Source organism: Triturus cristatus, chromosome 5_2 (genome assembly GCF_964204655.1).
Source record: "Triturus cristatus chromosome 5_2, aTriCri1.1, whole genome shotgun sequence".
NCBI classification, from domain to species: domain Eukaryota; kingdom Metazoa; phylum Chordata; class Amphibia; order Caudata; family Salamandridae; genus Triturus; species Triturus cristatus.
The window spans coordinates 896,400,099-896,544,277 of NC_140588.1; positions in this window are offsets into that span (position 1 = coordinate 896,400,099).

Here is a 144,179-nt window from a genome sequence, read left to right on the forward strand (position 1 = left end):
AATATTTCCTGCTAAAGTGAGGGTCACATTTTCAACAAGGGCAACACATGACCCTCTTGTAACCAGGACTGTGGTTGGGGACGGGGGCACATTTGCCTACAAGACCTGACCACAATCCTTTCAGCCCTAACAGCAAAGCCACAAATGACAATATGGATTCAGGGGGAAGACTGAAATATTTTTTACCTTAATGGGATCCCTGAATCACAAATCAATGGGTCCTTGCTGTGGTCAAACAACACAATCAGATAACTTTAAAGGAAAGCCCTCCAAAGAATTATTTCAGGTCTACTCCATTTTCAAAAGAAGAAAAAAGAAGAAAAACTATATGTCTTAGTGTGCAGATGTTATTTTTTTTAAAAAGGCAATAATGTTAGTACCAGAAGATCCCAAAGAGAAGGGGTTCTACTACAACCTATCCCTGGTTCTGACGTTGGGTAGGAATAATCAACCAGTACTAAAATTAAAAATTTTGACAAGTTTGCTCTGGTGGAGTCTTTCAGAATGGTGTCACTCCAAACTATCATTGCTTTGGGATCCAGAGGCAATTTCCTGGCAACAATTGATTTATAGTATGTGAATTTTCATGCACTGATATATCCAGAAGAGAAGCATTCCAGAGGTTTGCACTTCCAGTTTCAATCTGTGAAATTCAGTGTCAACATTTCCAATGACAATGAGGAAGGTGGCGACTCTACAATTAGTAGAATTTCTATTTTTCCTTACTTTTACGATTGGTTCTTGTGTGCTTCCGTTTTCTAAGGCACAGGAGACTGTTGAGGTCACAACCAGCTCCCTGCAAGATCTGGGAATCATCCTGAATGTACACAAGTCTCAATTGGTGCCAGGTCAAGAGAAACTCTTTATTTGGGCCCTATTCTACACTCAATTGGGCTACGTCTATGTCCCAAGAACAGGATTCTGTTGCTGCGGTCCGATCTCAGGACTATTTTATTCCAGACTCAAGCATCTGCCAGGACCTTTTCGAGGGTGCAATACTTGATGTTGTCAATAAAAGCTGCACTTCTCTGGTTGCTCTACCACATCAAACCCAGCTGCACCAGGCCTAAATGCACAGAGAAACAAAGCCCCTCATTCCTTTCCTATTAGAGACCCAAGGAAGGCTCCTTATGCGGCGGTTGTATTATGTCCCTCTCCCTCACAGAGGTTTCACTGGGGCATTGTGCTTACTGGTAGTCCCGCCTCATTTTTTACAAATCAGATACAGGCCGCCAGCCAGAACTCGACAGTCAGCGTTAATGCACCGGGACTGTGTGCTCATAGCCGATTAGCACAGAGGTGCTAATCCCAAGTCGGGGCTTGTGGCAGTTCCTTTCCCGCAGTTAACCCTTGCTGTTGATACCAATTGCCTGCATTTACTGAAGACAGTTGAGCACATTTCTCCTTGTAGCAGAAACGGCCTGTGGGGTGCAGGGGAAGTGAATTTATGAAAACAAGATTCCTGAAAGTGCATTTTATAAATGTTCTCACTGTTATACTTATAACACTTGTCTAGTTGGCAAGCTACTTGCGACTTATGTGATTGTGGTCTACTGTGTTTTGCATATTATACAATATATGAGATATTTCTATATAACCTGTGTGGAGTCTCTTCTGTGGCGTATTTTGTATAACTGGTGTGTGTGTGTGTGTGCCGCCCAAACGCTTTATACATTGTTTCTGGGATGAGCCTCACTGCTCTGCCAAGATACCAAGGGGATGAGCAGGGGTTATTTTATGTGTATAACTCTCTTACCCTGATAAAAGTGGTGGGTTCTGCCTGGCTTAGATGTATACCCTAGCCAACCAGAAATCCCATTTCTAACACCACCCCAAGTTACAAAAGCAGTTGGAGTAGGGTGTGGGACACTGCCTGGAGCATTCTCCAAGGGCAGGCCCCTCTCCTCTGCCAGGGACTGCTCTGACCCTGGGTCTCATACAGAACAGGGAGGAGCAGGGCCAGACAGTCCCAGCACAACAGCAATTAAACCTCTGCCCCTCCCACTCCCCTCATGCCCACTACAACTCCTTCTGCAATCTAAATCCACTAGTTTGTCCTCATTTCGCCCCACACAATCAAACATCCCCGACATTTTGCAATCAGTAACATCCTCAATCTCTTTCGACAATTGCCTGAGCATCTCCTCAAAAGTTTTTTAGCAAAGGAGCATGCCAGAATTTGTCGGGCCAAAGGGGTAGTAATTTTAGCTCTTGCAGGCGTTGGGAGTGGTTTTGGGAGACGGAACTTGTTTCTGCTTCTCTAGAGGGGGGGAGGGGGAATTACATCAGCTATATGGGCCGGGTGAAGGGCAAATCAAGATTAGAGCAACAGGCTAAATCCTCACAGTCTGGCCCCACACTGCTGTGGTGGGCTCCTGAGGCAGATTGTGACAAAACTGTTGAAAGATACTTTTCTGCCAGGAGAATTTCTTTATCAAGTGTGGCCACAGACCTCTCAATTTGCCCATCAAGAGAATATGTTCTCTCTGCTGCATCCCCATCCAGGTTCAGGCCCTGGTCATGACAAACTATAGTTGGTTCCCAGGGAATCCAAACAAAAGGACAAAACAAAGTACCAGTCAAGACTCTTGTGAGCGCCAGCAAATATCAACTTAGGCTTGCAATTAGTCTGAGGCAAGAAAACTGAGGCAGGGGCATAAGCAGAGATCTTCAATAGGATAAGATAAAAGTGGCCACCCAGTACCTTGGGGAGAAGACCCAAAGAGGGTGACCCAGCCACCTCTAGGCTCCAAAGGGCATGAATGGGACCGCGGCACGCTTTGAAGTGCCGGGAGGGGTGTGTCCGTCTCCTCCCCTGGTCTCATGTTGGCGCCTCCTGGCGCAGTTAATCTCGTGATTGTTGATGCAAATTTATTTATGTACTTGTGAATTTCTCACAGGGTAACAACTGAGACGAGGACATATGAGAGGGTAATTAAACCATTTTTTTTTAACGGCAATCTTGATTGCTCTGAATCTCAATCCTCCTCATCCCAGTCCACATCCCTCCCTTCATAATTTGCAACCCTTGCTTACTGTCTTGTTACATACCATAAGCTGGGAGGAGAGAGAGTTCATTTGTTCTGAAATCTATAGGCAAACATAAAGTAAATGCTATTGGTATTTGTTAGAGAACTTTCTGTGTGGAAGGCAGAAGTAACGACTGGGATATGGAAGACTATGATTTGGGGTAATGGAGATTACCGTTAAGTAATGGTTTCATTTGCTGTGTTGGAATGAAAATACTTACAATGGGGGGGACAATGGGCTTTTGAGAAAGGTCCAATGTACATGTCCTAAACAGTCAAAAGAAGAATGGTACGTAGTTCCTTTGTGGGTATAGGATTTATTATCAGAGAGTTCGTTGTTTGGCAGGCAATCCTGTCAAGTCAGTGGCAGGAGGAGAGGAATTCCTCCTTTCGGAACTAGTGCCCTCACACACCCAGCAAGCTAGGTGTCATGCTTCATCATATGGGCCCGCTCCTCGTCGAGTCAGCGCTGCAATACCCGACGGGCACCCATAAAGGGGCTCTTTATCGAAGATCTCGCCGTTTAGGTGCCGTGGGTGTAAGCGCCCTAGTCTGTGTGGGTGTAGTAGTGAATGTGATAGTTAAAACAAGTCAGGAGTCCTATAAAACAAACTTTTATTCTGAGAAGTCCCCTGCCTGATGTGGCTGTTGCTTGACCAGGCTCACACCCCAATCAACCAACAACCCAATTTCTCACAGTATGTATATACAGATTTTCTAAACCTAACTCCACATGTATGTACCTTGATGAGATATATATATCTTCAAGTCACATAGATGTGGAGCTGGGAATCGTCAATCTACAGTAACTGTATATGCACTTACCTTTCGATATTTGGGCCTTCAGTATTCTGCCCATGATATTCTTGTCCTATGATATTCATAGCCTTGATATCAGGAGTACAATCCATGCGAGGGAGGACCACGGATCATGACACTGACCTTCAACTCACCCAGTGCCAATGGGGGTATTCAGCTAACTCATGTCCCTGATGTGGCTCGTGCGAAGCTGCAAAGTCTGTTTTTTACAAGTTTCACAATTTCCTAGGTGAAACTTTGCAGCTTTATCACATTTGCCATAAAATGTTAACTTTTACGAAAAAATGATGTTGCACAAGGTAAATTCCCCGAGCAGGAAATTTGAATAACTCAGTTGTTGATATGCATATAAATGCTCGGTTAAAATTAAAATGACAGAAACATGTCTAAATATATTTTCTATTTTTGCTGAGTTGGATGAAGATCAAAATAATCTCACAATGCTCAAAAATATGAAGGCTAATAAACCTCTAAGCTTGTCAAAACTCGTGAACTTCACGAAACATTGCTGGAGGCAATAATACTTTGAGCACCTTCAAAAACTTGAAACATGCTGTCACGTTTACAACTATGGCCCTGCTCGCGCCACCGACCCAAATGCTGCTGAATAAAAAGAGGCCTTGGAAAAAGTCTCACTCAGTACAGCTCAGAATGTTTATTTTACTTCATTGCCCTAGATTTCTTTCGTGGGTAACTTATAATTTTACAAGTTTTTGTTTTAAATATGCGTGTTTGTCAACGAATGTTAAAAGCACAGTATAAATAATGTATCATGAATTAACAGATTAACGCCAGAGTTGGTCCCTGGAAGGGACAGGCAGCACCAGGGTCCAAGCCTGAACTTGGCTCGCTTTATCGGTTGCATAATTTGTGATGGTTTTTTTTTTACCTCCAGGAGGGCGGAATGATGTTTTTTTCTACAAATGCATGGTTTTACCGCTCGATTCAGCACCCTTTTAGCTGCTAACGATGCTTTGGATCCGCTGCCAAGGCCTCAGATTGACTGTGTTTTCCAACCCTAACATATTCATTTAAAATCCCAGATAATCATTTTGTTTCTGCTTCACCTATCCCTTCGATGGCAGCTCAGCTAATACATATGTATAAGATGCTGCTTGTATATGCTGCATATGAAGCGCTGTTAATAAATATGCAACAGTTGCAATGCAGTTAAAGCAATTGGTGACTCTAGGGTGTGCAACTAATGTTCATAAGTCTTGCTAATGCTTCAAAGAACGAAGGAACACTAAAGGCGTTAAAACAATTAACCTATTATAAAACCATTCAACTCTCAGCTTAGCATATAAATGCTACATAGCCTGGCACTCAGGGTTCAATCTGCAGGGACCTATAATTAAGGGAAGCACAGCTTATTTACTAGACTTTGTGAAACGCTCCATAAACTTTAAAAATTGGCTGTAACTTTTAGGGACGCAGTTAATCTTGGGAGATTGAAGGCTGAACGAGGGCAGCTATTGATGGAGAAACTGGTGGTTTGTGAGTTAATCGTGTGCCAAGCACGGGGAGAGAGGGTAGTTAATACAGCTTGAAGGAAATCTGATCACATAAAATTTTTCGAAGGAGATTGCTTTTTTATTTAAAGTGGATGTAGATGCAATCTTGTCAGCTTCGTTTACTTCACCCTGCTTTATTAAGAATGGTGCATCGTGTTACCTCACACACAAGCACTCTCTACATTTCCATACAGCAGATGAATGAATAGATAGATTAATAATTAGGCCCGAAAAGAATGATTTAAAAAAATAATACAAATACGTTTTTTACTCTTCAGCTTTACAGCTGGTAATTGATATTGATATCCGTATATTGGCCTTTACTTATCATTTCATGTTTGTTTTGTAGACTAGTTTACCTTGTTTTGTTAATATAATAAATAGCATTAAAGCCATTCGGGCACTATGTCCCCTGTGCTTTTCTTTTCTGTGTCCACCATGTAAACCGTAGCAGTCTGAGTCTGGAATAATTTCAAACATTTTCCCAGACATTTGTGGTAGATTTGGCGTTTTCCCCACAACAGACTCCCATTTTGAGGGACAATCTGTGAAACAAAAACAAAATTGCCGACTGTTTCTCCATGCATGGCAAACCCAGCATCATATTTTTTTTTTAAATCACCAAAGTGGTTTTCCTTGTGGATCCGGCACCCACTTCAAGGGGATTATATATCCCCAGCCTAAAGGGACATTTTAAATAATGCAGCCAAATTAGCAGCTATGTATGGCACACTTTATGCACATTAAGGGGCTTATTACAATGTCGGTTGGCGTTTCCTCTGACCAACACAATGGAGGAAACGGGACCCACCGACCTGCAGTCGGCAGTCCCGAACTCATAATTACATGGTGCAATTGCATTGCTGTAAACAGGCCGGAGCAAAAGCTCCCATAGGGAAATGGGAGGTTGTGTTAATCCCTGCACCCCATGACAGCTGCTCAAGGTGCCTTCCACAAAGTGCAGGGATTAAAAGGGGGGCACCATAGGTTCCCCCTCGGCCCCCAACCGGAGGCCGCAAGGAAAAGGGGCCCTGCTAGGAGCCCCCAAACTCGCTTTCCAACAGGTTTTCCATGCCAAGCTGTCCGACATGGAAAACCCGTCGGAAACCAAGCATCGTAATCCCAAAGGCGGAAACGCCTTGCTATGGGATTACAGGCCGGTCTCCGACTCGCCGACGGGGTCCTGGAGCCTATCAGAAGGCAGCCAGAATGACCAAGTCGGTTTCAATTCTGACCAGCTGTATTGTAATCAGCTGGTTGGAATTGAAACTGACGATCTTGGTCATAAAGCCTCCGACCTAAGGTCAGAAGCTTTACGATGATATCATAATAGGCCCCTTAGAGAGAGGTCATTCATGTAATCCAAATTTTGTCTTTGAAATTACCCATTTTCTCAATATTAGTTATGCCATATATCCCTTTAATTCTACATACCAAGGCCCCCAATTACAGACTATTCAGCACTTGTATGCCTAACTATGAAGTGCAAAATAGGCCCTTTAAAATAACATGAAATGTTAACCCCACTTCTAAAATCAGGATTGGGGGAATTTTATGTTCACATACCCCATGGTGGTACTTTCCTAGCCTTGAAACATAAGGGCATTTTCTCCTGCCCTGCTTTTTCCGATTCACTGCTCTTGACTTGATCGGTAAACCACAGCGACTTGAAACTGTGGTGTGCATTCACACTGGGGTTCTCCAACAAATAACTTGGAGATACTGATAGCTGTCCAGCTACTTGTGAGCAGCTCCTCAATGTTTATACTTATTTATATTGTTTTTAGGTTTTGCCTATTAGAGAAAGCATAAGCTGTCTATTCATCGGCGGCTCCTCCGCTATGGCTAAGGAGCTTCGGCCCACTAATTTTCAGCAGTGTAAAAAAGGAAAAATAAAATGATAATAACTGTTATTATCATTTTTTTTCCTTGCTGAAGCCAGTTTTGGGGCGAGGGGGTGTGGTGTGTGATCTTAAATGCGCATGATGGTTTGGCCGGCCGTCATGGGCTGGCCAAACAGTCATGCACACTTTGCATGTTCTCCACTGGTCTGTAATTCACAGCCTGGATTGAGACCTTGCATAAGCTTGCAGTCCCCGTCTGAGCTCCAAACCAAGGCACTCAGAACATTCATGACACTGCTGTCATGGTGATAGCAGTGTCATGATTGGCTTAGGGGAGCCTGCGTGCTTCCGGGAAGAGAAGGGAGGATAGACAACAGAGAAAGACGGCGGCCATTGAAAGGTAAGAGAAATTTTATTTTTGAACTCCCCTCACCCCAGCACCACAGTTCTGTATCAGCCACCACTGTGCCTATTTACAAGACGCATTGTCAGCCTACAGTGGGTTTAGAGCCCGCCGATTTTGTACCATTGGTTGACTCATTGTTAAATTAGTTTGAGTGCTCCTTATTCATTAGCTTGTGTGTGGTTTACCCAATCTTCGTGCGTTTCTCCCTCCCGTGGAGCACGGACGCCTTACTTGTTTCATTCTCTTGCTCACTTTTCAGTCACTACTTTTTTCTTGTTATTTAGACACTCCACGAGAGTACGTGTGTTTTTCAGCCCACACCCATGTGGTTCTACCCAAATGGGCTGCTTCCCCCGACTTATATTTGTAAATAAATAAAAGCACAAATGTCATTTTGCAGACGTGCACATGCTTGGTGTGTGCACCTACAAAATGACTTGGCCGGCTATGTCAAAAGCTTTTGTTCACCCTCTTTTTTAGCCATGCTGCGCTGCATAGGGCATGGAATTATAGGTGTACTTTAAGAGTGAATGAAAGAATGAAAGATATTTATAAAGCGCACAAATGCCCACAGGCATCTTGGCGCAAATGGATGGCGATGAATTAGATTGCAGTTAAGGTGAAAGGATTTTGAGAATCAGAACGCTTATACATTTTTTAACACAATCTATAACCGCCTATTTGGGAATATTTTATTTAGTATTAACTGGGCTGTTGTTAACCAGAAATAAGTGCTAGAATTGACAAATACAGCATTTGCACCCACATTTTTCCACTTGCCTACTCGAGATCCTGTGTGCAAATAGCACCTGTTTTTTTGCACTGTGTCCAGCATATAGAGATAGACTTGGTCCTGCTCAAATAGGTACTATCCAACGTGAACTGCCAAGCCTGTCTGGATTAGCACATTAGGCAAAAAAGAGATAAACTAGAACGCAGTACCATGGCTGAGATGAATTCAGGCACTCCATTCACTACTTTATTAATTTTCTAAGTGAGACATCCTAATTGCGGTCGGTATGTCCAAGTGTGGGTCACATGCTCACTACAATTGAACCGAACCTGCACTTCACAAATGAGGCCGAAATAATGAGAAACCAGCGCCCAGCTTGCTCGTCTAGATCAGACCTCACCTGGCAATTCAGGCTGGCCTGTTCCTATGGTCTATGTAAAATACAGTTGGCCGTTGAGGAATAAATTCACACTTATTTCTTAATCGACAATAGCCTGATCATTTTTATTGGAAAATATCTAAGTTCTTTTACTACTCATTTGTAAAAATAATAATTAAAAACTCCCTGTTCTAGCTGGATATACATTTTTTATTTCCATCTTGCAAAGTGTATAATACATTATAATTATATAAAAAAAAATATTCACACTCATGTCCTCGTGTACTCGTTTCTCAGTGTATGCTGGCCCATGTCATATTTCATATCCTTGGTCAGCTTTTCAGGTAATCCACCACTATATACCAACAACACACTACTTTCATAACCGTAGATTTATACGTGTGTAGTATGCTGCAACTATTATTTTTTCTTCAATTATTTCTTGATCCTATTTTGGACTCTTGCTGTAAAGTAGTTGACGCGTTTTGGCCCGGTTGCTTCTGGCTCTTCAGGGCTGTACAATGTGAATGAGTTCTGATTTTTCTGGTAATGCTCGCCCAGCATGTCTACAAGATCACCTGAGTTTAAGCCTGTGGTGAGCCAAATGCCACTTTGAATCATCAAGCGATTATGGACGCTGCCAACTTTGCTGATTGGTAAAGGAAAATGTCTTCAGTTTACACTGGCAAACCCATGTCCTGGGTATATTATTCTTTTCTCGGCTGTTTGTTGCCCGAATGCACAGGAGAGAGGCAATGTTCATGCTCTCTATCAGCCCTCTAATATGCGCCCTCTGGGATATACTAATCGTGGCCGTCACTTTCAGCCTCACGCTGTCGCAGTCAAAATGGCGGCCTGTTCCTATGGAGCAGCCAATACTGATTTCCATGTGGCTGGTGTCTCTACAGTGTAGCAAATTTGGCAAATATAGATGAATCAGAATGTGGCCAAATAATTACCTTAGGTTGAGATTAATTTAAGTGCTCCAACCATCACTTTTTTGGTTCTGTAAGTGAGACACTCATCGTGCATTGGAAAGGCCCAGGTGTATTTCTTGTTTGTTGGGCCATTGAACTCAAACTGCACCTCCTTAGATAAACATATGTATGAGGTTGCTTATGTTAATGGCTTGAGGGGATCCTACCTGGTAGTGTTGGTTGGACTACTGATAGTGAAGCACAACCAAGACTGATTTGCATATGGATGGTTTCTAACTGAATACCTTGGTCAGCAAAAAACAATTGAGTTGAATTCTACCCGGAGTAGTTTGGAGTAGCTAAGACTAATTCAGGCATTTTATTCACGCCTTTTATGTGAGACATTCAAAATGCAACAGCCATGAATGTATTTCTATCCAGAGGGGATCTCACCTGGCAGTTTGGGCTGGACTGGTCCTATTGGATGTACCCATTATAGTGAGGGCCATGTACCCTGAGGTTTTCGGCATTGGTCTTTACTAAGGGGCTTTTCCCTATGGCTCACACTTTGTGTAAGATGTGCCTTTTTGGGGCATTTTACATTTGAAAAACGTGATGCCCCAGCTTGACAATTACCTTTTGGAAGTCTTACATTGAGGATATAGGTGTATTAGTATAATGAAGCACCAATAGTTTTAAGGAGTGTGACCTTCTCTAAGGTGTTTTACAGAAATTAGGAAAGGTTCAAATTAGATGGCTGATGCTTGACCAAGTTCAGTTGGCAAAGGCAATGCTATTGGCCTACCCTATTGTTGTATATGGAATTATACACTGTTTTTATAAAATATATTTATGTCCTGACGAAGGTAGCTCTCAAGAATTCTAACCCATCGAAACACATTGACGAGCATTACGGCTCATTCCTTGCCATGTTTGGGTATTGAAATAACTCCAAATGATGCGTGATTGAAAGAGCCTGACATTTATATGTACATTTTATTGCATTACATTCAATTTTATAATTCTGTCTTTATGTCTGTATTGTGTATGGTATGTTGATTCATGTGATGAAATACATACAGTAATATTATAGCAAATATTTAATTTTTGTATATGTTTGTATAGTTTTAGTTTTTTGCACAGTGTGCACTTAGTCTGTATGGTTAAGCATTATAGTTCCTAGAGGAAGCTTTTGGTAGTTTGATTTCTGTTCCCTAACCAAGACCAATTTGCTTTGGCCTGGTCTCTATCTGGAGTGGCATGGAGAGCAAAACAGGATGGACTGGAATGTGTCACTGAATAAGTACCAAGGGTCGGGGCTAATTCAAGCATTCTATCTGCCACATTTTGCTTTTTCTAAGTGAGACGCTCTAATTACAATGTCTAGCTGGGTTTGATGACTCAGTAAACTAATGCATCTATTCCAGGAATCTGTGTTTAACCTCACGGTCATAGGTTCAAGACCAAAAGGATGCAAACAGCCTTTCATAGGTCAATAAAATTAGTTCCATTTAGTTGGATAACAATAAATATCTGTTATTTTACCATCACAATACCCCTCAAGGTGCATGTGAGCTTTCACAAATAAGCGTGTTATGCCAATCTGCATCTCACTGATGATGGCCAAATAAGCTGAAACCTGTTTCTGGTTGCTTCTTTTCCCTTCCAGGGGGGGCCTGTCAGGTGACATGGACCACACCTATTAAAGCAGAACTAAAATTGATTTACAAACATCTGGTCTCTAGCTGGAGAAATATTGCATAGTGGGTTAAAACACTGCGGACTAGAATGCAGTCGATAATTACTGGTGGCTGAGAGTCGTTCAATCATTCCAGCATATAAAAATCTTAATTTATGATTGCAGAAATTCTTACATATGAATTGCATGGGCTGCCCTCCCAAATAGTTATTTGTTTTTACTGGGGAATGGTATTAATAACTGTGAATGCGAGGGACATTTGAGTTTATGTTGCATGGACACCTTCAAACCTAGTTGTAAGGTCCATCGATTGGTAGGCCATACTGTGATGTAGTATTCAAAGTGCTCTGCGTTAGTTTTGGTATTATCTGCTGATACTAAGAACAATAAAAGACAACACATACTAGTTGCCTCTGTTTTTAACAAAGGCATGAATTTCCAACATTTCACAGTATCCTGCATGACTTTCTCCCTGCGTCAACATGAATGCATGGTGTCTGCCTGGAAAGAATGAATGGCGTGTGTGATTTCGCATTGTGACATCAGCAATGACAGGCTACGTATAGTTAACAGATACTTTGGTAATATGAGCTACGTGTCCCCACAAATTAATTGGTGCAATTCGGTGTATACTATTATGTTGTAACTATCAAGGTAAACTCTAAAAATAAAATGCTGCCACATAAACGTCATTTCTTGAATGCTGCGATTGCTTTTAGGCACAGACCATAATATTCTTGCCATAGCAATTTAATTTTCTACTGACACGAATCCTGCAGAGATATAGAGAAGCTGGGCAAGCCAGTTTTGATTCTTAGCACTGTAGTTTGTTTAGGTCTGTACATGAACATATGAATGAAAACACACAGTCACATTTAGGTACTCAGACACAAATTACATTTATGCTGAGTGCTATTTGGATTTTCATGTCAATTTAACCCTAATGTGCACAAAATGTGCAACATGTTATAAGTAAACAAGGAAACCCAATTTGATTGGTCAGGGAGCTTAGGTATAGGTATATTACATAAACAGAGGCCACTCACAGCAAGGATAAAGGAGAGGCAACAAACTTAGACTAACAATGAGATCTACATTGCATTTTCCAGCCAGACAAACATATTTTAATACTTGGTGAATCAAGACAAAACATTAAAGTGTGAGCACAAACTCTGCAACAAGTACACAAAGAGCAAAAAGAAGTCAGGCATAGTTCAATGCTTGAAAGAGAAATTAACAAATTGGCAAGCATTAATGATGAAAAACACCTCTGCACATTACAATGTTACATATGATTGTGTCAGGGTGTAAAGGAGTCGACGACGTTTCGATCCCATACGGGGATAAAGGGATCATCATCAGGACATTAAGTTACGTGCCTGAGATAAATGTCGACTGCAGGGAATGTACGTTCCGGAGTGGACCTGGACAGACAGGGAGGCAAGTGAGACCTGCGTGCATCCAATTAACTGATCAAGTTACCGTTGCAATTTCCGGATGGGTTATCGGAGTATCAACCTGGGTGGCAAGGAGGGTCCCTCGGTGTTCCAGATAGGAATAATATGTGCGTGGTCAGAAGTGTAACAGCATACAAATAATATTTGAACACATTTTGTGTGTTCTGCATGTGTTGTGATGCACTCACAGTTATAATCAGTGAATAGGGCTTCCTATCTAGCAAAGCATTGCACAGGATAATTTACTAATTCATCCATGAGCTATTAGCTCTATTAGATGATGCAGAATTTGTACAGGATCTCGAAAAGGTCATGTGTGGCTCATGTCCCAGGTCCCGCTGGAACTTTTGCACCCCTATCCAGCTCGGATTTGTCCTTTTGCATCCCACTCTCTGCACAAAAAAACTCTAAGATCTATACAATCATGAGATAATCTCAGGTATTCACGAAAGCCCTCTAAAGTTTTGACAAGAAGTGTGGCTACAGGGAGAACTAGGGGGCAGAGACTAGGGGCCATATTTAAGGTAAAGTAACACAAAGCAGCAAGTCATCCTGCTGCTCTGTGTTACAGGGAAAGGGCAGGAATGCACCGTATTATAAAGAACATGATGCATTCCTGTCCTTGTCCCTGTACTGGTGCAGTTTGGCTACCTAGCGCCAATGCAGGCACCTTTGCACCCTTTCTACACAAAAACAATCCTGGAAGGCAAATTCCTATTTCTTTATGTACTGCAAAATGCAGCACACATAGAAAGAGGAAGTAAAAAGGAGAAATAAAGATATTTATCCTCGTTACGCTTCACCGGGGGAGGTGTATCTTTTTGGAGCATTCCCAGATTCACCAAATCCGGTAAATCTGAGAATGCGTCAAACACCAAGGTAGTTGCATGGGGACACCCAAGCATCACCCATGGAATGCCACACTCGCACAGAGTAAAGCAATGCAGAGATAGGTGCTGCATTGCTTTACTTGAGATTTATGAAGCCACAGAAGGTGGGCTTGCATGGCGTCATAAATCTCTTTTTTGTGTTGTGTCGTTCTTTCACCACATTGCGTGTTGCAAGAGTGACGCAGTGGGTCTCGGAAAAATGTCCCTAGGGCCACAGTGTCAATAGCAGAAGGTGTATTTTAACACAATGCCATGCCCACATATTTCCATTTATAAGACCATGCACACAATAAAAGATCCACTGACATAGTCATTTCCATTAGGAGATACCCAGGGAATTGGCCTGCAGAAGGATAAGGAGGGCACTAGCCATGGAAAAGGGCCTATCCCAATTACAACACTTCAGTCAACAGTGCTGTCTCCACCCTGTGCCTGCTGGAAATATATAAATACAAAAACAACAGTTGATGAACAGAATGCAGAACAATGTCATACATTCACCCCAGTACAGAGATATGGGCCTAAATCCATCGTTTTTTTGCTCACCATGCCATTCCAGTTTGAACCCAGCCATATGCAAATCAGTCTTGACCCTGTGCCTCATGGGAACAGTCCAGCCCGAACTGCCAAGCCAGGTCCTCTCTGGAGTGGAAACAAGCATCCTAGGACCGGTTTCGGGGTTTCATCCCTCTTCAGCCAGGATAGCTTGATTCCAGTGGCATGGAGAGCACAGGACTCACGTCTGAGCAAACCCATCCCACTCGGGGTGACAATTGCAAAAACAACAAATGATGGACAGAATGCAGAACAGTGTCATACATTCACCCCAGTACAGAGATCTGGGCCGAAATCCATCGTTTTTTTGCTCACCATGCCATTCCAGTTTGAACCCATCCTTATGCAAATCAGTCTTGACCCTGTGCCTCATGGGAACAATCCAGCCCGAACTGCCAAACCAGGTCCTCCCTGGACAGGAAACACGCATCCTAGGACCGGTTTCGGGGTTTCACCCCTCTTCAGCCAGGATAGCTTGATTCCAGTGGCATGGAGAACACGGGACTCACGTCTGAGCAAACCCGTCCCACTCGGGGTGACAAATGCAAAAACAACAGTTGATGGACAGAATGCAGAACAATGTCATACATTCACCCCAGTACAGAGATCTGGGCCTAAATCCATAGTTTTTTTGCTCACCGTGCCATTCCAGTTTGAACCCAGCCATATGCAAATCAGTCTTGACCCTGAGCCTCATGGGAACAGTCCAGCCCGAACTGCCAAACCAGGTCCTCCCTGGACTGGAAACAAGCATCCTAGGACCGGTTTTGGGGTTTCACCCCTCTTCAGCCAGGATATCCTGATTCCAGTGGCATGGAGAGCACGGGACTCACATCTGAGCAAACCCGTCCCACTCGGGGTGACAAATGCAAAAACAACAGTTGATGGACAGAATGCAGAACAATGTCATACATTCACCCCAGTACAGAGATCTGGGCCTAAATCCATAGTTTTTTTTCTCACCGTGCCATTCCAGTTTGAACCCAGCCATATGCAAATCAGTCTTGACCCTGAGCCTCATGGGAACAGTCCAGCCCGAACTGCCAAACCAGGTCCTCCCTGGACTGGAAACAAGCATCCTAGGACCGGTTTCGGGGTTTCACCCCTCTTCAGACAGGATAGCTTGATTCCAGTGGCATGAAGAGCACGGGGCTCACATCTGAGCAAACCCGTCCCACTCGGGGTGACAAATGCAAAAACAACAGTTGATGGAGAGAATGCAGAACAATGTCATACATTCACCCCAGTAGAGAGATCTGGGCCGAAATCCATCGTTTTTTTGCTCACCATGCCAAACCCCGAAACCGGTTCTAAGATGCTTGTTTCCGGTCCAGGGAGGACCTGGCTTGGCAGTTCGGGCTGGACTGTTCCCATGGGGCATAGGGTCAAGACTCATTTGCATATAGCCAGGTCTACACTGGGGTGGCATGGTGAGCAAAAGAATGATGTATTTAACCCAGATCTCTTGACTGGGGGTGAATGTTTTGATTTGTTCTGCATTCCGTCCATCAATTGTGTGTCTTTTGGAAATATATAAATAAGCATCACTGTCCCAGAGATATTGTGTATGTCAGTCCCATTGATGTAATGCAGGTGGTGCCTTCTGAAGTAGAAGGGCAGTGAGAAGAGCAGAAGATGGGATAACCAGGACCTGAAAAGTCAGACACCAATGGAACACCCTTCATTACTGGTGAATTTAAACTTGAGGCATTGGGCACTGTCATGTTTGGCCTAGTTGGACACAAATTCTGGATAAGTAAGGGGCGTGAGCATTGATGATAAGCTAGTATCATTTATGTATACTTTGCACACAATGTTTTCATCCATTGGATACATGTCGAATCATGTGTGTTTTTCTATATAATGCCTCCACTGTGTTCCAAGATGTTATGATTATGTCAAAGTGTTAGTGAGGGTGAGCTTGGCTACCTAGGAGTCATGCACAGGAAAGGTGGTGTGTTTCTATGGTCTGTGGACAATAAGTGTTCCACAGAATTATGTCATCGTGTGGTAATCCTTGGAATAAAACAAACAAATCGCTTTAAACTGTTATAAATACGGTTTATTAGTTCACTGCATGTTTCTCTTTTTGGAATTCATATCTGTGGGGTTTGGGAGAACTGCTGGCACGCCTCTCACCATCCGGCTTGAAGAAAACTGGTAAGGCATGACATGTTGTGTTGACTACATTGGAAACACACAAAAAAACTACCCTAAATGAGTGTCTGATTCCAAGATGGAAAAAGGCGCACTATGCCTTCTTCTGTGGGGTGTTGGCCATGTCAAAAAATTGGAAGGAATGTCCTCACACACTACCAGGTGTCATGGTTTATCATCGGTAGTCCTCGCTCTCTAAAAACCGCGTTTGATAGAGACCGGGCCTTTATCTGGAGACAGGGAGGCATTTCTACAACTAAGTGGGGGCCCGTGCAAAGAAGTGAGTGATTTTAAAAATGAATGCAAACCCCACATGTAATTTTATTTTTATGGGGTTTTTATTAATAATATGAGCTGGAGTGGGGACATGGGGGTTTAGTACCCCATCCCAATCAGTGTCGTCAACATGCTCTGCCAAAGTGGCCAGGATGGTCCATGACATTCATCAGGACATGATGTAAGGGCTCCTATGCCAGGACAAACATGAGGCATACTCAAATGCGACAGGAGAGATTTCCTTTGAGATTGAAGCACCTCCTCTCAGGCACATTAACATTTTGAAGCCAGGCCCAAGGAAGAGTCTAGTAATGCATGTTTGAAATACCTTGGTTTTCAAAACAGGAAGACAAACAGTGGCACAGAATTGTCCAACTATGCTACTTTTTCAAGTATAAGACTGTCTTGCTGCTAGAAACCTATAGTCTCAGAGAATAAGCATTTTTTACGTCGGAGAGCCTGCAATGTTCATAGGTGTTTTAGCTGCAAAACAGTGAGTCATCGTATACAATGGACAGATTGAAATCTGTCCTGTCAGACTGTTTACAAATAGGAAAGAGGAGGGGGCACAGAAGATGTGTCATTGCAAGTGCAGTAATGAAGAGATGCTGTCCTCGCTGTCACTCTTTTTCAATTTGCACCAGTCTGATTACCATCACTGTATCTCTCTCAGATATTGCTTTATAATATACATTGCATTATCATAAAATGCAAGCGAAAATCTATAAAACTCTGGTTGTATAAAAACCTGTCAAATATTTTCTTACTGCTCGCACGTTCAGATATCAGAAAGTACTTTTTTCGGGACATTATCATTACTTACTTGCAATAATTTATTCCAAAGAACATGTGTGATGTCACAGTGCCAGCCTACAGGTCACCCACCACACATCTCCTTCACCCCATCTGCTGAGACGAAACAGGTGGAAGCAGGGGTAAGAACTGAAGTGAAGTGGCCCGAAAAAATTAGGATACCAACCAATAACACTTCTCCTTTTTCTCACCTAACAAAATGAGAGCATCACTGAAAGAGCTGAAAGCACAGGTTGAGCATGGCCTGTGTTGGACTTAGCCGTCGCTGCAGGGTCTCCCCCAAAGTTTTTGCCTTTTTGCTGAAGTTGTTTTTGTTGGTCTCAGCACTAACCAGTGCTAAAGTGCTAGAGTTCACTCCCTAATACACAGTGAAATTGATGAAAAAAACAATTCCATTCACAAAGGATTAATCAAAATGGGGGAGTTGTAATAACTCTGGTGTTCCTACTCATAAATATTGGCTGCAAAGCCATCAACCAATTGAGAGGAGACCAGTAAGTATGTCATAGAAATAGATAACTTAGGATTCAGCCCAAGTGGGTACTTGAAACTTCACATCTTGGATCTTAATAAGCAAGTTGACCGGATAGACACAAAATCAAGCCCAAGTGGGCCAAGTGAATTACTTCTCCAGTGTATCAAAGCCTTCAAAATCTGCAGCTTTACATGTTCCTCTCATAAAAAACAGAGTGCTACAACGTATGCATATCCATATCTACAAACACATAGTCACCCACCAAAGTGTTCAGAAGGATATTTCAAACAAAAGAGTATGGTAGGGGGCCCCTATTGGGAACCACCTCTCATCCACCACAGCTGTGCCAGATGTAAAAAGTATTTTCCTCTCCTCCCAGTGAATGATATTTTTTTTTTTTTGTGAAGATAGAAAGAACTTCTCTGTTAAGACATACTTGCTAGAATACAGCCCTTGTATAATATTTGTGGTCAAATACCACAACCAAGCACGTGGGATGCCTTCATTCTCCCTCAGTGGACCCCAGTAGGCAATCTCATGGCAAGAGGTCACTGACTCTGTAATTGCATTGGAGATAAGGCCCACACTATGGAGTATATAAAAAAGTGGCAAGATGAGAGCAGCCAGGTGAAGAGAAGTTCTCCAGGACTCAGCTGGCTGAAGTTCTTCCTGGTCATTCAGCTGGATCCCGTCTCACACGCCTTAAAATGGATGCCCTTTACATAATATGCCCCCTACCTCGTATACGTGCTGCCACTTCAAGACAAAACTAATGTGGGGTAGGTAAGATCATAACTGCCCCAACCTCTCTCTCTTTCTAAAACCGAACAACACTCATCCATATCTGTCTTTCACTCATACCTGCATGTTAGTAATAGTTTACATATATACCACTCATTCCACGCTTTAACATAAGCCCTAAAAATTCACACATGTTGTTTTAATGTTGATTTTACTGCTTTTTCATACAGTCACTCATGCAAGTAGATTTGTGCCTCAACTGGGGCAGAAGCCATTTCAACTGCAACAGGGCAACACAAAGGGAAGGTTTCGCAATGCAAACTTATGCTAGCAAGCTCACTTACAGACTATAAAAGATTGTTTTCACTTGTTTTTTCTCATCCTAAACAAAAATGGCAATGTGCATATTGCCTTGTCATTTATACTGTTACACTGTTATATACTACTATTTATATTTACCTTTTAAGGCCCTGTGTTTTTGTCCTATCCACCACCTGTTACAACATAAACATCTTCCCCTAGCAGTGTAACAACAAACACACTTGCACCACACAGCAGACAGATAGCTCACACTTGTAAGTTAAATCTCTGCTCTTTTGTCCAATAATCTAACTTCTATTTATTGCTGGAAGAGCAGCAGTATGTCTTTTGTCAAGCATCCCTGCTCACTATTACATCATATTCTTTCAGATATTATTGTCATACAAAAGAGATGGCACAGAAAGTTGGCAATACAAAGGAAGCAGTATAAGGTGGAAGCAGGGGTAAGAACTGAAGTGAAGTGGCCCGAAAATAATAGGATACCAACCAATAACACTTCTCCTTTTTCTCACCTAACAAAATGAGAGCATCACTGAAAGAGCTGAAAGCACAGGTTGAGCATGGCCTGTGTTGGACTTAGCCGTCGCTGCAGGGTCTCCCCCAAAGTTTTTGCCTTTTTGCTGAAGTTGTTTTTGTTGGTCTCAGCACTAACCAGTGCTAAAGTGCTTGAGTTCACTCCCTAAAACACTGTGAAATTGATGAAAAAAACAATTCCATTCACAAAGGATTAATCAAAATGGGGGAGTTGTAATAACTCTGGTGTTCCTACTCATAAATATTGGCTGCAAAGCCATCAACCAATCGAGAGGAGACCAGTAAGTATGTCATAGAAATAGATAACTTAGGATTCAGCCCAAGTGGGTACTTGAAACTTCACATCTTGGATCTTAATAAGCAAGTTGACCGGATAGACACAAAATCAAGCCCAAGTGGGCCAAGTGAATTACTTCTCCAGTGTATCAAAGCCTTCAAAATCTGCAGCTTTACATGTTCCTCTCATAAAAAACAGAGTGCTACAACGTATGCATATCCATATCTACAAACACATAGTCACCCACCAAAGTGTTCAGAAGGATATTTCAAACAAAAGAGTATGGTAGGGGGCCCCTATTGGGAACCACCTCTCATCCACCACAGCTGTGCCAGATGTAAAAAGTATTTTCCTCTCCTCCCAGTGAATGATATTTTTTTTTTGTGAAGATAGAAAGAACTTCTCCGTTAAGACATACTTGCTAGAATACAGCCCTTGTATAATATTTGTGGTCAAATACCACAACCAAGCACTTGGGATGCTTTCATTCTCCCGCAGTGGACCCCAGTAGGCAGTCTCATGGCAAGAGGTCACTGACTCTGTAATTGCATTGGAGAGAAGGCCCACACACGCAGTGTATCAAAGCCTTCAAAATCTGCAGCTTTACATGTTCCTCTCATAAAAAACAGAGTGCTACAACGTATGCATATCCATATCTACAAACACATAGTCACCCACCAAAGTGTTCAGAAGGATATTTCAAACAAAAGAGTATGGTAGGGGGCCCCTATTGGGAACCACCTCTCATCCACCACAGCTGTGCCAGATTGCATTGGAGAGAAGGCCCACACTATGGAGTATATTTTTTATTTTATTTTTTTCAATCAAAAACCACTTTATTCGATTATTTAAAATCATAAAAGTATACAGTACATGATTAAACAGTTTAAAAACGTTCCAACAGTTTCATAATTAAAAAATAAATTATCTCGGTGGATCAGAATTATAAAAGCTAATTAATTTCCTCTAATGCTGTCTGTCTTTTCCTTCTTGACCTAATGGCTGCAACAAAAAAGCTGGCAACACCAAACATAGTCGCAGGGGATTCCATTAATTGTAAAAACAGCAATGCAGGTTTAACTTGTACAAAAGCTTTCCCCCTCAAGATAGGAAAGATAAACTTTTTCCTAGCTTCCAGATACAAAGGACAAAAAAACATAAAATGCATGGTATCTTGGAGAGAAAAATCATCACATTTACAAGGGGCCACATCTTCTGGCCTACACCAACCCTGAGGGACATATAATACTAGATGGATCTGGTTGAAACGGAATTTAGTCAATAGCCATTTATGATAAAAGTTCGTAACTATTGACAAATATGGGTGCATAGCTATAGATAAATTAAGCAAGAGGTGAGACCTTACTGTAGGTTTACATAACTCTGGAGATTCTCGCTCAACCTCGCAGTGCTTAATATAAGTTTTAACCCACATTAAATCGGCTTTACATAGGCCTTCGGGATTGGTGAAAAGCTCTGGGCGTCCAATTTTCTTAGATATCAGTTTAATATAGGACAGCCACTGAATTTCCTTCATATTATCTAATTTAATACAATCTTTCAGGATACTATGATTCAATGTAAGATCCGGATTCAACCAGATTCTGATCCATAACAGAATTGGAGCAATTTTTATAATGTCAGAAATATATCCTGCCCCCAATTCAAGATGGACCGAATGTGTCGCAGTAGATTGGGGAAGGCCAAGAAGAGCACGTAAGAATTTATTCTCTTCTATTTGTATGGGATCAGTTTTAATGAACCCCCAAATTGCGGCCCCATAACTGGCTATTGAGACAGTTTTAGCTTGGTATATATTTAGAATAGCCTCACAGGGTTTCCCTCCCAACCTTTTCGCGAAACCCAATATTGCAGCCGCAGAACTACGCACCGCATTCGCCTTGATAGATAATTGAGGAGCCCAAGTACCTTTGTCGTCAAAAACGACTCCTAGGTAGGTGAACACTTTCACTCTAGTGATAACTTCTCCATTACAGTAAAAGGTTTTAGGGAGGTTCTTTCCCTTACCCAATGCCATAACGTGGGATTTACCATTGTTAACCACAAGGTCCAAAGATTTCATAAAAATCCCCAAAATAATTCAATAATCTTTGTAGCCTGAGCGGAGTCCGGGCCAATAAAACTGTATCATCCGCATAAAGAAGTACGGGTATAGGAGTACCATCTACCCGTGGGATGTCAAGAGATGCAGTTAACAGATTGTCTTCAAGGGAATTTATGTACAATGTAGATAACATAGGGGCAAGAATACAACCCTGACGTACCCCTCTGCCAGATTTAAAACTAGCAGTTCATTTCCCCTCCTGAGTCATCCTTATTGAGGCTTTCAAATCTTTATGTAGTTCTGCCAAGAAGTACACAAGGGGCCTATCCAAACCCAATTCCAGGAGCATAGACCATAGCTTAGACCTGTTAACCAGGTCAAAAGCCGTGGACAGGTCCATAAATCCTAGAAAAATCGAGCCCCCTGAAGCTTTTGTGTATTTTGCGACAATTAAGTGTAAATTAAGACATTGATCCTCTGTTCCCCGCCCTGCTCTAAAACCATACTGGGCATTGGAGATTACTCCTTTCTCTGTAGCCCAGTTTGATATCCTGGCCAAAATAACCTTTCCTAGGATTTTAAACGAAGAGTCCAGCAGGGATATGGGCCTATAGCATCTAGGGTCTCCCCTTTGGCCCTTTTTAAACACAGGGATTATAATCGATTGGGACCACGACTTCGGGAGAGCTGTTACGGCCGCAGAGTTAAAAACATTTAACAATATTTTAGCCCAGTACTTAGGGTCAGCCTTAAACATATCAGAAGGCACCCCGTCTGGGCCTGGCGCCTTGCGCCCGGCCGTACCCTCGATAGCTTTCTCAACCTCTTCGATAGTAAAGCTAATAAAGGGGAGGGGAGGACTAGAGATTGGTAACACAAAGGGTTCCAGCTCAAGGTTACTCCCATAGATTTTTTCGAAGTGACCTAACCAATCCTCCTCAGAGATATTCAGTTCAAGCACAGAGTTCTGGGAGCCAGATAACAAAGGGGAATTAATAATTTCCCAACATTTAGAGCTGTCTTTCAAGATTGCATTATCCATTAAGGCTACCCATGCATCTTGTTTAATTTCCCTTTTACGTGCCTGAATTACTTGTGAGTACTCTTTCCTTAGGAGGATAACTAGCCCTTTATTTCTAGGCTTGTTATTAAGGGCTTTTTTAAGTCGATTAAGAGCTGCGGAACAATTATGATTAAACCAACCACAGGCAGGTTTATTTTTGTTAACCCTGCCTTTCGTAGTAAGTTCATTGGCCACTTGTGAGCAAATAGCTTCAAAGGCCGTTATTACATCCCTACCATAAGATGGCGGATCAGCACATATACTTAAATGTGGGCCAACCTTTGAGGTAATTGACTTAAAGAAGTCTTCAGGGATTACCTTATTCCATTTTAATCTCCTCCCCTGATCTTTAACTTTCACAGTAACTAAGGCAGGTCTCAGAGCTGGTTTATCCATTAGGGGGAAAACGTTAGCTAATATCATTACCACCGGGTTATGATCACTAAAACAGGAACGTAAAGCATTTTAAAAAATCACATACCTTAAAAGCCCTGCAGATAAAAATATGTAATCTATAATAGATTCACAGTCCCTAGCATCATACGTGGGGACACGGATATTCTTATCCGGGAACCCTACTTCACACAGTTCATTATTAGTCAAAAGGGACTCCAAGGCTTTCCCTTTGGAACTGTGTTCAAAATGTTGAGGGGTTGTGAATTGCGGTGCCACAACATCAACGCCGCCATTCTCCAGAGGCTGCTGGCCACGCCCCCCTCCAACACACCACGCCCCCCCGCTGAAGCTTTTAAAAACGCGCTGAATACGAGCGCGAGGCAGAGGCAGACAGAACTCCTGAGGCGGAAGCCGGGAGATAGCGAAATTTGTTTTTTAAACGTGTGTAAACTGATTGTTATTTTATTCACTCACCTCCCCCTCCTGGGCACTTGCACATGAGGTCTTGGCATTTCCCGCGCAACTGATCATAGAGCTGCAGCGCTGCCACAACATCAACGCCGCCATTCTCCAGAGGCTGATGGCCACGCCCCCCTCCAACACGCCACGCCCCCCCGCCGAAGCTTTTAAAAACGCGCTGAATACGAGCGCGAGGCAGAGGCAGACAGAACTCCTGAGGCGGAAGCCGGGAGATAGCGAAATTTGTTTTTTAAACGTGTGTAAACTGATTGTTATTTTATTCACTCACCTCCCCCTCCTGGGCACTTGCACATGAGGTCTTGGCATTTCCCGCGCAACTGATCGTAGAGCTGCAGCGGTGCCACAACATCAACGCCGCCATTCTCCAGAGGCTGCTGGCCACGCCCCCCTCCAACACGCCACGCCCCCCCGCCGAAGCTTTTAAAAACGCGCTGAATATACGAGCGCGATGCAGAGGCAGACAGAACTCCTGAGGCGGAAGCCGGGAGATAGCGAAATTTGTTTTTTAAACGTGTGTAAACTGATTGTTATTTTATTCACTCTCCTCCCCCTCCTGGGCACTTGCACATGAGGTCTTGGCATTTCCCGCGCAACTGATCATAGAGCTGCAGCGGTGCCACAACATCAACGCCGCCATTCTCCAGAGGCTGCTGGCCACGCCCCCCTCCAACACGCCACGCCCCCCCGCCGAAGCTTTTAAAAACGCGCTGAATACGAGCGCGAGGCAGAGGCAGACAGAACTCTTGAGGCGGAAGCAGGGAGATAGCGAAATTTGTTTTTTAAACGTGTGTAAACTGATTGTAATTTTATTCACTCACCTCCCCCTCCTGGGCACTTGCACATGAGGTCTTGGCATTTCCCGCGCAACTGATCGTAGAGCTGCAGCGGTGCCACAACATCAACGCCGCCATTCTCCAGAGGCTAGTTAAATCATTTAGTTACATCAAAATGGTCGCACACTGCTGACCTACCTGCGTGTTACCCCAAAGAACTGTGGTCCCTGTAGTCAGCGTCGACGGATACACCTATGCTCGTGTCGTGAGTGCAAGTGTGAATAGCGTTAGCCATCCCTGGACACGTGTTTCGAGGTAGTTGCCTCTCGTCAGCAGGGAGTAGGAAAGAGTGTAGGGTTGCAATGTAAGCTGCTAAAATCATTATCAGGTCTTGTAACTCGCGTAGCAACGCAGGTGCGTAACCTGAGTCCGTCGACTCCCCGGCTCAGAGAGCCACTAAATAGTTACATCAAAATGGTCGCACACTGCTGACCTACCTGCGTGTTACCCCAAAGAACTGTGGTCCCTGTAGTCAGCGTCGGCGGATACACCTATGCTCGTGTCGTGAGTGCAAGTGTGAATAGCGTTAGCCATCCCTGGACACGTGTTTCGAGGTAGTTGCCTCTCGTCAGCAGGGAGTAGGAAAGAGTGTAGGGTTGCAATGTAAGCTGCTAAAATCATTATCAGGTCTAGTACCTCTCGTAGCAACGCAGGTGCGTAACCTGAGTCCGTCGACTCCCCGGCTCAGAGAGCCACTAAATAGTTACATCAAAATGGTCGCACACTGCTGACCTACCTGCGTGTTACCCCAAAGAACTGTGGTCCCTGTAGTCAGCGTCGGCGGATACACCTATGCTTGTGTCGTGAGTGCAAGTGTGAATAGCGTTAGCCATCCCTGGACACGTGTTTCGAGGTAGTTGCCTCTCGTCAGCAGGGAGTAGGAAAGAGTGTAGGGTTGCAATGTAAGCTGCTAAAATCATTATCAGGTCTAGTACCTCTCGTAGCAACGCAGGTGCGTAACCTGAGTCCGTCGACTCCCCGGCTCAGAGAGCCACTAAATAGTTAGATCAAAATGGTCGCACACTGCTGACCTACCTGCGTGTTACCCCAAAGAACTGTGGTCCCTGTAGTCAGCGTCGGCGGATACACCTATGCTCGTGTCGTGAGTGCAAGTGTGAATAGCGTTAGCCATCCCTGGAAACGTGTTTCGAGGTAGTTGCCTCTCGTCAGCAGGGAGTAGGAAAGAGTGTAGGGTTGCAATGTAAGCTGCTAAAATCATTATCAGGTCTTGTACCTCTCGTAGCAACGCAGGTGCGTAACCTGAGTCCGTCGACTCCCCGGCTCAGAGAGCCACTAAATAGTTACATCAAAATGGTCGCACACTGCTGACCTACCTGCGTGTTACCCCAAAGAACTGTGGTCCCTGTAGTCAGCGTCGGCGGATACACCTATGCTCGTGTCGTGAGTGCAAGTGTGAATAGCGTTAGCCATCCCTGGACACGTGTTTCGAGGTAGTTGCCTCTCGTCAGCAGGGAGTAGGAAAGAGTGTAGGGTTGCAATGTAAGCTGCTAAAATCATTATCAGGTCTAGTACCTCTCGTAGCAACGCAGGTGCGTAACCTGAGTCCGTCGACTCCCCGGCTCAGAGAGCCACTAAATAGTTAAATCAAAATGGTCGCACACTGCTGACCTACCTGCGTGTTACCCCAAAGAACTGTGGTCCCTGTAGTCAGCGTCGGCGGATACACCTATGCTCGTGTCGTGAGTGCAAGTGTGAATAGCGTTAGCCATCCCTGGACACGTGTTTCGAGGTAGTTGCCTCTCGTCAGCAGGGAGTAGGAAAGAGTGTAGGGTTGCAATGTAAGCTGCTAAAATCATTATCAGGTCTAGTAACTCTCGTAGCAACGCAGGTGCGTAACCTGAGTCCGTCGACTCCCCGGCTCAGAGAGCCACTAAATAGTTAAATCAAAATGGTCGCACACTGCTGACCTACCTGCGTGTTAACCCAAAGAACTGTGGTCCCTGTAGTCAGCGTCGGCGGATACACCTATGCTCGTGTCGTGAGTGCAAGTGTGAATAGCGTTAGCCATCCCTGGACACGTGTTTCGAGGTAGTTGCCTCTCGTCAGCAGGGAGTAGGAAAGAGTGTAGGGTTGCAATGTAAGCTGCTAAAATCATTATCAGGTCTAGTACCTCTCGTAGCAACGCAGGTGCGTAACCTGAGTCCGTCGACTCCCCGGCTCAGAGAGCCACTAAATAGTTACATCAAAATGGTCGCACACTGCTGACCTACCTGCGTGTTACCCCAAAGAACTGTGGTCCCTGTAGTCAGCGTCGGCGGATACACCTATGCTTGTGTCGTGAGTGCAAGTGTGAATAGCGTTAGCCATCCCTGGACACGTGTTTCGAGGTAGTTGCCTCTCGTCAGCAGGGAGTAGGAAAGAGTGTAGGGTTGCAATGTAAGCTGCTAAAATCATTATCAGGTCTAGTACCTCTCGTAGCAACGCAGGTGCGTAACCTGAGTCCGTCGACTCCCCGGCTCAGAGAGCCACTAAATAGTTAGATCAAAATGGTCGCACACTGCTGACCTACCTGCGTGTTACCCCAAAGAACTGTGGTCCCTGTAGTCAGCGTCGGAGGATACACCTATGCTCGTGTCGTGAGTGCAAGTGTGAATAGCGTTAGCCATCCCTGGAAACGTGTTTCGAGGTAGTTGCCTCTCGTCAGCAGGGAGTAGGAAAGAGTGTAGGGTTGCAATGTAAGCTGCTAAAATCATTATCAGGTCTAGTACCTCTCGTAGCAACGCAGGTGCGTAACCTGAGTCCGTCGACTCCCCGGCTCAGAGAGCCACTAAATAGTTACATCAAAATGGTCGCACACTGCTGACCTACCTGCGTGTTACCCCAAAGAACTGTGGTCCCTGTAGTCAGCGTCGGTGGATACACCTATGCTCGTGTCGTGAGTGCAAGTGTGAATAGCGTTAGCCATCCCTGGACACGTGTTTCGAGGTAGTTGCCTCTCGTCAGCAGGGAGTAGGAAAGAGTGTAGGGTTGCAATGTAAGCTGCTAAAATCATTATCAGGTCTAGTACCTCTCGTAGCAACGCAGGTGCGTAACCTGAGTCCGTCGACTCCCCGGCTCAGAGAGCCACTAAATAGTTAAATCAAAATGGTCGCACACTGCTGACCTACCTGCGTGTTACCCCAAAGAACTGTGGTCCCTGTAGTCAGCGTCGGCGGATACACCTATGCTCGTGTCGTGAGTGCAAGTGTGAATAGCGTTAGCCATCCCTGGACACGTGTTTCGAGGTAGTTGCCTCTCGTCAGCAGGGAGTAGGAAAGAGTGTAGGGTTGCAATGTAAGCTGCTAAAATCATTATCAGGTCTAGTACCTCTCGTAGCAACGCAGGTGCGTAACCTGAGTCCGTCGACTCCCCGGCTCAGAGGGCCACTAAATAGTTAATCAAAATGGTCGCACACTGCTGACCTACCTGCGTGTTACCCCAAAGAACTGTGGTCCCTGTAGTCAGCGTCGGCGGATACACCTATGCTCGTGTCGTGAGTGCAAGTGTGAATAGCGTTAGCCATCCCTGGACACGTGTTTCGAGGTAGTTGCCTCTCGTCAGCAGGGAGTAGGAAAGAGTGTAGGGTTGCAATGTAAGCTGCTAAAATCATTATCAGGTCTAGTACCTCTCGTAGCAACGCAGGTGCGTAACCTGAGTCCGTCGACTCCCCGGCTCAGAGAGCCACTAAATAGTTAAATCAAAATGGTCGCACACTGCTGACCTACCTGCGTGTTACCCCAAAGAACTGTGGTCCCTGTAGTCAGCGTCGGCGGATACACCTATGCTCGTGTCGTGAGTGCAAGTGTGAATAGCGTTAGCCATCCCTGGACACGTGTTTCGAGGTAGTTGCCTCTCGTCAGCAGGGAGTAGGAAAGAGTGTAGGGTTGCAATGTAAGCTGCTAAAATCATTATCAGGTCTAGTACCTCTCGTAGCAACGCAGGTGCGTAACCTGAGTCCGTCGACTCCCCGGCTCAGAGAGCCACTAAATAGTTAATCAAAATGGTCGCACACTGCTGACCTACCTGCGTGTTACCCCAAAGAACTGTGGTCCCTGTAGTCAGCGTCGGCGGATACACCTATGCTCGTGTCGTGAGTGCAAGTGTGAATAGCGTTAGCCATCCCTGGACACGTGTTTCGAGGTAGTTGCCTCTCGTCAGCAGGGAGTAGGAAAGAGTGTAGGGTTGCAATGTAAGCTGCTAAAATCATTATCAGGTCTAGTAACTCTCGTAGCAACGCAGGTGCGTAACCTGAGTCCGTCGACTCCCCGGCTCAGAGAGCCACTAAATAGTTAAATCAAAATGGTCGCACACTGCTGACCTACCTGCGTGTTAACCCAAAGAACTGTGGTCCCTGTAGTCAGCGTCGGCGGATACACCTATGCTCGTGTTGTGAGTGCAAGTGTGAATAGCGTTAGCCATCCCTGGACACGTGTTTCGAGGTAGTTGCCTCTCGTCAGCAGGCAGTAGGAAAGAGTGTAGGGTTGCAATGTAAGCTGCTAAAATCATTATCAGGTCTAGTACCTCTCGTAGCAATGCAGGTGCGTAACCTGAGTCCGTCGACTCCCCGGCTCAGAGAGCCACTAAATAGTTAAATCAAAATGGTCGCACACTGCTGACCTACCTGCGTGTTACCCCAAAGAACTGTGGTCCCTGTAGTCAGCGTCGGCGGATACACCTATGCTCGTGTCGTGAGTGCAAGTGTGAATAGCGTTAGCCATCCCTGGACACGTGTTTCGAGGTAGTTGCCTCTCGTCAGCAGGGAGTAGGAAAGAGTGTAGGGTTGCAATGTAGGCTGCTAAAATCATTATCAGGTCTAGTACCTCTCGTAGCAACGCAGGTGCGTAACCTGAGTCCGTCGACTCCCCGGCTCAGAGAGCCACTAAATAGTTACATCAAAATGGTCGCACACTGCTGACCTACCTGCGTGTTACCCCAAAGAACTGTGGTCCCTGTAGTCAGCGTCGGCGGATACACCTATGCTTGTGTCGTGAGTGCAAGTGTGAATAGCGTTAGCCATCCCTGGACACGTGTTTCGAGGTAGTTGCCTCTCGTCAGCAGGGAGTAGGAAAGAGTGTAGGGTTGCAATGTAAGCTGCTAAAATCATTATCAGGTCTAGTACCTCTCGTAGCAACGCAGGTGCGTAACCTGAGTCCGTCGACTCCCCGGCTCAGAGAGCCACTAAATAGTTACATCAAAATGGTCGCACACTGCTGACCTACCTGCGTGTTACCCCAAAGAACTGTGGTCCCTGTAGTCAGCGTCGGCGGATACACCTATGCTCGTGTCGTGAGTGCAAGTGTGAATAGCGTTAGCCATCCCTGGACACGTGTTTCGAGGTAGTTGCCTCTCGTCAGCAGGGAGTAGGAAAGAGTGTAGGGTTGCAATGTAAGCTGCTAAAATCATTATCAGGTCTAGTACCTCTCGTAGCAATGCAGGTGCGTAACCTGAGTCCGTCGACTCCCCGGCTCAGAGAGCCACTAAATAGTTAAATCAAAATGGTCGCACACTGCTGACCTACCTGCGTGTTACCCCAAAGAACTGTGGTCCCTGTAGTCAGCGTCGGCGGATACACCTATGCTCGTGTCGTGAGTGCAAGTGTGAATAGCGTTAGCCATCCCTGGACACGTGTTTCGAGGTAGTTGCCTCTCGTCAGCAGGGAGTAGGAAAGAGTGTAGGGTTGCAATGTAAGCTGCTAAAATCATTATCAGGTCTAGTACCTCTCGTAGCAACGCAGGTGCGTAACCTGAGTCCGTCGACTCCCCGGCTCAGAGAGCCACTAAATAGTTACATCAAAATGGTCGCACACTGCTGACCTACCTGCGTGTTACCCCAAAGAACTGTGGTCCCTGTAGTCAGCGTCGGCGGATACACCTATGCTCGTGTCGTGAGTGCAAGTGTGAATAGCGTTAGCCAGGGATGGCACACGCCACGCATACTTGCATTCACACTCGAGCATAGGTGTATCCGCCGACGCTGACCTTCAGGGACCATTTTCATTGGGGGAACACGCCTGGTAGGTGTAGCAGTGTGCGACCAATCTGGTTTAACTTTATATTCAGGCTCCCTTGAGCCGGTGGAGTCGACGGACTCATGGTTACGCACCTGCGCGCTACGAGAGGTACTAGACCTGATAACGATTTTAGCAGCTTACACAGCAACCCCACACATTTTCCTACTCCCTGCTGACGAGAGGCAACTACCTCGAAACACGTGTCCAGGGATGGCACACGCCACGCATACTTGCATTCACACTCGAGCATAGGTGTATCCGCCGACGCTGACCTTCAGGGACCATTTTCATTGGGGGAACACGCCTGGTAGGTGTAGCAGTGTGCGACCAATCTGGTTTAACTTTATATTCAGGCTCCCTTGAGCCGGTGGAGTCGACGGACTCATGGTTACGCACCTGCGCGCTACGAGGGGTACTAGACCTGATAACGATTTTAGCAGCTTACACAGCAACCCCACACATTTTCCTACTCCCTGCTGACGAGAGGCAACTACCTCGAAACACGTGTCCAGGGATGGCACACGCCACGCATACTTGCATTCACACTCGAGCATAGGTGTATCCGCCGACGCTGACCTTCAGGGACCATTTTCATTGGGGGAACACGCCTGGTAGGTGTAGCAGTGTGCGACCAATCTGGTTTAACTTTATATTCAGGCTCCCTTGAGCCGGTGGAGTCGACGGACTCATGGTTACGCACCTGCGCGCTATGAGAGGTACTAGACCTGATAACGATTTTAGCAGCTTACACAGCAACCCCACACATTTTCCTACTCCCTGCTGACGAGAGGCAACTACCTCGAAACACGTGTCCAGGGATGGCACACGCCACGCATACTTGCATTCACACTCGAGCATAGGTATATCCGCCGACGCTGACCTTCAGGGACCATTTTCATTGGGGGAACACGCCTGGTAGGTGTAGCAGTGTGCGACCAATCTGGTTTAACTTTATATTCAGGCTCCCTTGAGCCGGTGGAGTCGACGGACTCATGGTTACGCACCTGCGCGCTACGAGAGGTACTAGACCTGATAACGATTTTAGCAGCTTACACAGCAACCCCACACATTTTCCTACTCCCTGCTGACGAGAGGCAACTACCTCGAAACACGTGTCCAGAGATGGCACACGCCACGCATACTTGCATTAACACTCGAGCATAGGTGTATCCGCCGACGCTGACCTTCAGGGACCATTTTCATTGGGGGAACACGCCTGGTAGGTGTAGCAGTGTGCGACCAATCTGGTTTAACTTTATATTCAGGCTCCCTTGAGCCGGTGGAGTCGACGGACTCATGGTTACGCACCTGCGCGCTACGAGAGGTACTAGACCTGATAACGATTTTAGCAGCTTACACAGCAACCCCACACATTTTCCTACTCCCTGCTGACGAGAGGCAACTACCTCGAAACACGTGTCCAGGGATGGCACACGCCACGCATACTTGCATTCACACTCGAGCATAGGTGTATCCGCCGACGCTGACCTTCAGGGACCATTTTCATTGGGGGAACACGCCTGGTAGGTGTAGCAGTGTGCGACCAATCTGGTTTAACTTTATATTCAGGCTCCCTTGAGCCGGTGGAGTCGATGGACTCATGGTTACGCACCTGCGCGCTACAAGAGGTACTAGACCTGATAACGATTTTAGCAGCTTACACAGCAACCCCACACATTTTCCTACTCCCTGCTGACGAGAGGCAACTACCTCGAAACACGTGTCCAGGGATGGCACACGCCACGCATACTTGCATTCACACTCGAGCATAGGTGTATCCGCCGACGCTGACCTTCAGGGACCATTTTCATTGGGGGAACACGCCTGGTAGGTGTAGCAGTGTGCGACCAATCTGGTTTAAATTCTCCAGAGGCTGCTGGCCACGCCCCCCTCCAACACGCCCCGCCCCCCCTTTTACTTTCCATCCTATAAAAATGTGCTTTCCCCGTACGCGCAGCGGACGGGCGCAGCGGGCGCGCCGTCAGCGCGCCGAAGGCGCGCCTAAGGCAAGCCCGTCTGCGCCCGTCCACGCTCTTCCGGGCCCAGGGGCCATACCCCCTGGTCAAACGGTTTGCCCGCGTTTGTGCTATGACGCTGATCAGATTCTCGCCCTTAATTCTAAATTGAACCATCCAACAGCTACATTTAATATGTTAGATTAATTTCCACAATGTTGCCCCCACTGCTCCTTCCATCTGGAGACCCCACAGCGTTGTCGTAGTCTATCTCCTCGAGCAGTAATCCACTCTCCTTCAAGCTACATCCTCTTCAGCCTGAATTGCCGCTCCCTTCCCAAACACAAACGTGAGATTTTCGATCTCCTCACGGAAGAATCTCCTGACGCACTCTTCATCACAGAGATGTGGCTCCGTGATAGTTCTGGACCAGATATCGCAGAAGCTCTTCCTGTTCAATATGCGATTGTTAGACATGATCGCCCCAAGAAAATTGGTGGCGGTATAGCAATAATCTTTAAAAATACCTGCAAATGCCATCTGGATCCTGTCCCGTTATACGGCTGTGAGGCCCAAAATCACTCTTTCAGGTCTACTAGTTTATCGCCCTCCAGGTCTTGGCAACGCCTGGCAGTTACAGCTCACTGAACTCATAGCTTCGGCCTTATCTACATCTAGCAACTTCTTCGTCATTGGCGATCTGAACGTTCATTTGGACGATCAAAACGACAACTTGGCCTGCAATCTTATTGCAGACCTTGCTTCCATGAACCTCAGCTTATCCAACAAGGGCTCCACCCATATAGGCGGTCACCTTTTAGACCCAATTTTCTCTAACAGTATCCATGTAAAGTGTTCCGCGCGGTGCCCATCATCTGGTCTGATCATTTCCTAATTAAATTTACTGTCACAAACTATGTGAACACACCCACTTACAAACCTGATCCCTACTCACAGAAAGGAGAGTGGAAAAAATTCGACCCTGCTGCTTTTAATAAAATTCTATCTGATCTTAAGCCAGAAAATATATTTGCGTCCAATGATATGGATGGGTTAGCCAGTGCTGCTAATGACTGGCTCTCGGAAGCCTTAAATACCTGTCTTCCCACTACCCACAAGAAAGGTATTATTCACAAAGCCCCCGCGCCCTGGTACAATGAGACGCTCCGTCTGCACAAATCAAAGTGCAAGAAATTAGAACGCTTATGGAGGAAAGACTACTTATTTACATCGGGTACCGCTTATAAAACTGAGCTGAAATGCTATCATAAGGCGTGTGCTACTACCAGAGCCATCCACGTCAACAAATCCATAAACGAAGCAATAAATAAATCAAAAACCCTATTTAACGTGGTGAAAGAGCTCGCTGGTTCACAGACCACGGCAACACCTCCCCAATTGTCCAACACGCAATGCGATGAGCTTGCCCAGTACTTTATTTCTAAAATTACAAACATACATCAGGACATTCTCGCTCAAAGCAAAACCCAAGTTCCCTCCATTTCCCCTCAGACCAGTAACGTGTCCATGAACTCTTCTGGGTCACCTCCACCGCTACTGTTAGCCTGGCCTGATCTCTGTCCGATAACTCTTTCAGAAACATTGAGCAAAATCAAGTCAGGATCCCCGCTGGACCCTTTGCCCGCCCCGATTTTACGCTCTCTAAACTCCTCGCATTTAGCCACCATCTGCAAAATGCTAAACAACTCATTGGATACTGCTATTGTTCCTAGTTGTTGGAAACATGCCATGGTCACACCGCTTTTGAAGAAGCCACTAGCCGATCCCAAAATATCCGCCAATTACGTCCCATTTCTTTACTACCGCCATTTTCAAAAATCTTGGAACGTCACATCCATGCCCATCTTTCAAAATTTGTAATTGACAATAACCTGTTACATCCTTCCCAATCGGGATTTCGCCCCGGTTTCTCCACAGAGACGACCCTATTGAGCGTCACGGACAACCTGCGTCTGCTCTTGGATCGAGGAGAAACAGTTGCGCTGATCTTACTCGATCTCAGCGCAGCTTTTGATACTGTATTACACAGTATCTTTCTCAAATCCCTCGCGGCCATTGGCATTGGAAACAAAGCATTGGACTGGCTCGCATCCTTTCTGTCTGACCGCACTTTTCAAATTTTCTCCAAGTCTTCGTCCTCTAAGAGTTATCCCTCCCCCCATGGGGTACCCCAAGGGTCTATCCTTAGCCCTCTCCTTTTTAATTTATATGTCACACCTTTGGCTTATGTTGCACAAAGTTCTGGATTAAATCTTTATTCTTATGCTGATGACTCACAAATTGTTTTTTCACTGTCTCAAATTCATCCCACAACCCCCTCCCCGTTGCAAACTGGACTCAGCAAAATATCTAGATGGATGAGCAATAACTTACTCAAGTTAAACGGCGGAAAGACGGAGGTCCTGATTTTTGGCAACAAACCTGATCTCTGGAACCTGAGTCACTGGCCCACTACCATGGGTCCTCTTCCAACTCCATCTGAACAAGTGCGCAACCTGGGTGTAATTATCGACAAGGGACTATCCATGAAAGATCAGGTCAACAGAGTCACAGCCACCTGTTTCACCATTCTACGATGGCTGCGTAAAATCCTCTGGATGCTCCCCAAAAACACCCAGAGATCTGTTGTGAATGCCTTGGTGAGCTCCAGATTGGATTACGGCAACGTGCTCTATCTGGGGTCCTCAAAGACCGTCACACTGCGCCTTCAGCTGGTACAAAATGCTGCAGCTCGGCTTCTCTGTGGCTGTCATAAACGTGACCACATCACAGAACGCCTGAGAGAGCTGCATTGGCTCCGTGTTGAAAACCGGATAAAATTTAAAGCTTTGAGCTTTATGCATAAGATCAAAACCCGATCAGCACCCCTCTACCTTCAGGCCCTTGTCAGCCCCTATCTTCCTACTCGGGCTCTCCGTTCTTCATCCCATCATCTTTTTAAGGTACCTAAGTTCAAACTTACCAGAATGGGCGGTAGTAGCTTTGCGAACTTAGGACCCAGACTGTGGAATTCACTTCCACTGGCACTACGGATGGAAAACTGTCACATGCGATTTCGCCGAGCAGTGAAGACCTGGCTCTTCGATCTCTGAATCTTCTGCCTGATGTTGTCAATCTGTCTTTTAGCGCCGGGAAACCCTCAGGGGTAGCTGTTCGCGCTCAACAAATTCAATTAATAAATAAATACATCCTTGTCTCTATAGTGGCAATTTAGATTACATAAATGCACATTAAAATCACCCATCAGGATATAATAACAAAAAGTGGATTGATTGTCTTTATAGAATTCTAAAATTTTTGACAGCCAGTGAATGTGTTCATTAGGGGAGTCTTCTTGCTGTGGATTATAACAGTTAATTAATATAAGCTTGGTATTATTTGCCAGACTTACTTCCAGAATAAGGCAATTATGGGAAGTACATGCAACCTTCTTAGGTCTTCCTATGATGTTTACTGAGATCAAAAACATGAGACCACCCCTGTCTCTTCCCGCTATAGATCTCTGGGCCGGAACAAAATAGGAAGTAAAACCATCGATGCAAAAATCACAGTCCTTATCCCAAGTCTCTTGAAGGGCTATAATATCATATTGTTTAAGAATATTTAGCCAGCCACTATCATTCTTTTTTGTCCGTAGGCCCGCAATATTCCAACTTAACAGTTTTACCATTTCCCCTGTGTCAATTACAGTGCTATCAAAGTTAGTTTGTAAATCTCCATATTTCATTAATGGTTCTACAGTATCTCGGGAACCCAAAACAACCGGGCTGGCACTTCCTTGAATCTCAGGGACCTCACGTCAATCACAGGCCTCCAGGTCCGAAAGTGCCCCAAATCTAATATGGGTGGTGATGTTAGAGCCATACCCATAAAGATTATCAACATTAAACACGTTGGGGGCTACAGGCGTCTGGGGCTCCCTGAAAGTAAATGATCTGGATCTCACACAGCTCGGGGGGTCTATTTAGATGCGTATAAAAATAGCCCAACGGGTGCACACAAACACTATTAGCGTCGCCCACCAAGGAAGCTGCACGTAACAAGACTGTATTGACATGCTGGGGGTATCTAAAGTTAACTATAACACAATCCCCAATACAGCTTTTACGGGATGGGCCAACCCACTTTGTCCTTCTAGTTGATAAAATGTGGTCTGCGAGGTATGTAGGGAAACCGCATCTTCTGTTAAGCCAAGACACAGTTTTATTCTTTAAGGACTCATGTGGTTCCTCACGGGGGTGACCGTGCTGGTGTTCTAGAGCGGGCACATTTGTCAGGACAACCACATATGGCGCGCAATCTGGGGGAAGATTAATAAAGCCAGTATTTATTCCCTGTCTAAGGGTTGATGTGCCTCCTTGTCCCATGGAAGATTGCTTAGCTAAACCGTTAGGTGGATTAGAATCAAGGGAGGTGATCTCCGGTATAACAGAGCACTGGGTAGGTCGCTGAAAAGAATCACATATTGCGGCCTCTGCATCAGCAGCAGGACCCGTCGCTGGTGCCTTAGATCTTTCTCTATCGATCAATAGATTCTCTATGAGATCTCCAAGCCTCCTAACTTCCAAGTTAGCCGTATTTATTTGAAGCATTAAAGATTGGGTATGCTCGGCTAGTTTAGCTTCAAACTTAGCCTCTAAAGTGCATACTAATAATGCAAATTGGTCTGGTGATAAATTAATACAGGCTGAACTATGACCTTCCTGCAATACGGTTCCATGAGCAATACTATTTGGGGCTTGGTGCAGAGCTTCCGCTCTTTTTTTAGTATGCTTTCCCCCCCCTTTTACTCGGTTGTTTCCTACAAGCTCTCACAGGTCTAGGATTAGGGGGAGCTTCCTCTGGATCTAAAGTGGATGTGTCCAGGGAATCCATCAAGGGCTCTGAGTAGACCTGAGATTCTGCCGTTATGACAGGCCGTGTACACATACCAGACATATCCTCATTTGGGCTACCGCCCGCAGAATTAAAGCTAATATTGGGAGAGGTAGTAAAACCTTAACGTTATTAATTTTATTAACCACTTTAACTAAGTAGTTATCGATTGGACCAGTTCCAGCAGCAGATTTATCATGTTTTCCAGTGGGCATAATTAGTAGTGGAATTTTATAATTAATACAACAGTAATAAACCAGAAGGGGGCAGCAGCGCTAGTGAAGAAGTCCTGATTTTGAGAAGTACCTACACAATAACAAATATAATTACTCCAACACAAAGTCTGACAAGAGCCACAGTATAATAAAGTCTCACGTGAACAAGGGTCCGTATCGACGAGCTCAGAGCTGTGGCCCAGTCCGGCCTCCTTCGGCTTCTGACGGCCACAGACGGTCCCGCCCTTGTCCCGGGCTTAACCCGGCGCAACCCGCGCGGGCTCCCGCGACGCGGAGAATTTCCTCGAGATTTAAACGCCTCCTGCCGTGAAATCAGTGCTTTCGGTGGCGGCTTCCTGCAGCAAAGGCTCGTGGGGCTTGTGGTCCCTCCCTCGCTGCGGCCGCGCTGGTGGAAGAGAATGCGGCGGCGGGGAGAGACCTTCGGCGATACCCGGAGCCCAGGGCAACAGCAGGATGCGCTGGCAAGGCAAGGTAGGGTCCAAACAGCCTGCGGTTCCCCAAAGCAAAGCGCCCGCTCGGCCGAGAATGTCCTCGAGATTTAAACGCCTCCTGGCACGAAATCAGTGCTGGCGGTGGCGGCTTCCTGCCGCAAAGGCTCGTGGGGCTTGTGGTCCCTCTCTTGCTGCGGCCGCGCTGGTGGAAGAGAATGAGGCGGCGGGGAGAGACCTTCGGCGATACCCGGAGCCCAGGGCAACAGCAGGACGCACTGGCAAGGCGAGGTAGGGTCCAAACAGCCTGCGGTTCCCCAAAGCAAAGCGCCCCTCACACACTACCAGGTGTCATGGTTTATCATCGGTAGTCCTCGCTCTCTAAAAACCGCGTTTGATAGAGACCGGGCCTTTATCTGGAGACAGGGAGGCATTTCTACAACTAAGTGGGGGCCCGTGCAAAGAAGTGAGTGATTTTAAAAATGAATGCAAACCCCACATGTAATTTTATTTTTATGGGGTTTTTATTAATAAAATGAGCTGGAGTGGGGACATGGGGGTTTAGTACCCCGTCCCAATCAGTGTCGTCAACATGCTTCTGCCAAAGTGGCCAGGATGGTCCATGACATTCATCAGGACATGATGTAAGGGCTCCTATGCCAGGACAAACATGAGGCATGCTCAAATGCGACAGGAGAGATTTCCTTTGAGATTGAAGCACCTCCTCTCAGGCACATTAACATTTTGAAGCCAGGCCCAAGGAAGAGTCTAGTAACGCATGTTTGAAATACCTTGGTTTTCAAAACAGGAAGACAAACAGTGGCACAGAATTGTCCAACTATGTTACTTTTTCAAGTATAAGACTGTCTTGCTGCTAGAAACCTATAGTCTCAGAGAATAAGCATTTTTTACGTCGGAGAGCCTGCAATGTTCATAGGCGTTTTAGCTGCAAAATAGTGAGTCATCGTATACAATGGACAGATTCAAATCTGTCCTGTCAGACTGTTTACAAATAGGAAAGAGGAGGGGGCACAGAAGATGTGTCATTGCAAGTGCAGTAATGAAGAGATGCTGTCCTCGCTGTCACTCTTTTTCAATTTGCACCAGTCTGATTACCATCACTGTATCTCTCTCAGATATTGCTTTATAATATACATTGCATTACCATAAAATGCAAGCAAAAATCTATAAAACTCTGGTTGTATAAAAACCTGTCAAATATTTTCTTACTGCTCGCACATTCAGATATCAGAAAGTACTTTTTTCGGGACATTATCATTACTTACTTGCAATAATTTATTACAAAGAACATGTGTGATGTCACAGTGCCAGCCTACAGGTCACCCACCACACATCTCCTTCACCCCATCTGCTGAGACGAAACAGGTGAAAGCAGGGGTAAGAACTGAAGTGAAGTGGCCCGAAAATAATAGGATACCAACCAATAACACTTCTCCTTTTTCTCACCTAACAAAATGAGAGCATCACTGAAAGAGCTGAAAGCACAGGTTGAGCATGGCCTGTGTTGGACTTAGCCGTCGCTGCAGGGTCTCCCCCAAAGTTTTTGCCTTTTTGCTGAAGTTGTTTTTGTTGGTCTCAGCACTAACCAGTGCTAAAGTGCTTGAGTTCACTCCCTAATACACTGTGAAATTGATGAAAAAAACAATTCCATTCACAAAGGATTAATCAAAATGGGGGAGTTGTAATAACTCTGGTGTTCCTACTCATAAATATTGACTGCAAAGCCATCAACCAATCGAGAGGAGACCAGTAAGTATGTCATAGAAATAGATAACTTAGGATTCAGCCCAAGTGGGTACTTGAAACTTCACATCTTGGATCTTAATAAGCAAGTTGACCGGATAGACAAAAAATCAAGCCCAAGTGGGCCAAGTGAATTACTTCTCCAGTGTATCAAAGCCTTCAAAATCTGCAGCTTTACCTGTTCCTCTCATAAAAAACAGAGTGCTACAACGTATGCATATCCATATCTACAAACACATAGTCACCCACCAAAGTGTTCAGAGGATATTTCAAACAAAAGAGTATGGTAGGGGGCCCCTATTGGGAACCACCTCTCATCCACCACAGCTGTGCCAGATGTAAAAAGTATTTTCCTCTCTTCCCAGTGAATGATATATTTTTTTTTGTGAAGATAGAAAGAACTTCTCTGTTAAGACATACTTGCTAGAATACAGCCCTTGTATAATATTTGTGGTCAAATACCACAACCAAGCACGTGGGATGCCTTCATTCTCCCTCAGTGGACCCCAGTAGGCTGTCTCATGGCAAGAGGTCACTGACTCTGTAATTGCATTGGAGAGAAGGCCCACACTATGGAGTATATAAAAAAGTGGCAAGATGAGAGCAGCCAGGTGAAGAGAAGTTCTCCAGGACTCAGATGGCTGAAGTTCTTCCTGGTCATTCAGCTGGATCCCGTCTCACACGCCTTAAAACGGATGCCCTGTACATAATATGCCCCCTACCTCGTATACGTGCTGCCACTTCAAGACAAAACTAATGTGGGGTAGGTAAGATCATAACTGCCCCAACCTCTCTCTCTTTCTAAAACCGAACAACACTCATCAATATCTGTCCTTCACTCATACCTGCATGTTAGTAATAGTTTACATATATACCACTCATTCCACGCTTTAACATAAGCCCTAAAAATTCACACATGTTGTTTTAATGTTGATTTTACTGCTTTTTCATACAGTCACTCATGCAAGTAGATTTGTGCCTCAACTGGGGCAGAAGCCATTTCAACTGCAACAGGGCAACACAAAGGGAAGGTTTCGCAACGCAAACTTATGCTAGCAAGCTCACTTACAGACTATAAAAGATTGTTTTCACTTGTTTTTTCTTATCCTAAACAAAAATGGCAATGTGCATATTGCCTTGTCATTTATACTGTTACACTGTTATATACTACTATTTATATTTACCTTTTAAGGCCCTGTGTTTTTGTCCTATCCACCACCTGTTACAACATAAACATCTTCCCCTAGCAGTGTAACAACACACACACTTGCACCACACAGCAGACAGATAGCTCACACTTGTAAGTTAAATCTCTGCTCTTTTGTCCAATAATCTAACTTCTATTTATTGCTGGAAGAGCAGCAGTATGTCTTTTGTCAAGCATCCCTGCTCACTATTACATCATATTCTTTCAGATATTATTGTCATACAAAAGAGATGGCACAGAAAGTTGGCAATACAAAGGAAGCAGTATAAGGTATGTTAGGCCTTGTTGTAACATGCAGGATAATAATCTTTATGCCACTCAAAATGAGTAGTGAAACCATGGGACTTATTTATAAGCCCATTTCACCGCCGGAGCGTCACTTTTTGTGACGCACCGGTTGCACATTTTGCTGCCCCACATTTAAAAGGACACGAAAAGCCACCCTGCATGACTTTTACTATCATTGTAAATACGGCCCCTGTACACACAGCACTTTGCACGAAAGGGGCGTTCCATGGGTGTTGCTGTGATTGATCCAACACAACACCCATGGAACCTGACACATTTCCAGATTCATGCAAAGTCGTAAATCTGGAAAAGCGTCTGAATGCTACGCCTTCCCAGGGGAGGCGTAGGGAGGCAAAACAAGGAGAAATGTATTTATTTCTCCTCGTTTTATTCCTCCTTCTATGTGTCCTGCATTTTGCAGCACACGTAGAACTAGCAAATCACCTCCTATGAATGTTTATGTGCAGGAAGGTGTCCCTGTCCTCCATTTTAAGGAATTAGACTCCAAACAACGCCCCAACAGGCTCCTTGAGCTTGCCGGAGGCAGCAGTCTTCCCCCCCCGCCAGATGTGTCTGACCATCAGTATCCTAATTCTGCAGTCGGACCGCTGCCTAAGACGGCCTGTCAGTGGCGATCCGCCTGATCATCATAATTCGGCCCGTAAACTTTGAAAATATTTCTGTATGCCATATTGTTTGTAAGGTTTTTTTGTAACTAGGCCCTCTGTGTTAAACTCTATGTTCTTTGTTTAAATAGCATTTGTATATGTTAGAAATAGTTTATCTTATTTCATTTGTTTTGTTGGTGTTTAGAAAAATAATACAAAAGTAAGTAATTGGATGTTTGTAATAAATAATATTATGATTGCTCATTTTTATGGAATAAAAACATCACACATTTTTAAAATGTGATTTATGTTTTCAAAGTTCATTTATTGTATACTTTTTTATGCTTATAAAAATATATATTTCAATTTCAAAAGAAATTTTTATATAAATAAAACATTTTTAATACATTTTTGTTATTAAATCCAAAATGTAAATCAGATTTAAATAGCATTGTATGCTGTACATTTTATGTTTTTTTCTATTGTTTAACATTTTTTGCAGTAGTTAAATTGTTTCATATAAACATTCTTAAAATAAATTTAAAATATGTCTTTTTAGTATATATATATTAAATAATTGTATATTTTTTATCCTATTATCTGATTCATACTTCACAATATTTTTACATGTTTTACATGTTTAATGATTTTTTACAATTTTTAAAACATTTATTATACAAACAGTATTTGAACATGTTTTTTTGAGCATATAATAAATAAGTGTATATATTTTTTACAATTCTTCTCTTTATAGTTTACAATTATTTAAAAAACAATTCAAACACTAAAATGTTTTGATTTGCTTTTCATGTTTAAGAATTGTTTACATTATTAAATATATATTTTTAAAACTTTTACTTCATTGGCCATTTATTTCTGTGGGGATATAGTGTTTTTTTTTAGTTTCAATTAACATTTTTTTTTTTTTTACCGCTACCTTCTATTTTGTAGTTTATTTGTGTCATTTTTGGTTTATTTTCTGGAATGCAGGTCAGAGAAAGGTGCTGCTCTTTGTCGGAACAGGTAAGTCCTTTTAAAATGTTTTTTAAGGGTTTTAAGGTCTGTTTTTCACTAGAGTATAGCTTTGGGTTTTTGTATACTGTTTAAGTCATGTATTATTATGTTATGTTATGTTACATTGTGTTATTGTTGGACCTTTTCCTCTCTTCAGGGTCACTCCCAAACGTTTTCTATTTACCCTCCACTTTTTTGCTGAATTTTTTTTTGATGGCCTCAGGGCTTTATGTACTTTACCAATGCTAACCAGTTCTAATGTGCTTGTGTTCACTCTCCTAAACATGGTTAAGTTGGTTTACACCTGATGACATATTTAAGTTCCTTGTAGAGCGGTATCCTATATACCCGGAGCCTGTAAATTAATGGTTACTAGTGGGTCTGCAGCACTTAATGTGCCACCCATTTAAGTAGCCCCTTAAACCCTGCCCCGGGTCAGCCACCCATCCTAAATGCAGTTTGAAACTGCCCATTTGACTTGGCAATATAACCCCCTTGCCAATCCATAAACCCCCCTTTAATTGTACATAATTCACTCCTAAAGTAGGCCGCATGCAAGCATAGGGCAGGGTGCATTGTAATTAAACGGCTGGACATATACTTTTTTAATTAATATTTTTATTGTCTTGTACAAGATACACACTAAAAGAGAGAACAACAAGGCGCATGAAAACAAAGCAGACATGCCAAGCAACAACCCCACACTAAGCAATGAAAACACCCCACATAAAGAAACAAACATGAACCCGGCAAGGCCCATGAAAAGCCATAGAAAATGAACATGCCCAATCCCACAAAGAGTGCCAAGGAGAAAACTGAAGTTAGAGAAGAGGGAAGTGTAAGGAGTAGAGGCACGGTGATGCGGGAGCAAAAAAAGACAGTGGAGGAGGGAGGAAGGGGAAGAAAAAGAGGGGAAAAGAGAAAGGAGAGAAGAAGGGAGGAAGGGAAGCGATGGAGGGGTCAAGAGGAAAGAGAAAATGGGAGGGCAAAGCTGGAGCAAAGGATGACAGAGGGATGAGGTTGGCCCAGGCCACAATGAAACAGGAACAGGAAAAAAATAAAACTGAAAAAACAGTGTCCCAGGGATTTAGTCTGACGCCATAGCCAACTCCCAACCTGGGGCCTCCAGTTCAGGAGTTGGAATCCAAAAGTCCATAAACAGGACAGCGTGCGTGCTGGAGGGTGGAGGCCCCTGAGAAGACTCCACTAAAGCAAGGCATGGTAGTGTCAAGGAGTCCGGTATAATTCCCCCCAAGTGTCCAGAAACTTCTCCAGGTGTTCATTCTGCCTAGCGATGATGTGCTCATAGGATGGCAGCTTGTACATGTCCTGGAGCCAGTAGTCATAGGATGGGCAAGCACCAGAATGCCAGAGGATGCATAACTGTGCAGTGGCCAACGCCACAGAGAGTCATCACATGTGCTGGTTGGTAATACCAGGACACTGCGCAGTACCATGGAGAAGAATCAGCTGGGGTGAGGCAGGACGCCAGAGGGGGACAATGTCCTTAATCTTTGCCATCACAGAGGCCCATTACAGAGCCAGCAGGGGGCAGTCCCAGAGCAAGTGCACAATGTTCCTTTCCTCAGAGCCACTGCACCAGAAGGAGGCAGTGGGAAGCAGGAGGGACCGTTGCAATCGAAGAGTCATCCAATGCCAATGATGGAGGATTTTGAAGTAACTGAACTTAATTCTGACTTCCCTGAGAGAGCCATCATGAGCGGCCGACAGTTCTACCCTGTCCTCATCTGTGTATTGTGAATCCAGCCTGTTGGACCACCATGCCTGCTGGGAAAGAGAAACACACATTTAGTATTGATGGTCCATCAAGACACTGTTAAGGTCCTCCACAACATCATTGAATGTGCCCCATTTCTGCAAATAGTTTGCAATGGGGAAGGGCTCCAGTTGCACAGGAGGGCCCAAATTTTGTCAGACACAATGTTGGAGGTGCTGGTAATCTCAACAGAAGTGGAAGGGCAAGTTCTATCTGCCCGTGCCTCTGCAAAAGACTGGTACAATTGGTCCAGAAGGAGATCCGATACAGAATTGAGGCCTCTGTACCACAGAGACACGTGGAAATGAAAGGTGGGATGGACATTCAGTACAGCGTGTGTCCTCCACCAGGTAGAGATCATGGTGGCCAGGACTGGCTGAAAAAAAGATGAGGCGACCGGAGTCACCAGTATACAGCATTCCAAAGCCATCAAGGAGACTGACCAAAGCATCCTCCATGAGGACCCCCTTTGGTTTGTCCAAGGAGGAATGAAGGACATACCGCAATGGCATAAGCTGGGAAGTTAGCCAGTAGCCTATGAGGCTGGGAAAAGCCATCCCGCCAGCTGCCACAGAAGCTTGTAACTTGGCAAGTTCGAACCGGGGCTTATGGCCCCCCTAGAGGAAGGTCCTAATGGTACTGACATTGGCTTGCATAAGGGTATCCAAAATCTAAAGGGTGATCATTAGAAAGTGATAATGAAACCTGGGTAAGATGTTCACTTTGATGAGCTGGGCATGTCCCTGGAGGAAGAGATTAATTTGGGATGACCGCTGAAGATCCACCTTGATACGGATATGCAATGGGCCAAGGTTGTTTTCAACTATATTAGTGAGCCCTAGAGAGAACATAATGCCTAGGTATTTCAAAGAATCAGGGACCCTTCAGAAGGGATGGGAGCCAAGGAACGATGTGTGCAGTTGGGGCATGGTCTCGCATTTATACCAGTTCACCTTGGAGCCAGAGAGGCGGGAGAAACAGGAGATCAAAGAAGTCAGGGCATCAAGCGATGAAGTTGGGTAGGAAAGGGTGACCAGAATGTCATCCATGTACAGAGACACCTAATGTGTCCCCCCAGGAGCTGGGCCCCGTGGATGTTTTGTAAGTTATAGATAGCCACCGCCTGGGGCTCTAGGGCTATGAAGAACAACAGGGGGACAGTGAGCACATGTGCCCCATACCACTCGAGAAAGGAAAGAGGGGGGTACATGACCATTGCACGCCATCCTCCCTGAGGACCGAGCATAGAGCTTCACACCCATGACTTGAAACGGGCCCTCTGGTAACATTGTGCAGCACCTGGTAAATGTAGCCCCATTCTACCCTGTCGAGTGCTTTCTCTGTGTTGAGGGAGACCAGCAACCTCTCAGCCAGATCATTACCCATGTGCCATAGGATATGAGTGAGGGCTTGATGGGGGAAATAGAAGAGTGGTGGGGATTAAACCGAACCTGGTCCCAATGCACCAGGGAGTGGACGACATTTTGTAAGTGGTTAGCCAAGCAGGGTATATTTGCCTGGCTTGGGGAGAAGCCTGATTATAGCTCTAGGGGGACTGAGGGTTGAGGCTCTGGGAAAACCTGGCACAGCAAGGGGGATGACAGATAGTTGTGTGCCCTGTAGAATTCGGATGGGTAGCCATCGCACTCCGTGATTTGTTATGTGCCATGCCTGTTATGATCAAGCTGGGACTGTTGAGTCAGAGAGAGGCAGAACAAGGCATTTTCCGCCAGAAAGGCAGCAATGTCAGCGGAAGCACAATCGGTGTCCGAGGTTTATAAGGAGGTGTGGTAGGAGTGGAAGGTCTCTGTAACCCTCTAGGGGTGCGTGCTGGGGGTGCCGTCATCAAGGAGGATGGTCGGGATGGTGCGGGAAACCTCCTGGCAGTAGGCTTGCAGAGCCAAAAGATGGTCTGCCTTCTCCCCCCTCATAGTGGCATTGTTTAAGATTGAAGAGGGCTTTCTCTGCAGCAGTAGTATGAAGGGAATTAAGATTGTGTTTGGCCTGCAGGACGGCCTGCTAAGTTGGTGACGTGGGTGCAGAGGAGTACCGAGAGGTGAAAGTGCTACTATGGTGGTCCAAGGCCTCCCGCACTTTGAGAACCTTCCGCTTATTGGAGGCCATATCCCACATTATGTTCCCCCCTTGACCTTCCTGGTAGGTCGCTCGCCCCCCACTGCAGCTCCGCCAGCACACCCGCTGAGGACCACTAACCGCCGCCGAAGTCGAGGCCCTCCCCCACCTGCAGGCTTCCACCTGCACCTCATCCCTGGTGGCCAGTGGTGGCCTTAGGTTCGTATAAGCTCTGCTGTGCCATATCTCTGCCTGTCCCCCCTGCCCCCCGCTCGCCGTTTTATTCTGTGCCCCGTTTCTTGATTCTGTGCCCCGTTTTCTGGTTACTGTTGCCCCCTCTTTTGATTCTATGCCCCGTTTTCTGGTTACTGTTGCCCCCTTTTTGATTCTGTGCCCCGTTTATTGTCTGCTGTTGCCCCCTCTTGATTCTGTGCCCCTTTTGCTGACTTCTGTGCCCTCTTGATCCTTGCCCCTTGCCTGTCTCCTTCCCGCGGTCGCTCCGCTCCGCTTCCCTGTCCCCGTCCCCACTGCTGCTTCCCCTGCAGCCCCGCCCCCTACGCACTCATTCGCTGCCCCTGCAACACACCTCCCGCCGCCCAGCTGTTCCTCCCTCCCCACCTCCCCATATATGGCGGCCACTGCGCAGCCGCGCCGCTGGCGTGCCGAAGGAGCACCTAAGGCAAGCCCGCCTGCGCCCGTCCGCGCCTGGACGCACCCAGCGCCAGAACCCCTGCCCCCCGCACCAGCCACGAAGACCACCTCCGCTACGACGCCAACACCCTCGTCGCTCTCAACCCAGGAAGAACCCACACCTGCTGCAAGGCCACCGCGAAGTGCACCCATGGTTTCTTCACCTGCCTGAACTGCAGCTTCTCCTGCCTCAAAGGCGCCGAGATACCCGCCACGACGGAACCCAACCAGCTTAGATGCATCCTGATCAACACCCGCTCTGCACGCAAACACGCCGTCGAGCTCTGGGACCTACTCGACACTGCATCCCCGGACGTCGCCTTCCTGACCGAGACCTGGATGAACGAAGCCTCCTTGCCAGACATCGCCATAGCCATCCCCGACGGGTACAAGATCACCCGCAGAGACCGCACCAACGGGGCCGGAGGAGGAATCTCCATCGTCCACAAAAACACCATCAAGGTCTCAACAAACATCAACGACACCCTCAGCACTGCTGAATACATGCACTTCCAGATCCACACGGACCCCAAGACCACCCTAAGAGGCACCCTTGTCTACAGACCGCCAGGACCCCGGCCTCAAATTTGCGACTCCATCGCCGACCTCATCAGCACGCACGCGCTGACCTCCACCGACTACATCCTCCTCGGAGACCTGAACTATCATCTGGAGAACAACAACAACAACAACTCCTCCACCCTGATCAACAACCTCGGACTAAAACAGATCGTCACGACGCCGACCCACATCGCCGGCCACACACTTGATGCCATCTTCTCCTCAAACCCCCACGTCACCTTCAGCCACGCCTCCGAACTCACCTGGACAGACCACCACTGCATCCACTTCTCCTTCCAAAAACCCTCACACACCACCGTGCCCTACAGATCCCCAGCCGCTGCTGGGGAAAAGTCACCGAAGAACAACTACAGACAAGCCTCGCACTCAACCCTCCAACAACCCCACCAACTCCGATGATGGGGCACTCACACTTGAATGCTGGATGAACGACTGCGCCAACACCGTAGTCCCGCTGAAAAAACCCACCAACAGAGACACCAGCAAAAGAGCCAGCTGGTTCACCCCGGAACTCCTCCCCTCAAAGCGCACCTGCCGGAAATTGGAGAACATATGGCACAGCGACAAGACGCCAGACAGCCGCGCTGCCCACAAAGACGCCATCCACAACTACCACCACCTCATCAGGACCGCCAAAAGGAACTCCTTCACAGACCGCCTTGACAACAACGCACACAACAGCAAGGAGCTCTTCATCATCGTGAAGGAACTCTCCAACCCCAGCTCCAGCGCCAACGACATCCCGCCATTGCAAGCCCTGTGCGACTCCCTCGCCACCTTCTTTCACCGAAAAATCACCGACATCCATGACAGTTTCAAACCCCGGACAACCCCTGCGGGCCTCGCTGCTCCGGACCCACCGCACCCCACCGGCCACGACTCCCTGACAACCTGGGCCAACGTGAGCATCAAGGACACAATCAAGACCATGGGCACAATTCACTCCGGATCTGACCCTCTCCCACACCACATCTTCAACAAAGCCGGCAATTCCATCGCACCCCACCTGCGCAACATCATCAACCTCTCCTTCGAGACCACTACCTTCCCCGAGAACTGGAAACAAGGGAGATCAACGCCCTACTGAAGAAACCCTAGGCGGATCCGAGCGACCTCAAGAACTTCCGGCCCATCTCCCTTCTTCTGTTCCCAGCAAAGGTCATTGAAAAGATAGTTAACATCCAGCTCACCCGTCACCTCGAAGACTACAACATCCTGGACCCCTCCCAATCAGGATTCCGCAGCAACCACAGCACTGAGACCGCCCTCATCGCCGCCACAGACAACATCAGGATCCTTCTAGACAACGGCGAGACGGCGGCCCTCATCCTCCTGGATCTCTCCTCCGCCTTTGACACCGTCTGCCACCACACACTATGCACGCGCCTCCAAGACACAGGGATCCGAGAGAAGGCCTTGGACTGGACCACCTCCTTCCTCTCCGGCAGAGCTCAGAGAGTCCGCCTCCACCCATTCCGTTCCGAGGCCTCGGAGATCATCTCCCTCAGCCCGTCACTGTTCAACGTCTACATGGCACCACTAGCACACATCGCCCGACAACACGACCTCAACATAATCTCCTACGCCGACGACACGCAGCTGATCCTCTCCCTCACCAAGGACCCTCTCACCGCCAAATCCAACCTCCACCAGGGAATGAAGGCCGTCGCCGACTGGATGAAGGAAAGCCGACTTAAGCTGAACTCAGACAAGACGGAGATCCTCATCCTCAGCTCCAACCCCTCAGCATGGGACGACTCCTGGTGGCCCGCATCACTGGGGACCCCCCTCTGCCCCTACTGACCACGCACGCAACCTGGGAGTCATTCTCAACTCAAAACTCACCATGACCAAACAAGTGAACGCAGTCTCCTCCACCTGCTTCAACACCCTCCGCATGCTCCGCAAGATCTACAGATGGATCCCGACAAACACAAGGAAAACAGTCACCCAGGCCCTAGTCAGCAGCAGATTCGACTACGGAAACGCCCTCTACGCCGGAGCCTCGTCCAAGCTCATCAACAGACTACAAAGAATCCAGAATGCCTCTGCACGCCTGATCCACGACATCCTGCGCCGCGACCACATCACCCCCCACCTGAGGAACCTGCACTGGCTCCCCATCGACAGAAGGATCTCCTTCAAGCTCCTAATCCACGCACACAAGGCACTCCACAAAACCGGCCCAGCCTATCTCAACAGTCGACTCTCCTTCTACGTACCCAACAGGATACTCCAGTCCTCTGACCAAGCCCTGGCCACGGTCCCACGCATCCGTAGAACCACCTCCGGAGGCAGGTCCTTCTCCCATCGCGCTGCCAAGACCTGGAACACCCTCCCCCTCTACCTACGACAAACCAAAGACCTGCTGACCTTCAGGAGACAACTCATGACCTGGCTTTTCGACCAGTAGCAGCAGCACCCCCCCCCCCCCAGCGCCTTAAAACCCTTACGGGTAAGTAGTGCGCTTTACAAATTAACTGATTCATTGATTGATTGATTGTTGCCTTCCCCACTGCTCAAAGGAATCCAGGAGACCCACTGACTCCTGGTTTTGGTCTAGGTAGATGTGGAGGGGACCACAAAGGTGTTGTTTGGCAGCCAGTGATTTATAGTGGGAGAGGTTAATCCACCACTTGGGTTGAGTTAGGCCCAGGTGGAGCCACACCTTAACTGCATCATGGTCAGACACTCCAGAGGGGAAGATGGATGCATCAGTCAGATGAGCCAGCATGGATGGAAGGAGATAAGAGTAAGTAGTCAATCCAATTGAGTGTGCATTGGACACAGGGAGTGAACGCATGGTCTCGAGACTAGGGGGTGGAGCAGCCTTCATAGATCCATCAGGGAAAAGTCAGAGAGCAAAGTCCTGGAGGAGACCATGGTCTGAGGAGGCACGAGAGCAAGGGTGGTCAGACTTGGCAAGGAATGGGTCGAGTACCAAATTTAAGTCACCCATGAGGACAGACTTGGTGCAGGGGTGTTGATGTAGAATATGGTCTATGACAGCAAAGGTGTCTCATGTGGTGTGAACAATGACATAAATGGAACCAATCAATAAGCTCTGGCCCAAAAGGGATGCCCTGAGAAAGATGTAATGACCATTAGGGTCTCACAATATACTGCTCACTTAGAGTAGAAGGTGCTTCACCACCAGGATAGCAATGCCCCCTTCTGATATAGGCACATAGAAGGGGCCTCACCGTGCCCCCGGAAGGACTTGCTAGTTTGACATTCTCTACCCACCCATTCCCGATGGAGCTTCTGACTTGAAGCATAGGTGAAGGCATTTTGCACCAGAAAGGCAGCAATGTCTGTGGAAGCACAATCAGCGTCCGAGGTGCATAAGGAGGCGTTGTTGAGGTAGAGGGATTTTGTATAGTCTAGCAACTTTTTACGCTTAACATCAGTGGGCAGGCCATTGCCATTCAGGGCGACAATGGAGAGGGAGGAAGGATGCTTAGTGGCAGTCTATGAGCGGCCAGGCTTAGGTAATAAGGGGCGTAGTATGAAGGTGGGCATGGAAAAGGACAGGGACTTATGGAAAGGACCCAGAATAGGTCAGCAGTGAATGCTTTGGTCGGGGGAGAGTGAGTCAAAGAATACAGAGTGCCTGGGTGGTCATGGGAGAGAGGTAACAGCAACAGATGTTAGGACCTTGAGGGAATGGGGCAGCCAGAGGGAGTTAGAAAGCGAGGAAAGCACTGGGGTGTGGAGGGAAAGAAGCAGAGATATCAGAACAGGACAACAACCCAGGGATGTAATCAGGAAGATGAAGAGGGCTTCAAAGGAGACTCTTATCTCAGGCATGAAGTTCCCTGAGAGCCAAGCAGGGCTTAGGCCCAGAGGACCAGAGATAATTGATTTACTACAACCTTTGGCGTTTATCTTCCGGGGTACCGGGCGGGGTTGGGCTGGTGTTGTCAGTCTGAGGGCAGGGGCCCCCAACCTCCATCTCTGTGGAGGTCAGAGAATCCAAGAAGCCCTCCAACTGACTAGGGTAAGTGAATTATAACGTCTTGTTGCCGAGTGTGATGAGCATTGCGGTCTGGTCAAGAAGGCCATGCTTAATCTTCATACTCTGGTAGGGCGGTGCAGCTGGAGGAACTTCTTCTGGAGGGCCTTAGTCTCTTGGGAAAGGTCTAGTGTTACATATATTTTGGCCCATCATGAAGTAGTGGGCCCTGATGTTAGATCATGGAGAGCACTGCCTGAGCCTGCTGGTGCCTCAGAAAGCAGGCAATGATTTGGCAGGACAACACTGGTCCTGTGGGCACCGGGAGTGAACACAAGGCACCCTCTGGAATTTGACAATTTGCTCAAAGGATAGCAGCATCAGGGACAGTAAAAAGTCAAAGAGAAATACCAGCATGTAAGTGCCCTCCAACTTTTCATGGGATCCCCGAGAAGCAGAGATTATTTCTACGATTCTGTCCCTCCAACTCCATGATTTTCTTCTGGAGTACAAGTGGTCCTTCTCACAGTCTATTGTTGAAAACAGTTGGTGGTCAGTGTGATTCAGGCATCATTATGCTCCACTAAGGTGGGGGTTGAAGAAGACCAAAGCGTGGTGGGTGGACTGCTCAACCATCAAAATCTTTGAGGTATTATCTGCCACATCTTTCATAGAGGCTTTGAGGATGTACAGCTCCTGTGAAATAGCATCCAGTGCAGCATCATGTTGAAAGTCTGCATCCTTACCCGCCCTATGTTTACCAGGCCACCACTTCAGTGAAAAAGAATTGCCTGGAGGGCTTCAGCATTGTAGGTTGTTAGGGGAGACAAGGAGAGCAAATGTAGGAGCAAATTGGGGAGCAGACCTGTGGCCTCCACAAGCCCGGGAGCAAGGGGCCAGAAGCAAGAGCTCAAGTGGACAGCTCAGAAGAACGGCCGTGGGCACCAAGGTTGGAGACACCTGCACCCCACATTCCAACTTAAGTATGAGGAGTGTAAGCTGAAGGAAAGGCAAGATGAAGGGAAACCAAATACTAAATGCCTTGAGGACTAGAGAAGGCCCCACCGGATGCCGGCCAATGGCAGAAGCTCTCCTTGGGTGCAGGCAGCCGACAACAGATAAATACTTGCAGAAGATCCCAAAAATTCAGGAAGCAGAACCCTGCCATGTGACAGGGCCACAAGGAGGAGGGCTCTAGGTAAGGTAGAAGTGTTTGCGGGGCGACGGTGAAAGGCAACCTCCAGGCCGCTACATGATGCAATCAGGAAGCTGAGATCGGCAGAAGTGAACTACAACCTGGTTGAGGGCCAGATGCTCAGTACTGGCCAATCACTGCCACCACAGCGTGGGAAAACATAGAACAGGCCCCAATGTCCAGAGCTTAGAAATGCAGTTGGGTCAGTGGTCAAAGCAGGCTGCAAGGCGCACTAGAGCCACCTTCCCTTGCACCAGGATCGTGGAGCCCAAAGCCCCTGTGTGGGAGTGCACAAGTACAACCAGAAGCTTCCACAGCAACTGCCCAAGGTCAGTCCAGGAGGCCCTCCAGAAGTGTCAGGCTTCCCACCCCAGATGCCCTGTCCAGAAGTGTCAACCCCAGTGGCACAGTTCAAAGGCGGGGTGGGAAGTCTAAGTTCAGGCGAGGGATCTCCAGCAATATGCCCATGCATGCCAGGGAAGGCCCTGTGGTCCAGAAGGCCATCCACTAGGGGTTGCAAGAAGGAAAAGAAGAGCCTCTGATGCCCCGGCATTGGGTACGACATCAAAGGGAACCAAGAGGAAGGGTACCAAGGTGAGGGAGGCCTGACTCCGCTCCGGGAGCAGCACTGGAGTTTGGATGCAGGAAGCGTCATAGCTTGGCCAGGGTTAGAAGGCCACGCCCAGGCTGATGTGGTGGCAGCATGCACTGCCATGCCTAGGCTGCCAGGAAGCAAGAAGCAGCTCCATCTGGTGCCCCAGACCATCAGCGAAGGCTACCCCACCTCTCGTGCCCCGTCCAACCCTGGGTCAGGAATCAAGACAGAGGAGGGGTGCTGTCAGCTCAGGAGCTCCATCAAGGAGCCACCATCTTTCTCGAGCATCAGGCTCAGCCCCAGACATGTAATTTTAAGTTTTAAATGCCCTGGAAGTGAAAAACTCCTAAATTTGTTTTGTCACTACTTAGAGGCCTACCTCTTCCATAGGATAACAGTGGAGATTCCTTAATTACATTTAATAAGCTGTCATTTTCAATTGGGAAAAGGCAGCTATGTCATGTTTGATGTCTTTTGAATTGTAATAAAAAATCCTCTTTAATGGTAAAGCCAGATTTTTAATTGCAATTTTGAAAATGCCACTTTTAGAAAGTTGGCATTTTCCTGCCCTTAGCCCTTTGGGCCTGCAGCCTTTTTTGGGTCATTCCAGTCTCTCCCAGACAGTCAAGCAATATAGGGGTCAGCTGTGCCTGAATGTGCCATCTGCTGGCAAGATGGGAGGCAGAGCTGAGCACAGCCCAACTTGCATCTGAGTAGGGTGTGCTCTGCCTTCAACCATAGGACTTATCACCACCACGTTGTCACAGCAACTAGCTTGGAGCCAGGGAAGGGGAGTCAGGAAATTCCATGCACTTCATAGACACTGTCTAGAAGCTTTTTCCACTTTCAAGAAGGAGGGAACCAGGGTGTAAAAATAAGACCTCAGACAACAACTCTTCAGTTCACTCCTGGCCCTGCGGGAGTACTCTCAGAGGACTGCCTGGTGCTGTGACCTACTGTGCACTCTTCAAGACTGCTTTGCTGCCTGCACCCTACCTTGAACCCTCAGAGGCAAGCCCTGCTGTTGAACCCTGAACAGGACTACCAGAGTGACTACAAGGGCTACTTTGCTGGCCTCCTGTTTACAGCCACAGGGGCATAAAAGGCCCCCACCATCTTGAACCCACATCGGTACCCTGCCTCAGTGAGTCCTGAGCCCCTAGATAGTCACTAGTCCTGGACCCTTGTATGGGGTGCTAAAGGTGCCCAAATCCCAAAACTAAGGACTCAGAATTGTTTTGGCCAGAAGGTGCTCTGAGAATCAGGAGGGGACTGGGGTCGACATGCTCACCTACCCGCCGATGTGCATCACTGGTCAAACTGACTTAATGACTTCTCCCACAACATTCTTCTCTGCAGCAGCAAATCCTATTCAGTGGTCCTTTGTCAAAAGGTATCCAGCCTTATGGAATTGTCTTTGGCTACAGCTCTCTACCTTTCCCCGATGGAGATTTTCTACTTCCATAAAAGACACTAAGTACGAATGTAGAAATCTTCACTTTGTCTTCGACCCAAAGTTCCCCCATGCCGATGCTCCCTCCTCGGACACCGTCTGCAGACTTGCCCAGCTAAACTTTACCTTCTCTGAACATTTCCGTCAAAATGTAAAGTATGAAGGTAAGTGCTGACAGGGCCCAATTCACTTCTTGTAGCTGAACTCCACTTCATTGCGGTTGGCCATATATTTCGACTTTTACCCGGTCTCACACGACTAGATGTCTGCTATTGATATTTTTTTTCTCTAGGCGCTAACTTTTACTAAAAACTTAAATAATTCATAATTCCAGTTCTACTGATTGGACTGGCATTTTGGTGACAAATAATTCGTTAATATTTACTCTATATTTCTAAATTGGTTTGGGTTTTTCCTTGTGTTGTGTTTTCACTTTTTACTGTTTGTGTGCTTCAGAAATACTTTACACATTGTCTCTAAGTAAAGTCTGACTGCTTTTAGAGCCAAGCCACCCTCAGGGTTAAGCACAGGCTAACTTAGTGATTTTTTGTGGGACACCCTGCAAGTGATTGTGGCTGTTGCTAGACCAGGGCTCACATTCCAGTCAATCAACAGCCCAATTTCCAACATTGGTGTTTAGCGGTGGGAAATAGGACTTGTGTTTGTGCAGTGCAGTGCCATACAGTGAATTGTGTAACACAAAATCCCAGTTAAATAATTTGATACCAACTAAAGCCTTTTTAAATTTTCCTTAGTCTCCTATTGGCTAGTTATATATATTTTTTAATTTAAGTAGCATACCCTCCTCTTTTACCCTGACGATGGAACAGATCAGTGTTGGCAACCTCACTATGCCTGAGATGCAGAGGCTCTGCAAGGAAAAGGGGCTGAAGGTGGGCACAAAAGCTTCCAAAGTGGATTTACAGATAGCCCACCAGGCCTATGAGGAAGTTACAAGTTTGAAGGCAGCAACAGTAGAGAATGACCCTGAGGAGGGCATGTACTCAAATGAGGAGCAGGATTCAGAGAGGGTCCCAGAGCTGCAGGAAAAGTCCAACTGTGCCCTAGAGGGAATCCGGGATACCCAAGATGGGGCTGGGAACAATAGATCCTGCAGAGGCCTGTCACCAGAGGAGCTCGAGGACAGCAGGGAGGAGAGGAAGGTCAAGCTAGTGTTCGCCAAGTTAACGCTGGAGGATGAAGAGAAGAAGGCTGAGACAGCCTTAGCCAGAGAAAAATTAATGGCTGAGAAAAGGCTGAGGAGGAGAGGGCTTAGGCAAAATAGAAGGTTGTAGTTGAAAGTGCCTTGGCTGAGAAACAACTGATTTTGGAGCATAAGAAAAGCATGATGGAACTGGAGCTCAAGGCAAAAGAAACCTTTAGGACGCAGCAATGTTTGTGGCAGTATGCCAACCATGTTGGCTGGAGAGGCGAGAGTTCGCATACCCCAGGATCTAGCGCCTAACTTTGTGGTGGGAGATGATATAGACAAGTGCTTTGCTGCATATGAAGCTGCTCTCAAAGTACACAAGGTGCCAGAGGAATACTAGGGGGTGTAGCTTGTGGAAACATACCCACAGTAGGGAGGGATGCCCATCTTTCAGTAGAAATGCAAAAACAACAGTTGATCAGCCAGGATAGCTTGATTCCAGTGTCATGGAGAGCACGGGACTCACGTCTGAGCATACCCGTCCCACTCAGGGTGACTAATGCAAAAACAACAGTTGATGGACAGAATGCAGAATAATGCCATACATTCACCCCAGTACAGAGATCTGGGCCTAAATCCATCGTTTTTTTTCTCACCATGCCATTCCAGTTTGAACCCAGCCATATGCAAATCAATCTTGACCCTGTGCCTCATGGGAACAGTCCAGCCCAAACTGCCAAGCCAGGTCCTCCCTAGACTGGAAACAAGCATCCTAGGACCGGTTTCGGGGTTTCACCCCTCTTCAGCCAGGATAGCTTGATTCCAGTGGCATGGAGAGCACGGGACCCATGTCTGAGCATACCCGTCCCACTCGGGGTGACAAATGCAAAAACAACAATTGATGGACAGAATACAGAACAATGTCATACATTCACCCCAGTACAGAGATCTGAGCCTAAATCCATCGTTTTTTTGCTCAACATGCCATTCCAGTTTGAACCCAGCCATATGCAAATCAGTCTTGACCCTGTGCCTCATGGGAACATTCCAGCCCGAACTGCCAAGCCAGGTCCTCCCTGGACTGGCAACAAGCATCCTAGGACCGGTTTTGGGGTTTCACCCCTCTTCAGCCACAATAGCTTGATTCCAGTGGCATGGAGAGCAGGGGACACACGTCTGAGCATACCCGTCCCACTCGGGGTGACAAATGCAAAAACAACAGTTGATGGACAGAATGCAGAACAATGTCATACATTCACCCCAGTACAGAGATCTGGGCCTAAATCCATTGTTTCATTGTTTCATAAATTGACTTCATTCATGAAGCATACAATATCCAGAATGGATTGTAATTGTTCCTTCAATCAATCACAAGAATTTCCACGTTCTTAGTGTTCCCAATGCATTTCAGGCAAACTGCCCTTCATCAGGGGGTGAAATCTACAAACATAATGTAAGAGCTAATTACCATGAGGAAACCGACGCACGCCGCAATAGTCAAGTGAGTGACTGATAGTGAATTGGAGTGAGGAAACAAAAACAAAATGCTGGTAAACTTGTATACGAGTAAGAAATACTTAACAAAGCAGGATAATGGAAAGCTGAATTGGGACCTTACAAAAGATAGAAAACATTAAATGGAATGCGAACTGTACAATGTTCAATAGAGGTAATATGGCTAATAAAACCATGCCTTCTCGATGGTAAAACATATCGCCGGTCAGGAACACAATAGGTTCATAAAACATTGAGTTGGAACAATGTGCTATCCACTTAATGCTAACAAAAAAATAATACCAAACCTGTTTTGTGCTAAAACTCATTAAGCGTCATGAGTTGAAATAAAGAAACGGTGAATATTGAACGAATCAAAGTAAATGACATATAACATGCAAGAGAAAACATTTGTGCAAAAAAAAAGAGAATAATGGTGAATCACTTAATTTTTAAAATCATAACTGCGAGCTGATATATGAAAGTCTAATTATCAGGTAGTCACAAGTAGCATAAATATTCCAGACGGTCATTCATCCCGTGGGGTTTGAGAGAGTCCAAATGCTTTAATCCAAAAATTCTCACGTTGTAGCAGATGGTTATGATTGTCTCTTCCTTCTGTTTTAGTAACAACTTCCAAAATCAAAAATTTATGTTGACTGATATTATGTTGTGCTTCCACAAAGTGACTAGCAACGGTAGATTTGAATTGTTTCATTCTGATGTTGCTTTTATGTTCATTTAATCTTAGCTTGATTTTCCTTTCAGTCTTCCCTATATACACCTTCCCACAGGGACATTTCTACATGTAGATTACATTGAAAGTGTCACAAGTAGCCGTTACTTTAAGTTTGATTTTGTGGCCCTTCATAGGGTGAGTGATGTAGGATCCAGAAATTATTACAATTACAACATGGTATAGTCCCTTTTTGGTCCAGTGATGCTGCCCTAATTGGTGGGTTCTTCAGGATTTCACCGAGATTTCTACCTCTCTTATAGGCGAAAATGGTTGGTAAATCAAACAGTTGATTGAAATCCTTTTCTAATTTAAGGATTGACCAATGGCATTTGATAATTCTTTTATAGGGTATACTCATTGTGGAATACTTTGAAACAACCATCATTCGGTTGAGTGTGGACCTAGATTTGGAGTGTAATAAATTCTCTCATGTTCTTTGTTGACAACGAGTGTTAGCGGAATCTAAGATTTCTTCTGGATAGCCCCATTCTCTAAATTTCTGTGTCATCTCGTTGAATGTGTTTGTGGCTATTTCTGGATCTGATACAATTTGTTTTACCCTCAGCAGTTGAGAGTACGGGAGGTGACGTTTCAGGGTTTCCTGATGGAAGCTGGTGAAGTACAAGGTGTTATTTCTAGCTCTGGTTTTCCTGTAGATGTCTGTTTCCAACCCCGTTCCTGTCTTAGTGATTCTGACATCCAAAAAAATGATATATTGCTCTTGAATCTCGTAAGTGTATTGTATTCTCTCATCCTCTCATCTACTTCATTGAGTGCGGTTAGTGAATTGCAAAGATCTCTGTTGGTGCCATTCCAGAAGATGAAGATGTCTTCTATGTATTGCACAATGAATTTAAGGTGAGTTTTCCATGATGGTTTTGATAAAATGTGTTCCTCTTTCAATCGGTTCATAAAAAGATTGGCATATGTGGGAGCGGCACAGTTTCCCATGGATGTCCCTGTTAGTTGTGAGAACCATTGGTCTTTCAATCTAAAATAACTTTGGGATAATGTAAATTTCCAAAAATGTGTTTTTGTTTCCATATACCTAGGTAATGTTACACTTTACTCCCCACCATAATGGCCGCCACAGTTTCCACATCTGCGTTCGAGACTCATCGTGAGTCCGTTTTCCACTCAGTCACCGTTTTGCGTCCATTTGGAATCCCCGTTCACTTTGTCGGTTACTTGCCAGGAGACTCGTACATGAAGGCTCTCGAGTAAGTGCACTAACTTCATATTTCGAATATGGGTATTAGCGTGACCTTTTCACCGCATTTACGTTTTGATTATTGGCAACAACCTGCACTGTCCATCCACTAAGAGTTTCCTTTCTCATCCACGAGATTGCACAACTCTGACATATTCTGTTTCTGTAAAAATCGCCAATATACTAACATCACCAATTGCCTTAACCAGCACCTATTTGCAAGGACCCTGTCATTCGAGTTGGTATCGTCATGAATGTGGGTGTATTTGATCGCGTTCACAGGACTGGATGACCGCGTTATTCACTTTTTTGCGATCTTCGTTCAAAACGCTACAAATGTTTACTTTTTCGAACGGTTGTTATCCACATAATACCACATTTGGCTTGAGGACATCACTAAACTCATATTTCATTAACTTCACTGGCGTATTTTTCACTTTTTAACCTTCGTGGCACACAATGCTCATAATTAAGATTTTATTAGCTCTGAGAGAAACATATCTTTTTTAACATTCTATCATATCGGTGGTGGTTTTTTGTTTCATCACTCCAATTCACTATCAGTCACTCACTTGACTATTGAGGCGTACGTCAGTTTCCTCATGGTAATTAGCTCTTACATTATGTTTGTAGATTTCACCCCCTGATGAAGGGCAGTTTGCCCAAAATGCATCGGGAACACTAAGAACGTGACAATTCTTGGGATTGATTGAAGGAACAATTACAATGCATTCTGGATATTGTATGCTTCATGAATGAAGACAATTTATGAAACAACAGCATGAACAATACATTCAATTGATGAAAGATGAATTTGGATTACTGTTGTTATTTGTAAAACGGATTCAAAAGGAATTAAAATTCTCGGGTGAGGATTCGCTTGATGCCTAGGGGACATTTCCCTTGGGGGGAGTGCAACTTTGATGTTCTTCACGCTCTAGCCCAGAGAGCGATACCCCGGGTGCACCGCCCATTTTGATATAAACAGAGGTAATGTTTGAACCATCCAAAACCAGCTGTACAACCATTTTCGACCTCTGAGAAGTAACATCAGAGGTTCAGGGCCAGCTGCAAACTCCCAAACATGTCCAGGGTACACTTCTTAGATTATTCCAGCAAGCCACTGAAGGGCTTGGTGAGGGGCAGCAAAGTGGATGATTTTACTAGGCTGTACAACTTAATCTTGAAGGAGCACATGCTCAATGTCTTACAGAGCTGCACCAACCCCTGGTAGATAGCAAGCTTGCTGAGGTGGCAGGCCTCTAGTCAGCTTTAGAGTGTCCAAGAAGGTACGTAGAAGAAGGATGGTTCAGGTTCCTCCAGCTGAGTGAGGGAAGGCCAGGGGAAACACAGACAGGTCAAAGGCTAAAGGGGAAGGAAATGGTTTTCATGCCTTTCTGAGAAGGAGGGAGGTTCAGGTGGGCAGTGACTCAGTGCGCCCCATTTCCAATCCGTTGCATTGATTGTTCTCAGCTAGGACACAAACAGGGGGACTCTGTCTGTTCTAAGAAACCACCCACTATTGGGACCACTACAGGGGTACCCAATATGGCATTAGGGGTAGGTAGTCCTTGGGAGCAGGAGGAAGAACATGCCCTAGTCTCCCTTAATTGGCAGATAGACCGAGAGAGTAGGCTGGGGCTCCCTGAGGATGGGGGTCCTTACCTCCATCAGGTCAAGATGAATGGGCTACCAGACACTGCTCTGATGGATATCAGGGCCAGATGGACCATGGTAGTGGAAAGGCTGGATTCCCCAGAGCAGTACACAGGCCAGGTGTGTAGGATAACTCAGGCCCAATTACAGGTTTTTGTCTGCCGCATGACCCTGGTATGGCCCACCGATTATGTGTGGCTGAACAGGCCATCTGCTGTCAGGATGGGGGGTGAGCTGAGCACAGCCCTTCTTGCAACTGAATAAGTTGTGCTCTTTGCACATGGTTCCTGCAGCTTGCAGCCCAGGCAAGGGAGTCAGGAAATTACATGCACTTCAAAGACACCGTCTAAAAGCTTCTTCCATCTTCCAGAAGGGGGACACCAAGTTATAAAAAAAGGTCCTCATACACCAATTTTTCAGTTCACTCCTGTGACCTACTGTGCACTCCTCAAAACTGGTTTGCTGTACCTGGAAGGATTGCTTTGTTGCTAGGAGCCTGCCTTGAACCCTCAGCGCCCAGCTCGGCTGTTGAGCCCTGTCTCTTTAACTGAACCCACCCAACTACCAGAGTGACTCTAAGGACTACTTTGCTGGCCTCCTGTTAAGAGCTCCTACCATCTTGAACCCACACCTGGACCCAGCCTGAATGAGTCCTGAACTTCCAAGTGGTGTCCCACCAGTCCTGGGTGGGGTGCTAAAGTTGCCCAGATATCCAAAATCAAAACCTGGGACTTAGAAAGTTTTTGGCAAATCTGCGCTGAGAACTAGGAGGAGACCAGGACCAACCTGTTCGCCTATCTGCCTGAGCTGCATCGCTGGTCGGATTGACTTTGTGGCTTCTCTGCTGCAGCAAATCCTCTTCACTAAAGGAGTATTCGGCCCCGTACAACTGTCTTCGGCTATAGCGCTCTGCCTCATCCTGCTGGAGATTTTCAACCTCCAAAAAGAGACAAAGGGCCAGATGTACAAACATTAGGAATAACAATTTCCTAATTGTGATCATCTCCGAATCGCAATTAGGGAATCGGTATTACTAATGTATGAATTTACGTTTTTCCCGAATAGTGATTCCTAGTACTTTGCAAAGCGACCTACCTCAAGAATATTGATGAAGTAGGTCGCAATTTGCGACCCATTAGGTATCGCAGCCGTCACAGGGATGGCGGCCTGCTGAGCTTAGCAGACCACCATGCTTGTGATTGCTTTTTAATGAAGTAATCTTTTTTTTTTTAAATGCAGCCCGTTTTCCTTCAAGGAAATCTTTGAAGTTTCATATTTTAAATGCAGGTAGGGGGCCGTGGGAAAATATATTTTTTCAGCCTTTGCGAATGGGCTACCACCACTTTTAAAATGGTCTTAAAGTATTATTGTTTTTCAACCATAATGTGGTCACAAAACAGCAATACATGCCATACCCATTCGATATTGGGAAGGGACGTCCTAAGAACACCCCTTCCAAATACTGAATTGCAAATGCAAACTGCGAATCACATTTTATACATGAAACAAAGTATTTTTCTCGTTTTCAAACGGCCCGATTCTGCTAATTATGCAGTTTGTGACCAGAATAAAGCTTTGTACATCTGAGTGCAGAAATCTTCTCTGCAGCTACCCTGACGACAATGCTCCCACCTCGGACACCACCTACAACCTTGCTCTGCTGAACTTTACCTTCTAAGAACATTTTTCTCAAAATATCTTCTTAGTCAAAAGGTAAGTGTTGCCTGGGCCCGATTCACTTCTTTGCGGACTGCACTCCATCGCGGTTGGCCATTTTTTCATCTTTGACCCAGTCTTACATGATTAGATGTTTGTGGTTGGTGCTTTGATCTTTTAGGCACTAGTTTTTACTAAAAACATTCCAAATTCACAAAAATGGTATCTGTTGTTTTGGTGTAAAATAGTTTTTTTAAATGTACTCTTTCAAGTTAGTGTAAATAATTTACACATTGCCTTTCATTTAAGACTGACTGCTTTTTGTGTCAAGTTACCCATGGTTAAGCACAAGTTAATTTAGTAAAATTTTGTGGTTCACCATGCACGTTATTGTGGCTATTGCTTGACCAGGGCTCACAGTCAACCAACAACCCAATTTCTCACAGTTATATTACTTTTGAAAATGCGTGTGAGTTGTCTTGTTTACCTTACAAGTCTTTGTCTACGAACATGTCCTATGGGAGTTGGGAGTTGCAATTTTATTTTTTAATGAATTCACTTTTGGTTTATAATAAAGCAAGATGTTTAAGTTGGATTTCCTATTTTTCAAGTTTCCAGGAGCGTGTCTTTTTTAAACAATTTTTGGGTTTTTTTAGGGTTCCGAGAGTCTTTGGATTGCTTTGAGGGATCTAGATTGGATTAATTTTTCCCGTTTTTGGTGGATTCATATTTTTGACTACTTGGATACAGAGGAAGATGCAGCTACAGAACATTTTCATTTACATTTTTTGGGTGGGAAATGTTATATTTTGTTGTTTATATTAAAATTATGTGATCGTTATTCAGAAATATGTGGTTTATGTGTTGTATTTATTTTATTTGACGGTTTGAGTTTGTTCCTTGAATTCTTTGGTTTGTGAGTTTTAGATTTTTCATGTAAATAAATAATATCTCAGTCTAATTTAACATTGGAATTTTATCTAATGTTTATACCGATGTAAAAATATTATGTTTATTATTTATATAAGAAATGATTTGTCATGTAGGGTTTATATATTGTCGCAAGTTTTTGGCGCTTTTGTGTGTTCCTATTTATTTTGTAATATGATTTTGGATATTATTTCTAAGTAATCTATTCCTTTGTTATTTATGAAGATTTTGCCTTTACATTGTAGCATGTTGTACATTTGTTTGGTTTGTTTTTTAAGTCTAGGTAACAAATTTCCCCATTCATAGTTGGTGGCAGCTTTGATCTTTTTGTAATGCTTCTATAAATTTGCAGAGTGTAGGTTGCTTTCTGCCTAGTGTGAAGGAGGGAACGCACCATCCTTCCACTACATCGTTTGTTTCAGTTCCCTGTGCCAAGGTGCTGTCATAGACATTCCACCATGGTATTTGGAATTAGGGTTGGGGTTAGTGTTTGTGTCCATCAGCGTTGCAGTCTGCCAGCCCAAGTGTCTTCTAAATAATCCAGTTAGTTTGTCTTTGTTTTGTTGGTAGAAAGAGCTTTCTTTTAGTACATTGTAGTGCCTAGCTATTTCTGTAACAGGGATGTAGACTAGCGGCGGCATTTTCTTTTATTTCAAAGGCAAATTGGTTGTTTGTAGCGTATTCTACACTTACTGCAGATTGTTGGAGGTGTCTACATATGCTTTGATTGACATGATAGTTACAGCCCTGCATGGCTGTATGGAGTAAGTCTTTTAAATGGTTTGAATCCTAGAATTTGTAGTAAGAGCCCCTTTGTTTATTTGGTAGTAGGACATAAAAAAATTGATATTTGTCTTTTGATAGTCAGCATGTATGGTGAATATATGAGTGAATTGTTTGGGACACATTTTGAAGGTCCCATCCATTATTTAGGTTTGACAGTGGCTTAGTCAGTTATCTGATGTGGAAAATATTAGGACTTATATATCATTGCTCAGGTTGTCATATATTAGGAAAGGTTCCTCATTCTGTGTCATTTTGAAATGTTCGGGTATTTCTATCTTGGTATCTGTTAGGGGCAGAAGGAGACTGGTGACCTTTTTAGTTCAGTCAATGAAACGTTTTAAAGTTGTAGTGGGCCTGTGATGTGCTAAGGGACTTTAGGAAGTGTATCTTTTCAAAGACCGTGTGGGTCATAATGTGTCAACCCGTGGAATAAAATTATTGGTGTAGCTACTCTTGGAGTGCTGGCTTTTCTTTGTTGGAAATTGCATCAAAGACATATATATTTATTTATATATGTGTGTGTGTGTGTGTGTATATATACATATACGTTTCGCCTGCGCAGCAGGCTTTGTCACTCTACTTGGCGCCATGAAATTCAATGATTATATAGCCCTCCCTCCTCATTAAGGTATATGTAAACATATAAAATGGACTGCGCGGTGAAAAAACATGCCTATTGAGACAAGCTTAATATGGCGAAAAAATATAAAATGCAAAATGCTTTAAAGTCTAATAAATATATCTAACAACATAGTGCCCAACCAGTTTGATCCACCAAAGATAGAACATACACAATTAAGGAAAACAGCACAGTAAAAGTATACATATATTCTCTACCTTGAGGACAGGCATGATGCAATACTAAGCAACAGTGCTATGATATTTGTACACTTGATGGCGCCAAAGCTCTCGGCCCAACCGAAATTAAATCGGTAAAATAAAAAATACATTATATAAAACATGGAACGTGCTAAAACTAATGTTCATGCTAAATAACAGACATCACATCGCCACATTATAGAAGCGAGCACAATTGTAGTTATAAAATACAAAGAAGACTTCAATTGTATTGACAGACTAATCTGTAGGCACATCCTACAACGAAACACACAAGTAAAAGAGATATTGGGCCAGTAATAAGTTTGCGGGGCTCTAATTACATGTACTCAATGCACTAACGACCTCAGTGTCGGCCCCCGGCCCGTTGGTTAATTAACTCATTCCAATTGCAAAGCCCATAATCCCCTTTGTTGGTCTTGCAAATACAAAGTCTGTGAACAAGTGTTCTTGTGGTAGATTGAAATATCAGATATTAAATGTTGTGCCACCAGCAAGCTGATAATTCTGTCTGGGTGCCATGATCCAAAGTCTAAACTGGCAATGATGATTAATGTCTCAAATGTCCATGAAAGCGTGTAGCGCGAAAATGTTATTCAAAGTTACTTAATCTCTGGCACACTTGCGAGGTCGGAGGAGACCGATGGTAATAAATCCACATTGCCAAACCGACCTCACCGTTTCTGCTTCGGCATTCACAGTGCCCAGTCACCAGATCACGCCAGACTCCTGGGTAAGGCATTTCTAACCGCGGAATACAGACATGCGTGCTGGCTGCCGACAAGACCGCCCGCTCCGCAATATACATGCATAGATATATTCACTTAAAAAACCATAGGTTTCACACATGTTATAGTTAGCTGTACATTTCACTCGTAAAAAACCAATGAAATTCCACGTTATAGTTAGATCAGGTAACTATAACTATAACTATAACTTGCGCGCCCACAATAAACTGCTGATGACGTCACATATTACATCACTCATGACATGGTCAGTGACATCACTCATGATATCAATGATGACATCTGAAATTACACATTGTGGATTGCGGTCGCGCAAGTTATAGTTACCTGATCTAACTATAACGTGGAATTTCATTGGTTTTTTACGAGTGAAATGTACAGCTAACTATAACATGTGTGAAACCTATGGTTTTTTAAGTGAATTCGCAAGGTTTTGTAAATGATAATTCCTAACTATAACGTGTGTGAAACCTATGGTTTTTTCAGTGAATTTGTACGGTTTTTTAAATGCTAAGTTATGTATTTATTTTTTATTTTTTTTTCTGGTTTTTCACTGTGCGCACACCCTGCGCGCAAGGTTTGCTTCGCGCACCGTGCGCACGCTGTGGACGCTCGGTGCGCTTCGCGCACCGAGCGCCCACTTTGCGCAGTCCATACCGTGCGCGCCTCCCCTTTTTCTACACAGTAACATTTGTTTTTTTCTCCCTTGTGGGTCCTTTAATTTATTTAATAAATGTGATTGTTACTTCTTTATGTTTTTTTTAAAAAATGTTTCCCGTGCGCGTACGGTAAGCTTACCGTACGCGCACTCCGCGATTTTTTATTTTAAATTATTAAATGTATTTTTCGTACTTTTGGGTCCTTCTTGGACCCCCTGACAAACTCTAGGGGGTCTGCAACTCTCTTCGTTGCCCCCTTTTCACGTTCCCCACCTTTGTTTGTCAGTGCGAGAGACAGAAAATGGCAGCTGACACTTCCTGATTTCGACCGATTCAAATGTTTACAGTCATGTAACCACCAATCAGAATTGAGCTCGCGCACGGCACCGTACGCGTACGGTAAGCTTACGGTAAGCGCACGGAGCGCGCTTACAGATATATATATTGATTTAAATGCTATTTTCTCAGGACCTACTGAACAGATTTACACCAGACCTACAAAAGGCACATCCTTGACCTGAGGACTACCTCTCTGCCAAATTTCAAGTAATTCTGTTCAGCCGTTCGGGCTGTAGCTCGGAGTAAAGGTCCTATGGGAAAATGCATGGGGAAAACGCGTTTTGGGACCCCCCTTTTTTCTCAGCCCCCGCTTGACGAATCCCCCCGAGACTTTCAGGGTAGGAGCGGAGCGTAGCGCCCCATTAGTTTTGAAAATTTCGCGAGGATTCGTCGACCGGCACCAAAGTTATTCCAAATAGAATGTTGCAGATTTCCTATGGAAACACGGTCCTAACTATAACTATCTACTGGCGACCGCCAGTAGATAATATATATGAATGTATCTATGTATGTATATATATATATATATATTCACTGAAAAAACCATAGGTTTCACACACGTTATAGTTAGGAATTAGCATTTAAAAAACCTTGAAAATTCACTGAAAAAACCATAGGTTTCACACATGTTATAGTTAGCTGGACATTTTACTGATAAAAAACCAATGAAATTCCCCCGTTATAGTTAGTGCAGGCAACTATAACTCACGCGACCGCAATCCTCTGCTGATGCTAATACTGTATTTAGACACTTATTTGCCCATGTCTTCTTCCATTAAATTTTAGCTATACATATATTACAAATATTTTTTTTTCATAAAGACACATATGTCATCAGCAGAGGATTGTGGTCGCGTGAGTTATAGTTGCCTGCACTAACTATAAAGGTCAGGGTGCTTGGTATTTAAAAAGTAGAACGCATATATTTAATTTATTACATATCCTAATAATTAAACTCCCCCAAAGTAATTTTTCACAGTAGCAAGGTTAGCTCTCACATAGACTAATGTTGGGTTACCTTCCAGCTGAGAATGGAGTTTTGGGCTGGCAGCTTTCAGTACCTCCTGGTACTGTGGATGGGAGGGCAGCCTATAATGTTCTTGGCCTTAATCCTTGCCTAGCAATGAAGGTCCATCCAGTGTTTGCAACACAACTTACCCCACTGGGCGTGAACAACAAATGTACTGTAGAGTGTTGTGATGTCTTGTCAGATTTGGACCCGAGCTGCATTGTGTAACTGGGTATCTGGACCCCCATAAAGCTCAGGGTACTTGTCGTTGACCCACTACCTGATGATATTTAGGGCCTGATTTTGATATTCGCTGGACTGTTGCAGTTCCAAGTACACCCTCATGCTGACGGCGGTTCGCCCACCGTATTTGGATATGGCATCAACAGACTGGTTCCTGCGGCAGTCTTCTCAGCTGGCTAACAGTACTCTGTCGCCATCAGGCCAGCAGGTTTGTGCCGAGCAGATTTAGATGTTCCTGCTGGGCTTGGCGGTGTCCTGATGGTGGAATCCTGACGGAATGAGGCCATGGTGCTGTGGAGACAGGTAAGTACTACTTATCATTATCTCACTACACATATATGTTGTGAATCTGTCAATATGCATGTGGAGGTAATGTATAATGCACACCAACAACATGTACACACTATTGTATGTAGACTCACAGTTACCACAAGCACAACACCCACAACCACCACCGCCAAATAAATATTTTTTTGTCATTCCAGGTGTGTGTACATTTTACCACAATAAGTCATAAGATGAAAACTTACGCTTTGATTATGAGTCTGGCAGCCCACGGATTACCAGAATCACAGGGCGTGGCAGTCTCCTGACCACGATATTACAACAAGGGCGGTCGGGCCACCATTGCCCCACTGCAGCCGCCAGTGTTGCAGTGGTCAGGAGGCAGTAATATGCTTGGCAGGACTGCCGCGGTCCCGCCAATCTTATTATGAGGTTCCATTGCCATGAAAACCGTGGTGTAGAGGAAACAAAGGGGGCTCTACAGGGCACCCTGGTGCCTCATGTCCAGTGGGTTCACACAGGAGGACACAAAATGCACACCAGTTCCTGCACGGCATGGACTTTACATGCCGTGCAGGAACTGATTATTATTGCTTGATAAATAAAAATCATTGCAATTAAAACTTTAAAACTTATATAAAGAAACACTGTTCCAATTACATTAAACAATAAATGCTGATTCGAAAAGAATACATCTAAGGTTACACACCAAACCCCTACATTGGTGCCATTTAAAATACCCTTTTTTTTTTTAAATCAAGCGCAATAAAATCTGTAGACAAATTATGATAGTTGAAAAAAAAAATAGGAACAATTTATTAGAGATAACACTGTGCAAATATGCTATAAAAAACATGCGAGCGCCAGCTATAATATTATAATTCAAGATGCGAATGAACGGAGTAGTATCTCTATATATCCTAGATCTAATATCTGTAACCAGGTCGATTAATGAAATTCCTACAAAATAGATCGCATTGTACAGACAAGCTATAATATCCATAAGGTACAAATAATCTGTGCATGTACAACAGAGGTTAACGATCACAATTAGAACGGAGTGCCACAGCATAGATCTTTCCCCCTGGTGTATTTTTGAATTTTTCATTATCCTTTTTATCAATGGGCCTGCGAATCCCTCAATGAGATGGCCTGATCTCTAAGCAACTAAGACTGGTCAAAGTTGTCTCACAAAACATGAGACCTTTTGTAATTTAATAACTCCATACATTATACCAAAAACAATACTCCCCAGGATCTGTCCCAAAAACAAATGTGCGAGTGACCTCAGGGTACTCTAGCCTTATTAAGGTCCCCAGCCCTTGCCTTTGTAGGGTCACCTTACTTCCCTGTGTCCTACTATATCTTAATAACGTACACTTGATAGTATTTAATTTCATATATAATTCAGCCATATTTCTAGAGAAAAGCATCTCTCAGGAAAGGAGCCGAGAGTTTACTTTTAGGATGACACAGATATATCAAAAGGAGGCAGCGATTAACAGTTTGGCAGGCTGTGACGCAATAGAGATCCTTCCAAAAGGCATGATCTCAGAAGGAAGAAAGAAAGTGAAAAAGCATAAGAGGGAAAGAGATGAAGAGAGGGTAAAAAGAGTGAAGTGATAGAATGAGGTAGACAAATGGTTAGTTTAGCCCTACCCTGTCTACAAGCCCCATGCCAGCCAATACTGACAAGCATGTCATTCTGTATGAGCTAAAAAGATATATCATAAGGTTGCACAGCACTGGTTAACGAAAGAGTTGTTTGCAGTCAATGCCTTACTACTTAGACCCAATCCACAAATTTGCTTATTATATTGACTACTGCTCAGAACGTCTTAGACATTGCGATTAAAGTAATGCGTATACGTCTGAGTCAATTGCTATCTATGGAGTACAAGCTTACCTGGGACTTAGAGCACTGCACAACAGAACACACAGGCAATGGTTTGGAATCACGAACATATGTGGGCACAAGCGGCCTTGCCCATCTAAATAAATCTTCTCAAGAACTCATTGAAACGGATGCAATAGTAAAGCACTGTCTATTTCCCACTGAACAATTAATTTGCAAAATAACAATTAGATTTTTCTTAAACCCACACACGTAGGGAGACTTTGGCAACCATGCAGAAAGAGGTTACAATGACAAATGTAATCGAATGATGCATTTTGCCATTACAAAACGTAATTGTTATTTTATGTTGATTTATGACAAATGAATCAAATGTATTATTCATGCATTAATTATCCTTCTATTGAAATTTGCTGGTGTTCATAAATATATAAACAGAAAATGTTATAACAATAATTAGTTTCAAGTATGTCTGTCGACCTCATTCTTGGTGCGACCTTGTGAGTGCTAGTCATTAACGGTATTACTGAAATTGCATTGCAGTGCTTATGAACTAGTAAATTAAAGCAACTCCAAATTAGACACATAAACAATCAGGTTTATTCATTTTACTGATTTCACACCCAGAGCATTTTGCTAATATGTGTCCTAAAGGTGGATCTTGGGTTAACTGTCTCCACCTGCTAATGGAAAAGAACAAAGTGAACATGTTGAGCCATCCAGAAAAGAATAATGTGGCTGTTGTGAATCAACCAGAAAACAAACTCTTGTGACGGCAATAACAAAAGATTTGAATCATTTACTTAAAAATAATTCTACATTTTGCATTCATTACGAAAAATGGTGCTACACTGGCATCTTTACTAAAAAATAGTGGTAGAATTTGCCACTCGATTTCAACATGCAGGTGATTGGTGAGATGAATAGATACTGCCATCTGATTGGTGCTATACTGCCTCCTTCTTCTAATTGGTCGATGAGTGGCAATGCATACTGCCTCTCTCCACTAAATGGTAAATGGAAGCCTTAGTCCCTACTATATCTCCTCTAACCTAAATTTCTCGTTGCTTTTGCTTCTGTTTAGATTTTGCACCGAGCCAGCAGCTTTCTATCGCAGAGGCATTTGTGTGCTGCATTTGATTCCGGATATAGAAGCAAGAATTCAAACTATATCCACAAACTTGCTATAATTGCAGGTAGACCACAGCCAGTTATCCATCCCCCTTTACAATGGTTGAGGAACATTGTCTCAAATGGCTCGTGTTTTATCTTATATTGATGTTCTGGTGACAGCTGGCCACGTGTACTACACCCTTTGATCTTAAATGTGATTGTGATTTGATTTTAAATTCCACAAGGCATAGATTGTAAGTAAACTAAGACTTGGCACTTACAAGCAACAAAAGAAACAGTCGAAAAATAAATGTGAAAAACAAACATTCAGAAATGAAGAGACTGTTCATTCAAAACATGTTCATATCCTTTTTGGGGGTGGGGGGGGTGGTTATAGCGTGAACTAGACCCGAAGGTATCGCAGCGCTTCACACTAGCACCATTTGCGTTGTAAACGGACACGCTCATTTCTTTTTTTATTAGCCACGGTGAGATTAAGTGATTTGCCCAGGATCACAGAATGTTGAGCGTCCCTGCCGAGACTCGAAAGCAGTTCCCAAGCTTCGAGAGCGACCACCCTAGCCGTTATGCCACATCCTCCTCATTTGCTGATGCCTTTAAAATGTCACAAGAATGCGCAACTGTTGCAGCTGGAGAGAAGGACAAATCATTACACAATTGAAACACCTGATTAGAAAGTTTACGACCCCTCTCCTCCTCCGTCTGGACTTCAGAATCAACCACCAGACCAGTCACGTGATAATAAAACAGAGACATATCTTCTCACTTAATGGCTGTGGTCAGTATTGTTCAAGCATTTAAAGATCGGGGAGGGGGAGAAACAATAAAGCCACTGGGGGCAGATACAGATCAGCCGGGAATGGTGAGATGAACTGATCGTTTTCTGTCCACTTCCAATTGTTCAGCCAGAGGGATGTGGGGCTCACACGGGCAGAAGGTGCAGTAGCACCGAGTGCACCGTGGTGAGAGTGGCTCAATGCAGCCATTTTAAGTCAGTCTCTTACTATACAATCACGGGGGCGAAGAGAGGTATCTTGCCTACTTGCATTTGTACCCAGGGCACCCTTGCAACACCACTGCTTGTGGCAGCATTCTGGACTTCCTTTGATCCATGGTACTTGTGTAAACCAGAATATGAATCATTGGCTTAGCCCAGCTTTGAGTTGGCAAGGGCTCCCACCACTGCCAAGGGACATTCTTAACCTACAGTCAATAGTATACATCAACACAACAACAATTGTTCCATTTGAACATATAATGGAGGAGTCTACACCGACATATTCAAAGATATTGTGCAGCTTGGATTTTGTGGTGGCGAAAGGAACACCAGGGTGTCTAGGGGGCCCGTTCCCCTTCTGATCTGAAGAAATTATGCCTAATATGGACTGGTATATGCTAGCTGGAAAGCAAATTTATGAGAGGCATGGGTGCCGCAAAAATTGTAAAAATGTGGTTTACATGACAACATTATAGCATCCAGGTGAATTGATACTACTGACCAAAGCGCAGATGTCTTACGTAATAGATGGACTTATTGAGATATAAAATTAAATATTATATTATACTGTAAATAAACTTCCCCTTAAGCCAACTATTTATAAGCTGTAATGAGCTGGTGACACTTTTTCAAAGTATAGTTCAGAAATAAGAGCAATGCACTGAACTAATAAAAGATTCATATTCCATCTTTCTAGCAAGTTTACATGTGCATATGCATTTGATATCATTAACAAGAGTGGTCATTATCTTGGTGACAAGATATTCATGTGACAGCACAATTCACTTCCTAGATATCAATAACTATTTTATGCAGACATATACTGTAGGGCCATGATAGTGCCAAGTGATTTACCTTGTACATCAGTCTAGGAAATATACCTTTGATACATAGGCACCTCAGATTTCTGCCTTTTTCTGGCCACTATTTTTGTGCGCTTTAGAACTCTGTGCACATTAGTCCTGCTAAAACGGAATAAAGTGCCTGTGCCCCCCCTTCAAACATGGTTAATGTGGCTTATTCCTAACTGGAACATTTAACTTGCCTGTGTTTGCGTATATAACTCCCTTAGTATATGATGTATAACATCTCCCCAGGGCCTGGAAGTTAAATACCACTTGTGCACTGCAGCATCTGTTGGGCCACCGACTACAGTGGTTGTGCAAACATGGCATACCCTGCTGCAATGTGAAACCTGCAGTGTGACCTGTCAAAATAATACTTTTTGACAGGTAATAGCCCATAGGGCAGGATACATTGCATTTAAAAGTGTGTCAGGTAGAAATGTAATATTGCCATGTCCCTATAGCGACAAGGGTCAAAAACTATTTTCAGTGAGGCATAGCTCGTGTTCCTGTGTAGAAAAGTAGAACACAGACTAAAATACTAATACTGCTAACACAGGAAAATGATGCACACACATTATTAATGCACTATTTTTAATACTTGCTTACAATCCAATTCATTGGTGAAATCAAATTTGTAATAAATATTTGTAAAAAGTAAAGTTTTTACAAATGTACCTTTACCCAGCCTAAAGCTCCTATGGCTAATTTACATTAACTCTCCAGCAAATCTCTACCTGCACTTGGTCTGAATAAGGCATGAATAAGGTGTGAAATTCCACCCAGGAGTAAGGTTGGTCTGAATGGCCAGGGGTAAGTAGTCTGAGCTCTGCAGAATAGTCAGGGTGGAGTCAGTTGGCATCCTGTTGACACAATAGTGTTAATCCTGCCTGACAGGTCTGTCTGAAACACATGTAAAACAATAGCTCTCTAAAAAGGATCAAACAGAACAAGAGAACAATTATTGTGTATCGCCTGTCTGGGCACTACGGGTCCCAGCTTTGTTTCACTAGACTTCTGTTTCCTATTTTGTTGTGGGTCCACGGACTGCTTCTAACTGGATCCTAGTGTGTGGGAGGACAACAGTGATTTTCCTGTGACACACCAACACATGCCAGAGGGCCTCAGCGCCCATGTTTACAGTAGCTGTAGACTTTCACTCTCTTGAAAACGTCGATGCACCTGGCGTTTTGGGCCAGTTTGCAGTAAGGCAAATAACTACTGAAAGAGTGGGTATGGTTGCCCCAGGGCAACCTTTACCCCATTGGTCACCCCCATTCACTAGCTGGTGATGGGAATACTTTCTGGACCTGTAGAATGACAGAACTGGATTGGACCTGCTGTCTGGGATCTTAAAGGAGACCTGGAGGACTGAACCTGCTTCCCCTTGCACCCATGACAAAGAAGTGCACCCCAGGAGTCAGTTGGCAACCTTCCTGTGTAGCTAGAGAGACATAACAAGCTTCAGTAGACCTTTTACATAAAATGGTCTCTGTCCTTTATAAACTGGACTCTGTTGTTGGCCTCTACTTGATACCTCAATTTCTTATATAGGCCAATCAGAATATATTTCAGCATTGCAGTCATTCATGCCATGTGGGCAGTTGGAGTCCATTACTTTTCCTACTGTTGCTTAGGCTGGAGTGAAAAAGTTAATGTAACCCCATTAGCGACCAACACTTTCCCTGCTGTTGTATAGACTGAAATGGAAATAGTAAATCTAACCTCTCCGAAGTTCAACACATACCCTTCTGTTTCATAGGATAAAGTAGGAATAGTAAATTAACCCCCTGCAAAACAAATACTTTATGTAATGTTTGTTAAATTGCATTTACAATAACTTTATTGTATTGCTATTTAAGATAGTATTTTTTTATTTTTTTATAATTAGAATTTTTTAGACTTTATATTCTTTTTAGAAAAATGTTTTTTTACATTCATTATATTAGTTTAACTTTTGTATTAATTAGGTTTTATATGTTTCTATAATTGTTTTAGCTGTTAATATTGTTTTGCAATTTTGTTATATTTTATTACATTTTATTGTTAGATTTTTATTTTTATATTTACTTTGCTTATTTAATTTAAAGAGGTAAATAAAACTGTTTTATATAATTGTTAATGTGAGAAACCATGACTTTTTGCAGTATTCCCCATTTTCTGCCCACATTTTGACTACTAGATGCTGGTTTTCTGACACTAATTGTGCCCTGGTCTCTGCTAACCAGACCTAGGGCCTGTGACCTAATTAAAAGTACAAGATAATTAGCTATACTTACAATTGGTTCTGACAACCTACCTGTAAGTCTCTAGTGCATGAAGGTTTAGAGGCCCAGTGGATTTAATGCACTTAAGTGTGTACTGCTGTGTTGCCTGCTGTGTTTTAAAGGCAGCCCTGCTTTGCAGGCTGCTTTTAAAATAAAAATATATGCACATTCAACTTTGAAATGAAAGGTTTTTCCAAAGTTTTAAACTACCTTATTTTTAAACATGTCACCCTAAGGTCTCTCCTAGGTGCCCCAGGAGTAGCGTGCCTTGTAACTATAAGCAGGGACATTATAAAGGAAGTTTTGTATCCCCTGGTCAGGGAAAAAAATGTTTTTCTGATAAACCAAAACCCAGCCTTCCAGCAGACTCTCCTGATTGATCAACCTTTGAGAGGCTGAGCCAAACTGCCTTGATGATGTGTTAAGTGACCTGCATAGAGACAAAGTACATCTGGTGGGAGGAGATCTGCAGCTGCAGAGCAAAATTCAGGTTGGGGGTGGAGTAGCCAAACTGGTCTTCAAATGTCAAGGTCCCCTCCCAAGGCTTACCTTCTTTTTGAGGGGGTGTTCCTGCAGAGACGACTAGAACCACCACCCCGTTTCCCACCGTGCCCTAGTCGGGGTAGAGCACCGCTTAGGACAAGGGGGTACCCGGGGTAGAAGCCAGAGAGGCGTGAGTCCGGATGACGTTGGACCAAGCTGTGAGGAAAAGAAGGGAACACGGTTACGTTCCTGTACGTTCCTTCTCTACCCCCTTCCGTGTCGTGCCCACCTACTAACCACTGGGTTACCTGGTGTTCTGATGTGAGATCCTCCTCAATGTCCGGCTTCCAATTCGCAGGTCCGGGACCACAGTGGCCGCAAATGTTGTGTAGCTCACTAATGGTATCGACCCAAAACAAGGAAACAAAACCAGCGCTCCGGCGCAAATAATAAAGGTCCCTGGCGTACCTGTCCGGTACTCTCCTGTTTCAGGGAACGTGTGTGGCAAAAACCAATGGAACAAAACCAGCGCTCCTGCGCAAATAATAAAGGTCCCTGGCGTACCTGTCCGGTACTCTCCTGTTTCAGGGAACGTGTGTGGCAAAAATCAATGGAACAAAACCAGCGCTCCTGCGCAAATAATAACAGATCCCTGGCGTAAATAATGACTGCAGGATGAGTCTCCCGCTCCACTGCACACTCCCCGGTCTGCAGTGGGATGACTTAACATAGGTGTAGTGAGATGGCAGAGACAGACGTCCATCTACCTTTGGTGCGCCTTCTGATAAGGCTGTACCTGGTCCTCTCGAAGTCCGCGGCAGCGTCCTTCTTCGGCGGTGTTTCTGGAGCTCAGAATCGGCGTCTTCTCCTTCAGCGGTTGAGACCAGAATTCGAAGCGCTGAGCAGCCGGAGTTCCCGGCTGTTATGCGCGACCAACCGGAAGTGAGGATTTCGACCTTCCGTTGTGGTCCCGCAACACTAGACCGCTAACCTCTCCTCCACGGAGCGGGCGGATCGCGGAATCGCGGAATCATGACAGCACCCACCACTAAACAGAACCCCCACCCGGCTGCCGGAGGTTCACACCAAGGTGGCAGGCCGAGGACAGCCAGGATGACCCAAGTGGAAGGCCCGAACCAACCGGGAGGCGTGGCGGACATGCGACAACGGCTCCCACGACCTCTCCTCAGGACCATAACCCTTCCAGTCCACCAGGTAGAAGAGCCGGCCCCGGGTCCTCCGGGAATTCAGAATGGCCCGGACCTCGTACTCGATGTGGTCACCGCGAAGAACAGGAGGTGGAGGAGCGGAGGCCACACAATCAGGATGGGTAGCTCGCAGGAGGGAAACGTGGAAAACAGGATGGCATTTCATGTGCGGGGGTAGAGTCAACTTCATGGCCACACGGTTGATCACTTTAGCAATGGCGTACGGACCCATGAACCGGGGCAACAGTTTCTTGGGACCGTGTGCATTGATGTGCTGGAGTGACACCCACACCCTGTCACCCACCCTGAACTGCGGCTCGACCTGTCTACGTCTGTCCGCGAACAGTTTGTACGATTCCTTAGCCTTGGCGAGTTCGAACCTGGCCTGCTGCCAGAGATCACGAAGGAACCCATGGTATGCTTGCACTGTGGGCAAAGGACTGGCAACAGGATCCTCCCAAGGGGCCGTTCGGGGATGTCGCCCCTGGAGACAAAAGAACGGGGACATGCCGGTTGAGGAATGTCTACTGTTATTATAGGCGTATTCCACCAGCCAAAGGACCTCCGACCATTCGTGATCGACGGACAGGAGTAGACATCGGAGGTACTGCTCCATGGTCTGGTTGGTTCTCTCCGCCTGTCCATCAGTCTGAGGGTGGTATGCCGTGGATAAGCGCACCTCCATGCGCAGGATGCGACACACCTCGTTCCAGAACTTGGACACGAACTGGGAGCCCCTGTCCGTGATGACTACCGATGGAATGCCATGTAAGCGTACCACGTGCCGTAGAACGATCCCTGCCAAGGAGGCCGCCGAGGGTAGTTTTTCCAATGGGACGAAATGGGCCATCTTGGAGAGATGGTCCACAATGGTGAGGATGGTGGTACAACCCGTCTTGGTTCTGGGTAAGTCCACCACGAAGTCCATGGATATGGTATGCCAGGGGTACGGAGGCACAGGAATAGGATGTAGCAGCCCCACCGTGGGTTGAGATGACCCTTTACCCTGAGCGCAGACAGCACACCGCGCGATGTAAGCATGCACATCCTTGTCTAGGGTAGGCCACCAGAAGTGTCTTGACAACAAGTCCTTCGTCTTCTGACGACCAGGATGGCTGGACAACGGGTGATCATGGCACATGTACAGGGCCTGTTGCTGAAGGTGAGGTAGAGGCAAGTAGTACCGGTCTCCCTGGTATATGTACCCATCTTTAGCGGTGAGCCCTTCAAGTTCCCCCATCCACAACGAGGCGGCCTTCAGTCGTAGGTCGTCCCGCAGTTGGGTCAAGAAGCCGGAAGACAGAACGGTTCCTAGAAAACAGCGGTTCGGGAGGATCGGTGCTGGCACGTCAGCTGGCAAGGTCTCCTCGGTGTCCGTGAGTCGTGACAGGGCGTCAGCCTTGGCGTTGTTCTTGCCAGGTCGGTACTGGATGTGAAAGTCATATTCATTAAAGAATAGGGTCCACCGCAGTTGCCGAGCGGTCAGGGCCCTGGCTGAACGAAGGAACTGGAGGTTCCTATGATCTGTATATATGGTTACGGGATGCCTCGCATCTTTGAGGTGGTGGCGCCATTCCTCGAAGGCGGCCTTGATGGCCAGCAATTCCCTGTCGGAAACCGTGTAGTTCCGCTCTGCCGGCTGTAGTTTTCTCGAGTAGAACGCCACAGGGTGCAGCAAGCCCGTGTTGGCATCTCTTTGGGACAGTATCCCACCTAGGGCGTCTTGGGAGGCATCGGCCTCTACAATGAACGGCCGTTCCGGGTTCGGGTGTAGCAAGATGGGGGCCGTGGTGAACCGAGTCTTCAGGGCTCGGAAGGCGCTTTCTGCGTCGTGGTCCCACGCAAAGCGAACCCCTTTTCGCAGAAGACGAGTGATGGGAGTGACGATCCGAGAAAACCCCTCGATGAAGCGACGATAGTAATTCGCAAACCCCAGAAATCATTGCACCTGCTTCACCGACGCGGGGGATGGCCACTGTAGTATAGCTGCCGTCTTCTTGGTATCCATGGTAACCCCCTCAGGGGTGATGACGTGACCCAGGAATTCAACGGCGGTGGTGTGGAAAACGCTTTTTTCCAACTTGACGTATAACCCATGGTGCAGCAGTCGCTGTAACACTGAGCGCACATGTTGGATGTGTTCCTCGCGTGTGTTGGAGAATATCAGTATGTCGTCGATGTAGACGACACAGAACCGGTCGATGAAGTCCCTCAATACTTCATCAATGAAATACTGGAAAGCCGCCGGGGCGTTGCAGAGTCCGAAAGGCATGACCTGGTATTCGTACAGTCTGTACCTGGTCCGAAACGCGGTCTTCCATTCGTCACCCTTTCGGACTCTGACGAGATGGTAGGCCCCCCGAAGATCTAGCTTGGTGTATATGTTGGCGGTTTTCACTTGATCCAGTAAGTTCGTGATCAGTGGCAATGGGTATCTGTTCTTTACCGTAATGGCATTCATCGCCCTAAAGTCGATGCACGTTCTTAAATCTCCTTCCTTCTTTGCCACAAAAAAGAGAGGAGAAGACACCGGTGATCTGGAATGACGGATGAACCCATTACGTAAATATTCGTCCAGATACGTACGAAGGTGTTCATTTTCTTTTTCTGTGAGCGAGTATATGCGACTACAAGGCAGCTTCGAGCCCGGAATCAGATCTATTCTGCAGTCAAAGCTGCGATGCGGAGGTAAAGTATTCGCCCCTTGTTTATCGAACACGGCGGCCAGGTCCAGATACGCCTCAGGTACCGTCCCGTGTACGGTTAAGACAGTGTTGGTAAGGGGCAACACGTGCGCCTGTATACAAGAGGAGCTGGAGATACATGGTCGGGGGTAACAACCAGACGTACAACCCTCGGAATCTAAGTACATCACCCTGGTCGCCCAGTCAATTCGTGGGTTATGGGCCGCCAACCATGGAAGTCCCAGGATCAGGCGGAACTGCGGTGCGTCAATGGCATCAAAGGTGATTGATTCCGTATGGCTATTCTGGAACGTCATTTCAAGGAGTTCGGTTGAGAAACGGATGAGCCCTGACGTAAGATCTGTCCCATCCACGGCCTTCACGGCCTCCGGCGTCTTCTTTGGTACCACTGCCATTCCTAGGCTAGCCATATAGAGGTTGTCGATAAAATTGCCTGTGGCTCCGGAATCGATAAGGGCTGTCACCTGCCATGCCTGTCCCGTCTGTGTTTGCAGGGTAACTTCTACCCCGAAATGATGGCAACCGACGCCGTTTCCCGGGGTTGGTATCCTGACGGATGACGAACCCAGTAGCCGGACCCCACCGTTTACTGGGTTTCTTCGTTTCCCGACCAGTCTCCCCTGGAAATAGGGAGTGCAAAGGGTCTCCTCGGCCGTGGCTTTGTGGGTTTAACAGGGCACTCCTTCACGAAGTGGCCGCTTTTGCCACAATACAGACACTGGTTCTGTCGCCGTCTCTTCTCTCGTTCCTCCTTGGTCAGTGCTCCCCGAATCCCTCCGATCTGCATAGGTTCGGGTGAGTCGGCGGTAGGTACCGCCATGTCGGGGTTCTTCTCCCTTTGTGGCACCACTCGGGGGTCTCCGCCCCTGTGTCGATCGGTCTTCCGTTCCTGTAACCGGAAGTTCAGTTTAACAACCAGCTCGATAAACGGTCCGATGTCCTCTGGTGGGTCCGGGATCTGGGATAGAAGGTCTTTCATGTCGTCCCGTAATCCCCTATAGAAGACCGACACCTTCTTGGACTCAGGCCACTGGGCTTCGATGATCAGTCGGTTGAATGTAGTGATATAATGTAACAAATCCGTGGTACCTTGTTTTAATCCGAGCAGCTCATTATCCGCGGCCTGTACAAATGTGTGACGGGCGAACATCCTTCGCATGGTGTCCTTGAAGGCAGGTAAGTGGTACAACACTGGGTCGTCATTCTCCACCAAAGGTATGGACCACAGAGAGGCATCACCTCCCAGATAAGAGAGGATAAAGGCGATTTTAGAGGCATCATCCGGGAAGGCGGTAGCACGGGCCATGAAGTGCAGCTGGCACTGGTGCATAAAAACGCTGTACTTCGTACTGTCACCAGAAAAACGCTCAGGGGGGGCCAGTTGCACTGTATGCGGGGCTATCACCTGGATGGAGGTGTCTTGCGTGGGAGTCGACGGAGAACCACCGGATTGAAAGGTGGCGGGTCTCAACAGGCCTTCTCGCAGCACTCTTGATGTGGGGAACTGTCCCCAAGGCCCTGTTCCGGTATCCGCAACCTGTGTCTGTAACGCGGTTATGTCCTGGCGTAGACTGCGGTTGTCCGCTTGCATAGTGGCCAAGATGGCCGCAATGTCTTGTAGCGTAATCTCAGGGTCACCCATGTCGCCCGGGCAGGAGGTAGTACTTGGGCTTCGAATTCTGTCAAGGTCCCCTCCCAAGGCTTACCTTCTTTTTGAGGGGGTGTTCCTGCAGAGACGACTAGAACCACCACCCCGTTTCCCACCGTGCCCTAGTCGGGGTAGAGCACCGCTTAGGACAAGGGGGTACCCGGGGTAGAAGCCAGAGAGGCGTGAGTCCGGATGACGTTGGACCAAGCTGTGAGGAAAAGAAGGGAACACGGTTACGTTCCTGTACGTTCCTTCTCTACCCCCTTCCGTGTCGTGCCCACCTACTAACCACTGGGTTACCTGGTGTTCTGATGTGAGATCCTCCTCAATGTCCGGCTTCCAATTCTCAGGTCCGGGACCACAGTGGCCGCAAATGTTGTGTAGCTCACTAATGGTATCGACCCAAAACAAGGAAACAAAACCAGCGCTCCGGCGCAAATAATAAAGGTCCCTGGCGTACCTGTCCGGTACTCTCCTGTTTCAGGGAACGTGTGTGGCAAAAACCAATGGAACAAAACCAGCGCTCCTGCGCAAATAATAAAGGTCCCTGGCGTACCTGTCCGGTACTCTCCTGTTTCAGGGAACGTGTGTGGCAAAAATCAATGGAACAAAACCAGCGCTCCTGCGCAAATAATAACAGATCCCTGGCGTAAATAATGACTGCAGGATGAGTCTCCCGCTCCACTGCACACTCCCCGGTCTGCAGTGGGATGACTTAACATAGGTGTAGTGAGATGGCAGAGACAGACGTCCATCTACCTTTGGTGCGCCTTCTGATAAGGCTGTACCTGGTCCTCTCGAAGTCCGCGGCAGCGTCCTTCTTCGGCGGTGTTTCTGGAGCTCAGAATCGGCGTCTTCTCCTTCAGCGGTTGAGACCAGAATTCGAAGCGCTGAGCAGCCGGAGTTCCCGGCTGTTATGCGCGACCAACCGGAAGTGAGGATTTCGACCTTCCGTTGTGGTCCCGCAACACTAGACTGCTAACCTCTCCTCCACGGAGCGGGCGGATCGCGGAATCGCGGAATCATGACACAAAGAGGGAATGACAGGACAGGACACAGGCTCATCCCCACATCCTGCAGCCCCGGCCAGGCAGGAGCCCCAGTAATTGAATTAAAAAAGAGGCTTTGTTAGGGACACTTAGCCAGATACTTAGGAACTGTGTGTTTGTTTTGCAACATAAACATTGGGATGGTGCTAGACTGAGTCTGCGCACCCCCTAAGAATATGTTGGCCTACAGTCCTGATAGCTCACACTGCCACCATAAGTACCCCAAGCCTGAGAAGGTTACAAGGATTGGACAACCTCAGAACATGACAACCCTGACTCCCCAAGGAATCATGGTAATAGATCTAAAACCTTTTTGTTCAGTCACTCATGCATACCCAGAGAGATACACAAGAAATACACAAAGAGGTGATTCAATATTTATTGAGCCATTGTGATTCTTGAGTAAAATATATGCGCTGAAGTGATTAATAGACAGAAGCATATGAAAGTGATTAGCAATATGAGTACAGTAAAAAGAATAAACAATTCCACCATTGTGCTAAAGCAGTATATTTATGCTGGCCTATAAGTACAGTGTATAGCGTATTCCAACTATGTGCTAACTAAACTAGTTACCTAGGGTAAGTGACCTGCCAAAATCCCATTCTGGATGATCTAACTCCCCATTACCTGTGGGTGAATGTGTTGTCTTGGTCACTAGTTAGACATTCATCCTCTCAGAGGGTAAAGCGGAATCAGGCGGGCTAGGACTCCAACAAACAGCGACCTCACAGTGACAGCAGAGTGCACCTCTGATTTGAACACATAAATGCATGTGAGGTTGAGGTTGAGGATTCTTGGTGGTGATATTACAGGTGAGCTCTGTTAACCTGTAGCTTGCAGGGAGTCCACTCTTTAGTCCTTGTACAGCAAGGTAGTCCACAGGGCTGTAGTTCGAGATGGTGCTGAAGGCTTAATCTTTAGAGTGTAGGACATAGAAAATGCACATCAAACTTCTCAGCATGGCCCTTCTTGCTTTCTTAGGTTTCAAGCAGCAGATCTGAGAGGCTCTGCCCCCTTAGATACTTATTCCAAGTTCTCTGAGTCAAGCACTTTTGACTCCTGTCCAATGTGGTGTAGGGTACCGCCCTAAGGTATGACCACTTCCTGCAGAACGTGGCACTATTTTGTCCCAGAGTGCACCAATTCCTCCAAATTCATAATGGCTGATTTTCCAGAAGGGAGAAGAGCTGGCTAAACACCCCCTAGGATGACTAATCTCCATAGTCTCTCCCCCTTGCATCTGCTCATTCCTTCCTTAAGCCTAGCATCTGGCTAGTAGAGTTGTAAATGACACTGGTGTCTTCCTCTTCAATTGAAGTCCATTGTTTACGACTCCTCCCCCTCCTCTGGCATTCCTATGTAACAGAACACTGCCTCCCACCAGAGCCGGTCAACTCCAGGGGCTCTTTATCACCTCTTCAAAGAAGCCTTTCTAATCCACTTAACTCTGACTAATCAGGACTGACCGATAGAAGGCTGAATCTGGGCTTACAGACAAGAAAGTCTTATAACTTCCTGTCTGTACATTTGAGGAGAAATTCAACAATATCATATTGTTGAGTTTATAACTACCATTTTGGGAAGTCTTTGAATGGCATTTTTAGTCTTCTCCTATCAAGAGTTAGTAGTTAATAACTTCTTGCCATGTTGACAAATGTGTCAGGGGATTTGCAATGGGAAAAATGACTTGGACCATTTTTCAAGCACCAGGGCCTATAAAAACATATTTTATAAGTACTCTGCATTCATCCTCAGGACCCCCCACCTATGGAACAACTAGGGGAGACTTTATGGGTTCTGAATATGTAGAAATATTGCAGATTCTCCCTCCACAGTGTTCCTAGGACCAACATCAATTTTGTGCTGCACTTTATCACAATGTGGGGAGTGGAATGTGCAATTTCACTTAACCCAGGGCATATAAAACTCATTTCATCAGGATCCTCCTTATAAATACCTGACCCCCCCACCCCTGGGACACCTAGGCGAGACCATGGGGGTACCTAATATTCCCAAACATTGCAAGGTATCAATTTTTAAGTGCCCCAAACACCAAAGTTGAGTGTGAGCACAATTTACTTTTTAAAAGCAGTCCTGCACACAGGGCTATTTTTAAACTGACCTCAGGCTCAGCAGTGCACACATGCAAGTGCAGAAAGGGCTGCTGGCCTCTAAACTGCCATGCTCTATTATATACTATGGACTAAGAGGTAGTTCCAATCCCCCTGCCCTATTATTTATTAGGGCCTTATAGGATGGGTCATGCCAATCACAGGGGTACCCCAACCCATAGTGTACCCCAGTGTATGTAGGTGTCTTCACTGTATTCTAAGTGTCTCTTTCAGCATAGCACTGGCCCAGGTTAGGCAGAGCCCAGGGTCAGTCAGAGCCAATTACAACCAGTGCAAGTCAGCAAATCGTTGGGGGATGCCCACAGTACAGGATGACTTTGCAACACCGTCCGGATATGTTGGCCTAAAGTCCTGATAGCTCACAGTGCCTCCATTAGTACCCCCAAACCTGAGAAGGTATTACATGGATTGGGAAACCTCATTAAATGACAACCCTAACTCCCCAAAGAATCGTGGTAACAGACCGAGAAACTTTTCGCTCATTCACTCATGTATACCCAGAGATATACACAAGAAATGCACAAAGAGATGTTTCAATATTTATTGAACACTGTGATTTTTGTGTTAAATATATGCGCTGAAATGATTAATAGACAGAAGCAGATGAAAGAGATTAGCAATATGGGGACAGTGAAAGGGATTCAAAATACCAATATTGTGCTAGAGCAGTATATCTATGCTGGCATACAAGTACGGTGTGTAGTGTACTTCTACAATGCGCTCCCTAACCAAGTTACCTAGGCTGGGTGATCAGCCAAAATCTCTGACTGGATGATCTAACTCCCCATTACCTGTGGGTAAATGTGTTCAAGTCCCTGTCTTGATCACAAGTTGGACATCCCTATTCGCAGAGAGTAAACAGGAATCAGTTGGGCTAAGACTCCGAAAAACAGCGACCTCGCAGTGACAGCACAGTGCTCCTCTGATTTGAACACGGAAATGCTTGTGTATATATAATTACTGCATCCATGCTTCTATGCCGAGGCTTCAGACAGGCTGACATTGTTTATCCTCTTGTGAAAGCTGTGTTATCTTATGGACGAACAACAAACAGCAACATTTGCACAAAATATATGTTTAGGCCTTGTACTAAATGTTCGTGGTGTTGTGATATTGTGCCTACGAAGTGAGAATGTAAGCATTGTGTTTTCAGAGAAACTAATCCTGCACTGTCATGCATGCAAATGTGTGTCAAAAGTCATCTTGTAGAAAAAAAGGCAACTTAAGAAACGTATGCATGTAAAAAGGAAGTGTTTCTTCCTGGGCCTAACCCAGCCATATGGCAAGATCTTGACCTCCAGGAGAGAGTCTCTTCATTTGGGATTTTTAAAGGAATTGTGCATTCTGGGACAAGAATATGCCACGCTTTTGGAGGCAGTTGTCATATCTGAGGGTGGCACCCTGCACCTCAATGCCCCCTTGCTTGTCACCCAAGAACACTGGATAGATTTGGGAGAAATGCCCAGCAACTCAGATCCCTGCCTGAAACTACAAGAAGAAAGACTGCTGTACTGGAATCCTGGCCTACACCAAGAGGATTGAACTCTGAATGACTGCACCTGCTGCACACTTTGTAAATTAGAAACCCAAGAACTTTGCCTTGCTTTGCAAAGTGGACTCCCTGAAAGCAAAAGGTTAAAAGAGGTTCACCTGCATCATTACCAGCAAGAAGAAACCAGTTGACCACCTTCAGCTGAACTTTAAAGGATTTGGTCAGGTGGAAGACGTAGTCCCAACATCCCACGGAGCAAATCAGAGCATTTTAGAACCTTGGATTAGTATTTTAGACACTTTGGAACCGTAAAAAGACCTTCTGGAAGAATATCCAGAAGTTTGGAAAAGACTAGAGAATCTTTGTTAGCTCCAACAGCTCCATAAGGGGACCGACCTGTCAAACTGCGACTCAGCATGAGATTCAGTTTTACCCCGATGAAGCTCTGCAGCTTTTCATAATTGATGAGACTTCCAGGAGTTGACCAAGGCATTGCACTGAGCCAAGCCACCATCAATGAATCCAAAGCAGGCATGACGAGGAGCCTGGCTCTGCATCGAGAGAAAAAGCTCCACAAAAGTGACTAATTCAGAAGGTAAAAACTGGACCGGGCCCTCCCGCTAAGTGTATCTAACCCGCGCTCCATCCCAGTCGGCCTGAAACCTTCTCTGTGTATCGTTCAAGCGCAACCAGATATCCCAAATTGGTGCTTTTGGCTTTTAGGCACTAGAAAGTGTTTATGCTTTAAAAATTCATATCTCCAGTTCCCTAGTTTGGATTTTTCTTGTTTTGGTGTCATTTTATTTATAAAAATATTTCCTATTTTTATAAATTGGTGTTGTGTCTTACTTATTCAATGTATGGTTTTTTAAAAATGCTTTACTCACCTGTCTCCTAAATTAAGCTGGCCTGCTTGAAGCCAGTTACCTAGGGTTGAGCAAGGGAATAATTTATTGAGACATTGATTGGACCTTATATTGTGATTGTGGCCTTATTAGTAGTGGTAGGTACCTACCTACACCTACTAATGAACCACATTCCAACAGTTCATAAATAAATATATATATTTTTGTTAATTGTACATTTTTTTAAACTGTACATTTACTTTACCATTACTATGCATTTGAAAACATGTTTATTTACTGTTGGTTTATTAACTATCTGTCTGCCTGCCTGTCTGCCTATCTAGCTACCTATAATTCTATACCTTCCATAACTCTGTAGAAAAAAACATGCAAAACTGGGTGCAAGTGGTTAACATATATTTATTGCTGTTGACATCCTTTAATACTGATTGGCATAATTTTGCAACATACACGATAAATACAATGTCATTGTAGAAAGTGAGGATGCATGTGATTTCCTAGTCTTTCTTCCAATCATTATTGAGTCATAAACTCACTATCAATAATAGTATTTCCATTCATTTTCATTCATAGACTTTATTTCGGCCCAAAAGGCCATAAAAGCAAGATAGATTATTACAAGTCACAGTATTGAAATATAGTATTTCCAACATTGCAACAATTATTTGATTTACAAAAACATTATAATGTATTTGATTTATGTACATGTAGAAAATTATCATGATGATTCAAGATCATTTTAGGACATATTATCCCTTTCAGCCCAGACATTGAATACAAAAAAAGTTTACAATATAATTGATAACATATGTAAAATAATGTGATAAAAAGAGATCGTTGCAAGGCATGTTGTTCCGTTGAGACAATACTTATGATGGCAGTGGGCAACCTTATGAATTCATGTGAAAATCAACATAGGTCCAGAATCTTACAACTTATTATCTTGGTTGGATGAGATATATAGTTGTTTATGTCTCCTACTCACTCAATTATATAGTTTGCTTGCCCCTGAGCGAAATACAGTTTTCTATCACTCCCTTTTAAACCGCCAACCATCAAATAAGTGCACTGTGAAATAAAATCATAGAAACAATTACATCACAAAAGGGGACTAAAAAAACACAGTTTATAGCTGGGACTCTTATTTCATCAATATCTAAACAGATAAGTGTACTTGCTGCTGTTTTGACAATCCAGTTGGCATGTTTCTAATGTTATGATATATCAAGATTCCATTTTTCTAAGGGCCTTATTATGAATTTGGCAGTGTGGCAGCGGGCCTCTACGCCAGTGACCCACTGCCATCATGTGCCACCCTGCATGCATCCCCTGGCACAGAGGCACCAGGGAACCCTGTAGGGCCCCCTTTGTTTCCTCACCGCAACACTTTTCATAGCAGGCTCACAGTGAGGAAACTTCTAATATGCTTTGCAATATCACAGCAGCACGACCAGCATATTAGGGGCCTCAGACCGCTGCAAAACTGCCAGGGATTGCAGATCACTGGCAGCAGCAATGGTACCATGGCGGTCTGACCACCCAAATTGTTAAAGGGCTTTGCACCACATGTGCAACGGTAGCCTCACCGCCACAGTGGGTTTGGTGGTTCATTGAACCGTCAGACTAAAAATAAGGCCCAAAGTATGTTTACACAGTCCCACTCTCTTGGATTTTGTGGGACTCTGTCCAGACCAAAAAATTATAATTTCATCCAGTCACCCTCATGGACTAGTTCTTGTTTTTATTAACTATTGCCTTGAAATGCTCAAGTATTCTTTTATTTACGGGAAATATTGTACCTCAAATATATCTTCTTTTGAACTGGCATTCTATACAGTACACAGAGAAACCTGCAGATGTCTACCCAATCAAATCTCTTGTTCTTTATTGATAAAGTGATCAAGGTTCTTGACGAGCTGAAATGAAGCAGGTGCGCTGGCAGCAGCCATAAATACATCTTAAACAATGGCATCCAGTTTTGTGTGTTTATTTCCACAGAATTGTGGAAGTTTGAGGATATATGCCTGTGAACAATCTTTTGTCACACAATCCATCCTAACACCTTCTCAAAACAACCGCCTAATAAAAAACATAAAGGGCCCGATTCACAGAACTAACTTAAGACAAAATCCTAAACTTACTACCATTTTGGTATTCACAGAAGGCACTTACTCATTTTGGTATTCACAGAAGGTACTTACTCATTTCGGTATTCACAGAAGTTAGGAGTCCTAACTTTAGGACTCCTAAATGCCTTCTGTGTATACCGAAAGTCTTAAAATTAGGATTTTTCTCAGTTTAGTAGTAGTATAGTTAGGACTCCTGACTTTAGGACTCCTAAATGCCTTCTGTGAATACCGAAAGTCTTAAAATTAGGATTTTTCTCAATTTAGTAGTCTACTAAATTGAGAAAAATCCTACTTTTAAGACTTTCGGTATTCACAGAAGGCATTTAGGAGTCCTAAAGTTAGGAGTACTAACTATACTACTACTAAACTGAGAAAAATCCTAATTTTAAGGCTTTCGGTATTCACAGAAGGCATTTAGGAGTCCTAAAGTTAGGAGTCCTAAATTTAGGACTACTAAATTGAGAAAAATCCTAATTTTAAGACTTTCGGTATTCACAGAAGGCATTTAGGAGTCCTAAAGTTAGGAGTCCTAACTATACTACTACTAAACTGAGAAAAATCCTAATTTTAAGACTTTCGGTATTCACAGAAAGCATTTAGGAGTCCTAAAGTTAGGACTCCTAACTTCTGTGAATACCAAAATGAGTAAGTGCCTTCTGTGAATACCAAAATGAGTAAGTGCCTTCTGTGAATACCAAAATGGTAGTAAGTTTAGTATTTTGTCTTAAGTTAGTTCTGTGAATCGGGCCCTTAGACTGCATTAAAAGTAATAGTGGTCCACATTCCTATAGTTGTATCTGTAAAAATAGCGGTACACATTAAATGTTTCATAGTCATAATAAGTGTGCATGGTTGCTGTGACATAGCAGCACATTCTTATTTTCTTAAAAAGAAATTTGATACCGGCATAAAAAAATATACATTTTCATGTAATTTGGTGGTGGTGAAAATTTGAGTCTTGCACATATCTGAAGTAGACATTTGATTCATTTCCAAAAGAAGTCACTCTTTTAATAGTGTGTGTTACCAGTCTTCATGACTCCTTCCCTCTCTCTCTGAACCCCCTCACTGTGAGTTTAGGGCTCTGAAGTGGCTGCGAGGTGTATGATTGTTGTGGAAAACAAATAATAAATATGACATAAGACTGGAATGCTAACATTGAAAACTTGAAGAAACATCTCTATGCATGAGGCAAGTACACACCCTAAATGTTTTGAATTTGTTTGGGCTCTGCAGTATCACCCATGTACTCATGCTACCTGTTCCTTCTTCATTCATGATTTGAAGTCCGTAATATAATCAAATGCCTTGACCTTTCAGAAACAGATGATGAAGTCCTAAAAAACTTTTCCCAGATACTAGAGAAAACTAAGGGTCTCCTTGCAGTAAAACAGAAGAATTCGAATCCAACTACTAGAGGGTGGTTCAACCATAGTTGTACAGCGGCCTTAACTAAATTAAAAGTAGCCCTAAACAAACCAGACAGAGATTCGGACCAGATTCAGCTTCTGAGACAGCATTACGGACGGGCACGTAAACAAAGAATACTAGAATTAAAGCAGAAACTATTGGATGATCTGCACACTAGTGCTCTCTCTAAAAATAGTGAGGCCTTTTGGCGAACAGTTAAATCCCCCTATCTACTAGACAACAATAGTCCTAAGATAGAAGTGGCCATAGAGGAAGACACTTGGGTGTCCCACTTTGCCAAAATTTTTAAAATAACAGCAATTCCAGTGGGAACAGATATTATTCATCCAATAGTTGAATATCCAATATCCTTGCAGTTTGACATCACTGAGGTACTAGTAGCACTGGAAGCAAGCAAAAACGGTAAAGCCCCAGGCCCAGATGGGGTCCCAGTGGATCTTTTTAAATTTAATTTGGACCTCTGGGCCCCCATTCTTACAAGAGTGTGCACCGCAGCTGCAAAAGTGGGTCTGATTAAATCTTGGACCAAATCTATAATGGTCCCAATTTTTAAAAAGGGGAATCGTCAAGACCCTAAATGTTACCGTCCCATCTCGCTACTGGATTCTCTGGGCAAAGTCGTTGGCAGGGTTGTCCTTGAGCGACTACGGCAGTGGGAAGAGATGGGAGGTATCATTTCTGATCTCCAATTTGGATTCCAGGAGGGCTTTGGAACAGTGGAGCAGGCCCTTAACCTCAGCTTAATAGTGGGGAAATACTTTCAAGCTAAGAAGGACACGGTCTACATGGTATATGTAGACCTGTCCCCTGCTTTTGATTGCGTGTCACACGCTAAACTTTGGATGGTTCTGAGACAAATGGGTGTGGAGCTCCCTCTCTTGGATTTTCTAAGAGAGCTTTACTCCAAAGCTTCGGCGAGGGTATGCTTTGGCGTGAAGGGGGAGTTGACAGCGTCCTTTGGAGTGGAGCGTGGAGTCAGGCAAGGGTGTGTTCTAGCCCCCTTTCTTTTCTCTTTGTACACTAACAGTCTGGAAGAAGAGATGTTGAGGGGGGGCCTGGACCTCCCACGGGTAAAACACCGCCCGATTCCCGCTCTGCTTTACGCAGATGACGCTGTCATTTTGGCGCGTACCCCGCCCGAACTACAGTCCTCCATGAATAAGTACGTGGATTTCATGGGTGGCCTGTACCTTCATGTGAACGTGAAAAAAACGTTCGTTATGGTAGTAGGTAATGTGAAAAAACAAGTTAAGGACATCTATCTCAAAGATCAAAAACTTGAGATAACTGCTCAGTACCCGTATTTGGGCATTATGATCGACGAAAGGTGGAACTGGCGGCCTGCTGTAGAAGCCAGGTGTCATCTTTTTAAAAGAGCCATAGTGGCCCTGATGGGCTTCTCGCAGAGACTGGGGAGCAGGGCACCGGTGGAGCTCTTAAAAATTTATAGTGCAAAGTGCCAGGCTATCGCGCTGTATGGGGCAGGCGTCTGGGGACACGTAGATGTTAGCGCCCTTCAGGTGGCAGAAAATACTTTCCTCAGATTCCTTCTAGCAACACCAAGACATACATCAACATATGCATCCCACTTGGAATTAGGAATTCCGTATATAAAGGACCTAATAATGATCCAACCATTATTGCTTTGGCGCCGCGTTTGGATCTCCGATAAAAACGCACTGACACAGGCAATCGTGGCGGATGCAATGGCCCTTGATCATTCAAAAAAAATAACCTGGCTCTGGTTTGTTAGAAACTTTCTTAAAGATCTTGGTTTAGAGAAATATTATCTTGAACCTAAAGACATTATTGATCTACCAAAGAGACAGCTGAAACAACTGGCTCTGAGCCATCTAGAGTCCTTGAGACTGACCTCTGATTCAACAAAACCCTCGGTCACTCATGCCAACAGTATCCAGACTACCTTTTCCATTCACCCTTATTTAACTTTCCAAATCAGTACTTATGATAGAATGCTACTAACAAGATTCAGACTAGACTTCTTTTATAGATTAGTAGCTTTCCCCGAGAAAAATAACTGGGACTTAGCTCTTACTGTTTGTCCTTGCGATGAGGAATCAACACAGTCCAATCTACATACTATCTTGTTCTGTAAATTCCATCATCCACATCGAAAAATATGGCTACTACCACTATTAAGGCGATGGGGTCTTAGACAATGTCGCCCTGCAATGTTACGCCTCCAAATGCTGGAATCCGAATTGGTTTGTTTTAACGTTCTTAATTTCTTAAAAACTATTATGAAGCATAGGAAAAACTTGTAAAACCTATACTGATTTTAGAATTGTTAGACCTGTCAGCCCTTTGGGTGGTCCCTCCTCATCATTATTTATTTTGTCCCACTTTTGCCTCAAACCCTGTTAGAATTTTTCCTTTTTGGGAACCACCAGACTTTTTAGTATTGATGCAGATTCAGGGAGCCATTTTATCTACCCCTGGAACTTCTGTCTGAGGGCCTGGAGCACAAAATGGTGGCCACCTGTGACATCATCAGAACCCACTGGAACCTACCAGCACCTTCCAGAACATTCCAGAACCCTATGACAGTTGGAGGCGGTTTGGAATGTTGGGAAGCTAAGCCAGAGTTGACAGTTGGAGCTGGCAGTTGGCACCTGACTGGTGAAGAGAGAGCAGCAGAAACCTGAAGGAGGAAGGAGTGAGACAGCAGGGGTGGAAACTTGTGCCTGGAGTGGGGTCCATAAACCCACCCTTGATACTAGTCCCTACTGACTGAGCCCAGCCTGGAGCCCTGTGTGGGAGAAAGCAAGAAAAACCATCTTAAGGACCTGGACAGCAGGAACAGGCCTTAGAAGTAAAGAAAAGCAAGAATCTGACCTGTTTATTGGTTTCCCTGGAGTCTGACGTCGAGAAGCCTGAGACCTGGAGCCTGAGGTGGACAAGCGGCGCTGACTGGAAAGCAGACGTCGTACCCGGAGCCGCCAGAGGTCGAGAGAGGGCGCCGACGGAGGTCGTGAGGAGTACCAGAGGTCGAGGAGGAAGTCACCCGAGGTCGAGTGAGCGGCGTCGACGGGGGAGTGAAGTCCGCCCTCCGGAGTCGCCGGAAACCGAGGTGAAGCGTGCCGGAGGTCGGGAGTGGAGGTCGCACTCCGGAGTCGCCGGAACCTGAAGAGAATCGTGCCGGAGGTCGGGAGTGGAGGTCGCACTCCGGAGCCGGCGGAAGTCAACATTGAGCCAAGACAGCCCGACGTCATCGAACCGGAGGTCGACATCGAGCCGAGGCCGCCGTCATCGAACCGGAGCTGCCCGAAGTCGACATCGAGCCAAGACAGCCCGACGTCATCGAATCGGAGATCGACATCGAGCCGAGGCCGCCGACATCGAACCGGAGCCGCCTATCGACGTCGTCAAGAACTGACATTGCGCCGAGGCCGCCGACATCGAACCGGAGCCGCCTCACGGCGTCGACACGACTCCAGCGGCGTCGGAGCTTCATAGAAAGGGCAGTAAGTGGAATAGGGGGCGCCTAAGGCTCTGTGGAGCCCTGAGAGACTAACCTAGGGTGCTGGAACCAGCTTGATTGTGCCAGGGGTGAGCTGAGACTAATACAGAGGGGTTGTGTAGTGTGGGAGAGCCAGATCTCTAGATTCCCCCTTTATCTACCTCAGTTTAGGCCTCAGCCTTGTCCAAGTCAGGGATTATCCCCTCAGGCCATCCACCTAACCACAAGCTGTGACTGGGCCAAATCAGCCCATAGTATTTTAAATGTGATCTGATTTTACAAATGTCATTGTTGGCTGATATTATTTATTGAGGGTACTGTATTTATTGTATTTATCTAAATTATTCCTGTAATGTATTTATTGTCCTGAGCTAACTTATTCCTGTACAGTATTTATTCACTCACAGTATTTATTTGACCTGAACCTATTTATTGCACCTGTAAAGTGTTACTATTTATTTGACCTGCACTTTTTAAGGAGAAGCCTTGTGTTCTGTGATTGTATTATTATTTATTCAATCAGCAACTAAGAGAAAAAAAGATAAACACAGAGATATTTTCATAATTTTTAAGGTGTAGTGTCGTTTTTGGAATGGATGCACGCATGGTTATTGTGTGGGTATGACGTATGCTTAACACGGTGCCTGACCCCTGACCACTCGAGCCAAGCTACCACTGTGTATGTCCGGAAAGACCCCGTTACCACCACCTCTTCCGGTGTGGGAGTGGGGTTTTTCTAACATAATTGGTGTTCAGCGGCGGGATTGAGCTGTGCCTACGCATACTCGACAATAACTGTGGGTAGTCCATAGGCCTACACCTGGAGTTTTCTCAAAGCGGCCTTCCTAATTGTGAGTTTTTGTTTTTTCCAAATTTACTCTGGTGGTGGGAGGAGGTATTATTAAAGGTACCCCCCTGCATTGCTTCTATAAAAACCTGTCTTCTGTTCTGAGTGGGCAAAATGGAGTTTGTGCTAGAAGACCTAGAAACGTACACTGTGGCCCAACTCAGGGAGTTTTGTCAGCGGGAGGGGGTGTATTGTCCCCCAGGAGCAAAGAAGGGTGCACTCCAAACCAGCTTAAGGGCTTGGGGGGAGGCACGACGGGAAAGCAAGGCTGAGGAGGAGGACAGGGATAGAGAGCCCGACAGTGAGGGAGCTGGTTTGTACCAACCTGAGGTGGGGAACCTAGTAGCGGGGCCCAGAACCATTTCCAGGAAGGGCAGCAGTGCCTCTAGCGGTGGCTTGTCTGAAGTGGAGTTAACAGACCGGAGGGAGAAAAGACAGCTCACATGGGACTTAGCAAGGCTGGAGAAAGAGAAGGAGGAACAGAGGATGGCTCATGAGTTAAGGCTGAAAGAGATAGATCTTCAGATCCTAAGAATCGGGGCACAAACTGTTCCTAATGGTGGCAGCAAAGACCAAGAAAGAGAGTTCACTAGGGAACCCAAAACCTACCTGCCAAAGGACATAGTAGCTAGCTATGGAGTGGGCGACGATATTGCCAAGTGGCTAGCGGTCTATGAGGTCTCGTTAAGGGCCCATGGGGTTCCAGAGAAGTACTGGGGAGCGGGATTGTACAAGTACATGCCTCCAGCTGGTAGGGATGCTTTATTGGCCCTAGAGGAGGATGAGCAGACCCACTACCTCACCATGAAGGTGGCGCTCATAAGAAAGTTTGGACTAACACCCGAAAAGTACAGACAGAAGTTCCGGGGTAGTCACAAACTGGGCACACAGAATTGGGTGGACTTCCTGGACTATGCAAAGAAGGCACTAGAGGGTTGGATTCAGGGCAGTGAAGTAAGGAACTACGAGGGGTTGTTTGATTTAGTACTGAAGGAACACCTGCTCGAAAAATGTTTCCCTGAACTGCGTCAACACCTGGTGGATAGCAAGCTGACCAATCCCCGGAAGCTTGCTGAGGAGGCGGACATTTGGGCTAGTACCCGGGTGTCCACAAGGGGGACTGGAGGGGATACTCAAAAGGCCGGACAGGGCGCCCCCCAGAAGAAAGAGGGAGGGGAAAAGAAAAAGGAGTTCTCCAAAGGCCCCCAAAATAACTTCCAAGGGAAGGGAACAGGATTCACCCCTAGGGCTAACCCACCCAGAAACCCTAATCCTGGCCAGAGTCAGCAGCCAAGGGTTGTCCATTGCTACGAGTGCGGTGGCGTTGGACACTACAAGGGAGATGCGAAGTGCCCGAAACGACCACCCCCTCCCATTGGAGGAAAGACCCCCGGAGTAGCTAGTGTAGTGCTCAGGGAGGAGATGCCTTTAATTAAGGGAAGGGAGTGGGCGGGTGTCACTTTAGTGTCCCTGGGAGAACGGGAGATGGTTCCTAAGATCCAGGTGCCCGCAAATACCGTAAAGTATGGGCAGTGGGTCACCATCAACGGCCAAAGAGGGGAGGCTCTGAGAGACACAGGAGCCAGTATGACTATGGTACGTAGCCAATTGGTGTCTCCAGAGCAGGTAATTCCCGATGTACTCCACCCAGCCGCGATGGCTGACGGCAAAACAGGCCACTATCCGGTGGCCGAGGTTCCCTTTGAATGGGGGGGGTTGCAGGTTCACTTCGAGTTGCCGTAAGCCCTGCCGTGCCAGTCGATTGTCTACTGGGGAATGACATGGAGCACAATGCTTGGAAGGAGGTGGAATACCGGACTCATACTGAGATGCTGGGTACACCTGACTGGGCCTGTGTGAGCACAAGGTCCGCGACTACCCGGAGAGGGAGTTCGTTTCGGCTGGAGCCTGGAACAAAGGCCCAGCCAGCTGCCAGTCAAGGGAAGAACCGAGGACAGGAGGAGCCTGCCTCGGCGTCCACACCCCGTAGGACGGATAGGCCACCGGAGGTGGTGGACCAGGAGTCTGCGGTGGGGGATGTCACCGAACTGGAGGACCTACCCATCCCGGCCGAGTGGCACGTGGAGGGAGGCCCGTCCAGGGAGGAATTCTGCCAGGGCCAGAGGGAGTGCCCTACCCTTGAGGGGCTGAGGTGACAGGCCGAAGCCCAGGCAGCAGGGAACGTTGAAGGGAACTACAGTGTTTACTGGGAGGATGGCCTCCTCTACAGTGAACCCAAGGCACCCCTACATGGATCGTCACGAGCCTTGGTAGTTCCTCAACGTTATCGAGCCTTCCTTCTGGAGTTGGCTCACGAGATCCCATTGGCAGGACACCTGGGGCAAGACAAGACCTTCGCCCGTCTTGTCCCACACTTTTATTGGCCTCAAATGAAAGTGTCGTCCGATACCTACTGCCGGACATGTGTGTCTTGCCAAGCCAGTGGGAAAACAGGGGTGAAGCTGAAAGCTCCCCTGGAACCACTTCCTGTCGTTAGCACCCCCTTTGAAAGGGTGGGCATCGACATTGTGGGTCCGTTAGATCTGCCAACGTCAGCTGGTCACAGGTTTATCCTGGTTCTGGTGGATCATGCCACATGGTACCCAGAGGCAATACCTCTGAGGACCATAACAGCACCTGTTGTGGCTAGGGCCCTGATGGGAATCTTTACCCGAGTGGGTTTTCCCAAGGAAGTTGTGTCCGACAGGGGGACCAACTTCATGTCAGCGTACATGCGGGCCATGTGGAAGGAGTGTGGAGTGACATACCGGTTCACCACTCCTTACCACCCCCAGACCAATGGTCTGGTGGAGAGGTTTAACAAAACCTTGAAAGGCATGATCAGAAGTCTGCCTGAAAGCCTGCAGAGGAAATGGGACGTCCTCCTACCCTGTTTATTGTTCTCCTACAGGGAAGTGCCACAGAAGGGAGTGGGCTTCAGCCCCTTCGAGCTTCTGTATGGGCACCCTGTACGTGGACCTCTCAACCTGGTGAGAGACGGATGGGAAAGAACTCCCAGAAATCTTCCCCAGGATGTGGTGAGCTACATGCTGGCCTTCCGGAGCCAAATGGCTAAGTTGTGGAAGCAAGCTTCTGACAACTTGGAAGCCAGCCAAGCAGTAATGAGGCGTGGTATGACCACAATGCTCACCCGGTGGAGTTGGAGCCTGGCCAGAAGGTGTGGGTGATCGAACCGGGAGAGCTTAGCGCCCTCCAGGATCGCTGGTCAGGACCCTTTGAGGTGTTGGAGAAGAAGGGTAAGGCTACCTACTTGGTGGATCTTAAAACCCCTCGTCAGCCCCTACGGGTGCTGCATGCCAACCGCCTCAAACCCCACCACGAGAGGCCCGAAGTCATTTTGATGATGGTGACTGACGGAGCAGAGGACGCAGAAAGCGAGCCTCTCCCCGATTTGTTTGCGTCTCAAGAGAAGGATGGGTCGGTGGAGGGAGTGATTCTCTCCCCATCTCTAACTCCTGAACAGCAGGAGGACTGCCGCCAGGTCCTGGGACAGTACTCTTCGTTGTTCTCCCTTGTCCCGGGTAGGACTCACCCATGATGTGGACACAGGAGACAGCCCACCTGTGAAGTCCAAGATCTACCGGATGTCAGACAAGGTGAAGGCCAGCATTAACAGTGAAGTCACTAAGATGCTGGAGCTAGGAGTGATCGAACCTTCTAGCAGCCCCTGGTCCAGTCCGGTGGTGTTAGTACCAAAAGCTGCACCACCGGGTGCCCAACCGGAACTGAGGTTCTGTGTGGACTACCGGGGTGTGGTAAATATTTCATTACCGGTACTATTTTTTATGCGGTAAAGTCTAGTAAGAATAACTCAGTAAATATAAGAGGCAGAATCCGTGGTATTAGAGGTTCTAAAAGGCTTTATTCCTCTACAAAGGAATATACAATTCGAACTGCAGGCTTCACATTCCAAACCATAGAGGTTCAGGAAGGAAGGCAATACATTATTGACAGGTAATCGTTTTTATAAGAAATGCATTACAGTGAAACAGATGCAGGAGGCGTAACAGTTGATAAGATAGATAAAATATGCATACGTAACTAAAAAAGGCGGACATATAGGCGTAACTTAGAAAACGTCATTATACATGATGTCACAAGTGGGTGGATCCATAAGAAAATCCTGTAATGTCAGCAGAAATATTTGGCAGAGATGCGCGCGCAGCCGCATGACGTGTGATTGACGTGCAACTAGAGGGTGAAGGGGACTTGACATTTAGCTCTACATGTGGAGACAGAAGTCTGGGGGGTCATGTCAACCTAATCCCAAATCATATCTAATATCTTATGTTTAAAGAACTGTATTATCCAAAAGGAAAGGTCTCTCGGACAGAATCTATTCTATACTGACTGTTAGTGCGTGTACAAGCGTCTAAGTGTCTACATGAGATGCGAGGGGGCAGGAATCTTCCATAGTAACAGGGGCTATGAATTACTTGCATGAGGACAGTGAGGCCTGGCCCTTTGCACGGTAGCTCGAAGAATGTTTACCTAAACTACTAGACAGGAATGCATCGGATGAGGAGCGGAGCAGATAATCTTGAAGGTGAAATACAGTTTTTGGCAGGCAACAGGCTGGATCAGGCACCGTTAGCCGCGCAGGGAGTAGGACAAAGTTCATGGATACAGATACTGGCTCGGACTGGAGCTTTCAGAGGCAGAAGGCAGGAAAAGGCTTGATGACAGAATTCAGGGCCTACTCGCCTGAATCTGTAAAATGTGGAAAGTGAACCACATAAAGTCGGTGGCCTTTCATACTTAGGAATGGAATATCTGACCCATTCATGGCGGATCTGAAAGAGGACATGTTGACGGTGGACGCACATGTATTTGCGTCTTCATAACTGGAACTGGAGGGAACATACATGTACTTATAGCATGCACATGGAGCCGTTGGGGTCTACGATAGGGGACATAACTGATCACAAAATTCATATTTCCTCATTCCCTCCTTGTCCCCTACGGACCCACAGGAGATATCGATCTTCATCAATCCATCGATCTGTTCATATAGCATCATTTGTTCTTCTTTCTTCTTCCGGGATCTTGAACGAAAACTTGGATGTGGGATACACGATGTGGCACACAGACCACAAATCGCTGGTCCACATTGTAGACATAAGCAGCAACTGAATAGTATGAGAAAGCCAATACCTAGGAAGGATAGGATCCTCCATCCCCAGGCTGACAACACGCTCCAGAACCAACCGGACCAAGTCCAGGTGCCTGGACTCTGGTGTATCTGGCTCACAATCTTATGAAGACGAGTTATGGCTTTATATACTGACGGTGAGTTTTCTGGTATGAAAACACAGCAACTTGATCCGATGACACTACAAGCTCCGCCCCTATCGGCCAGGATGACGTCAAGGACAAGACGATTTTGAAGCACAACAATCCGCATAGCAGACTGCTCTTCTGTTAAATTGCCTAAGGCGGAAGTAGTCTCGTTCACTACTGCTTCAAGGGTTCTAGTTAATCTACGTATCAGCTTACTATTAGTGACTGTACCTATATAGGGAAAGAAACCTTTATTGAAATCTGTATATTGCTCCCATGCTGTTTCAGTGTAATCGACAATCGGGAGATCTCTCTGCTGTCTATTGTGTACTAAATGGATATTTCGGTGATAGTCAGGAGGGGCTAGGAAGACAGGTGGCAGAAGAAATGCTATGTAACAGGTACCATCCCAATCTAGAGGTAGACGTATATATGCGGTCTGGCCACATATGAAGTAAGAATGACGGGAAGCTCTAAACGTAGATTTGCCTTGATCACTGAATTTTATTACAGTGGTGCATTTACTATGGCCCATGTGTATGGAACCATTCTTTCTTACACATAATTCCCCTTTAACTGGGAATACTGACATGGCGGGCAAGATCGGTGTAGCTTCGGATTCAACATTCAGAATCAGGAGGTTAAGTGTAAAATTACCTAATCCATATACTTCATTTTCTAGATCGGTTCCTGTTCTTTTGGGAAGTCCCTCCTTGTTAGGGTAGCAGACTTTAAGCAAAACTAGGTTCAGGTTTCCCCATACCCAGTTGTCTTGATAAACTACTGAATTTGAATCTAGGGAATTAATCAAACTAAACCATGCTCCACAGGAGCCATTGTGTGTGAACAGATACGGAAAGAGGGGCAAAACTCCCTTATAGTTCTGATAGGGAGGGAGTCGGCCACATATCCAACAATTTGTAGCATTGCTGGTCTGATGGGAATGATGTAACATACTAATGAATGTGTTGTTGCGCAGCGCAAATCTATAGGACAACTCATGCGGAGGTAATTCGCTAAAAGAATGTTCAGCAGTAACATTGTAAGCACGTTTAGAAATAGGGTAATACATATGCAACAATATACTAGAAATGATGATCAGAAGACTTAGAAAAAACAAAATTAATAATGTTACTGTGCAGTGACTACGAAGTGATTTACAATACGCATGCTTTTTAAGCTGCATCTGTTGATTTCTTTCTCTATTCCGGTCTAGAGGATACATGTCAGAGACAAATTCAACCGATTCACCTTGGAGAGGACTTAAACAATCAAATTGTCTGACTTGCTAGACCTTAGCTTCAGTTTATAAAGTTCTGTTTTTGTATGTTCAACCAAGGGGAGCTTTGAGTCTGTCTGTGTGGGAATGCAGGGCTGAGTGTTCACACTGGACGGTAGTCCATAAAATTTCTTGATATGACTCGAGTGCAACCACCCTTTACGTCCCTCGATCTTCACGGCTGTCCTTGTTGTTAGTAGAACGAGTTTAGGCGATTTCCACCTAGGCTCCAGTTGGGTCTTCCGGTCGAAATTCCGTACCAGAACCAGGTCACCTGGAACCACGTCATGGGGCTTCACCTCAGTGTTATCGGGAAAAGCTGCAGCTACCTGTGAACGACAAGATTGTAGTGCAGACATCAAGGAAGCCAGGTAATCTGTCAGCATATTACAGTCAACATCAGTGATTTTGCGAGGTATAGGCGTCCCCCACATATTTGGTGGTCTACCGAAGATCACCTCGTACGGGGATAGCCCTGTTCGAGAATGTGCTACCATTCTCATGTAAAAGAGCGCAACTGGTAAGGCTACTATCCAATCGACACCTTTTTCTCTACATATTTTGGACAATCTGATTTTCAGAGTTTGATTATGACGTTCCACGAGACCTGCTGCCTCGGGATGTCGGACACAGTGGAATTTCCATTGGTAACCTAACAAAAGTGAAACGTGTTTCATTAATTCGGATGAGAATGGCTGGCCGTTATCTGAGTAGACAACACGTGGCAAACCATATCGTGGGAAGAATTCTCGAACTAACTGTTTGGCAGTAGTCGGGGCAGTGTAATCTGAAACCGGGTAGGCTTCTGTCCAACGGGAAAGAGCACAAACAACTACGAGAACATATTTGAATCCTCGACATCGTTCCATCTGGATATAATCCATCTGGAGGGCTTCAAAAGCATGATCGGGAGGTTGAAATCTACCCTGCTCTACGGGGATGCTTTTACCTGGATTAAACTGACAACATATCATACAGGTACGTACTTTCTGTTTGGCTGCTGCTCGTAAGTGTTTGTTGAACCAAATGTGTTGAATACTATCTAGCATAGCTTTTTCTCCTAGGTGCGCTGGACTATGTATTGTGTTAATGATGACTTGAACCATGGAGTCGGGAAGAAACCATATAGATTTTTCCTTCGTCATCCATCCTTGATCCGTTTGGATCCCTCCTAATTCAGTCCATTTCTTTATTTCTTCTGGTGTAGCATGTCTCTGTATGTCAATTACATCAAGGGCAGGATCCTTAACTGTCATGCAATGTGTTGGTGTCGGAACTATTGTCTTTGTCGTGTCAGTTGTGTGAGTCTGATTCTGAGCAGTCTGTTTAGCTGTTCTGTCAGCTAAGTCGTTACCCTGAGAAATGATATCGGTAACTTTTGTATGGGCTTTGCATTTCATAATCGATATTGCAGTAGGTAAATGAATCGCGTCTAATAGGGCTTGAATGAGGGGTCCGTGTTGGATGTGGGCACCGTGAGAAGTTAAATAACCTCTCTCTCGCCACAGTACGCCGAAGTCATGGACGACTCCGAATGCATAACGTGAATCTGTGTATATGTTGACTTTCTTATTTTTGGCTTGAATACAAGCTTGTGTCAGAGCGATGAGCTCTGCTGCTTGAGCTGACAAAGTGTTAATACAATTTGTTTCAATGACTTCAGTGTCTGTTGTGACTGCGTAAGCGGCCACTAACTCTCCTGTACTTGTTCTCATACATGAACCATCTACATACAATGTCAAGTCTGGATCTGATAAAGGGATATCTGTTAAGTCTTGTCTGGGTTTTGTCGTGATAGTAATGACTTCAATACAATCATGTGCTAATGGATCTGTTCCATTTACTGGCAAAAGTGTGGCAGGATTTAACGTATTACAACGTCTGATTTCTATGTGTGGCTGAAACAATGTCAATTCGTAACCGGTGAGTCTCGCTATAGTCAAGTGTTGTGTTTGTGTGCGGTTCAAGAGAACCTCTACTGCGTGTGGTACTTGTACTGTCAATTGATGTCCTAACACTATGGCATCGCTTTGTCTGATTGCTAAAGCTGTTGCTGCCACCGATTTCAGGCACGCAGGAAGAGCCTGAGCTACTGGATCTAATGTACTAGAGAAATAAGCACATGGTTTGTGTGATCCTGCTTGTTCCTGAGTGAGTACTGACAAGGCAGTACCGTCGCGTTCTGTAACAAAGAGTGTAAACTGTTTGCTATAACATGGTGTTGCTAAAACAGGTGCTTGGCATAAAGCTTTCTTTAAGCTTTCAAAGGCATGTGTATGTTCTTGAGTCCAAGGGAGAACAGTCGATGTGGCTGCCTCCTGTGTTGTCAACTGGATGAGTGGTTTTGCTAGAAATGCATATTGAGGGATCCACTGCCTACAGTATGAAGTGAGACCTATAAAAGCCCGCACCTCCTTTTGTGTCTTGGGTGGTGACATGTTAGCAATTAACTGGATGCGATCGGGTGTAAGCTGTCTTCCCTCCTTGGACAGCGAGTGCCCAAGGTAAACAACTCGCTGGACACAGAATTGCAGCTTAGAAGGGGACACCTTGTGCCCCTTGTCGGCCAGAAATTTCAAAACCGTCAGTGACGCTGTTTCACATTCAGGTTCGCTTCGGGCGGTGATCAGCAGATCATCGACATATTGAAGCAAGGCAGTGTTAACTGGCATGTGGATACTGTCAAGTTCTCGTTTCAGTGCTTGGCTATAGATGCTGGGGCTTTCTGTAAATCCTTGAGGTGCGCGTGTGAATTTAAAACTTCGTCCATTTAAACTGAATCCGAACAGATATTGACTTTCCGGATCTATTGGGACGCTAAAGAAAGCATTCTTGAGATCAATTACAGTGAAGAACGTTGCTTCTGAGTCAATAGCTGTTAGTAATGAAGAGATATCTGGGACCACAGGGTATTGTGGTACAATACATTTATTTAATTCGCGCAGATTAATAACTAATCGATATACTGGTGGTGCTTTTGGATCCGTTCTTTTAAGAATCGGAATTATTGGGGAATTACATACATTGGAGTCGGTTTCTACAACCACTCCTTGTGCAATGAGCTCGTCAATGATTTGCAGCAAAGCCACAACAGCATCTGGTGGTAACTTGTATTGTCGCATTCGTGGTAGTACTACTCCTGTTTTCAGTGTGACTCGATATGGTGTAATGTTCATACAACCAACATCAGTTGGGCCTTGTGCCCATAAATGTGTAGGTAAATTCTGCAGCCGGCGATCCATGTCTCTGGACACGTAGTGACCTTTAAAGTCACGTAAAAATAATCGTACTCCTTCCGGAGAACAACATATTATAGCTCCTAGAGCTTTCAATGTTTTTATACCTAACAAGTTTTCTGGACATGATTTAGTAAGCAATAAATCTGTAGTACGTGTCAATGGACCAACCGTAAGTGGAAGAGGTTGCGTTACTTCATTAATTATAGGTTTTCCTGAGAATCCAAGGGAAATATTCTGTGAGCCTGAGAGGGGTGCCCCTGGAACTTCACTGCGTCGTATAGTTGTTCTGCTTGCCCCTGTATCAAGTAAAAACTTTCTGTCTTCCCCTAATAGTTCACTATGTACATAAGGTCCCTCTTGATCTACAGGAACCTCAATAAGGGGTAAGCCAACTTCCCTCTCTAGGCTATTTCATGTGTATCGCTGATAATCGGGATAATCTGCTTGTGCATACTGATACATCTGTTGCGTTGTTGCTTGTGTGGCAGCAATAGGCTGCGTTTGTGGTGATGCTACGGTCTGTTGTGGAGCTGCCTGTTGCGGAACTAGTTGTTGCGGAGCTGACCTAGGTTGTGCATGCTGAGGGATTTGTTGTTGATTCTGATCCTGTCTAGGTGGACGTGGTCTTTCCTGTGTTCTACCTGTGGCAATATTATGTTTCAGGACTGGACAATCGTGTATATAATGACCTTGTTGTTTACAATAGTTGCATGTCCCTTTCGTCGGACCTGTGGAATCACCCGTTTTATGACCATCAGCTGGAACTGACTGGGCAACAAGCATTTTCATTTTCGTATCTTTCATACGTCTTTGTTCATGTTCTTGTTCTTCTCTAATTCTATTGTGGTGATATTGTAACATCTGTAACATCTGTGACGGGGTGTTACCTTGCCAGGTACTCTCAAATTTCAATACTCTATTCTTAACTTGCGGCAGGGAATTTTCAACTAATTTTGTCACAAACAGATGTGGATATGACTCGCTACTTGCTTTTATGCCACTATTTATACCAAAACATTTTTCAAATCGGGAATAGAAATCACTAGTGTCTTCATCTTGCTTTTGTTTACAGGCTGAGATTGCACCCCAGTCCTCCTTTTTCGTAGTTAATAAACGTGGCAGTACCTGCACTAGTAATCCTGGTAGTGCTGTAGTCTTTTCCCCAAGCCCTGATCCTGCAGCTCGGGCCTTTTCTTCGTTTTCTAATGCTGTCCAATCTATCTTTTGGTCTCCCACCTCCCATTCCTTTTCTTTGAGTTTCTCGTAAATACCGGCAGGCATTAATACTTTTAATATTTTCATAATGTCGGGGTAGGTATACTCTCCCATGAGTAACATGTCTTTTATCTCACGGTGGAAACCTGCTGGATCCTTGTCATGGCTGGGTACTACTTTCTTCATTTCTAATAATTCAATTTTAGTTATAGGCGTGTACACAAACACACGTGTAAAGTTATTACCTTCACCTCTGATTGGGTGTACTTCGCGTAACGGATTCAGTCTATCTATGTGATACATTTTTCTTCCCATAATGGGAATTGGAACGTGTTCTGGGCACACGAAAGCTATATACTGGTTTCGAAATTCTAGAATTTCTTTAATTAAATCAGTACCTGACCCTCTCCATTTATTCGTGAGTAGTTCTGTCAATATGTCAGGTAAGGGTCCAGGATCGGAGTGTTGGTTTTTATATAATATAAGGAGGTGTTGAATCATGTATATACTAGCTAAACGCTGTTCGTCTGGGGCAAGATTCAGAAACGTGTGTGCTAGTGCATCATCACTGTATTTACTGGGACTGTCAGCCCATTGTACTGCTGACCTGGCTAATTCTTGTTCATCCATGGAATCGAGCATATGGTACCCCCTTCGATCTCGGAGTAATTTATCAGCGGCTTGGAATAGGTGTTCAGGGGATCTTGTATTTAATATAGGGGTTTGAAAATGTCTATTACATTCTGGACGTATCGGACGTATCGGATCATTAAAGCCTCTAGCATTATTATGGGGTCTTCCTCTACCTACGTAAGCTATTGTATCTAATTATTCTGATTCTTGCTCCTCCTCTCCCTCTGATTCAATTCTGTCTGCTTCTCGTCTTTCTTTATGTATTCGTTCTACTTCCTTGCGGATCTTTCGATACATGGCGACTATACACGCCTGTCTATCATGTTTCTCATCTGATATGTTCTGACCCCATTTGGCAAGTTTTTGTATGGTATCATGATCTGCCCCAGGCCTGTCTTGGTTCCTAATCACGCAGTTTATGAAAAAACGTAGTAGTTGTCTTTGTACATCCACTTTCTGGTATTCCATAGCTTCGTTAATACTTTCTGGGCCTCGCCCTGTTTGGACAAAGTGATATATATTGTCTAGGTGTTCAACCATTCCTGGTATCGTCATTAAATACAATGTAGCTCGTCGTATACGTAATGATGATATTAGCAATCTGTCCTGTTTACCTGGGACTGGATCGTATCTACAATCCACAAGATGTTCTTTAAACATGGCGGGTGTCGCTAGTTGGGGTGTACGTTGGAGTGCTAAATCTCTAAGGGTCTGTTTATTTCGCGGCGGTGTGGCAAACATGTCTGTCGTACCTCCTGTAGCACCATCTGAGGTGCTGGGCAAAAAAGGATTCGTTGGACGTAAGATAGAAATTGTAGATGCGGGAAAAACAGTAGAAACGGATGGACCTGTGGGAATGGGCGTAGGAGTTTGTGGTTGCGAGGATACAGACGGATGATCTTGACGTTGAACACCATCAGCAAGCGGTGTGTGTGGTATGGTATTAGCATACTCGGGAGTTACGTCATCTAAATAGGAGGAAAGGAAAACGTCCTTTGCTGTTTTAGGATGTGATTTGGGATGTGCTTTTATCGGGAGCAATGGAGGAGTCAAGTCTTTTGGTATTTCCGGGGTAGCCTTAGGTAACCCTTCGGCCAGAAGAGGATACATACCATTCATAAGAGTGTTTCTTTGTCTATCTACTTGTTCTGATTTTACTCGGGTACCTTCCTCAATTAATAGATTTTCTCGGGTTTTATTTGAATTCTCCCTACCTTTCTCTTCCTGTCTGAGTGCTTTTTCTGTACGTCTATATGATTCTTTACGCCATAATTCAATGGCATCTTTCTGTGACTGTCTGGCTTTCTTTTTCCATAATTCTTCTTCTACTCTCATGATGCAATCTGCATCCCAGGTCCCCGCTGCGGGCCATCTCTGACTTTCTGGCAAATCCTTGGTGTAGTCCACCCATAAATCAAGAAATAATACGGCATCTAGGCCATGTTTATGATACATGAAATATCCTGGAGTGTCCCTAGGTGGAATGGGAACAGCTTCTTCGAGTACCCCTTTTCTAGTTTGATCTGTCTTAATTTCGAAAAGAGCGGCATTTTTAGATCCGGTTACTTAACCTCGAACACACGTAATACAGTAAAACACAATGAGGAACAATCATTCACACCACAATATGTAGAACGTATTTAAAACATTTAACATTTAACAGTTTTAACGAACGATGATAACTAATAAGAAACTAGTTACTGACATAATACTTAACACTAGATAATACTAAATTATATGCAAGACATACTAGATATATTGCTAAACAGTACAGATACACTGCTGAAACAGTGCAGACCGGATTTGTGTACCCAAACCCGTCTTGACCGGCACAGACTATGTGCACGTTTAAATGCCTCCCCGGCAATGGTACTCACCGGGTAGCACGGAACGGAAGGCCTCGGAACTGAACTGAAACTGGACCGGACTGGACCCGACTCGACTGGACTCGACTGGACTCGGAACTTCGGAACCTGGTGGGCCTCTGAATACCTCGGATCTTGCTCTCTCAGCTAGGCTCTGGTCGGGATACTTCGCACTTCTCACCGCCTCGTCTGGGTGTTGATCGCAGCCTCAGTCAGCCCCGCTCGGCCGGAGGGAGATACAGGAAATCCTGCAGGTACGCGTTTTTGTCCGTTCAGCTGTGGCAGGAGACCGGGCCTGCAATGCACCTCCGGCGCGTGAGATGAGAAAGTGTCCCTGTTCGGGCGCCAATTTATGTGGTAAATATTTCATTACCGGTACTATTTTTTATGCGGTAAAGTCTAGTAATAATAACTCAGTAAATATAAGAGGCAGAATCCGTGGTATTAGAGGTTCTAAAAGGCTTTATTCCTCTACAAAGGAATATACAATTCGAACTGCAGGCTTCACATTCCATCACCATAGAGGTTCAGGAAGGAAGGCAATACATTATTGACAGGTAATCGTTTTTATAAGAAATGCATTACAGTGAAACAGATGCAGGAGGCGTAACAGTTGATAAGATAGATAAAATATGCATACGTAACTAAAAAAGGCGGACATATAGGCGTAACTTAGAAAACGTCATTATACATGATGTCACAAGTGGGTGGATCCATAAGAGAATCCTGTAATGTCAGCAGAAATATTTGGCAGAGATGCGCGCGCAGCCGCATGACGTGTGATTGACGTGCAACTAGAGGGTGAAGGGGACTTGACATTTAGCTCTACATGTGGAGACAGAAGTCTGGGGGGTCATGTCAACCTAATCCCAAATCATATCTAATATCTTATGTTTAAAGAACTGTATTATCCAAAAGGAAAGGTCTCTCGGACAGAATCTATTCTATACTGACTGTTAGTGCGTGTACAAGCGTCTAAGTGTCTACATGAGATGCGAGGGGGCAGGAATCTTCCATAGTAACGGGGGCTATGAATTACTTGCATGAGGACAGTGAGGCCTGGCCCTTTGCACGGTAGCTCGAAGAATGTTTACCTAAACTACTAGACAGGAATGCATCGGATGAGGAGCGGAGCAGATAATCTTGAAGGTGAAATACAGTTTTTGGCAGGCAACAGGCTGGATCAGGCACCGTTAGCCGCGCAGGGAGTAGGACAAAGTTCATGGATACAGATACTGGCTCGGACTGGAGCTTTCAGAGGCAGAAGGCAGGAAAAGGCTTGATGACAGAATTCAGGGCCTACTCACCTGAATCTGTAAAATGTGGAAAGTGAACCACATAAAGTCGGTGGCCTTTCATACTTAGGAATGGAATATCTGACCCATTCATGGCGGATCTGAAAGAGGACATGTTGACGGTGGACGCACATGTATTTGCGTCTTCATAACTGGAACTGGAGGGAACATACATGTACTTATAGCATGCACATGGAGCCGTTGGGGTCTACGATAGGGGACATAACTGATCACAAAATTCATATTTCCTCAGGGGACTGAATTCAGTAACCAAAACTGATGCTCATCCGATCCCTAGGGCGGATGAATTGATTGACCGGCTGGGAGCTGCCCAATATCTAAGTACCTTTGACCTTACTTCTGGGTACTGGCAGATCTCTTTGACTGATGGAGCAAGGGAAAGGTCAGCCTTCTCCACGCCCAATGGCCACTAATAGTTCTGTGTGATGCCCTTTGGGCTCAAGAACGCACCTGCCACGTTTCAGCGCCTGGTAAACCAGATCCTCACCGGAATGGAGAGTTTCTCTGCTGCTTATCTGGATGACATAGCCGTCTTCAGTAACAGCTGGGAGGATCACTTGCGTCACCTGCAAGCTGTTCTCCAGGCCCTGAGACAAGCTGGATTGACGATCAAGGCCAGCAAGTGCCAGATCGGGCAGGGGTCGGTAGTGTACCTTGGACACTTGGTGGGTAGGGGAGCGGTGCAACCCCTCCAGGCAAAGATCGAGGCCATCATGGCCTGGGAACCCCCCCAAGACTCAGACTGAGGTCCGAGCATTTTTGGGCCTCACGGGATACTACCGCCGCTTCGTGAAGGGGTACGGCACCATCGTAGCCCCCCTCACGGAGCTCACGTCCAAGAAACAACCTCGACGGGTAGTCTACACAGAGGCTTGTCAGCAGGCCTTCGTGAAGCTGAAGCAAGCCATGTGCGAGGCCCCGGTCTTAAGGGCCCCAGACTTTTCCAAGGAGTTCATTGTCCAGACAGATGCATCAGAACATGGCATTGGGGCAGTGTTATCGCAACTCAATGAAGAGGGTCTGGATCAACCCGTGGTCTTCCTATCCCGGAGACTACTTCCCAGGGAACAGAAGTGGAGTGCAATAGAGCGTGAAGCCTTTGCAGTGGTATGGGCTCTGAAGAAGTTGCGGCCATACCTGTTTGGCTCGCACTTCCTGGTTCAGACCGACCACAGACCCCTTCGTTGGCTGATGCAGATGAAGGGGGAGAATCCCAAGTTGTTGAGGTGGTCTATTTCCCTACAGGGAATGGACTTTCAGGTGGAACATCGGCCTGGAGTGGACCACGCCAATGCAGACGGTCTCTCAAGGTATTTCCGCCTTAGTGATGAGAACTCACAAGGGGTTGGGTAGCTCTCCCCACTTTCAGCTGGGGGGGACGCGTGTTAGACCTGTCTGCCCTTTGGGTGGTCCCTCCTCATCATTATTTATTTTGTCCCACTTTTGCCTCAAACCCTGTTAGAATTTTTCCTTTTTGGGAACCACCAGACTTTTTAGTATTGATGCAGATTCAGGGAGCCATTTTATCTACCCCTGGAACTTCTGTCTGAGGGCCTGGAGCACAAAATGGTGGCCACCTGTGACATCATCAGAACCCACTGGAACCTACCAGCACCTTCCAGAACATTCCAGAACCCTATGACAGTTGGAGGCGGTTTGGAATGTTGGGAAGCTAAGCCAGAGTTGACAGTTGGAGCTGGCAGTTGGCACCTGACTGGTGAAGAGAGAGCAGCAGAAACCTGAAGGAGGAAGGAGTGAGGCAGCAGGGGTGGAAACTTGTGCCTGGAGTGGGGTCCATAAACCCACCCTTGATACTAGTCCCTACTGACTGAGCCCAGCCTGGAGCTCTGTGTGGGAGAAAGCAAGAAAAACCATCTTAAGGACCTGGACAGCAGGAACAGGCCTTAGAAGTAAAGAAAAGCAAGAATCTGAGCTGTTTATTGGTTTCCCTGGAGTCCGACGTCGAGAAGCCTGAGACCTTGAGCCCGAGGTGGAGAAGCGGCGCTGACTGGAAAGCAGACGTCGTACCCGGAGCCGCCAGAGGTCGAGAGAGGGCGCCGACGGAGGTCGTGAGGAGTACCAGAGGTCGAGGAGGAAGTCACCCGAGGTCGAGTGAGCGGCGTCGGCGGGGGAGTGAAGTCCGCCCTCCGGAGTCGCCGGAGACCGAGGTGAAGCGTGCCGGAGGTCGGGAGTGGAGATCGCACTCCGGAGTCGCCGGAACCTGAAGAGAATCGTGCCGGAGGTCGGGAGTGGAGGTCGCACTCCGGAGTCGCCGGAACCTGAAGAGAATCGTGCCGGAGGTCGGGAGTGGAGGTCGCACTCCGGAGCCGGCGGAAGTCGACATCGAGCCAAGACAGCCCGACGTCATCGAACCGGAGGTCGACATCGAGCCGAGGCCGCCGACATCGAACCGGAGCTGCCCGAAGTCGACATCGAGCCAAGACAGCCCGACGTCATCGAATCGGAGATCGACATCGAGCCGAGGCCGCCGACATCGAACCGGAGCCGCCTATCGACGTCGTCAAGAACTGACATTGCGCCGAGGCCGCCGACATCGAACCGGAGCCGCCTCACGGCGTCGACACGACTCCAGCGGCGTCGGAGCTTCATAAAAAGGGCAGTAAGTGGAATAGGGGGCGCCTAAGGCCCTGTGGAGCCCTGAGAGACTAACCTAGGGTGCTGGAACCAGCATGATTGTGCCAGGGGTGAGCTGAGACTAATACAGAGGGGTTGTGTAGTGTGGGAGAGCCAGATCTCTAGATTCCCCCTTTATCTACCTCAGTTTAGGCCTCAGCCTTGTCCAAGTCAGGGAGTATACCCCTCAGGCCATCCACCTAACCACAAGCTGTGACTGGGCCAAATCAGCCCATAGTATTTTAAATGTGATCTGATTTTACAAATGTCATTGTTGGCTGATATTATTTATTGAGGGTACTGTATTTATTGTATTTATCTAAATTATTCCTGTAATGTATTTATTGTCCTGAGCTAACTTATTCCTGTACAGTATTTATTCCCTCACAGTATTTATTTGACCTGAACCTATTTATTGCACCTGTAAAGTGTTACTATTTATTTGACCTGCACTTTTTAAGGAGAAGCCTTGTCTTCTGTGATTGTATTATTATTTATTCAATCAGCAACTAAGAGAAAAGAAGATAAACACAGAGATATTTTCATAATTTTTAAGGTGTAGTGTCGTTTTTGGAACGGATGCACGCATGGTTATTGTGTGGGTATGACGTATGCTTAACACGGTGCCTGACCCCTGACCACTCGAACCAAGCTACCACTGTGTATGTCCGGAAAGACCCCGTTACCACCACCTCTTCCGGTGTGGGAGTGGGGTTTTTCTAACAAGAATGAAATAACTTGATTCTATGATTTTAATATATTAATTTTTTTTGTTTTGAAATTTTAGTTTATAAGATGTTTTCTTTTCCTTCTGAAATTGTAATGTCAATTGTTGCTTTTATGGTTTTCCTATGTGCAAAGCTGAATAAAGAAATTATTATTATTATATCTGAAGTAGACATTTGATTCATTTCCAAAAGAAGTCACTCTTTTAATAGTGTGTGTTACCAGTCTTCATGACTCCTTCCCTCTCTCTCTGAACCCCCTCACTATGAGTTTAGGGCTCTGAAGTGGCTGTGAGGTGTATGATTGTTGTGGAAAACAAATAATAAATATGACATAAGACTGGAATGCTAACATTGAAAACTTGAAGAAACATCTCTATGCATAAGGCAAGTACACACCCTAAATGTTTTGAATTTGTTTGGGCTCTGCAGTATCACCCATGTACTCATGCAACCTGTTCCTTCTTCATTCATGATTTGAAGTCCGTATGTAGTACACCAGATAAAGCACATTTCTTAATGCTGATCAGACTCCTCTGTCTACTTCCAAAGCATTAGTGATCACAAAGAAGGTCAGTCTTCATAGCAACCATAACTTTCTCAAACGAGCTTGATATTGGAGCTTGAAACTACGCTTTGGCTGAAAAGCCAATACCCCACCATTGTCACAAGAAAAGGGTTTCAGATGTTAATATCCCATATCAGAGGATTTCAAGGCACTTCTGGTTTGTGGCTAAAAAAGCTTCCTTAGAAAGTTTCCCAATACATAAAGCAGCACATTCTGCACCATTTGTAAAGTGGAGCCTAACGTCCACTCCTAACCAATGCAGTTCCCTCCAAGAATTGGGGACATCATCATAATTTCACTGGCTCCTGGCCAACCTTATTTTAGAATTTTGTGGGACTCATAAATGGCACCTAGAACTATGCCCTCAAGGATGAGCAGGAGCATGTGAATTATTCATTTGTATGTATTATGCATGGATCACTGACATAATATCGACTACAAAAATATAGACTTACAAAAATATCGATGCCAAAATATAGAATGCCAAAATATCGAAGTCCTATCTCCAAACAGGAAATTACAAAAATATCGAATCCAAAATATCGTTGTAAATAATATAGTTAGTCAAAATATCGAATTTTTTAAATGTTTTAAAAGTAATGTTAAATAAATGAAATAATACATATAATTAACTGACACATACTTATAAATACTTAAATAACAGTAAACTTAATGAATAATTAAAGTAAGTAAAAAAAAAAATTAATACATATATCTTAACGTGATATTAATTAAAAATATTCAATATTTTCTGTGTAGGATAGCGGGCGCGTAAAATTTACTATTACCACTCCAGTAAGTGCAATAGTAGGGAAAGCGTTGGATAGCGGGAGGGTAAAAATTACTATTCCCACTCCAGAGAATGCAACAGTAGGGAAAGCGTTGGATAGCGGGAGGGTAAAAAAGACTATTCCCACTCAAGAGAGTGCAATAATAGGGAAAACATTGGATAGCGTAGGGGTAAAAATTACTATTCCCACTCCAGAGAGTGCAACAGTAGGGAAAGCATTGGATAGCGGGAGGGTAACATTTACTATTCCCACTCCAGTGAGTGCAACAGTAGGGAAAGCGTTGGATAGTGTAGGGGTAAAAATTACTATTCCCACTCCAGAGAGTGCAACAGTAGGGAAAGCGTTGGATAGCGGAAGGGTAACATTTACTATTCCCACTCCAGTGAGTGCAACAGTAGGGAAAGCGTTGGATAGCGTAGGGATAAAAATGACTATTCCCACTCCAGAGAGTGCAACAGTAGGGAAAGAGTTGGATAGCGGGAGGCTAAAAATTACTATTCCCACTCCAGAGAGTGCAATAATAGGGAAAACATTGGATAGCGTAGGGGTAAAAATTACTATTCCCACTCCAGAGAGTGCAACAGTAGGGAAAGCGTTGGATAGCGGGAGGGTAACATTTACTATTCCCACTCCAGTGAGTGCAACAGTAGGGAAAGCGTTGGATAGCGTAGGGGTAAAAATTACTATTCCCACTCCAGAGAGTGCAACAGTAGGGAAAACGTTGGATAGCGGGAGGGTAGCATTTACTATTCCCACTCCAGTGAGTGCAACAGTAGGGAAAGCGTTGGATAGCGTAGGGGTAAAAATTACTATTCCCACTCCAGAGAGTGCAACAGTAGGGAAAGCGTTGGATAGCGGGAGGGTAAAAATTACTATTCCCACTCCAGTGAGTGCAACAGTAGGGAAAGCGTTGGATAGCGGGAGGGTAAAAATTACTATTCACACTCCAGAGAGTGCAATAATAGGGAAAGCATTGGATAGCGTAGGGGTAAAAATTACTATTCCCACTCAAGTAAGTGCAATAGTAGAGAAAATAATAAATGTATTTTTATTTTTAAATTAATGAATTATTAATACAAAAACAAGTATTACAATTAATTACCAATCACAAAAGAATTGATTATTTATAAATACCAATACATTTTTGTTTAATTAATTAACAATTAATAATTAATTAACAAACAATTGTTTTTCAATAACAAACATTAATAAATGCAAATAATACCAATTAATAATTAATTTATAATATATTAATTAAGGATATACACAAATTATTTAAATAATTATTTTTTTCCAATTATATTACTTCCCACCATATTCCCGTATAAACACAATACCCGCTACAAATATTAATTGAATACAATTAACATAATTATCAATTTACCTATTAATACTAATTAATTACCAATTAATACTAATTATTTACAAATTAATAATTAATCAACAACCAATTAATTTGCAATACCAATTAATAATTAACTAATAACAATTAAATTACTTCCCACCCTATTCCCCTATAAACCCACAACCCGCTACAGAAGTAAAATGCAAAATTAAATTAAAGATATATTAATTAACAATATACACAAATAAATTAAATAATTATTTATTTACAATTATATTACTTGCCACCATATTCCCCTATAAACACACTGCCCGCTACAAATATTAAATGAATACAATTAACATAATTATCAATTAAACAATTAATACAAATTAATTACCAATTAATACTAATTATTTACCAATTAATAATTAATCAACAACCAATTAATTTGCAATACCAATTAATAATTAACTAATAACAATTAAATTACTTCCCACCCTATTCCCCTATAAACCCACAACCCGTTACAGAAGTAAAACGCAAAATTAAATTAAAAATAATTAATAATTCCTATAAATTATTATTTAATAATCTATAATTAAATTACTTCCCACCCTATTCCCCTATAAACCCACAACCCGCTACAGAAGTAAAACGCAAAATTAAATTAAAAATAATTAATAATTCCTATAAATTATTATTTAATGTACTATAATTAAATTACTTCCCACCCTACTCCCCTATAAACCCACAACCCGCTACGGAATTAAATTACAAAAAAATAAAAAAACATAAAATTCAATAATTTAAAAATATTCTAACATACATTCCAATATTAATACATACTTTTAACACATATACTAACACTTAAATCACTATAAAAAATTCGATATTTTTAACAACTATATTATGACTGTCGATATTACTTACTTCTATATTATTGCAATCGATATTTCTTACCTGTTTTTCGATATTCTTCACCACTATATTTTTGCAAGTCGATATTCTGTCCATTCGATATTAAAAACTCGATATTCTTGCTACTCGATATTTTTTTTTCGATATTATGTCTAGTTACCATTATGCATATATGTATGTATGTGGTATTTCTATAGAGTGACCATAGCAAAAAGGAAGCAGAGTGCTGCAAAGGTTCAAAGACAAGCAAAAGTCAATGATGATGGGAAAGGTCGTCTTCAGTATATTCCTAAACTAGAGCAGGTTTGCGGCAGTTATAATGGATATGAGCTTGTTTAATATTGAATATTTACACTTTTTAGTCTGTGGTCTGAGGATGTTCTGGCTGTGGGTTTGCCAAGAACCACCAGAGATATTGAGCTTGTCTGCAAGATAATTGTGATGGTGGTCATGATGGCTTTGTAAAGGATGCAGTTGGTTTTGAAGATGATGCAGGCCAGCAGGGGGAGTCAGTTCCATCAGGATCATCATCATATTTATTCAGGCCCGAACATGTGGTGCTATGTAGGATGCCCTTAAGAGATAGTAGTGTGGAGTCTCTGAGGCTGGGGGGCATGGTATTGCCACTATCCAGATGCAAGTGTACAAGGTCCTAAACACAGTTTTGAAGTCACTTTCTGGAAGAAATCGTTTCACTGTGCTGGTACAAGGTCGTCTTTATTTATTTTGGTAGTGTGCTCCTTGAGGGTGAGGTTGGTGTGCAGGGTGAATCTAAACAATATGGGATTGAGCAAAGCTGGTGGTCGAAGCTGTCAAAGTTCATGTCATTGAGCCAGGTTAGTAGTGTTTCTTGTTTGCTGTCCTTGGAAAATAACAGGAATGCTATCTTGGTTGAATTGAGCTTCAGGTAAGCACTGGACACCCAGGTATGGATGACGGACAGGTAGTGTCACAGGCATTGGATGTCTGAAACAGAGGAGACTTTCAAGTAAAGTTGTGTATCCTCAGCATATTGCTGAATCTTGATGCTGTGAAGAAATCCCCAATTAGCTCTAAGTACAGGCAGAAGATGGCAGGGGACAGTATTGAGCCCCATGAAACTTCACAAGTGATAGGGATCTTTTTGGGATATGGCGGTACAAATGTTTACAAACTAGTATTGGTGGAAAGGTAGGAGAACCAGTGAAGAACATTGCAGATGAATCCCATTTGAAACTCCAGGGTGTGTATTAAGGTGGCATGATCAAGTGTTAAAGCATCTGAGAGCTCCAAGAGGCAGGGGTCATCTCCATCTGTGGTCAAAGCGCATTGTCTATGATGATGATGTATAAAATAGCATTCTCTGTGCTGCACCATGATCTGAAGCCAGACTGGTAGTCATGCAAGAGATGGTTAGCATTAACTTGATCTTGGAGTTGAATAGAGACTTTTTTCTCAATTACCTTGCAGGTGAATGGTAAGTAAGTGATGGACTCATAGTTGGCGAGGTGATCAGGGTCTAGTGGTGGTTTTGTTAGGGTGGAAGGATCTAGCCTGTCTTGAGAGCTTCATGGAAGATGCCTTGCCAGAGGTAAGGCTTGACAATGGCAGGTAGGCGGGGGACAGAATCCCTAAAGAGAGTTTTGATGAAGGATGAAAGAAAGACTTTCTTTATATGAAATGGCTTAGAGGGAGGTGAGTATGTCAGGGATATCTGAAAGAGATAGGACATTGAAAGGTGTGCATTTCAAGATTCTATGTGATAGGGTGGATATATGAGATGAAGTAGGCTTGATGTTCTTGACGTGCTGTTGGATGTTCTGTATTTTGCACAGAAGAAGATGTTGATGTCATTGTACTTTTTTCTGTAGTATAAGGAATAGGTGAGCCTAGTAGGGGGGCTATTGCAGTGACGATTGTCTTCAAACTATTCTTCTTCTATTGTTGGGTTCATTGATGGAGTTGGGTTGGTACTTTGCTTTGAATAATGTGATGAGCTGTCTGCTGTTGCATGGAGGTACTTCAGAATCATGAGGTCATCAGGATTTAAATTTCTCTTTCAATTTTCTCTAACTAATTACAGAAAAAAACATAAGAATTGACAAATCAAATAGGTCTGGCCATGGCACACTACTACGTTCTTTACAATGTTTTAATATTTTTTATAGCACGCAATCCTAGGCCTGAAAAAGAAAAAGAAGAGAAAAATAAAACAATCCTTCAAAATGTGGCATACATATTGTTAGAAAAAGGGGTCTCTAGTTGGCAATGGCTGGCGCAAATGTCCAAATAGGACCCTTTTTCCGAAGTCAGGGCAAGTGGGCTACACCCTTTGGTAACCCCTGCTTCCTCCTGTGGTAACATAGAACAAGCAGTTAGGCCTATCTCAGAGGCAGTGTGTGAAGCATTTATGACCATGCACAATAAGGCAGTAACGACACCACAAAAGGACACAACTCAAGTAGGTATAGAAAAATAGTATCTTTATCTAAGGTTTAACATGAGACTCTCAAAAACGTTTTAACAAGCCACAATGCACGTAAATTACTATGGGCTTAGAAATGCAATAACGTATTCACTAGAACGTGGCACTGACTTAGTTCAAGGACTGGGTCTACGCGACCCGTTGCGCACCAGATACCTGCCGTTGGAAGGGGACACAGCACGCAGCTTCTCGAATAAGCGGAGACGGTGACAGGCGGACTCCCAGTGACCACAGCTCTTGGCTGCAGTGGTCCACAGCGTGCACTCCCAATGATTTGGGCACTCGGGGACAGGCGGGCTCTCAGCGGCAGCAGCACGTGGCTGCGGCGGCCCGGGCTGGTGGTGGTGATGACTCTCGTCGTGCAGCTCCGTGGTGGGCTCACAGCGGCAGCAGCTCTCTCTTAGCTGCGGCGGCCCGGGAGACGATAGCAACAATCTTTGACAATGGTGAACAAGATACGGGCACACAGCGGTGGCAGCTCTCTCTTAGCTGCGGTGGCCCACAGGACAAATCACTATGATGCAAAGTTGGCAAAGGTGTGGGCACTCAGCGGCAGCAGCTCTCTTTTAGCTGCGGCGGCCCACAGGACAAATCACGATGATGCAAAGTTGGCAAAGGTGCAAGCACTCAGCGGCAGCAGCTCTCTCTTAGCTGCGGCAGCCCATAGGACAAATCACAATGATGCAAAGTTGGCAAAGGTGCGGGCACTCAGTGGCAGCAGCTCGCTCTTAGCTGCGGCGGACCACAGGACAAATCGCGATGATGCAAGGTTGGCAAAGGTGCAGGCACTCAGTGGCAGCAGCTCTCTCTTAGCTGCAGCGGCCCACAGGGCAAATCACAATGGTGCAAGGTTGGCAAAGGTGCAGGCACTCAGCGGCAGCAGCTCTCTCTTAGCTGTGTCGGCCCCAGGACAAATCACGATGATGCAAAGTTAGCAAAGGTATGGGCACTCAGCGGCAGCAGCTCTCTCTTAGCTGCGGCGACCCAGAGGACAAAGGATGATCTCGACCAGGCTGGCACAGCAGCGGGCACTCATCGGCTACAGCTCTCTCTTAACTGTGGCAGCCCTCACAGATTCAGAAAAGGTTCCGAAGGTTCAAGTTAAGGTGGGCTCTCAGTGGCGGCAGCTCTCTCTAAGCTGCGGCGGCCCACACGGAGTTAACAAGGGTTACCAGTCCGCGTTCCTCACAGTAGAACTCGAGGCTCTGGATTACTAGACGGAGGCCTCACCTGCAAGTAGAATGTCTCGCACAGGAATTCAGACGACTGACGGGGTGAAGTCTAATGTCCCTGAGACTTCAGCAGGAGGCGCTCTCAATTCAGGCCCTCGGTAGTTTCTTCAGCAAGCTTGGTGAAAGTTTCAAAGTCCTTTTCACTGTTCACTCGGACAGAGTTTCGTCTTGACATCCAGAAGGAACACACCTGAAAAAGGTTTCAGCGCAGCGTTTTATACCTAACAAGTCTTTGTTCTCTAAAGTCACAAATAACTGAATCCAGCCAGAACCAGTTCAGTGGGGTCGGAGAGCACTTGGTTTACGAGGCGACATCCTGCCCTTTGAGGGGGTCTGCTATCAGACGCCCAGTGGGAGGTGGAGCCACCATTCACCTTGCCAGGCACGGCCCTGCTCAGATCAAAGAGTCACCCCTCCCCATGCTCTGAATGCCGATCTCTCTCTCCAGCCAGGTCTGACCCAGCTGGCCCTGCTGCTCCAAAACTAGACGGCCAATACACACACTAGCAAAGCCTACAGGAAAGCTTAGGCAAGAAAATATCTCGTTTCTAGAAGAGGCATTTTCGAACACGGGATATACAAATGATCCTTACTAAAAGATGTATCTCAATATCCTGAGCTTAAACATATCAAATTCGAATTTCCTATCAAGTTCCTGGGGTCAAGTAGGATTATGGAATGTAATACTCAGCCTGCCGATTCTGGTCTATGAGAACGGATAGCCTCGCAATAGTAAACAGTGAAATGGAGGGTAACTCGCTATTAGAACATGCTACACAGACCTAGGCATGTTCTTGTCACAGACAACGCACACTGCCATAGCGGTGTCTTACATGGTGCGAAGGGAAGGTGCATGGGCGGGGAAGTGGGTTCATCTCATAGTTACAAAGGCAATTCTGGACTGCCTATAGACTCTGCAATGGCAGGTCTGAAACATACTTTAAAAGCAGCTTCTGTGGGTAGTGCAAATCAGCGCTGCAGTCCCACCAGCAGTATTTGGTCTACCAGCCCTGGGCACACACAGTGCACTTAACTAGGGACTGTCAGGTAAACCAAACGAGCCAATTATGGTTATCCCAATTCATACAGCCATCTTTACACAGGGAGCATTCGCGCTGTGGCACTGATTAGCAGTGGCACAGCGCCCAGAGTATCTAAATCCAGCCAATATAAAAGACAGGAAGCGAAAAGGGGAAGGGAGGCCCGTCACCAATGATGCCAGGTCTAACACATGGGCTTATAAATAAATGTTTACATTTAGAAAAAGAACCACTACATGAATAGTATGGGTGCATCCTAGCATACAAGCACACTTTAAACAAGTGTAGAAGCCCTTAAACTTTAATGCACATCACAAGAAAATTAGATCCTTGTTGGTAAAAAAATGCACTATTGAATTTCCAAAACTGCAATCCAAACACATGGTCTAAATTCACAAGGATGACAAAAAGTGACAAAAGGATAAAGAATGGAAAGAAAAAAGCATTAGCACATAATTGACCCACCAGTCTTTGAAATTGAGAGCACTTCTTTTAGGCAGAAGTGCAGATGAGACCAGTATAAAATGTCATCACTCACAGTACCCATACTGTTTGCTGTGATGGGTGGAGGGAAAATGTGAATGACATGTAAACAGACCACTGGATAAAGAGGGCTGACCCAAGGCCCCTCTATGTATGTGTATAGGTATTTATTTGTTAGTGCATGTGTCTGGTGGGAAAGCCAGCCATAGAGATGTTACTAATAACCCTGCTGACTTGTGCTTCTAGCATGAGGCCTACATGCACTGCAAGCTACAAAGATTCTGGCAGACTCCATCTTGCTGTATTGATAATTAATTAAAAACATAAACTACAACTGATTAAGCCTAAGATCATGACTGAGGACTGCAAAATTGTTTCCTTGAAATGTCAGAGAACTAAGGGAAATTCTGCATGAATTTATGGATAATGTAGTCTATAATTTCAAATCTTTGGGTTGTGATTTTGATTTCTATCCCTTTGGAAGAATCAATGTTGGCGGTAACACAATGCACCCCTGGCCATTACTAGATAAAGCAAGCTCAGGAATCAGTGCTGTAGCAGTAACTGGTACTAAAGTGACTACTGCAGTTTCCTTGCTGCATTTACCTCTCTGAAGCTGATGGGGAGGTGTGGCCTAGTGGTAAATGTATCTGACTTGCCACGAAAAACCCATGTTCTAATCCCGGCTCTTCAATTTGATCAAAACATGTGAATCTGGGAAAATTAATTCATTGCATTCAAACTGTATATTGCACAAAATGTACATTGTAAGTGCGCAAAATCTATCTGCAGTTTCTATATTATTACTGTAGAGGTTTTGTTTGATGTATCATCAGTTACCTCCCCCCCTCCACGTTTGCACTCTGCTGACAAAGCTGTAATCTACATCCACAGTACTATATTTAATCTTTCTGACATAAATGCTTACGTCATAAATGAATGCAAATCAGTAATCCTTCCACGGTTCAACACCTGGGGCCAAATTCACAAAACATTTGGAAATTGCCTGTATACATTTCTTAGTTACAAAGGTTTCTACGGTTGCTCCTGGCAAAATGCGAACACACCCTGAAATCTCTTGTGAGTTACATTTTTGCAAGAGCAAATGCACATTTGTATTTGCTTATGCAATAATCCACTTCTTTATTCTCCATACAAATAGTCGGATCTCAAAACATTTATTTTACAGGTGCTATTTCATATTCCTTATGGTAAGTTAAGGTAGTGTGTGGTGCAAACACCTTTTGTAGAAAGCATTTGTCTGGAGGTAGTAAAGTATGGCAAAAATGTCTGCACTTGTTGTGTAGCATTTTGTTGTGGTGGTGATGTGCTGTGTTTTTTTGTGTAGCTGTGCTTTTGTGCTGCATTAGTTTAATGTGATGTTGTGTTGTAGTATTTGTTGTGTTGTGTTTTGTTTTGACTATTTTGTTGTAGTGTGCCCAGTTGTGTTTTATATGAGTGATATTGTCTTGTTAATTTCTTGTATTCAATGGCATAGAATGAAATTAAGGTGTCCCCTGCAGATTCAAGAACCATGGAGACTCCCTTATCACACAGATATGCATTGGTCTTGGGCAGAATTGGGGCCCATTTAGTGGATGGGAACCACAATTGTGTGGCGGCCCACCTGCACTGCAGGGGCTGCAAGAGCCTGCCATAACACCCCGGATTGTGTTATTTTCTGTTGGTTACTTTAGATTTTTCAACCACTGCTGCTACATTCCCAACCAAAAGTAGCACATGCCTTTAAAGTTTCTGTGACAAGCAACCATTTATCAATAAGTTAGTAAAATAGCTCTTCAACTATTTACAACCACAGTCAGCCCAAAACAGTGGCAGAGACGGGGCGAGATCACAAACCATTTTTGACTGACATACTCACAAAACACTTGCTCCAAACTCCTTTTACCAGAGTATTATGAAAACAGGATCCTGGAGGTGGTAATGTGTACCAAGAACATCTTTTCACATTTGCTGTTTTCAATTTCCTTGTGACAGTGGTGTGTTCTATTGTTTTTGTGCTATGTCATAGTAATGTGATTTTGTTTTGTTGCACTGCATTTATTGTGTTGCATTCTGTATTTAATGTTTTGTTGCAATATACTGTGATTTGTTTTAATACTGGTGCTGCATTGCATTGTGTATGTTATGGTGATATGTTTAGTTGCTTACTTTAAATATGTCAACAAACACTGCAATATTTCAGCCAAATGCAGCACTAAATGCAGCACTTGCCCTGTGGCAAACAACTATTTACCACTTTCTTTCTTTGGTGGTATTTTCAAACAGCAGAGATGATAGAAACATAGGGGTATTTAGTAATACATAGCTAGCTTAACCCCAAGAATACAGAGTGGCGTAAAGTAAGCAAAGTTCAGTATTAAAGAAAAGATAGCCACGTGGAACAGAGAATAAAGTGCGGGCAGCTTGACTATAGTATTAAGCTTTATGCACTCATCGGTGTCATCTCAAACAATGTGTCACAAGGGTATTAACTGTGAGGTTTTATGGTGGTTGGTCTGCCTGCAACCCTACAATTGTGGGAAGTTGTGACAGAAAATATGTCCTCAGTGGTTCTAGATATCACTCAGGTGTGACTGGGGTGGTTGCAGTTGTGCATGGTGTTCAGCACATTCCTGAGAAAGAACCTTGTCTATCAGCCATTCTCTGATCTTAAGTGAAGGGCCCTGCATCCAACATCGGACCAATAATTTTTTAGCCAGTAGGAGTGATGAAGCTAGGACTCGTAGAAAAAAGACTTGCTCGGAAGCAATCCTCTCATTTAACTCCTTAACATTATGTATTGTGTAAAACTAATGCGCACCACATAAAAATGAGGGTTAGAGAAGCTTGCATATGTGTTTACTAAGGTAAATAACTTGAACAAATTTCTAAAATTGCTGTCAACGGGAAATCTTTATTGTGCATGTGTCACCTGCATCTACGCAGTACGACGAGCTGTCGCTTGGAGGGAAATTCTTGCGCATGAGCAGAACGTACTAATATGGAATCTTGAAGACTTGAGTGCTTTATATCTGCTTGTATGAAACTAAATCGAAATATTTTACTAAATGCTAATGCGGGGAAAGTATTAATAACTAAGGGGGTTACAGTAGAGATGGGTGGTAAACAGTGAAACCATTTAATTTTTTTAATTAACATCTGTCTTTCTGACTCTATCATTAGTGTGTATTTGGGCCTCTTGAGTATGTCTGAAGTAAGCCAAGTAAGCCAAGTCCCGTGAGTTCTGCGCATGGCAGTTGAAAGCGAGCCCAGAAGAATGACGTGTGAATCAAGAAGAGGACAAGGACACACCCTGCCTGGGAACCAGCAGTGAAGAACCTGAATGAATAAGACTATATGTTCAGAAAAATACATTTGTTGCATGTGAGATGTGAATGCGGGTGGGAAAATAAAGTTTGAATAAAAATTAAGGGGATGGGTTTGTTAACCAAGAGCTGACTGAAAACAGTGATATGTAAGCATGGTGTAATGATCATCCCCCATTGCCTGACCAATCAGAATTTGTATTTTTACAGTACTGAAACCTTAGAGGGTGGTACATGAAGAGTGAAAGGTATAACAGAGGTAGCTTTAGTTAGTTAGAGAGAGATAGAAGCTGAGATGCTGTGAGCCGTGGGTGCTGTCGGAGCAGCGATAGATGCTGATAAGAATTGAATACTGTACATTGAAGTGGTTCACATGGAATTAATTTAGATAAAGATTTAAACCTTTCTTGAGTCTGTGGTTATTACCTTATAAGAAAGAGAGGGTTAACTTATGTCATTTCACCATCAACTAGTTCAACTAATGGTCCATCGACCAGAGGAAAGAACCTTTTGATCAGTGAAAGGTTAGTTAGGAATAAAGGTAACTAATCTAGAATTTTGAAATACAAACTTTGACTCCAGCGGTTTTACCCAATTGTAGTGTGTGTGTTTATGAGCCCAGGTGAGTATATGGTATTGGAGTATCTGTTGTTGGTTCACAACTGGATCAGTTTTCTGGTAGTAGAGTTATGGTTGCTATTGACTAGTTTGGTGAAAGTGTTGATTATTGATTACTGATTTATGTTTAACCAAAAGTTAGCGTCTAGTTTTATGTTGTTTGGAAAATTCCCAGGGAATGAATAGCTGGTGGTAATGGAAGCCACACTGCAGTGAGGTTATTCGTCTGTTGGAATAGCACTGAGAGAACCTACACTGGGATGGCAGTGTTAAATTAGGAACTATTTTGTATAAAAGTTGAGTGTGAATGGTAGCAAAAAGGTTTGCTGGTGAAACTTTGGTCTTATATCATCTAGTAAGGGTAACACTGAAGGAGTAAAAGGTTCTCTTGAGCTTGAATATAGTGTAAACAGATGTTTTTACTCGCAGTGGAAGAAGAGCAATGCTGAGACTCCAGAATAAGTCAGAAATCTATCCTTTGTTTAGCGGAACAGGCAGAGTAGTGAATGTTTTATGTTGTTACTAACGAATTTCATTTAAGAGAAGAAAAGTAAAGAAATAAGTTTTCGTATTACCTTTTGAAGGGAGGGTCAGTTGCCGGAGTTGCACTGACGTCACAGAAGCAGATTGTAACGGAGGGGTCAGTAGTAAGGAGCAGAACTGATGACATCGAAAAGGCCTCACTAGTATTGTTCATACTCAGAGCGTGAGCCGGAATCTGATTGGGTGATTGAATAGAAGCTGCATTAAGATTGGTCGATGAAAAATTCTATGTTTGATTCTAATTTGCCTGTTGGTGTGAGTCGCCCGGACAGAAAAGCTCGAGGGTTTGTGGATTATTGTTTCCTGCATCGTGCATCTAGAATGTATAGAGAAAAATGTCATTAATAAAGTAAATTAAGAATTCCTTTAAGAAAGATAAGCCTGTGTTGACTAGAGAGAGAATTCCTATTCCGCCACCAAAAACGCCTGCTTCATTTATGATGATGGAAAGAGGATATCATACTTGTGTATGGATAGAGAATTGGATACAATATACGAAAGGTGATGGTGTATTAGCTTTACCTGAAAATGGTACATTTAATGGGAGAATTCTTCAGAATTTGAGGATGAGGATGAATGATTTGGATCCAAGACCTAGATTAACGCAGTATGAGGCTTTCGAAGAATGGGAGACTGAGACATATGAACGAGAGAAAAATCGGAGTGGGAGATATATGGGACCTTTTCCACGATATTCATTTGAAGGTCAGATGAAGCAATGGAGAAGAGCAATGGTATCAGAAGGTTTATATCCAGTGTTAATGGCTGAGGAACAGTCAGGGGGCAAATGTAAGGAGACAACCAAACAAATGAAAGTGACAGGATATGGTGAGTCAGATGATGAGTTATTGGAAGATATTTTAAATAAAAACCCTCCACCGTACCAAGAAGAACCCAGTAGAGTCACCCCGAGTGCACCAGTACCGGGAACACCCTTAATTCCACAAATTTTACATGAGGCATCAGGCAATAGGGTGCTTCAAGACAAAGAAAGGGAAGCATTGAGTAGAAACAGAGAAGAATTAATACAGAAAATAGGCTAATTGAATGTAAACCCTGAAGCATTGACAGTACCAGTGACTATAGGTCCTGTTATTCCCTTATATGGAGATAAAATAAGTTGCCCAAAACCCCAAGCTGTAACGACTCCTTTGAGTAACCCTAGAAAGAAGATAGTAATATCTGATGATCAAGCCAGTGAGTGCGATACAGTCATTTTTTTAATGGATTTACTGATAAGAGAATCAGTAAGTGAAACCCCAAAAAGAGTTACACCTAGTAGTTCAAAAGAAAAAAGATCTGTGGTACCCTCAAGAACTAGAAGTTCAACAATGGTAACTCCAGAAGATTTGGAGAGATGGGCACAGGGAATAGAAAAACAAAGCTCGCCCCCAAAGATTTTAGATATTTACAAACTGAAAGTGGAATTAGAAGAGATGATAGCTGGAAATATGGGAATAGCAAGATCGAACCATTACAATGAGTAAGAGTTGTTGTTTATATGTAGGAGTTAACCCGAAATGTGAAATTGTTTCATTAGAAATTGACGGAGCTTGCTTGGATAAGATCAGGGTGTGAAAGAAGGACAGAGGATGATGTATGGGTATGCACTGATGGCAGACCAGTCATGCCAGACTGCCTGCTTTCTCAAATGGCAAGAATGTATCATGGAGACACACATGTAGGTAGGGATGCCATTATCAGACGATTTAGACAAAATTGGTACAATCCAAGGTTTAGGGTAGTCGCAGAGAGTCTTTGCCAGAGATGCTTGATTTGTTAACAGCAGAACCCAGGCAGGAAAACAGTGGTTAGTTGGGGAAAAATTGGAAAGGCAGAAGAACCATTTAAAAGACTACAGCTTGATTTCATAGAGTTACCTCCAAGCAACGGAATGAAATACATCATTGCTATAGTGTGTTTGTTCTCACGATGCGTGGAGGAATACCCCACTAGGAGAAACAACAGTCTTACAGTTGCTAAGTTACTGTTGAGGGAGTTGATTCCTCGTTTTGGTTTCCCAGTCACTTTGGAATCAGATAGAGGACCTCATTTTAATAATGAAATAATTTGATTAATCTGTGAAGCATTTAAAATTGAACAAAAACTGCACTGTGCATACCACCCAGAGGCTTCTGGCGTGGTTGAACAATTAAATGGCACAATCAAATCAAGGCTAAGTAAAGTGTGTGCATCTACATCACTGAGTTGGCCAGACGCATTACCTCTTGTGTTAATAGTACTCCGAAGTATTCCTAACAGGAAAACAGGGTTGCGTCCCCATGAGATACTCATGAGAAGGGCATGAGGCAAGCATTTATTCCTGGACATAAATTGCTAAATATAACTGATGATCTGGTATCGGACTATTACAAAGGGTTGGCTGACCTAGTGCATTCAGTCTCTCGCCAGGTTGGAGAAGACACAGTTGCCAGGCAGCCAGCAGAGGTGCATGATTTGAATCCTGGAGATTGGGTGGTAGTGAAGAAACACGCCATGAAGTCATCCCTAGCACCCAGGTGGAAGGAACCAAGTCAAGTCATACTGGTCACTACAACAGCAGTGAAGTGAGCAGGTTTACCCAATTGGATTCATGCCAGTCATACCAAAAACGTACCAGATCCTACTGAAAAAGAACAGCAACTGAGAGAACCCGTTGAAACTGCTGAAGGTTGTAAAGTCAAAGAATCTGGAGTAATAGATTTTGAAACAATAGACGAGGAACAACCAAGCACAAATCAGGAAGGTTGGATACCTGTGGTTGACATACCTGAGGTTGCTATTTGAACAAGAGGCAGAACCAGATTAGAAAGACAGGAAAATAGTGAGGAACAGATAGGGTAGAAGAACACGCTCAGGGAAAGGTGAACAAAGCTACTCGAGACCCTGAGCAGGACCAGACAGGAAAAGGAGAACATACTCAGGTAACGGCAAACAGAGCTACTAAAAGACCTGAACAGAGACAGACAGGAGAAGAAAACATGTTCAGGTAGCAGAAGAACCAATTGTAGTAAGACCTGAACAGGATCAGTTAGGAAATGAAGAACAGGTTCGGGAAGAAGAAGATTAAGAAGAAATATGACCCGAACTGGAACAGATAGATGTAGAAGTATGAGTTCAGGCAGATGAAGCCACAAGAAGAAGACCTGAACAGGAACAGATACAGAGAGTGACTCTGAAGAAGAGGAAGAACGGATTGTACCTAAACATAACGTAAATAAAAGAGCTCTTGAGAAAGACGAAGAAGGTGAAAGTGCAGTACAGGTTAAAAGGGTCAGAAAAGGTGACAACTGGCCAGGTGGAGTCAAAAGATTAAAATACTATCTGAGAAAATCAAATGAAAGACCTGAGCAAGTGAATGAGGTTACTAGTCAAACTCAGTCTAAGCAGTCAATTGTGAAAAGCACTCGAAGAAGTCCAAAACTGAGAATTTTGAATACTAAGTTCAAGGGTCCTGAATGGACCTACGTAATATTGGAGGAATTTGAAAATTTGGATTTGAGTGAAGAGACAGAATAAGAAGTAAGTGCTGCACAGATTGATGAAGGAAAAGTGAGACCTCATTGAGAAACCAAAAAGTTTGAATTAACAAGTAAAGAAAAGAAAATCAAAGAAGAGGAATCTTCTTAGACTAAAATGGCTAAAGACAGGGTTACTGAACGACCAAAACGAAGTTGCACTCAAAAATGCTGTAGAGCTTGCATATGTAGCATTTTGTTAGTGGTCACAGTATGACTATTTCTAACAGTAGCAGTTCCTTTTCTTATGATAACAGACAAGAAGAACGACACAGACACTAATGAGAACATATCTACCATGAAAGGAAATAGAGTAGAATTAGAAGCAGCAGATGAGATAGATTTATATCATACAGTATCAGATAATGACATATCTTTTAAATGTTTTCACCAAGTTGTTGTTCCAGTATGTAGATACAATGGAGATTAGTGATTGTTATGTTTGCATAAAATTACCAGCTTCAGTGTCAGAAGGAGTTACCTACCACCATTTACCTTTAACATGTGGTATCTCATGTAGTGTACCAACAAGTATATTCTATAGAACAGGACAACTTCAATATTATTACTCAAACTTAGATGTAGTATTTTCAAAAATTCCTATTCGAAAGAATATGAATCCAGTGCTTAGTAGTCCAGACCCACAGTTTATGGGTGCATTTTTCCTAACAATGAAGTCAATAGATATAGTAAAGGCACTCAAAAATACCTCAACATGTACATTATGTGAAGAAGAGAATTTGATTTTGAATTTATTTGAAGAAAGGAGACAGGATTTCCAAAGAAAAGCTGCTGAACAGAAAACCCATGTACCTCCATGGGGTGAGAAAGAGGGAATGTATACGGATGGCAAAGCTCATGTTGCAATGTCCCTAGACTTTGTGAAGAAAGGGAAAACCTGCCTACATAGATTAAAGACAGATTATAATAGCGTATTTATTGGTTCTAGTGATGTGAGCATAACTTCCAGATTTTGGGAGGGAACAACTGATCCAGTATTTCCTGGGGTTTACTAAGTGTGTGGGAATAACGCCTATTATAAATTACCTGCATGGAGGTACAGAAGTTACTACTTTGGGATTGTATTTCCAAAAATGTATCACGTAAAAAGAATCACTGGACGCAATGAAAACAGTAATGAACTAACACGAAGAAAGAGAGCTAGTTTTTCAGAAATAATAGTTAACACATTTGGTGCATGGATACCTTCAGTGGGAGCCATTCTAAATTCACATAGAATCTGTCAATTATCAACAGTAGTTGATCGTCTCTCGACTGATACCGCTGGGGGTTTCTTGATGATTAATACGGAAATGGTTGCAATTAGGTCTCTGGTTTTACAAAATTGACTTGCGCTTGATATATTATTGGCAAAAAAAGGCGAAGTCGGTAAAATGCTGAAAGTGCAACATCGTTGCACCTACATACCTGATAAAAGTAGGGAAATCAAAGGGTATATTAAGAATACTACAAAACTACATGAAGATTTGAAACCACTGGAGGTTGACAGTGTATGGGAAAGACTAACAAAGAGTATTTCTTCAATAGGGACTTGGTTTACTGATTTAGGGAAAGGTATTAAAGGTCAATTAGTTCTTCCATTAGTTGGTTTAACAATAATAGTTTTAATAATAATGATATGGTGTAAATGTTGCAGAAACAAATGGAAAGGGAGAAAATATGAAGTGAATGGAAAATGAAAGAAAAGAAAGTATGAAGGAAGTCAGCTGAAGGAAATGAAACGAAAATTATATAAAAGGATGAAAGATTTGAAAAACAAAGATGAGATTAAGAACAAAAAGGGAGGAAAAAAAACTAGGAGATGCTGAAGTCGGCATCTGATTGGGTTGGGTAATTTTGTGATGGCTCAAAATGCCATCAGAGAGGGGATTGATGGAGCAAGGACTCATAGAAAAGAGACTTGCTCGGAAGCAATCCTCTCATTTAACTCCTTAACATGTTATTAATTATGTCATGTGTAAAACTAATGCGCACCACATAAAAATGAGGGTTAGAGAAGCTTGCATATGTGTTTACTAACGTAAATAACTCAAACAAAATTCTAAAATGGCTGTAAACAGGAAATCTTTATTGCGCATGTTTCAACTGCATCTACGCAGTAGGACGAACTGTCGCTTGGAGGGAAATTCTTGCGCATGAACAGAACGTACTAATATGGAGTCTTGAAGACTCACGTGCTTCGCATCTGCTTGCTTGAAACTAAATCGAGTTATTTTACTAAATGTTAATACGGGGAAAGTATTAATAAGTAAGGGGGGTTAGAGTAGAGATGCTTGGTAAACACTGAAATCATTTAATTTTTTTAATTAACATCTGTCTTTCGGACTCTATCATTAGTGCGTATTTGGGCCTCTTTAGTATGTCTGAAGTGAGCCAAGTCACGTGAGTTCTACGCATGGCAATTGAAAGCAAGCCCAGAAGAATGACGTGTGAGTCAAGAAGAGGACAAGGACATAGCCTGCCTGAGCCTGGGAACCAGCAGTGAAGAACCTGAATGAATAAGACTATATGTTCAGACAAATACATTTTCTGCAGATGAGATGTGAATGCGGGTGGGAAAATAAAGTTTGAATAAAAATAAGGGGACGGGTTTGTTAACAAAGAGCTGACTGAAAAGAGTGATATGTAAGCATGGTGTGATGATCTTCCCCCTTGCCTTACCAATCAGAATTAGTATTTTTACGATATTGAAACTTTAGTGGGTGGTACATGAAGAGCGAAAGGTATAACTGAAATAGCTGTAGTTGGTTAGAGAGAGGGAAGAAGTCGGAGACGTCGATGCTGAGATGCTGTGAGCCGTGGGTGCTGTCGGAGTAGCGAGAGATGCTGATAAGAATCAAATGCTGTACCTGATATCCTAAATTATTAGGATTAGAAAGAAGGTAGTGGAAGAATCTCGAGGAGGAAGAGAGTGTCAGAGAGGGGTGCGACACAGTCATCGGTATTCTAGAGAGGTCATCTATCCTGTCCTGATTTCTGTCCTGAAGTCTTTGTCACCTGATCTATCCTGTGGGGCCCTTACCAGCCCTTTGGCCAAGGGGTTGGTCTTCACACCATTCTAGGTAATTATAACTTTGTGAAATTGCAGATGCTCTTTTCTCTCTGTCCTCTCCTTTCTGAGCATAAGTCATAGCAGTTTGAAATATATGTGTTGATTGATTGGTTAATTGAATCTTCTCTCCTATGAGTGACGGTGGCAGTACTGTACTTTGAAGTGGTTCACATGCAATTCATTTAGATAAAGATTTAAACCTTTCTTGAGTCTGTGGTTATTTCCTTTTAATAAAGAGGGGGTTAACTTATGTCATTTCACTATCAACTAGTTCAACTAATGGTCCATCGACCAGAGGGAAGAACCTTTTGATCAGTGAAAGGTGAGTTAGGAATAAAGGTAGCTACTCTAGAATTTTGAAATACAAACTTTGACTCCAGCGGTTTTACCCAATTGTGTGGGTGTGTTTATGGGCCCAGGTGAGTATATGGTATTGGAGTATCTGTTGTTGGTACGCCGCTGGATTAGGAGTAAGACTCCCATGACCCTTCTCATCCATTGTAGGAGATGTTTAGTATATCCTAATAGTGTGAGTAATAGAGTGTGCTCCATTGGTGTTTTTGACTAGCAGTGGTGTGTAGGACTTCCTTCCAGTAGGTACTGACAGGTGGGAACTCCCTTAAAAGATGAAAAAAACATCAGGGTCACAAGGGAATCTAATGCTTTTTGCATTTGTTTCTGTTAGTACTCTATTTAAATAGTATGGAGAGCAATAAAATCTATAGAGGAATTTGGAATGGAGAAGTTTGTCTGTCATTGATGGATATTAGTTTGATCTGAGCACAACATATTTCTACATTTCCATGGTAATAGCGTTGTTTATATCTATATGCCATTGTTCCAAGGCTCTATATTCTATGTATGGAGATGTCTCAGTGTATAGGTTGAATAGGAATCAGGAGATTCTAGCCAGCTTGACTATAGGCTGGCGTAAGCGCATGCAATCAAATGTGCCTAGGGATGTATGGGTCCGTCCCTCCGAAGTAATCAATGGTGAAGAACTTTCCTTCTACAAATAGTTGCCCCACCTCTACCCGTCCAGCACTCTGCAGTCTAAGTGTCACACTCCTTTCCAAGGTGGGGATAAGTGAGGGATTATTCAGGAGAGAGAGATGTGGTACATATACGTGTGAGGCCAGCCTGATGAGCCTCATACCTTGGTGTCCAGAGTGAGCAGCAGACCATTTGTATATTATTTACCATTTTTAAGTTATAGAAGTGCATAGTTCCCCTGACAATACTTGGTCTTTTTCTATAGAAACATGTGGAGCACCGCACGCAGGGGAGAAGGCAATGTAGCCTGATTGTGCAGCATGAATGTATCGCTCCATATCAGGGACCATGAAACCTCACAGGTCAAAGGGTAATGAGAGTGTCTCCCATTTTAGTCTTGGGTTGCGCCCAGCCCAGATTAATCTAATTAGTAGGGAACGTAGGTGTCAAAAAAAATTTTGGTTCAGTGGTGTTGGAATATTATGGAAAAAGTACAAAAAAATGTGGTAGGGGTTTCATTTTATTAAGGCTATATTGCCCACCATAGAAGGAGATAACATTATCCATCTCTCAACCTGGTCCTGCACCTTAGCCATAGCTGGGTTATAATTGTCTTGTATGAATTGGGATTTGTCCCTATTTAACATGACCCTTCACATTAATGTAAGGGAATGCCATCCCTGGTTTAATAGCAGTGTCTGTCAATGGGAACATTCCAGATTTAGACCAGTTGATGCAAATCCCAGACATATCACCATACTGTGTGATTTCATCTATAAGTGGGGTAAGGTGTGTATCCAGGTTCTTCAAAAAGAGAATGATATCATCAGCATAGAGTGACATCAACACTTGTTTATTTGAAAATGTTAGTCCTCTGTGCAAGTGCTGGCCACAGAGTCATTTTGCTAAGAACTGCGTGGCCAGAGCAAACATGAGGGGAGAAAAGGGACATCACTTCTGTGTACCGCTACCTAAATGCAATGTATCGGATAGGTAGCTGTTGATGCACTTTATCCCTTTAGGGCAGTCAGGATAATGAATAGTAACTTAATAAAGTTCAATATATGAAAAGAGAGGTGAATTTTACAAAGAACTCTGAATAAGAATAGCATTTGAGTGAATCAAATGTCTTTTCGGCATCTATAAGGACTGCTACAGCATTTATTTTCTGGTCTAATTTGTGGCATAAGATTGTTAGATGTAGCCCTACCTGGGAGAAATTCCGACTGCTCAGTTAGTATCAGTCCACACATCGGGGGCGGGGGAGCAGCCTGTTCACTATGACACTTGCCAATATCTTGTTGTCTATATATTCAGCCCGGACCATCTTTGCCTGACTTCAAGAGGGCTGTGATGATCACCTCCCTAGTTTCCGGAGGGAGTCCCCCACATGTGTCCACCTCCTGATAGAGGGTAGCCAAATGTGGTGCCAGCAACCTTTTGTATATTTTCTCAAATTCTGCAGTAAGGTCATCACTGCCTGGGCGCTTCCCTCCAGCCAGACCGTCAATAGCCGCAGTTAGGGACAGATTTATCATAGTGTTGATTGCGCTTGCGTCACGCATGATAATTGATGGACACCAGAACACTAAAGTCCAATTGAAAAAGAAACGCAAGGTCACCTTGCGTGGCCTTCCAGTGCTTGATAAATCTGGAATAACGCAAGGCAGCACAAATACCTGACTTGCGTTACTCTGCCCTAGGGAGGCGTTCCATGGGTGGACCATTGCTCAGATAACAAGTTACAGTCCTTTGTCTAAATTAACACTTGCCGTGTTCTCATTATTTGATATGGCCAAGTGACTCTCAACATATAAACTACTCATATGAATCATGCACACTTTAAACAGGCATACAAATAAACTTTTTCAAAAGAAAGTCATACTAGATCTGGTAAAATCATATTGACATTTTTCAACACAATATGCACGTGTTGAAAATGTATTGTTTTGATGCTTTAAGAAGGAATTAAAACATTGAACAATAACTGGCTATTAAGCAGGAGAGTAGCAGAGACAATTAAAAACTACAGCGAAAAACAACTAAGAGAAGCCCTCAAGAGGTGAGCCAGTAACACTGATGGAGTCAGTAACTATAGTTACTGGCCCAAGTAATTTCGATGTGGCCAATAACAGGATTTACCATCCCACGGAGGATTATCAGTACCATGGTAACACCGTGAATCTGTTGTTTTTTCAATCAGACACTTCGCCTGCTAAAACTATGCAAAGTGTGTGGTTAAATCACTGGGTAAAGCAGACAGGAATCAATGTGTAAACACCAAAAATCTAATCATCATGCAGTATCACAAGTGCAGTCTCCACTGAAGAGAAATTGCTCTCCAAATCAGAAGCAAATGTTTTATAAGACCAATATTAATGACTAAACCACATGATATATATTTCTGCTTCAGTTTTGCAAACTGACCAGAGCGTGAAAAACTCTAACAATGCCCTGTGTTCCATTATTGTGCAGTCCACAGTATGAGTAATTCTACAGTGTGGAGACATCGTAAAGACTGACTCCAAGTTTCTTGAACTAGGTCTCACAGAGTCTTACTCTTCTGATTATCTCTGTCAAATAAATATACTTCACTCCTGCATTCCCTCATCCCCGCTTTCATTATTGTCACATAATGTATAGATTTACTATTTTAATTATCTCATGAAGGTGGAGATTTAAACGTCTGCTACAGATGTTCAATAGGTATTAGAACAGCAATCAATTTGCCCTTAAGAAGAGGAGTGATTTATGTATTTCTGGGGTCGGCTGAATCACACTTGTCAATATCTACAAGCTACCATGAAGGGAATCGGTGTGCTCTCTAATTAGTTTGTAATTAATTCCACTTAAAGGGGATTGATGTCTTAGTTAAATGTATCAACTTAAAGAAATAGGACATGGCATTTATTTTCCATGTTCAATATCCTGCAATATCATTTTCGGTAATTAAAACTGATATCTTCCTTGCTTAAACATGTTATCTTTCGAGGATCAACTAAGGAACATTAACTATGGTCCTTATGTTTAATTAATTATTTCTTATTCCAGGTTGCAACACACATAATGGGCTATAAATGTAACTGTGCTGTCCGGAAGCCATTTTGAGTTTACTCGGATTCGTTTATTTTTACCCTGCCTTCTAGTCCTTAAAACTGACATGGGAAAGAAACCAGCAAGCACTGCTAACAAGCCTTAGCAAAGTCAATAGTTATGGCCTGGTCTATGTGTATTATTTCTTTGTGTAATGGCCGTATCTCATTAAGTTTGAAGGCATTAACAGATATTTCACATAAGGCAACCATGTGCATAGAGACAATACTTAGAGAAACACACACATTTATAGGCATGCACACACATGCTGTCAGACAACACATAAGCAGACAGATGGATTTTGGTTGAATGAGTGAATGCATTCATGGATTTTAGGTTGAATGGATGGATGAATGGATGATTGGAAGGTTCTCGGTGAACATAATGGTGGATGTTTAAATGGACTAGTGTTCTTGCATAGCTGCATGGACAGAAATGTGTGTGGATGAATGTTTTGCCGTGGGTTGACAGATGAATGCTTAGGTGATGGTGGATGGATATATGCTTGAGTGAGTGTGGATGATGGACACATGGAAATAGGTGCATGGATACAAGTATAAATGAGAAAGAGTAGATTCAGGAATAAGAAAGAGTAAGTAAAGTATGTAGGACAGTAGGAGTAAGAGTAAGCTCAAGTTGGGGTTCATTTCAAGAGACGGGGTATGTAGGAGTAATGGAGGCATCTATAAAGAGTAAGTTGAGTAGGAGTAAGAGTGAGTAGAAGTAGGTGAAATAAGTAGGAGTAATTAAAGATAAGCAGAGGTCCAAATAGGTATATGAAGAGATGTAAATAGAAGTAAGTAGGAGTATCTAGGAGTAGAAGTAGTGTATGTAGGAGTAGTAAGAGTAAGAATAAATGTATGATTAAAGGAGTAGAACTAGGGGCAGGAGTGTGCAGGAGTCAAACTATGTCAAAGCAAGTAACAGTATGTAGAAATAGGTAGGAATAGAAGTAAAAGTTTGTGAGCTTGGATAGGCCTTGACGTAGGAGGATTATCTATGAGGAAGTAGAAGTACTATAAGTAACGAGCTGGAATTAGGTAAGATCATATGGGAGTAGGTGTATGGATGATTATCTTAAAGTAGGAGTTGGAGTAAGACTAGGTGTATGGTGAAGTAAGAGTAGACATTAGTAGAATTAACACTAGGAGTTTGTGTATGTAGGCATATGTGTGGGAGAAAGAGTGGATAATTGTAAGAGTAGGAGTAAGCAGGCTCCCTTAGAAGTAGACATTAGTAGGGGTAAATAGGAGTGTTATGGAGTAAATTGGATTAGGTCGGACTTAGTAGAATAGTAAGAACAGGTAGGAGTTATTCAGAGTGAGAATAAGATCAAGAAACATAAAAGCAGGAATAACAAGGAAGGAGGCATGGGTAAGAATGAGTAAGTATGAGTATTTAGGAGTAAGAAGGAGTAGATATACAAGTACAAAAAAGAGTACCATAGCGTAGGAATAGGCTTAAGTAGGAGTAATAACAAGCATAAACAAGAGTATGACTAGTCTAAGTAGGAGCAAAAACAATTGTGGACGTAATGGTAGAAGTAAGAGTGAGTAAGAGTAGGGATAAGCAGCTATAAATTGAAGAGAAGGAGTAAATATCAGTGAGTAGGAGCAAGGAAGAAGGAAGATAGAGATAGTAGGTAGAGATGTGTGCTGGGTGGAAGAAAAATAAATGAATGAAGGAATAAAGTAACAATAAAAACTGGGGGAAAGGAATGGCATGTTGCTTCATGGTTGAATGAAAGGAGCAAGAAAGGTGGAAGAAGAAATGAAAGAAGGAAGGAAGTACATAAGGAAGGATTCAAAGAAGAAGGGAGGGAAAGGCTGAGGACGGGAAGAGAGGAAAAATAAATGGAGGAAAGAAGGAAGAAAGAACATAACAAAAATTACGTTCATCAGTCTTTCATGGTTTCTCTGACCTTTGATAGTTCAGAGAAGCTTTAGTGCTACTAGTAAGCAATTGCTATGCAGGAACCATCTTGATATTTCTTCACTTGTTGAAATTGGTTGGAGTTCAAAGAATAGCATAGGCATTCAGGGTTTAAGACCTCCAGGTGGGAGCAACTGAGTTTTAAAAGACACATTGACAACAGAGGAGCTCTGCATTGACACATATACAATGACTACGCTGATGGAGGAGGAGGAGAGGAGGTTGCGGGCAGTGAGGAACGAGAGCAGGATGTGAGAGCTGGACGCCAGGGAGGTTGTGCACCAAGAACAGTGAATACAGCAGAATCCAGAGGTCTATTGGAGTGCAGTGAGTGCTGGGATAGTGCAGGGAGAGCTGGTAGGCACAGTAACATGGAATGTTGTCGGTGGGCAGCGGCAGCTTTCATGCAGTGAATCAGGGGGTCAGCAGAAATAGCAGAAACAGCACCCATGCAGGAATCCAGCTTCTCTGCCTCTGTCATTGAGTAATTGCTCAGCATTGTTCTGTATTGGCCTGCCATCATGATCCTTAGGCCCTGGCCCCCTCACTCCTACCTTCCCATTCATGCATCCGCAATCAGCTGGAAAAAAATGGGGAAAAAAGCAAGGCAAAGTGAAGGTGTGCCCCAGCTTTAGGAGCATGGTGTAGTAGCAACTACACTGATAGATGCATTAGGCTTCAGTAGGATTGGGGCCAGGCAAGGGGTTTTGCGAAAGCGGCTGGTCTAGGTATCAGTGTGAATTTCTTCTCTGCCTGGTTGGTCCCTCACTGACACCCCTGCCTTCTCTTGAAAATTACCAAGGAGGCACAGTATTAAGGTCAGTAGGGCACCAGAAAGACACAATAGAGATTTGACAACTGACATGGCCATCAGCAGACAAAAGTCAATAATCCAATAAACAACAGCAGTGTATAGCACATTGGGCATAAGAAAACAAAAGATAGAAAGTCCTGACCCTGAAGCAAGAACCCAGAGGATCCAGGAAATGTAAGAGGTTTAAGGAAGTAGCCCAGGTTATATATTGTGCATTGAATTTAGAGGCAGTGATTTGTGGGAAGATAGAGAACTGGCACTAACCTGCACTTTTCTGCACTGCGCTGCACTGTTTTGAGCTGGTGTGCATGCCTGAGGATCCATACTCACCTCATGAGGTCAGGCCGAATACGGTCTGCAGGGCTTGCAGTGACCAGGGGTCAAGGCCAGACAAGGCATCTGAAAGTGAACCAGCAGCACACCAAAATGGTGTGCACGCTGCCTTTGGGACCGGGTTCCCTAGCATCCTTTTTGCTTGCAGACTTCTTTAAGAAGGGTACGGGAGGTGCATCCACAGATAACCCTGCTAGTGCCATGGGCAGTGCGCTTGAGGCAGTAATTTGTCTGGAGGGAATATTACGACATAGAAAAGGCCTCAGGAGTCCCAGTCTGAACTTTAATCTTACACTAACACCCCTCAACCATAACAAGAGTATAAGTATGAACAATGGTTGTGAGACCCATAGAAATCAAAATCAGGCTGGAATGGAAGCAAGAGGTAGGAGGAGTGGCTTGGAAACCCACTACAAAAATACAGGAGAATGGGAATGAGGTACTGTTGCCACAAGAGGAGAGACGAAAAAATCATAAAGAGAATATAGTCCATGGAAAGATTAACAAATTTAGCAGTCAGCCTTCACTCAGAGTATCAAAACCAAGGAGATGACCTGCAAAATCCAGCAAATTCAATAGTTAATTCCCCAACCAACACTGGATGCTCGGTTGCCCTGCTCGACAATTTACAAGCAACTGTAAACTCTGAACTACAATTCATCCAAATTATAGATTGAGCTGAATCTTCTGAATACCTTGGCTATATTTACATCAGGAATAGCCAAATAATTGGAAAAGTTAAACAAATTTGTAATGGCAGCCCAAGTGGCTCTGGTAGGTAAATTCGCAACCTGCCCCTGCTTGCCAAGGTTGGTAATTTGGTACTAAATTGGCCTCATAAAAAATTATTGGGCATATCACTATACCCAATGCCAACCCCAAGTCCTTTCAGCAGCACTCAAAACAAAGACGAATATATGACCCGAAAGGACATTATCAGAGGGTGACCCCATCGCAACTTGTACCATGACTGACACTAACTATTATGAAGATCTGTGCCTGGAACATAAGCAGGCTTATGACTAAGACCAAGGATATAAATGTACATGCATACTTACAACAATTTGAGATGATAGTCTTGCAGGAAACCTGGTCTTTAAACCTGCTGCCTATTGCAGGGTTTCTTCTTTACCACATCCCAGAGGATAGAGCCTATCCAAGGGGGAGGCAAAGCGGAGGCCTAGAAATCTGTATAAATGTGGAACTTGATATAAAAGTTGAACCAGTGACCAACAATGAAAAATAGGTCCAGGCAGTTGAACTTGAAGAGTGGCCATTATTATGTAGGGAGCCCTTAATCATAAAAAAACTATACATACATCCGAGCAGAGAGGCAAGGAGAAAACGCACTGCATCACTAGAAAAGTTGAAAGCCAGTCTTCTAGCCAGGAATCAGAGAGTTCACTTCTTTATTATTGGATACTTTAACTAAAATCTTTTCTGCTAAGACTACCCTGATGAAAATATCTTGACCCAAGATGAAATGTGGCAAATCCCACTACAGGTCTCTCAGGGTAGACATCAAAAGGATCAGATGGATGGCAAATTGATTAAGTTCTCTACCTCTCTTGGGCTTAGAGTATTAAATGGCCAATTCAAGGAAGACCAGCCTCTAATGTGGACACATATCACCTTACCACCGTACAGAGAGTGACCATCTTCCTCAAAAGATAATGATTCTAGCAAACTCAAAGGCCTTCAAAACAGCTAACTGTCAGCTGCATGATGTTCAGGCTGATGGTCTTAGAAGGCTTGCCTGAAATGCACACATCTCACAAGAAGTACTGCAAAACAGTTACAAATTACTAGAGAATATAAAGCATACACAAATAAATGAGATTGGAGCCTGGCAACATTTTGTAACCTCTTTGCTTACTCAGGCCCCAAGTAAAATTAATTTGTGTAGGTTCATTGATCACAAATCTCCTTGGATGGACAAATACCTAACTAGACTGAGCATACTGTAAACAAAGAATTTCACCTACTGAAGAAAACCCTACTGACTTAGTGCAGCAGACCTATGGTTGGCCACAAAGTTGTAATACAACCACTACTGGAGCAAACTATTGTACATTAGTAAAAACAGAAATTCAAGGGACTTCTGGTGGATGATACATGACTTTGAGAAAGGTCCAGGAATGAATTTAACATAAACATATCCAAAACTGGTGAGTCAGGCATTTACGAGACTACTTCTCAATATCAAAAGGGAATATCCAAAATCTGATTGCGGACCCCTATGCTAACAGGGAAACCACAGCGCTGGACCCATCAGAAACACCAGTACCAGAGACGATGTGTGTGGAAAAACTAATAAAAGTAATAAATAATGCAAGAGCACCTCGTTCAAATGGCACACCACAGGCTATTTTTAAAGCCAAGGAACCTTAACATACTATATAGTATAGCACAGCCTTGTTGACAGCAGAGTTCCCAGAATCATGGAGAGGTTCGATAATACATCCCATTTTCATAAGAGGTGTGAAAGGTAATCCAGCTCATTACAGACTCATAGCCCTCCTTGCTGTAGGGGTCAAATAGTTTGCAAGTTTGCTCATTGAAGACCTGGCTGACTGGGCCACCAGCTTAAAAATAGCACAGCTACACCTGACAGGATTTCGGCCAGGATGTGGAACTGCTTCCTATCTTTTGGCCTTGTCAAAACAGTGGCATTTGATAGCGTGCTGCAAACCTTGTTATGGATGAAACTATGTATGCCATCGTAAGGGCCATCCAACTTTTTGATTCAAATATTTGCCTGTGAGTTAAACTCAGTGATGAAAGCAGGCTCTCTAGAAAAGTCTACTTCAACACAGGCCTCAAAAAATGTTGCATGCTCACTCCTCTCCTATTTAATCTATACATTTTTGACATGTCAAGAGAATTAAATAAGGCAACTGTGGATGCCCTGAAACTGGGTGCCTGGGAGCTATCAAATCTATATGCAGATGACCTACTACCATTAAGCAGAATTAGGATAGCTCTTCAAAGTCTTTGGATACCCTATATCGATGCAACCAACAATAAACCAATTGTTAATTATAAAGAACAAAGACCATAAAAACTAGAAAAAATTAACATCAAGGGATAAATGGTGAGAAATTGGAAACAGGAGCACAGTACAAATATCTGGGGGTTATTATAGACAGAAGAGACTCCTACATGCATCAGGGTACATCAATGAAATCTAAAA